We start from the raw sequence: 144,179 nt of genomic DNA, 5'->3' as shown, positions 1-144,179 counted from the left end.
ATAATACAACCAACTCATTCTTAGTTCAATATAAACACAACCCCTTAACAAGATATTTTCCAGTTTTAAGTATGATTTAGGTTACATAATTATTACAAACCAACTTATATAACCAAACCTGACACAACTAACTTTTTACAGCAACTCAATAAGTAACATTTGGTCTGACACAACTATCTCAGAGGAGCCGGGTACGGAAGGAACTGGAATGTGGCCCTGCCTATGACCAAAGGGTCTCCTAGGAATCTGCGTTATATGCAAAACATTTTCCAAGAATGAGCAATCAATTGATCAACAATACCAATATATGAATAACAAGTAAAACATTTTATAATAAACAGTTATAGGAACAGAATTCATAACTTGTTACAAAAACAAGTAAAACATGTATAAACTGGATATCAACAACTAGCATGCTCTATAAAACAATAACATCAGTCGTGTAATCTGTAAATACCAGAGTTCAATTTTAGCATGTTATTTTCATTTCCAAATCCACTATTCCATTACAGGAACCACAAAACCATCTGTACTGCCACAAAATCAAAATTAGATATATAGTGGATGTTATCTAGGGATGGCTGATCAGGTCTCCATAAAATTCATCTAGGATAGCTGGCCGGGCTATGACACAATTCGTCTAGGAAAGCTGATCGGGCTTTAACACAATTCGTATCGGATCCGCAGAGACTAGCTAGGTCTCTAATAAGTTATGCTGGACTAATTTATAAAAATGGGGCGCGTAACCGACTTAGCCACTAACAATCGTTATCCAATATCTGATTCATTTTATCCAGTTCTCAAAACCAATTTTACCTCTCTTTTTAAGACAATTCTATCACATCACACTTTTCAAAACCTTTTCCATATTAATCACAGTTTAGAGATAGGCATTTTCAGAAGTTACTTTTCCCCAAAACATAATTTAAACAAACATTTTCAAATACAGGAGATACGTAACTTCAAACGTTTTGTTCCCTATACAATTCAAATCAACAGTATTCATATACTACTGAACCGTAAAAGATTTGTTCAGGGGTACTTGCCTTAATACGCTTTAACAACTATCACTAGCTAGCTTTGAACCAACTTGTATGCTCGAGCTTTTGACTGGGACCTAGAGAACCGAAACATCCTAAATTAGACAACCGAATATACTTGACATATCCTCGCTAATATTTTACCCATGCATTATAAAAACCCGAATCGTAATTATACAAATTATTATAATACACATAAAAATTAGGGTTCACGTCCTCGAAATTCGGTTTGGTATTTATTCTCGAAAAATACATATACCCGTCATTTTTGGAAAATAGGGTAATCAATTATTTTACAGAATATCTTATCACGACACACAATTAGGTTTCATAAAATAATTATAAAAAAGTATATACTTATATATATTTGATCGGTATTTTCGATAATTACAGGATACGTTCCCGTATTCCCGAAAATAATTTTTTGGAAATCGGGTAGTGTCTCCTTTATTTATTGGACTACCCGTCGAAACATAATCTACGCAACCAACAACAATAATTCACATCCCCAATAATCGATAAAAATGTTAATTATTATCTTTTATTTTTTTATAAATTGTAGGACTCAGAAATATTGATCACCGTCCACCGTCGGCTCGCCGAGGCTCAACGCCGACGGCGGTAAAATTCGTCGGTACCAGATAAATTAGGGTTTCCATACGAATTCCACCGATTAATTAAACTTTTTTGCGCACGTAAATATTTCTATTTCGTGAATTCCAATCAAATAATTCCTGCAAAAAGGGATTAAAATTAATAAAAAATCGTAACCCACCAAGAAGCATGCGCAAACACGCGCCCCTAATCGGAAAACAACCGGAAAATAGGATAACTCGGATGGCCGGAAAAAGAAACAAGGAAACTACAGGTAACAACCAACACCACAGAACATCCAACTGTACATACATACGCGTGTATACACATGCACATATACACACAAATCGAAAAACTAGAAACAGGCGGCAACTATTACCGAAAAAAGAAGGCTGGGGTGGAGATGGAGGAAAGAGCAGGGGAAACGGAGCATAGGGGAAGAGAGGGGGAGTGAACAAGAGATTGAGAGATACATATTAGAGAGAAATCGAGAGAGATTAGAGAGCACAGAGAGATTGATCGAGAGAGACAAGAGAGGAGAATGGTGAAAGAGAGAGACTGAGGTGAGAGATCAGAGAGATTAAAAGGGATAAGGAATGAGATGTTTATCTGTTTTAATTATCCCGATATCCTGAATTCGCACCACAATAATCAATTTAACGAGCAACTTACAGGTAAAAATAACCCAAAATTTTACCAGAATAGTTTTAAAATTCCCAGGATAATAAAACTAAAAATATAAAAAATTTATAATTTTTAAATCATTTTTGAATCGCACAACAGACCCGTATTTTATGATTTAACGAACAAATGTGTTGGTGAATTTAATCCGAAATAATTTTAAAATTCTCGAAATGTTCCAAACTTAAGAGAATATGAGTTTCATGATTTTTAAAACGTTCTACAATTTACTACTGAATTTACACCAAAATACAATCAGAAAATCATTTAGGGATAAATAATTGATGAAATAATGTTTTCTAAATTCTATATATTCCCATAAATAATTATTAAAATTATAAAGCCACAAAAATAATTTTAGAGATAATACCAATATTTTTGAAATTAAATACTCCATTATATCACTTTTAAAAATAAAAATAAACCAATATGACTCCACAATTTATCACACAAACAATTTTTCGTATACCACGGAGCACATACAACTAATCTTAAATACAACACCTAAAAGACAGAACCATAACATATTTTATTTATTTAATAATTATACTTTAAAAATACAAATATATGAGTCGTTATAACCTTCCCCCCTTAAAAAAGATTATGTCCTCGGAATCTTAACTAACTGAACAAGTAAGGATATTTGTCAAGCATTTCTGACTCTAACTCCCAAGTGGACTCTTCCACTCGAGGATTTATCCAAAGTACTTTGACTATGGGAATCGACTTATTCCTAAAGACTCGCTCTTTGTGGTCTAGGATCTGTATTGGCTGCTCCACGTTGGACAAATCTGGCTGAAGCTCGATTGGCTCATACTCAATGACTTGATTCGAATCAGGAATATAACGCTTCAACATAGATACGTAGAACATGTTATGGATATTCAGCAGTTGCGACGGTAGCGCCAACTCATAGGCAACTTTACCCACTTTTCTCAATACCTCAAACGGTCCAATATACCCAGGACTCAGCTTACCTTTATGTCCAAATGTAATCAATCCTTTCCAAGGTAACACTTTCAACAATACCAATGATCCTATTTCTATATCCATGTCCTTTCGATGCAAGTACACATTTTTTCTCTGTCTATCCTGAGCTGCTTCCAATCTTTTTCGAATCAATACCACCGCGTCCTTGGTTTGCTGAACTAACTCATGACCTAACAACTTATTTTCTCCCACTTCATCGCAATAAAGTAGGGACGTACATTTACATCCATACAAAGCTTTATAGGGTGGCATTCCTATACTGGCATGATAACTATTATTATAGGAGAACTCAATCAACGACAGGTGATCATCATAGTTTCCTTTAAAATCCAAAGCACATACTCTCAACATATCTTCAATCATCTGAATCGTTCTTTCACTTTGACCATCCTTCTGGGGATGATAGGAGGTACTCATATTCAACTTAGTGCCTAAACATTCCTGAAATTTTGTCCAAAACCTCGAGTTAAACCTTGGATCTCGATCAGACACAATTAAAACAGGGACTCCATGCTTGGTCACAATTTCATCCAAATACATCTTAACGAATTTATCCAAAAAATATCTTTCGTTGATTTAGAGGAAATGTGCAGTCAATCTATCAACAATTACCCAAATAGCATCATGATTCGATTTCGTCCTTGGTAGTCCTACTACAAAATCCATTGTAATTTCTTCCCATTTCCACTGTGGAATTTCTAAGGGTTGTAGCAATCCACTTGGCCTTTGATGTTCCGCTTTTACTGTTTGGAAAGTGTAACATTTACTCACTCAATCGGCTATTTCTTTTTTATTCCTGGCCACCAAAATTTCTGCTTCAAATCCTGGTACATCATAGTTCTTCCAGGGTGGATAGAAAACCTAGAATTATGGGCTTCTTGAAAAATCTCATTCTTCAGCTTAATCAAATTGAGGATACATATCCTAGAAGAAAATCTAAACATACCTTTGCTGTCTTTTTTAGTACAAATTTCTTCTCCAGTTAAACAATCTAGTCCTTGATTCATGACCTCTCCTTGACACTTTTTAATTCTTTCCATCAATTCTGGTTGAAAAGTAATCTCATACAATTGTTCCTTGTTACCTCCTCGCATTCGAACTTCAGTTTCCAACTTTTCCAATTCCTTTGCTTACTCCTCAACAACCTTAATCACATTCAATCTTTCCTTCCTGCTCAAGGCATTTGCCACTACATTGGCTTTGCCTGAGTGGTAATTAATTGAGCAATCATAATCCTTAATTAGTTCCAACCATCTCATTTGTCTCATATTTATATCATTCTGGGTGAATATGTACTTCAAACTCTTATGGTCCATGTAAATCTCGCACTTTTCTCCATACAAATAATGTCTCCACAGCTTCAACATGAACACTATTGCTTCCAACTATAAGTCATGAACTGAATACTTCTGCTCATGAGGTTTTAACTATCTGGATGCGTAGGCAATAACTTTATCATGTTGCATCAACACACAGTCCAAACCCTTCAAAGAAGCATCACCATAGATTACAAAGTCTCATGTTTCATCTGGCAATGCTAGCACTGGAGCTGTCACTAATCTCTTCTTCAATTCTTGGAAGATTTCTTCACATTTCTCTGTTCAGATAAACTTCTCATTCTTCCTGGTCAGCTTGGTCAATAGAGTCGCAATCTTGGTAAAGTCTTTTTACAAATCTTCGATTATAACCTGCTAATCCAAGAAAACTCCTAACTTCTATCAGAGTCTTGGGTTGTTCCCACTTGGATACAGCCTCAATCTTTATAGGATCTACCTTGATACCATCCTTACCCACTACATGACCCAAAAACTGAACTTCATCCAACCAAAACTCGCAATTTAAAAACTTAGTGTATAGCTGCTTCTCTCTTAGCCTTTGTAGGGAAATCCTTAGATATTTTGCATGATATTCTTTAGTCTTTGAGTAGATGAGGATGTCATCAATAAATACAGATACAAACTTATCCAAGTACTCCTTATACATCCTATTCATTAAATCCATGAAAGCTGTTGGTGCATTGGTCAATCCAAATGACATCACTAGGAATTCATAATGTCCATATCTAGTTTTGGATGCAGTCTTTGGTATATCTTCAGGATTAATATTCAACTGATGGTAGCCCGACCTTAAGTTAATCTTCGAGAAACAACACGCTCCCTTAAACTGGTCAAACAAGTCATCGATTCTTGGTAGGGGATACTTATTCTTAATGGTCAACTTATTTAACTCCCAATAATCAATACACAATCTCATGCTTCCATCCTTCTTCTTTCCAAACAACACTGGTGCACCCCGCGGGATACACCGGGCCTAATCACTCCCTTATCCAGTAGTTCCTGAAGTTTCTTAGCTAATTCATTCATCTCTACTGGGGCCATTCGATATGGAGCCTTTGAGTTTCTGCTCCGGGAACGAGGTCAATAGAAAACTCGATCTCGCGATTAGGGGAAATCCCGGCAACTCATCCGGAAAGATGTCTGAAATTCCCTTACTATTGGAATCTCGTCCAGATTAGGTGCCTCTTTCTCAGTGTCTACTATATAAGCTAAGTAAGCCTCACATCCTTATCTTATCAGTTTCTTTGCTTTTAATATCGAGAGAAATTTCTTTTCTTGCTTTTGTCCTTGATAATTTACCCTAAGAGTATCCTCTGTAAATATCATAACCTTCTTCTTCTTACTGTCAATATTTTCCTTATGTTGGGACAACCAATTCATTCCTAAAATCACATCAAACTCTCCTAGCTCGAAGGGTATTAGGTCAGCCAAAAAGAATGCCCGAGAATTTCTAGTTGACACTTAGGACAAAATTGACTCACTGAGACTTTATCCTGATTAGCCACTTCTATAATCAAAGGTTCAGCTAAGTATTCCAACATTAAATCCATTTTATTCACACATTTCTTCGATATAAAAGACTTAGATACTCTTGAATCAAATAAAACTTTAACAGGTACGGAGTTGAGAGAAAGTGTACCTGCAACTACATCCGAGTTCTGAGCATTTGACCTCTTGGTCATCTTGAAGGTTCTGGCTCTAGCTGTGCTGGATGCTGGTCCTTGGAATGCAGTACCTTGAGTAGCCGTTCAATAGTTCCTTACAATATGTCCAACCTTCCCACAATTATAACAAGTAACTCCTGGGTTTTCTGACTTGCATTCTGACGCATAATGACCCTTATGACCACATTTGAAATATTGAATATTCCCTTTACACTGGCCACTATGTCTTCTGCCACACAACTTACAATCCACCGCCAATTTGACTGACTGGGATGGAGTGGAAGCAACTGAGGTAGCACTAGGCCTAGCCTGAGAGAAACTCTATCTTCTGAATCTTTTATTCCTATTTCGGCCAAATCGCTTCTGAAACTTCTGACTGGATCCTCCTTGATCCGTCACATCGGTAGCACCCTCAAACTTTCTCTTCTTGTCACCCTTTTCTTTGGCGGCCAACTTCTGATCACTTTCGATTACTAGAGTGACCTGAACTATAGAGGGATATGTCTTGAGTTGCAAGGCTACAACTCCGCTGTAAATTTATGGCTTCAATCCTTGCTGAAACCTCTTTGCCTTCTGGGCTTCAGTACTTACATTATGGGGTACCAATTGGGCCAATTCCGTAAATTTGGCCTCATATTCCGCCACACTATTTTCACCTTATTTCAATTCCAGAAACTCAACCTCCAACTGATTTTGCAAATAATCCAGAAAATACTTTTCCAAAAACAACTCTGTAAACCTGGTCCAAGAAACAGGACTTTCTCCTTCTAAAGCACGAGTGGACTCCCACCAATAATTTTCCTCACCCTTAAGAAAATAACTCGTATAGTCTGATTTAAGATTATCACTTACTTGAGTGAGGGTAAAAGCTTTTTCCATCTCCTTTAGCCAAATTCTGGCAGCAACAGGGTCCACTTCGCCCTTAAACTCTAGGGGTTTCACAGATTGAAAGGATTTAAAGCTAACAGTTTGGTTCAGCTCTCTTTGCTGAGGTTGTTGCTGAAGCTGCAGCTATTTTTGTTGGATTTTTGCTGCTGTTATTGTATGAATTGCTGTTGTTGTTGCTGCTGTTGCAGAAATTGTTGTTGCTCCTAAAATTGTGCTTGTTGTTGAGCCATCTGATTAGACTGTTGGCGTAGTAAATCTAACAACTCATCCATGGGCCCCCAACAGACTCTCTACTACAGAAATTGGACGGGTTATTCTTCTTTGGCGACATTCTCCTGAAACACAACAAATAATTTTATTTTCAAAAAATTTCCCCCGGGTAGCAACATTTTTATGTGTCAAGAGAATGCTGCCACAATGAAATATTCCCATCCTCATTTAATTTGGGTCCATCCATAATGAATGGCTAAATTTAAAAAAATCAGCAACAAACATAATAATAAAAATAACAACAATAATAACAGCGCAAAAGTTTTAAAGAGACTGAACAACATCTTTTATAGAAAGGAAATATGGTACAACAACAGTGCTGAATGTCCAACTAAAACAACTATAGTACAACACTAACAACATAAGTCGAGTACACATCCAAATTTGGCTTTCATAGCAGCTACCAACTACTATCGTAACATACTAACTAAACTCACATGATCAGACTCATTCTCGCGAGAGGGATAACTAGAAACCTCTATCGTCCATTGCCAACAGTACATAAACAGTAGGGAGACACACTAAAGATCAGGGCAGTTCCAAGAAAACCTCAATAGATGCCAGAGTTACGCCTTCAAACCCTCGACTGGACTCTTAAACTCACTCCTCTATATGAGTTGCTGACTCACACCTTTGAACACAATTTCTACAACTTGCTGACTCTACTCCTAACCTAAATCAGGGACTTAAACATGTAGCTCTGATACCAACCTGTGACGGCCTCAACCCCGGGGTCAGGAGTTGACATCACGAATAATAGTAAACCACAAATATAATACAACCAACTCATTCTTATTTCAATATAAACACAACTCCTTAACAAGATCTTTTCCAGGTTTAAGTATGATTTAGGTTACACATAGGGTTGAGCAAAACCGAACCGAAACCAAAAACCGAACCGTGCTAATTCGGTTCAGTTCGGTCCTAAATTTTTCAGAAATTCGGTCTATTCGGTCCGGACCAAATAGACCGAATTAAAATTCGGTTCAGTTTGGTTCTTTTCATAAATATTTCGGTCCGGACCGAATAGACCGAATAGACCAAATCATAAATACTATAATTTTGTATTATATATATTTTACATATATCTTAAAAATTATAATCAAAATTTTTAATTTGTAATTATATTTATGGAGTATTAGAACTCTACATATCACATTAATTTAATTATATTTTAAAATTTATAATTTGTGATTTAATTTATAATGTAATTTTATTTTTGAAAAAAATTTCGGTCTATTCGGTCCAGAACCGGACCGAACCGAATTATTTCGGTTCGGTTCGGTCCGGTCCATAATATAAATTCGGTCCGGTTCGGTCCAAGAAAAAATGACTATTCGGTTTTTCGGTCTATTCGGTTCGGTCCAAACGGACCGAACCGACCGAATGCTCAGCCCTAGTTACATAATTATTACAAACGAACTTATTTAAACAAACCTGACACAACCAACTTTTTACAGCAACTCAACATACCACACTTGGTTTGGCACGACTATCTCAGGGGAGCCGGGTACGGAAGGAACTGGAATCTGGCACTGCCTATGACAAAAGGGTCTCCTAGGAATCTGCGTTATATGTATATAAAAAACATTTTGCAAGAGTGAACAAGAACTATAGGAACTGTTATAATAAACAGTTATAGGAACATAAATCATAACTTATTACAAAAACAAGTAAAATAGGTATAAACTGGATATTAACAACTAGCATGCTCTGTAAAACAATAACATTAGTCGTGTGCTCTGTAAATACCAGAGTCCAATTTTAGCATGCTATTTTCATTTCCAAATTCACTGTTCCATTACATGAACCACAAAACCATCTGTTCCGTTACGGTAACCACAAAATCAAAATCAGATATATATATATATATATATTGGATGTTATATAGGGATGGCTGATCAGGCCTCCACATAATTTATCTAGGATAGGTGGTCGGGCTATCACACAATTCATCTAGAAAAGCTGATCGGGCTTTCACACAATTTGAACCGGATCCGGAGAGACTAGCTAGGTCTCTGATAAGTTACGCTGGACTAATCGGTGAAAATGGGGTGCGACAACGGACTTAGCCACTTACAATTGTTATCCAATATCTGATTCGTTTTATCCAGTTCTCAAAACCACTTTTACCTATCTCTTTTAAAGATAATTCTATCACAGCACACTTTCCAAAACCTTTTTCATATTAATCACAGTTTAGAGATAGGCATTTTCAGAAGTTACTTTTCCCCAAAACATAATTTAAACAAACATTTTCAAATACAGGAGATACGTAACTTCAAACGTTCCGTTCCCTACACAATTCAAATCAAAAGTATTCATATACTACTGAACCGTAAAAGATTTGTTCAGGGGTACTTGCCTTAATACGCTTTAACAACTATCACTAGCTAGCTTTGAACCGACTTGTATGCTCGAGCTTTTGATTGGGACCTACAGAACCGAAATATCCTAAATTAGACAACCGAATATGCTTGACATATCCTCGATAATATTCTATCCGTGCGTTATCAAACCCGACTCATAATTATATGAATTATTATAATACACATAACAATTAGGGTTCACGTCCTCGAAATTCGGTTCGGTATATATTCTCGAAAATACATATAACCGTCATTTTTGGAAAATAGGGTAATTAATTATTTTACAGAATATTTTATCACGACACGCAATTAGGTTTCCTAAAATAATTATAAAAAAATATAATTATATATATTTGATCGGTATTTCCGATAATTACAGGATACGTTCCCGTATTCCCAAAAATAATTTCCAAAAATCGGGCAGTGTCTCCTTTATTTATCGGACTACCCGTCGAAACATAATCGACGCAACCAACAACAATAATTCACATCCCCAATTATCGATACAAATATTAATTATTATCTTTTATTTTTTTATAAATTGTAGGACTCAGAAATATTCATCACCGTCCACCGTCGGCTCGCCGAGGCTCATCGCCAACGGCGGTAAAATTCATCGGTGCCCGATAAATTCGGGTTTCTATACGAATTCCACCGATTAATTAAAAATTTTCCCGCACATAACTATTTCTATTTCACGAATTCCAATCAAATAATTCCCGCAGAAAGGGATTAAAATTAATAAAAATCGTAACCCAACAAGAAGCATGCGCAAACACGGGCCCCTAATCGGAAAACAGCCGGAAAATAGGACAACTCGGGTGGCCGGAAAAAGAAATAAGGCAACTACAGGTAACAACCAATACCACAGAACATCCAATTGTACATACATACGCGTGTATACACACGCACATATACACACAAATCGAAAAACAAGAAACAGGCGGCAACTATTACCGAAAAAAGAAGGCTGGGGCGGAGATGGAGGAAAGAGCAGGGGAAACAGAGCACAGGGGAAGAGAGGGGGAGTGAACAAGAGATTGAGAGATACAGATTAGAGAGAAATCGAGAGAGATTAGAGAGCACAGAGAGATTGATCGAGAGAGACAAGAGAGGAGAGTGGTGAAAGAGAAAGACTGAGGTGAGAGATCAGAGAGATTAAAAGGGATAAGGAATGAGATGTTTATCTGTTTTAATTATCCCGATAGCTTAAATTCGCACCGCAATAATCAATTTTACGAGCAACTTACGGGTAAAAAATAACCCGAAAATTTACCAGAATAGTCTTAAAATTCCTAGGATAATTAAACTAATAATATAAATTTACATAATTTTTAAATCATTTTTGAATCGCACAACATACCCGCATTTTATGATTTAACGAACAAATATGCTGGTGAATTTTGTCCGAAAAAATTCAGAAATAATTTTAAAATTCTCGAAATGTTCCAAACTTAAGAAAATATGAGTTTCATGATTTTTGAAACCTTCTGCAATTTACTACTGAATTTACATCAAAATACAATCAAAAAATCATTTAGGGATAAATAATTGATGAAATAATATTTTCTAAATTCTATAAATTCCCATAAATAATTATTGAAATTATAAAGCCACAAAAATAATTTTTGAGATAATAACAATATTTTTGAAAATAAATACTCCATAAAATCACTTTTAAAAGTAAAAATAAACCAATACGACTCCACAATTTATCACACAAACAATTTTTCTTATACCACGGAGCACATACAACTAATTTCAAATACAACACCCAGCTGATAGAACCATAACATATTTTATTTATTTAATAATTACACTTTAATAATACAAATATATGAGTCATTATACGATAAGTCATTCTGGAGTTCTCGAATGACTTTTCTATATTGCTTGATATGTGACTTGTCGATATCTAGATTTAGAACATTTTTTATAAAACAATTGATTCAACTCCAAGCTTCTTCACTTTTCTCTGAGGCATGATCATGGCTTGATCTTCTTCAAGAGTTTATTCCTTAGCTTGAATCTATTTACAGAAAAATACTCCAGTATAATCTTTTAACCATTTTACAGACTCAGGTAATACAATACAAAATAGAAAGTTGATTATCAAACAACTAAATCTTAGGGTTGTCAATGTGACTTAGTCGTGTTATTATACAGTGTTAGGTCACACTCACTGTAGAGGGGGTGAATACAGTGTATAATACAATCAAATCGAACTTTAATATCGTAAGTAACAGAAAACAAACTTTATTGAAACAATAAACTCTGTTACAGTATGGAACTGCTACCTCTCAGTGATGAACAAATATCACGAGAGCTGCTAGGGTTATAATGAATAATCTTCTCGAATAATGATAACACTTGTAGTGTAAACCCTATGTCTGTGTTTATATACTACACAGTTACAAGATATTCGCTAATTGATATGGAATATAATTCTGCTTCCTAAAATATATCAATCAGATATCTTTTCTTCCAAGTATTCCATTCTTCATAGAACTCCTTCTTCATGCATATCTCTTCTTATGTTTATCTCGATCTTCTTTCCTTTAATCAGCTACTTCCCTTATCTAATCGTCCTTCCGCACTTAAGTTCTGATATCCAACTTCTGATGATTATCTCCTGATAATATAAGTATTGATATCCTTAAGTCCTGACTTCCAGTATAAGTACTGATTCCCAGTTAAGTACTGATTTGTCCTGTTAAGTAAGATCTGAAAACTAAACATAAAACATATTAGCCATGACATTATCAAATATATCTAACAATCTCCCCCAACTTGTAAATTAGCATAATATACAAGTTTAACAGATATTTGATGATGTCAAAAATATTAAGTACGAATGCATAAGAATTAGACTAGATAACTACAACTTACAGTTCTTAAAGCTTTACCAATATTTAACTTCTGATAACAACTTCAGTCTGTACAAATATCAGAATTTAAGCAGTTGTAGATCTTTGACTTGGCTTCATTTTCTGATCTCTCTGATGTCAGGATTTGTTCTGAGATACTTCTTCAACAAACATCTCTCAGCATATCTAAGTTCACCAATCATTCTCCTTTTGGCATCTTTAAGCTCTGCAGTATCTTCACCAATTTGAAAGATTGCAGCCCTGAGATCATTAATCTTTGCTTTTCTTATATCCTGATCCAGTCTGATCAAATAAGCTTTATCAGACTCAAGATTGAATTCCACAGGCCTGTACCCTAGAAAGTGTTAGAAAATGGAGTTATTAAGTTCATAATTTTATTATGTTCTTGTTGTTAATTCCATAATCTAATGATTGGAAGTTGGTTCTAGATATCGGGACTTAAACTTTCATGTATGGGCTTAAGAATTTTCTTAATGAAATCCATAAGAGAAATGAAGTTGAAGTTAGTAGCTTGGAAAAGCTTGTTTTGAGAATGTGTTTGTCCCACATAGAAAGAAATAAAAGGGGTGTTGGCTTTATATAGTATAACACACATGGGTAGTGCATAACTACTAAGGTGTGTTATGGTGCGTGGTGTTCTCACGAGCCCACGCGCGCGCCGCCGCCGCCGCCCCGCCCCGCCACGCCTCGGCTCGGCTCGGCTCGGCACGTCACGTCACGTCACGGGACGGGTCGGGTCGGGTCGAAGGGCGATTTGGGCGAATGTCTCGGCGTCTCGCGTACGCGAGGTGACCTGGGCGGGGAATTTTATTTCGTATCGATTTAATATAATATTTTAATTAGAATTTATTTATCAGTTGGGCTGGGTTGTGTCTGTTGGGCTCAATTGGACTGGGTCGGATTGCATAATTGGGCTAAGTCAGATACAATGAACCTGGACTTGTAACTGATGATATATATTCAGAAATTAAAGTATATCTATATAAAACGGATGGTTTAATGTGTGGATTAATATATATCAGCTGTTACATTATAATAAATCAGCTGTTACGATTTATTTTAAATGTGCAGTTTAAATTCATATATTAAATTTGGGGTGGTCAGTTACACTTAGCCTCTAGTATAAATAAAGGACTAAGCTGCTGAGTTTTACACACCACACCCTACATTCTCTTCTTCTCTTCCTCTCTGCTCTCTCTCCCAAACACAAGTCAGTCAGTAGTTGGTTTTCCGGCGAGTGAGGAGCTAGTCGTGGTTGAGCTTCGAAGGTGCTGTAATTCAAAGCTCTGAGCTGTTTTATCCTGGAGGAGGTGTTGCAAGCATCCCCAGTGCAGCAGGTGGGGGCAATAATCTCTTCAAGAGCAGTCTGGTCTTCGTATAAGGCCTGACGACTCAGCTGTTCTTGTAATTTTCTTGTTGTACATGTTTTTGCCTCAAGCTATGGCTACTGGTACAACTTCGTTCCTTCCTCTAGTTTTACAGTCACTGACATGCATGTATTTTACCTTCACGTTTTGTTTCAACTTGCTTGGCCTTGGCTTGTTTAATATGATATATAACTGCCTCTATGTTGCTATAATAATCAGTATTTCCAACATTCTTGAAGAGATTATTTGTTATATAATATTTAGCATAATGTCGAGCGAAACTGAGGTTCCCGTTGTTGGTGGTGGTAGTGGTTCTGGTGCATCTGTTGTGGCCATTGATTGGACCACTTACAGTTTTCCACAAGCCGTTGAATTAACTGGCTTGCCAGAGAAGTTCAATGGTGGTGTAGGCTTTTCTCGCTGGCAGAAAAGAATGAAATTGTGGTTGACTGTAAAGGGTCTATGGCCTGTTGTGGAGTATGAGAAACCAGTGGTGGATCAAGAGAAGGCTGAAACTGTTAAGGGTTTTGCGAAGTGGGCTGAGAAGGATGGTGTGGCCAGGGCGGCCATTCTGGCTGCTCTCACTAACACATTGTTTGATGTGTATTCTTCTGATGCCTACTCTGCAAAACTCTTATGGGAGAAGCTGGACCAGACACATAATACTGACTCTCAGGGTCTTGAGAAGTATTCTGTGGCTAAGTTCCTTGAATTCAAGCTGGTGGACAACAAGTCCATGACTGAGCAAGTGCATGAATTCGAGATGATAGTGCATGCTTTGAAGGAGTCCGGAATGGACCTCCCTGAAAAGTTCAAGGTTATGAGTGTGATTGAAAAGCTTCCGAAGTCTTGGGAGGAGTTCTCTCTATCCCTGAAAAGACAGAAAGGAGAGATCACCTGGACCAACCTTATGCTGGACATCTCGGTTCAAGAACAACACAAGTCCAAACAAGGACATGTGATGCCAACTGAGGCCGGGAGCTCGAAGGTAAATGTAGCAACTGTAGGACAGAAAAGGAAGGGTGTGGCTAAGAAAGTTAGCGCTAATAAACCTAAGAGTGACAAGGACAAGGCCAAGAAACCCAAGGCAAACAAACCGTGTTGGTCTTGTGGGCAGGTTGGGCACTGGAGTAAGGACTGCCCTACAAAGAAGGCGAAGAAGGCTGAGGTGGTAGCACAAGCGAATGCTGTGCTTGCAACTACAAGTGGGCCCGTAGTGAACATGGTTGTTGGTGAGGCCACGGCTTCTGAAACCAACGCAGACCGGTATGTTTCCTACAACCCTGTATTATTTTCTACCTATCTGTCAAATGAATGGTTGATAGATACTGGAGCTAATGTGCATATTTGTGCTGATATTAGTCTATTTGTATCTTATCAACAGAGTCATAGCTTGACAGTGACGATGGGGAATGCTAGTGCTGCTCAAGTACATGGAATAGGAAACGTAGACCTGAAGTTCCCTTCTGGACGTATTCTATCCCTAACTAGAGTGCATTATGTTCCCGACATGCGTAGAAATATAATAAGTGGAAGCTGTTTAGTTTCCAATGGCTTTGAAATTTCCTTCAAATGTAATAAAGTAGTTCTTATTCACACTGGTACATTTTTTGGCAAGGGTTACTTGTCAAATGGTTTATTTGTAATTAATGCTGAACCCGTTTTGGGTACATTAAATAATGTTATTCTTCCTTCTGTGAATTGTGTTGAATCCTCAAGTTTATGGCATGCTAGACTAGGTCACTTAAACTTTGGTGCTCTTAAGAATATGATGAACTTAGAGTTGATTCCAAAACATACCATAGAAAAGAATTCTAAATGTCAAGTATGTGTGTCAGCTAAACAAATAAGGAAACCTTTTCATAACATTGTTAGGGATTCAGACTTGTTAGATTTAGTACACACTGATATTTGTGAATTTGGTGGTGTGTTGACTAAGGACCAGTTTAGATACTTCATTACCTTTATAGATGATAGTAGTAGATATTGTTATGTTTATTTACTTAAACATAAGGATGAAGCACTTAGTAAATTCATTATATATAAAACTGAAGTAGAAAAACAAACTAGTAAGGTACTTAAACGTTTGAGATCTGACAGAGGTGGTGAGTATACAAGTAACTCCTTTAATGAATTTTGTGAAAACAATGGTATAGTTCATGAAGTTACTCCACCATACACACCTGAGTCTAATGGGGTCGCTGAGCGAAAGAACAGAACATTTAAAGATATGATTAATAGTATGCTTATTAACTCTGGGTTGCCTAAATACATGTGGGAGAGGCTCTAAATACGGCTTGCCATATTTTGAATAGAGTTCCTCTGAAACACATGGATAAGACACCTTTAGAGTTATGGAAAGGCAGGATGACTAGTCTTAAGTATCTTCGTGTGTGGGGGTGTCTTGCTAAGGTGCTTGTCCCTGAACACAAGAGAAAGAAACTAGGTCCAAAGACTGTTGATTGTATCTTTCTGGGCTATCTTGAGACCACTACAACTATGAGATTTTTAGTAATAAAATCTGACATAGATGGTATAGTGGCTAACACGATAGTTGAATTTCGTGATGCTACATTCTTTGAGGATGTCTACCCTATGAAGACTGGTATACCTCAAGAGACCTATGATAAGGATCCCACTCACACATCAAGTTCTATTCCCGATCATGTGGAAAAGATGACAAATGTGGGGGCGGAACCTGGTAGTAGCTCTACTCCTAATGAAGTAGAGGAACCAAGGAGAAGTAAGCGTGCAAAGGTAGTTAAGGATTTTGGAAGTGGTTTTATCACTTACAATGTCGAGGACGAACCTTTAACTTTCCGACAGGCTATGGACTCTTCGGAGTCTAGGCATTGGAAGGGTGCTGTAAAGAGTGAAATTGACTCTATTGTTTCTAATGGAACATGGGAGTTGGTTGATCTCCCTCCTGGGTGCTCTACTATTGGGTGCAAGTGGGTCTTCAAGAGGAAGTTGAACCCTGATGGCTCAATAGATAAGTACAAAGCTAGACTGGTGGCAAAAGGGTTTAAGCAAAAAGAAGGAATTGATTACTTTGACACATACTCTCCGGTTGCTAGGATGGTAACAATCCGTATGCTTATAGCATTGGCTTCGGTCCATGGTCTTATCATCCATCAGATGGATGTAAAGACGGCTTTTCTTCATGGTGAACTTGAAGAAGAGATTTATATGGATCAGCCTGAGGGATTTGTTGCATCTGGCAATGAAAGGAAAGTATGTAAGTTAATCAAGTCCATCTATGGCTTGAAACAAGCTCCCAGGGATTGGCATAAAAAGTTTGATGATACTGTATTGCCATTCAGTTATGTAGTTAATGAAAATGATAAGTGTGTTTACACCAAAGTTAAAGGTAGTGAGTATGTCATCTTATGCCTATATGTGGATGACATATTATTGTTTGGAACCAATATTGAGATTATTAACGAGACAAAAGCATTCTTAAAAAGGCACTTTGAAATGAAGGATATGGGGGAGGCTAGTGTGATTCTTGGAATCAAATTGATTCAGTCAACTGAAGGAATAACCTTGACTCAATCTCATTATATAGAGAAATCTATACTTGAGAAATATGGTTATTCACAGTGTAGAATCGCTAGTACACCCTATGATTCTAAAGTTGCCCTTGTCAAGAATACTTCTAGAGTTCCTGTGTCTCAGTTAAGGTATTCTCAGATTATTGGGAGCTTGCAGTATCTTGCTAACTGTACTAGACCAGATATCTCATATTCTGTGTCTAAGTTGGCTAGATATACAAGCTGTCCAAACAGAACTCATTGGGATGCTCTTGATAGAGTACTTAGATATCTGAAAGGCACAATGTACCTTAGTTTACACTACAGGAGGTTTCCTGGTGTACTTGAAGGGTACAGTGATGCAAGTTGGATAGCTAAGAAGTCTGGTTCCAATGGAGTGACTGGATATGTGTTTACCCTTGCGGGTGGAGCAGTATCCTGGAAGTCGACTAGACAGACTATTGTGACTCGGTCGACATTTGAGGCTGAGCTGTGTGCACTTGATGCCACTGGGACGGAGGCTGAATGGCTACATGGGCTTATGTCCACGTTACCTGTAGTAAGCAGACCGCTTCCTGCGATTGCTATTCATTGTGATAGTCGAACAACTATTGACAAGATTAGCAGTAAAAAGCATAATGCTAAAACAAAGAGACACATCCAAGTTAGACTTAAGTCTATAAGGGGGTTAGTGTCTGACAGGATTATAGCTATAGAGTTTATAGGAACTCAGAATAATATAGCTGATCCTTTGACTAAAGGACTGGAACCTGCAGTAGTCCTTAAGTCAAGGTTGGGGATGGGACTGTCAACCCATCATAATTCATCAACAGTGGGAACCCAATACACATGAGAGGAGATCCCTCGAAGTGTATTCAATGTGGTAATAACAAGCTGTAAGGGTGAATTGGTAGTACCTTTGCTACATAGATGATACTCATGTATCTGAGTCTATCCCCTGTAAACCTAGAAGGTACTGTGACTGCTAAGAAAGTAAGAGTGTTACAACTCTGAATGGGATCAAGTCGTTAGACGAGATATTAGCAGTATATCTCTGGAGATGCCCAGCTAAGCGAATGTAATTGTGTGGTCGCAATTAGAGGAAAGGGTTATTCCTTGAAGCATTCGACGAACAGGATCGAGACATGACCATTAATGTCTCAAAGCCGTAGATTGGCTCCATAGCCGTTGATTTGTTGTTGTCTATGGAAAGTGGTAACACCCAACGGATTAAGATTCAAGGTGCAATATTCCATCTGAATCCGGTAGCCATTGAAGTAGAGAACTTAGGAGGGTTCAAACCCGGAAGGGTACCGACTCTGAAAAAACAAGTCATGATGAGAAACCTGAAACGCATTTCTGTATGGATTTGTGGGGGATTGTTAGAAAATGGAGTTATTAAGTTCATAATTTTATTATGTTCTTGTTGTTAATTCCATAATCTAATGATTGGAAGTTGGTTCTAGATATCGGGACTTAAACTTTCATGTATGGGCTTAAGAATTTTCTTAATGAAATCCATAAGAGAAATGAAGTTGAAGTTAGTAGCTTGGAAAAGCTTGTTTTGAGAATGTGTTTGTCCCACATAGAAAGAAATAAAAGGGGTGTTGGCTTTATATAGTATAACACACATGGGTAGTGCATAACTACTAAGGTGTGTTATGGTGCGTGGTGTTCTCACGAGCCCACGCGCGCGCCGCCGCCGCCGCCCCGCCCCGCCACGCCTCGGCTCGGCTCGGCACGTCACGTCACGTCACGTCACGGGACGGGTCGGGTCGGGTCGGGTCGGGTCGAAGGGCGATTTGGGCGAATGTCTCGGCGTCTCGCGTACGCGAGGCGACCTGGGCGGGGAATTTTATTTCGTATCGATTTAATATAATATTTTAATTAGAATTTATTTATCAGTTGGGCTGGGTTGTGTCTGTTGGGCTCAATTGGACTGGGTCGGATTGCATAATTGGGCTAAGTCAGATACAATGAACCTGGACTTGTAACTGATGATATATATTCAGAAATTAAAGTATATCTATATAAAACGGATGGTTTAATGTGTGGATTAATATATATCAGCTGTTACATTATAATAAATCAGCTGTTACGATTTATTTTAAATGTGCAGTTTAAATTCATATATTAAATTTGGGGTGGTCAGTTACACTTAGCCTCTAGTATAAATAAAGGACTAAGCTGCTGAGTTTTACACACCACACCCTACATTCTCTTCTTCTCTTCCTCTCTGCTCTCTCTCCCAAACACAAGTCAGTCAGTAGTTGGTTTTCCGGCGAGTGAGGAGCTAGTCGTGGTTGAGCTTCGAAGGTGCTGTAATTCAAAGCTCTGAGCTGTTTTATCCTGGAGGAGGTGTTGCAAGCATCCCCAGTGCAGCAGGTGGGGGCAATAATCTCTTCAAGAGCAGTCTGGTCTTCGTATAAGGCCTGACGACTCAGCTGTTCTTGTAATTTTCTTGTTGTACATGTTTTTGCCTCAAGCTATGGCTACTGGTACAACTTCGTTCCTTCCTCTAGTTTTACAGTCACTGACATGCATGTATTTTACCTTCACGTTTTGTTTCAACTTGCTTGGCCTTGGCTTGTTTAATATGATATATAACTGCCTCTATGTTGCTATAATAATCAGTATTTCCAACAGAAAGTTAGTTATAATTTGAGCAGAATTGGGCTTCATTTCAACTATATCACCCTTGTGATCTCTGTACTTTGGAACATATATGCTGCCAGACTTAACAGAATAAAGCCTTTTCTATCTCTGAATCTGATCCTTCAAATAGTTTGCAGCAGTTCCTGTCAATCTGTCATCCACTTGAAGTAAGAATAGTACATGTTCCAGTTCTTCAAAATACTTCAATGGAATGGCATTTTGTCTTATATGATAAACCCTACCATCTGTCATGAAATACAACAAGATGTATTCATTCAAGTAGGTATGGTAAACCATTTGTACAGATTCTAGTTGATTCAATCTCTCAGGAGTTGCTCCAATACCTAGTTCACTCAAGGAAGTTGGATCATTGGTAGTGTTCTGTATTCTTCTTTCATCAGCACTTCCCAATCCAGTTTTATCTCTTGCTTCCTTTCCAGTAACTACTCTAGCTTCAAAACCACTTGCAGTAGACTTCAAAGGTTGAGTCTGTTTTGCTTTAGTGAATCCTGGTAGGAGTGTCTTTGGTCTATCTTCTGATATCAAGTTAACTTGAGCTATGTCAGAGGTTACTTGCTTCTTCAAAATATCAGAACTCACAGTTTCTTGACTCTGAACAACTTGAGCCATGTCAGAGGTTGTTTTAAGAACTTTTCTTGAAGTCAGAGCAAGATCATCCTTTTCATCAGTAATTTCTTCATCCTCAGGAGGCACATAAACCTTGATAGGTTCACCAACCTTTTCTTTACCCTTGGATCTGGGATCTATCTGTGGTTGTGATTTAGCCACATGTTGCTTCAGTATTTGTCCTTTCTTTGATCACAATGCCTTTGAGTTTTGGAAGTGGCTTTTTACCAGAAGCTTCAGATTTAGATGTGACTTTCTCTGATTTAAGCCTGGCTTCTTCCTCCATTAAACTCTCCAAGTCCATTCCTGGATTTTCCTGAAGAAATAACTGTCTTGACATTTCCTCATCAAGATCTAAAAGTTCATCAGAACTTATCCTTTTACCAGTAGCAGAACTTATTCTTTTCCCAGTATCAGAACTTGTCCTGTGACTTGTGATTTCAGCTTTTCTTGATGTGAATCCTCTACCTTGACTATGACCTCTACCCATTCCAGAGCTTCCTTGATCATCTTTTCCATCATCCTTCCCTTTCAGTGTCTTGTTAGTCTTTCATTTGTACTTAATTACTTTCTCCCCCTCTTTGGCATCAGCAGGTAATAGGAGAGAGACAAGCAATTCCACCGAGGATTGGATTTCAGTAAGTTGAGATTGTTGAGAAGCTTGATTTGTCAAAATATCATTAATCTGAGCTTGTTGTTTTTCTTGATTCTTCTCAATATTAGCAATCCTGTCATAGGTAGGTTGGAAGAACCTTTTCTTGTCAAGTTTCCAAACTTCTCCTTGCTTAATAAATTCTTCCTGAATCTTTTGTAGCTCTGCATGAGTAGTTGAATGAAGACCTTGTAGATGTCTAGTACTCAATGCAGTGCGCGAAGCTGGGTTTTGAAATCATCAGAATTTAACATTTCATCAGCTTTAGTCAAGTGCTCAGCAAGATGAATCTCATTTGGAACACAGGAAACTGAGTTCCATTCCTTAGTCCACTCCCGTCCTGCAGGAGTTTCACTCCAAGACACTGGTGCTTCTCTGGTAACAAACTTCTTAACCAGTTCAGACTTAAGAATAGTCTGTTGAGGAGCATGTCCTGAAGGACCTGCTTCATCAGCATCTGCAGCTGGAGCAACATCACCAGTATCTCCAGCATTTGCAGTATCCTCTGATAAAACAACAGTGTGAGTAGCAATGAAGGCTTCAGCATCCTCTAATTGCTGATATGGTTCTAAGTTCTGATCAACAGCCATATCCTGATGCTCACCTAAAGTCTGATCATCAGCATCTTGATGCAGAGAAGGTGTTGTAGATAACTCTGGAGTTTGAACAGCATCAGTAACAGGTGTTGTTGAAGGATTAGTTGCTGTTGGAGCTTCTAAGAGAATTACTTCAGGCACAACCAAGTTTTGAACATCAATATCAGCACTTGTGCCTGGATCAACAGGAGATACAGAGGATGTGTTGACCTTTTCAGAAACAGCTTCCTTAGATGGAGTTGATGGAGAAGAAGTGACTTTAGCAAATTCCTTTTCTTGTGAGATCAGAGATTCCTGATCCCCTTCCTTAGCTGCTTCCTCTTCATCATCTGAAACTGACCTATTTGCCCTCTGTTTCTTGTATCTTTTTAAAGATTTGGATTCCTTGGGAGTTTCAGAAACTGTCATTCTTCTAAGCCTCTTGAGAAGCCTAGATCCCCCAATTCCAGAATCCTTCTGAGAAGTCACTTTCTCAGCTTCTTTTACAACAGGTTCTAAAGAAGGAACCTGGTCCTCAGTATCAGATTCATCTCTCAAGGCAATCCTTCTTCTCTTTTGAGGTGTTTGAGGAACAGTCTTTGTCCTCTTAGGTTTGGAAGATGAAGACTTCACAGTAGATACTGAGGGATGAGGTTCTGATGGTTGAACATCAGGATAAAGTGCAGTGTACTTAACAGGGTCATAGGTAATTAATGCTTGTTTGACAGATAAAGGTATTAAGAGGGGTCTTAACACAGCCTTCTTATTATCAGTAAATAATAAATCAGTGAAAGCTCTTTTAGCTAGTCGAAAGGATGGAATTAAATCACCAAAACTTTGGGGCTGATTACAACAGAACCTATGAATAAGCTGACAAAATCTGGCAAAATATACAGTATTTCGATCTTCTGTCATCCTATCCCCAATAAAACCTAAGACAACACTTGCATAATCAAAATCAGTGTGATTTATAAGAGCATACCCGATTTGTTGGCTAAATATGGGAATTGCATCGAAATTTGAGCATTTGTTAGCAAAAGCCTTGGTAATGCAGTCAAAGAAGAAACTCCATTCCCTCCTTATGAAAGATCTCTTCAACTTGCCAAGCTTTGCCAATGTTCCCTCATATCCTAGACTGACCATCATGTTCTGAAGAACCAGTTCGTCAACAGTAGAATAAACACAATTCTCAGGTAGCTGCAGTGCTTGTCGAACCGTAGACAAAGTCACATCATATTCATTGTCCCCTGATGAAAAGATAATACTCAAGGACCCTTGAGCACCACCATCATCATATACTCCACTCCTCCAGAACTCCAGTACTTGAACTCCAGAGACTGATTTAGGCTCAGTTAGAGCGTACCTAATATCAGAACTAGTGAGAAAATCCTGAATGAAATGAAGTTCAGAGGGTGCCTCTGATGTGTGAAGTATAGCAGAGAAGTTATTAGGAATAAACTTTGCTCCATTAAGGATTATGTCCTTGGGTGCCATGTGAAAAGTTGAGATTGAAGAGTACCTGGTAGGTGTTTGATAAAATGTCTGTATGAAAAAAAAACGTGAGAAGAAGAGAGAGAGAGTAAAAGCAAGTAGAGAGAAAATGTATGAAAGGAAATAAAAGATTAAAAAATCCTCTCTCTGTCGTACTTATACTCTGAAAAAAAGTTACAGTTGGACACCTGTCAGACATGCAGTAATAACGGATAGTTACTGGGCGCGAGAAAACAGTAATCATTACTTACCCACTTGCAGTTTTTCAAGGAAAAACCGTTCCACTTACCCAGATTTTCCATTAATCAAGGTGAAACAGTTTTAATTCAAAATTGAAACCGTTCCCACTGATTTAATTATTTTTCACTGCATCATTAATATTCTGAAAATAAAACAAGTGAAAATGACCAAGATAAATCAGGTGAGTAAGTACTGAAAAAGGAAAATCAGAACTTAAATTAAAACAGAATTTATATGGTCATCAGAATATGAATCGTTATCAGGATTTATCAATGCATTACAAAATAACTTAGAGACAAAATCTTGAAATAAAAACAAATTTCATTAATATATCAAGTGAATACATTCATGAAATTGAAATTACATCAGAATTTATACAAGATTTCCCTAAGCTGCTAGACCTAACATCAACAGCCTTAGTCCTAGCTCAAGAAGCAGGGCAAGGCCGATGATGAAGAAAAACAGAAAGAAGAAAATAAATCATTTCTTCTTCCTACTCTCGACAAACAGAATGGCGAGTCGAATGATTCGCTCTTGCTGGCGGAGAGCTTCCAGCCTTTCCTCCTCCAATCGCTCCAGATAGCGATGGTAGTCCATATAGAAGAACAGGAGGTGGGTGAGTACCTCCTGTGGGACAGAGTCCCATATCTCATCAGGAATGGCAGTGACGTGCCATTCCTGCTGCCAATCGGCACAGCTGAGCTCCATATTGAAGGTTTCGTAGTTCAAAAACATGTTGTATCTGACCATGGTGTTTTTGATAGAAAAAGTATGAAGGTAAGTTGATGTTGAGAGAAAAGATTTGATGGAAAGGCTGATGTGAAGTGGTTGCTTATATAGGCAAGAGAATGCCAGGAGACACAAAGGAATTTAATGTTGACAGATAGAATTTATTCTACCTTATCTCCCCAGACTTGAAAAAAGAAAAACATTCATTGGAAAGAGAAAACATGGTTTAATGCGCACAAGAAGCAAGTAAAAGTTGACTGTTCAAGTATGAATACCATTAACCCTAACCATAGTGACTATTAATCTTCCACTTCAACATAAATATAGTTTGAACCGAGACTGTTATTAAATTTTATCCAAAGATAAGTCAAGTAAAGAATTAGACTGGAATATCAGAACTTAACAGTCATCAGAACATAATTTCTTAACTCGAAAAAGGAATGCCTATCTTAGTAAGTCCTCATACAAGTTCTAAGTTATATTTTTCAGAACTTAATCATCAGAACATGCAACCAGAACTTGTCCTCGGAATTTGTGCAAAGTGACACAATGACTGTTTATCTAAAACAACACAGACCACCACAGTAACTTTCATCATTCTTATGGAGTGATTAGTGTGTGCATTAAGCTAAATTTCAGACAAAGAATTAAGTCTGATTCACTTCAGTACATCTTAGAAATAAGGCATAATTAAAACTTTGCTAAAGAACTGTCATTATTTTGTAACCTACTGTTGAATGAGTTCATGCTAGAGTCCACCTCAACTATTTTGTGCTAATTTTATGCATCTTTTTGAATTCCATTTTACAGTGGCTTCTCAGTGTAAGTGAGTCACGACTGCTTATCAGAATTTATGTTATTATCAGAGTATTTCTCCAGTAATCATAGAGTGTAAAAAGTCACCAAGAAAATATTTTACTTTTCTAATGCATATTTACTTAATACCAGCAATGCACTTGGGTCGTCCCTTCCACATTTTTACTCTAGATCTCAAAGGAGTACCTGATTTTATTCTTTGATCCTTTTGCTTTTTCTTTTTGATAGGAGAGGTTTATTAGCACTTAGTGCATTCAGCAGAATTACTAGTATCAGAACTTAACAGATGAGTAGCATTATTCTAATTTGTGACTTAGTAATAAGATAAACAAAGTAAACTCAACTTAGCTCTATTATCAGAATTTGCTTGTGTCAATAGATTTCCATAGAAATAATTACTTCTTATATGGGATCATTTGTTTATTGAAGACTGCTAGGTCAGCATCTAGCACAGTTATCCTCATAGGATTGAATGGTTACTTAAACAGACATATCACTTATCAGAGTTTAGAAACATATATCAGACAACAGTCAGTACTTAAACACATTTATCAATTAATCACAGAATACATAAAGAGATTAAATTCTGTAAATACTGATCATAAAGTCTGATAACACAGAACAAGACTAAGCAGATTTAGAGAAAGAACCTGAAATCATTCAAGTTCATTTACCAATCTTGTAAAAGTGGCTTCACACAATGGTTTTGTGAAGATATCTGCTAGTTGTTGATCTGTTGGAACAAAGTGCAATTCCACTATACCTTCATCCACATGTTCCCTTATGAAGTGGTACCTGATGCTGATGTGCTTTGTCATAGAGTGTTGAACTGGATTACCTGTCATAGCAATAGCACTTTGATTATCACAGTAAATAGGGATTTTGAAATATGTTAACCCATAATCTAGTAGCTGATTCTTCATCCAAAGAATCTGTGCACAACAGCTTCCTGCAGCAATATACTCTGCTTCTGCAGTTGATGTGGAAATTGACTTTTGTTTCTTGCTGAACCAAGAAACCAATCTGCCTCCAAGAAATTGGCAGCTTCCACTTGTGCTTTTCCTGTCAATTTTGCAACCTGCAAAATCTGCATCTGAGTAACCTATTAGTTTAAAATCTGATTCTCTAGGATACCACAATCCCAGATCAGCTGTTCCTTTAAGATACTTAAAAATTCTTTTCACAGCTGTTAAGTGAGGTTCTCTTGGATCTGCTTGAAATCTTGTACAAAGACAGGTAGCATACATGATATCAGGTCTACTAGCAGTTAGATAGAGTAGAGAGCCAATCATACCTCTGTAATCAGTAATATCTACTGATTTACCAGTATTCTTATCCAGTTTTATTGCAGTGGCCATGGGAGTGGATGCACTTGAACAATCTTGCATTCCAAATTTCTTCAGCAAGTTTCTGGTGTACTTAGTTTGACAGATAAAAGTGCCTTCTTCATTCTGCTTGACTTGAAGGCCCAGAAAATAGCTAAGTTCCCCCATCATACTCATCTGATACCTTGACTGCATCAGTTTGGCAAACTTCTTGCAAAGTCTATCATTTGTAGACCCAAAAATGATATCATCAACATAAATCTGGACCAGAAGTAAGTCTTTTCCATGGTTGAGGTAGAACAGTGTTTTGTCTATTGTTCCTTTGTTGAATCCACTTTCTAGAAGAAACTGAGCTAAAGTCTCATACCATGCTCTAGGAGCTTGCTTAAGTCCATAAAGTGCTTTATCAAGCCTGTAGACATAATCTGGATGTTTGGAGTCTACAAAGCCTGGAGGTTGTTCAACATATACTTCCTCCTCCAATTCTCCATTGAGAAAAGCACTTTTCACATCCATTTGAAAGACAGTAAACTTTTTCTGAGCAGCATAAGCCAAAAATATCCTTATGGCTTCTAACCTAGCAACTGGTGCAAATGTTTCATCATAATCAATTCCCTCCTGTTGAGAATATCCTTTTGCAACCAGCCTTGCCTTATTCCTTGTAATTATGCCATCACTGTCAGTTTTGTTTCTGAATACCCACTTTGTACCAACAACAGATCTATTCTTTGGTCTTGGCACTAGGGTCCAGACTTTGTTTCTTTCAAATTCATTTAACTCTTCCTGCATTGCTTGCACCCAATCAGCATCTTGAAGAGCTTCTTCCACTTTCTTTGGCTCAGTCTGAGAGAGAAAAGAATTGTAAAGACATTAATTTGAAGTACCTGTTCTAGTTCTGACACCTGCATCAGGATTTCCAATTATCAAATCAGGTGTATGTGATTTTGTCCACTTCCTTGCAGATGGAAGGTTTTCTTTAGAACTGGATGCCACCCCATGATCCATACTGTCTTCATTTTCATTTTATGATGCTCCCCCTGAAACTATGCTTTCTGAGTTGAATTCTTCAGTATTTAGATTTTCAGCACTATCAGAACTTGGCTTATCAGAACTTGACGAATCAGAACTTGAAGAGCCAGATGTATGTTCTGATGTTTCTTGAGATGTGGTAAGATCTTGAGTATGCTCCCCCTGCATAGGTGCATTTTCCTTTGGCGTACTCACCACAATTTCAATAACATCAGAGTTTAATCCGTCAGAGTTTACAGTATCAGGACTTAGACTGTCAGGATTTTCAGTATCAGAATTTGAGTCTTCATTTTCAAATCTCAGCTGATCATGGTCAATAAAATCTTCAAGACCAGTAATCTTCTTGTCATCAAAAGAGACATTGATAGATTCTATGACCACTTTTGTTCTCAAATTATAGACTCTGAAGGCTTTTGTGGAAAGTGGATATCCAACAAAGATTCCTTCATCAGCTTTTAGATCAAACTTTGATAGCTGTTCAGGATGAGTCTTGAGAACAAAACACTTGCATCCAAATACATGAAAGTACTTCAGATTTGGCTTCTTTTTCTTCACCATCTCATATGGTGTTTTTCCATGCTTGTTAATGAGTGTTGCATTTTGAGTAAAACAAGCAGTCTACACAGCTTCAGCCCAGAAATAGGTTGGAAGCTTTGCTTCTTCAAGCATTGTACGTGCAGCTTCAATGAGAGTTCTATTCTTCCTTTCAACAACTCCATTTTGCTGTGGAGTTCCAGGAGCAGAAAATTCCTGCTTAATTCCATGGTTTTTGCAGAACTCTTCCATTATCAAATTCTTGAACTCAGTGCCATTATCACTCCTTAAGATTTTCACAGAATCTTTGACCAATTTATCCAGATGTTTGACATGATCAATCAAGATAGATGCAGTTTCACTTTTTGTGTGCAAGAAATACACCCATGTGTATCTAGTGAACTCATCCACTATGACCAATACATATTTCTTCTTTGCAATAGACATGACATTTACTGGACCAAATAGATCAACATATAGTAGATGATAAGGCTCAAGAATTGATGATTCAGTTTTGCTCTTGAATGTAGATTTTCTTTGTTTGGCCTTCTGACAATAATCACAAAGATCATCAGGAGCAAATACTGACTTTGGCAGTCCTCTCACAAGATCCTTTTTGACCAGTTCATTTATATTGTTGAAATTTAAATAAGAGAGTTTCTTGTGCCAATTCCAGCTTTCTTCAATTGATGCTCTACTTATCAGACAGATTGCAGAACCATCAGTACTTGTTGAAAGCTTAGCTTCATAAATGTTACCACGCCTGTATCCTTTCAGAACAACTTTGCCTTTAGATTTACTCACAATTTCACAGTGTTCTTCAAAGAAATCAACATGATAACCTCTGTCACAGATTTGACTTATACTCAGCAGATTATGTTTAAGTCCTGAGACCAGAGCTACTTCTTTAATGATGACATTCCCAAGATTGATATTGCCATATCCAAATGTTTTTCCAATGTTGCCATCTCCATAAGAAACACTTGGGCCAGCTTTCTCCACAAAGTCTGATAGCAGGGCCTTATTTCCAGTCATATGTCCTAAACATCCACTGTCCAGAACTAGAATATTTTTCCTGTTGCCCTGCAATCACAAAGACCACTAATTATTAGTTTTAAGGACCCAGACTTGCTTGGATCCTTTGGCCTTATTAAGTTTGTTAACATTTGCAGCGGATTTAGCATCAGAGTTTATGTTAACATTTTTCTTATCAGAACTTACACTACCAGACTTTGAATCAGAATTTACACTAGAAGGAATAATGGAAACTTTCTTCAAAGAAGGTTTTAATTGATAATAATCATAGTACAAACTATGATATTCCTTACAAGTATAAATGGAATGCCATAAACTACCACAATAAAAACAAGGATTTTGTGGTTTATATCTAACAGACTGACTCTTAACTCCTGATTTTGAAGGTAAGGAGTTAATGTTTTTATTCTTCCTGCAAAAAGAAGCCAGATGGTTAGAACTTCCACAGTTATGACATGTTTTCCTAAGAGCATCAACAGGTTTATAATCATTGGTTTTATTCACACCTTCCTTTCCATTCCTATTTTTCCTAGGTGATTTTACCTTGTTTGCATTCTTAACATCTTTCAGCTTATGCTTAAGCTGCTTCTTAGTCATTAAGCCTATGTTTACTTCAGCTGTCTTTTCCTGTTTTAGTTTGTCAGAAGTTAATTCCTCTTTAACTTCTGATTTCTCATTATCAGACTTTACAGTTACAAACTTAACAGGTTTTAACTTTGGCTTTTGCTTAACAACAGGCTTAATTTCTTCAGTTCCTTTATCATTCTTATCCTCTCCATAACCTAAGCCCTCTTTCCAATTTTCACTACTTAGCAAATTTTGAGTTGTTCTGCCAGAGTTAGTCCAAGTCCTGATTATCTCTCTTTCCTTTTCTAACTCAGTTTTTAGAGATTCATTCATTTTTAGCACTTCATCCCTAACATAAAAAGCATCATCTCTATCCTTCTGAGTTTGATGGAATATAACTAACTCTTTTTCTAAGAAATCATTTCTTTTCTTAAAAGCAAGATTTTCTGAAGTTAATCTTTCACATGTTAAGGTTTGATCTCTATAACTAACAAACATAGTTTTAAGATATCTTCTCAACTCATTAATATCATCAGTATGAAAAGCATAAGTAGTCTGAGGTACCTTTGTTTCAGCAGCTTCAGAACTGTTCTCAGCACTTTCTTTATCAGCATTTGTCATCAATGCATAGTTCTCCTCACTTTCAGAGCCTTGCCTTTGTCACCCTTCACTTTCTTGCAATCAGGAGATATGTGGCCTTTCTCACCACAGTTATAGCATTTAACATTGATATAATCTCCTCTGTCAGACTTTCCTCCTTTGCCTTCAGATCTTCTGAAATTCTTCTTATCAGAATTTGTGCCTTTCCTGGAAAACTTCTTTCCCTTCCTGAACTTTCTGTATGCAATCTTTGTGATTCCTTTCACCATAAGAGCACACAGCTTCATCATCTCCTCATCAGCATCAGTCTCAGGAAAGCTTTCAGAATCTGAGTCATCATCAGTTTCAGAACTTGATGACTCAGTATCAGACTTTGTAAAAAGAGCTTTACCCTTGTCTTTCCTTGAGGAAGCTGCTTTGGGGGATTCTTCTTCAGCCTTAAGAGCAACTGTTCTTGACTTTCCTCCTTTCCTCTTGCTTCTTTGTTCCATCTCAAGTTCATGAGTCTTGAGCATTCCATAGATTTCATCAAGAGTTGTTTCATCAAGACTGTAGTTGTCTCTTATTGTTGTTGCCTTCAAATCCCAACATTCAAGAAGAGCTAACAGGAATTTAAGGTTTGTATCTTCAAGATCATACTCCTTGTTAACCAGTGACAGATCATTCAAGAATTTGACAAATCTATCATATAAATCAGTCAATGATTCATTAGCCTTATTCTGGATCTGTAGCTTCCAGAAATATGGTCATCCTCACCTTCCATATGGCATATTCAGATGGTCTCAGTATGGGAACTCTGATGGTTTCATACCGACTTTGAATTTGTGTCTTTGGAGGTTCTTCAGTTTTGGTAGGTTTAGTTGGAGTTTCTGTGTCAGACATGATTGTGTTTGGATCTTTAACTGTATGTGTGTTAACAGATAGGCTCTGATACCACTTGTTAGGTCACACTCACTGTAGAGGGGGTGAATACAGTGTATAATATAATCAAATCGAACTTTAATATCGTAAGTAACAGAAAACAAACTTTATTGAAACAATAAACTCTGTTACAGTATGGAACTGTTACCTCTCAGTGATGAACAAATATCACGAGAGCTGCTAGGGTTACAATGAATAATCTTCTCGAATAATGATAACACTTGTAGTGTAAACCCTATGTCTGTGTTTATATACTACACAGTTACAAGATATTCGCTAATTGATATGGAATATAATTCTGCTTCCTAAAATATATCAATCAGATATCTTTTCTTCCAAGTATTCCATTCTTCATAGAACTCCTTCTTCATGCATATCTCTTCTTATGTTTATCTCGATCTTCTTTCCTTTAATCAGCTACTTCCCTTATCTAATCGTCCTTCAGCACTTAAGTTCTGATATCCAACTTCTGATGATTATCTCCTGATAATATAAGTACTGATATCCTTAAGTACTGATTCCCAGTTAAGTACTGATTCCCAGTTAAGTACTGATTTGTCTTGTTAAGTAAGATCTGAAAACTAAACATAAAACATATTAGCCATGACATTATCAAATATATCTAACATACAGGCATGTTTTGCACAACACTTCTTCATCCCCGTAATATCACATACAAAATAATACAGCTTAATAAAACTTAAGGAATCGACACCTTAATAAATATTGCATATTAAAAACATACTTTACAAAATCTTAACATAACAACTTAGTAAATCATGAAAACACCTTAATAATCTGGGTAATCATATTTAGAGTAGTTAATGGAAAACTTGGGTATCTTCAAACCATTTTTTAATAATCGGTCAAAGATGCTATAACCTCAGCAAAGAGTGGTTCGAATCTAATAAGCTAACGTCAACCCTTTGTATTATTGTATGTTCTTCAATATTCAATGAGTTAATATCATTCCTGCAAGATCAAAGAGTTCACGTTAATGTTCTCTTAAGTGTATAAATCTAATACAAGGCATAAATAAACTATATTAAAATTAAATTATGATAAGATGAAACTGTAGGTTATGATTATATACTAACATATAAAGCATCGAGAAGATTGATATACTCGTCTTTTGTTCTCTTAATGGGCATCTAGGTTACACTTAGGGTTTTTCAATTGGAGAGCCTGATTTTGTTTTACCAATGTATAATCATTATAACCAAAAAGAGAAAACAATTATAGCGTGATTTGTTCAGTCAAGTGTCATCATGAACGTCATATATCTAGGTTTCCATATTTATAAGATTCTAATATGTAATAGAATTTTTAATTAGGATCGTTTCCTTCTTTTAGAAGTATGTAGATGGTATTATACATTTTAATAGTTTATAATTGACCTTTAGTCTGCTAATTTATAAGAGTGTCATTATATATTGTATTTTTTATTTTTTAATCTTTTAAATAATCAACGGCTAGGATTTTGTCTCATATATCTCTTGGTAATAAAGGTCTCCATAGAACCTTATATATATATTGTAGCCCAGTAATAATATAATTGTTTAAGGGGGTTGGATATAATTGTATAGATGTTTCAAACAAGTATAAAAATATAACAGTTCTTTATATTTCTGATAAAAATTGTTACAAACTCTCTCAAGAAATACTGATGTTCTTGAGAGCTTCTAGGTCGCATGATACTCGAGTTAATCAATATGTGATGATCTAAACTGTGTTTATATAATACACAGCTGCTACAAATCAATCTAAGATATGCATTATCAATTACTAACAGAAAATGATACATATCTTTAACTGAATACATAAAGTCCTATCACTCAGAACGTAATAAATATCCATCCCTCAAAATAAGGAACATAATCAATCTTCATAACAGACCGCCTTCAGATGCTGATGACATGCAAATACTGATGATGCATCAAATCCTGACGACACATCAAATACTGATGACATCTAAAATCCAGTCAGATCCTGAGCTTCTTTCGATCATTGAGAATCAGCACGTAACAATCTCCCCCAATTTATGCTTTATGTAATGAAGCACAAATTACATTCTCAATGATGCCAAAGCCAATTACAAAATGTACAAGGAGTTAAGCTTTCTTCAGTATCCTAAGATAACTGACAGTTATTTCTAGAAAGTTATTCAACCTTCTTCCTCCTTGTCTTGTATGACTTTAACAAGCTTTTTCTTCAACTCTCTCTTCTCTTCAGTATCTTCTCCAAGCTAGTAGATGGCTGATCTCAGTTTAGAAATTGAGCTTTTATTCAATTCCAGATCACCAATCAGTATAAAGCTCAAACTGACATCTTCATGATCTAGACTGAAGGATAACTGAGGATTGTTGAGAAAAACTTTTAGGACTGTAGCTCTTTTTGCATCTTCATTTCTTGACCAATATAAGTTCTGTACATAGGAACATAATCACCATTGTATTTATCTTCTTTGTTCATGACTCTCCTTTTGATACTTTCAAGTATCATAGAAGACCAACTTCCGGTGACATTGTTCTCAACTCTAAGAAGATAGTGAATGTATTTCAACTCTGTCACAATCTTCATCAAGAGTTGTTGCAAATAAAACTCTTTACTTTACCATCTCTCAAAAATTACAGAATCTCCTATCTGACATCATCAAAATTTATCTTCCTATATACAATCTTCACGGCTTCAACTTTTTCAATATGTGAAAAAGTAACTCTTTCACCAAGATTGTCAGTCAGAATATTTGTGTCCAGTAAATCAGACCTCAGAGTTTCCATTCCAAAATGGCCAATACATCCTCTGGTTCCAGTTTTGACAAACTTCATCCTTTTATTATGTTCCACCCAAGAAGGTTTCTTGATGGACTTGTCAGCATCTTTCTGTTTTGAACCAGAATCTTCTAGTCCTGCAGACACATATTTAATATGTTTGAACCCTTTGGGATAACTGAATGAACCAACATCTTTCCATTTTCTATCCTGTTTCTGGTAGGAGCATAACTTTTAGGTAGATCATAAATCTTCCCTTTTTCTTTATGCCATAGCTTTCTCTCTGAATTTAGAATTCTTCGCATATAATCACAACATGCCTGATCAGCTTTCATTCTGTCAATTCTTTCTTATTCATCAACCTCTGAATTATGATAATCGACTAATGTAGTAAGAACCGACTCATTCAATTCTTTGATCACTTTTTCATTAGTGTCAAAATCATCTATCAGCTTCACAACATCAGGATCTGCTTTTTCCTCAGGATTTGTGTCTACTTCAAAAGTTACATTCTGATTTGTTGTATCAGCTTGATCAATGTCAGTGGCTGATCTTTTCTTCCTTTGAACAATCAACTCTTCAGGCTTTTGAACTTCTTCTGCTAGTTCATGTCCTTATACAGGAACATAACCTTATCTGGATAGGACATTCATAAATGCAGAATCAAATGCAACCATTTGACTTGGTTTAGAAATCCTTCGTCTTCCTCATTTTCCTCTAGCTCTTGTAGATCTTCTACCACTTTTACCTCTTCCTTTAGAGGTGTTGGCTTCAGCTTCAATTTGAGCCATTAACTCCTTCTATTGCATAACTGCTTCTTCAGTTGTTAAATCAGGAAATTCTTCAGTTATTAATTGAAAGTACGAAAGTACCAAATTCTTCAGCTTTTAATTTGTAAATTTAATTTTATCAATTTTATTAATAAGCAAAACCACGTATAATTTGGTGCTAAAAGTACGAAAGTACCAAATTACAAAATTTTGGTACTTACCTGATATAAGTTGACTTATATTCTCAATAAACTTTTTTTATCGTAGATAACCCGCAGCCGCTGCTACCCTTCGGGTGCAATAAACTTTATTTTTAACACAAATCGACTTCTATTCTTTTTAAATTTTTTTTCTTAGTTAGTGTTCATCCAATCGTCTATTTACTTTATAAAATAAAAATATTTTTTAAACAATTTGTAAATTATATTAAAAAATTATTAAGTTACGTTAAATTAAGTAAAATAACTTATATTTATATTTATTTTTAATTTTAGAAAAACTACAAATAGATTAAGTAAATTACTAACACGAATTGACTTATATTCTTTGTAAACTTTATTTATTTATAAATTATATTAAAAAATTATTAAGTTACGTTAAATTAAGTAAAATAACATATATTTGCTTTTATTTTGAAAATCTACTAACTACAAAGTAAACTATTAACACGAATTGACTTATATTCTCTGTAAACTTTATTTTCCATAGTATTATTTTAAAAATAATTAAGTAATAGCAAATGACTTTGGTAACATTTATTAACTTTTAAACTGAAAATTATTGATTTAACGATTGTATTTTTTACCGTCCATCACAACGTTTATATACTTTATATTACAAAATATATTTTAACAGTAACAAATTTATGGGTTGTATTTAGATTATATTAAGTAATATTAAATAAGTTTAATAACATCTATTTACTTTTAATTTGTAAATTAATTTTTATCGATAATTAATTAATATTAAATAAACTATATTGAAAAGGCTAATTATAAGATAATTATCAAATTATATTAATTAATATTAAATTATCTAAAGAACAGATATTTCGTTCATAAGATAGAGATACAATTCATTTCACAAAAATAAAACTAATATGTTAGATTTCTATATCAAGTAAAACAATGCAAAATTAGAATTATAGTGGAAAATTTCATAACTGGTTCGATTCTTTTTAACCACATAACTATTTTTTGCAGGTACCAATTTAATATTGATATTAATATATTAATTTTAATTTATGTTTCGCACTGATGATGAATAATTCTCTACAAATATTAATTTGATATTTTTAGTCTCGGGCCCGTGTGTCGCACGGGTTATCAACTATCTATACTAATAAGAAAACCATGTTTATGTCCTAAATATTACTTACTAGAAAATTATACAACTATTTTTAAAATTTTATGTAATAAAATCTCAACCGATAAAAATTAACTTCTACTCTCTGTAAATTTTATTTTACTTCAATTTTTATTTATTGCTGAACATCCAACCGTCAGTTTAATTTAAAATAATCATATTAGTAAGTTAACACTTCAGATTTATATAAGTAAATAATTAGGTGCATGCACAACTAGAACTATACGGGTGATATTTTAGAGTTACACTTAACTTCGATTTTTTAACTACAAATTTTAACAGCATTTTTTATATTATATTTAGATCTGTATTTTGCACGGATTATGAGTTTCAGTTTTATGTAAATGAATAATAATGTGATACTATTATTTTTAATTTAGGGCCATACCCACTCAGTCGTCATATCTTTATGGATCAGCGATAACGTTAGATAATGAAGAGAGCAACTACAAAATTTATAATAAAAGAGATAGACAACATCTTTAAAATACACACCATGTGAAACAAGGACTAGGTTGATGATGATATATTCGGCGTGGGTATGGGCTTCCATTTGCAAGTATTGGATTTCACCAAAAATTTGCATAAGGTTTTGGACTGTGACATCGGCGTTGTTGATTGAAATAGCAGTTGTCCTTCACAGTGTAGTGCGAAAAGACTAATGATTTGGTTTTGGATGAAACGCGACCGCGATGACTGGACTTGTTTGACGACTATTTTTCTTTTCGATGGTCATCATCTTCTAAGGGATCAAGGAAACGGTGTTGATGAGCGTGATTTTCAGCCCGTTTTGACGAGAACAGTATTGTTCATGAACCTCATTTCAGCCAATGTTGACGAGAACAGTTATGTCTAAGTATTTGAGAAATGTTAAATGCATTTGGAATTAGGTAAGTCCTATGTAAATAATGTGATAGACTCAGGTTTGTCTCGATCACAATAACATTAAATTTTATTTTTATTTTTTTAGTTAAAACTTTTATACCTTTTATATATTGTGCACATACACACACAAGCCGGGGTCTTTCGGGAAACAGCCTCTTCATTCTTATGAATGAGGGGAAGGCTGCGTACATCTTACCCTCCCCAGACCTGCAAAAACGGATATACCGAATATGTTTGATTTGGTTTGGTTTGATATTATTTTTAATTTCGGGCCGTTTTTGGTACGGGTTACCAACTAGTTATAATATGATTATGATTTAATTTTTTAGGAGAAATAGTTTAAGTTGGACGATGTGGAGCATCTGTTTAAGAAAAACTATGGTACCTTATATGATACTTTGATTGTGTCTTGTTTGTCTAAGTTGAATAGTTTACTTTTGTTGCTTTAATATGCTATCTTTAATAAAATATACTTGTCTTTTAAATATTTTGCAGCTCTCATGTAACTAGGGAAATGCAACATTCAGGATTTCTTAGTTAACAAAACATTGCTATCAATCTGCCATGTTATTATTTCACTTTGCTTAGTGATTAATAAATGAAGTTTGCTTACTTCATAACATGACCTATTAATAATTAGTTAAAGTGTACAATTCCTTACAAGGAGTCTGCACTAAAATATTGTTACGAGGTTGATCCAGTTACAGATGTAATATATCATGAATTGCTAGCTTATGGGATGAAGCTGATATTAGTATCAATTCTATGTACTAATTGGACCTTTTTCTTCTTTAGATTTTTGTAAGTATAAATTTAGTGTTCAAGTTTTATGCCAAGGTGGATTGGAGCTGTTAATTGCATCATCAGGATAAAAAATGGGAAGTTATTTGGATGCAACACAAACTATGTTGGTCATATTTCTGCTACCAAGAATTTAGTTGCATTTGATATTTTACCTATATGCAATCTCAACTTCTGCCTATCAAAAACATTTAACTAATAAAAAAAACCTCTACGATCATTCTCATTTAAAGGGTTCGACTCAGAAAAATGATATGTCACTGATCCGTAGTTCTGAACTTGATTCATTACTTGTATAAGCATCTGAAGGCGGCCTTGTATAAGACGTACAAGTAAACTTACATTTAAAAAGTAAATTAGTTAGTTACCAATGTCTTATACAAATGACTAGATTAGCAAAATCGTTAATATCTTATGATCGAACACAATTCAACAGTCAGCATCCACATTGGATACACTTTATTACAAGTACTACATGAGTTACTGACCAGGAGCTGGCTCTACGCACTACAGGAAAACAGGACAAAACCGACCGACTTTAATGAACGGTTTTAAGAAAAAATGGTCGGTTAAAGACTTAAAACCGACGAAGTGTAGTGATCGGTTTAAGACTGGTCGGTTATGATATATGGTTGGGTTTAACCATCATAACTGACCAGCTTGGTGGTCGGTTATGTGTCTTTTCCCAGAACCAATATGTGGGGTCACTTTGTACACGTGTCACCACGTGTGCACACATGGTGCCATGTCATCAATGCAAAACTGACCACCTGTGGTCGGTTATGTCTACTTTTTAAATGTTGACTGAAACACATAATTGACCGTGGTCAAAATATGCAAAATGGTCGGTTTTATTTCAGAAGCTAACTTAACTGCATATAACCGACCATTATATAACCGACCACCCTGTCAAGAATATGGTCGGTTTTACGAAGAAGATGGTCAGTTATGTCTGTAAACGTTCGGTTTTCTGGGAATTGTAATGGTACAAAATGTTGACTGAAACTCATAACCGACCATGGTCAAAATGTGCACAATGGTCGGTTTTATTTCAGAAGCTAACTTAACTACACATAACCGACCACTCTATAACCGACCACCCTGTCAAGAACAAGTCGGTTTTACGAAGGAGATGGTCGGTTATGTCTGTAAATGGTCGGTTTTCTGGAAATTGTAATGGTAAAAAATGGTCGGTTATGTATTATGTCGGTCGGTTTTGATGCTAAATTTTAAAAAAATTGCAGTTTTTTTGCAGTCCCATACCAAACCAATCCAAAACAATCTAAATCAATAAAATACCGATTTTCTACACATCCAAATAAACAAAACACCAATTCTCAATTCAACACAATCAATACATCAAATCAAACAAAATACTAAATCTGATAAAACAATACTATATATAATGTCATAACCATAATATATCCATTCAAACAAAATACTAACTCCGACAACCGGAGCATCAAAATGCAACATAGCTTTAAAACCAACATAATAAAGTATCGCATTACAAACATAGCATCATCCCATAAATGACAAAGTCTTAAATTACAATCATCCCATAAACGATAAATTTAACTAATCTGACAAAGAAACTTCAGACGATTCACCGTCTTCATCTTCCTGCCCACCATCGCCACCAACATCATCAGCGTCCTCATCATCCGTCACCTCATCCTCGGATGTATAATCCTTGTCATCTTCCAAAGCACGCCGATTATCTTCCTATATGCACAATTATAAACTAATTATAAAAAAGAAATAAATTATTTGCAAATGAGAATAAATAATTAAACAACACAAATTAGTTTATACCTCAGCAATACGAGTTTCGGTTTTCTGGACGATATCTTCAACCAAACTCCCAACAATGTGTACAATCTCACACCAATTAGGTTATTCCATTACAATCTTTGACTTGGATCGGAGGATGGATCTGAGGCCTCAAGGGCGGTACGAGCAAATGTGGCTATCTCCTCATCGGATAGTTGGCAAGCAAACTGACTTGGATTAGCACGAATCTCTGTAAGCACGTTTCTCACGATGGCAAGATAAACATTGTTGGGGATGACTTCACATTGTCTAGGAGCGGATGAGGATGAGCCGGCTTCATTCCAGGTGGAATCTCGGTAGCGCGTAGCTATGTATGCAAAAGATCGGTGGCTCGAGCATTGGGTAATCCAACAACATAATTCTTCTTTGGCTTTTTACCTTCGGGGACCCCCAATGCTTACATCCACCAATCCCATGGCTCATCTTTATCACCCGTTTGTGTCACCTCCACGGGCATACGCTCAAGAATAGGGGCATATCATTCCTACACAATTTTCAAATTTTATTGGAACAATTAAATCTATAAAAATATAAATAAAAATGAGAATGCACACTTAATTAAATCTATAAAATTAAAAATAAAATGAGAATACATGTTCCTACACAATTTTCAAGTTTTATTGGAACAATTAAATCTATTAAAATAAAAATAAAATGAGAATGCACACTTAATTCTATTTAAAAAAAATGAGAATACACATGTAGACTTAAAAAAAATTCATTACCGCAATACGCATGGCAGCCGAAGTAGTGTAGACGGGATTTTCTGGATCTGATCCAACTCTCATATGACACTTATCTCAAACCTCAAGTCTCGTCAGTTTCTTCTTGTTTTTGTTTGTCATTACCTTTCAACATATAAACAACCAAGTGTTCCATCCAATCAAACCAACTTTGAGAAAAAATTGTTTCCAACAAACACAACGCTTTCATATCCGATTTTCCATTATTTCCAAATCGGTTTTTGTAACCACGGATGGGCATAAATCTTGGAAAAAGTTAGAAATTGCCGTGATGGCATCCGCAATAGGCGCTTGTAGAAGTTCACGAATTGCAAGAGGCAATAATTTTTGAAGAAAAATATGACAATCGTACGATTTGAATCCGTAAAATGTACACTCCTCAACATTGCAACAACGTGATATATTTGAGGAATAACCATCTGGAAGTTTTAGTGCACTAATCCATTCACACAAAAGTTTACGTTGTTTTCTAGTAAGGGAATAAGGTGCTTTAGGTGAATTTTCTTTTTCTTCGATCCACAAATGTGGTAACACCCCAAAATGCTTGCAATCCGCTCTTGCTTTTTTATGATCTTTTAACTTTGCCGCATTCACAATAGTAAAAAAAATGTTTTCAAAAACATTTTTTCTGTATGCATGATGTCAATTGAATATCGTAAATTATGTGATGACCAATAAGGGAGTTCGTAAAGATTGGGACATGAGTCTAATGATGCTCTTCCCCATATCCGACACTCCTTGCCCTCGAATTAGTCTTTCCGAGTGGTGGAAAAACTAAAGTATCAAGCAACTCCTTAACACCCTCCCAGACAAATGACCACGAAACAATCTTTTTTCTTCATTATCAAACAAATTACTTGTTTGACGGAGTGGATCATTTGATTCAAGGAATATTCGGTTCGTGCCATAAAAACTACACTTTCCATAATATTTTAATTGAAACCCTTGCGCACTTCCGAGACACACTTGACATCCCATTTTTCCTTTACCCGGCCACCCATTTATCATACTCATACGGGATAGTCACTAATTGTCCACATAAGAGCCGCTCTCATTGTAAAATTTTATTTCAAAAATTGGTCGTATGTTTTCACTCCGGTATTCCACAATATTTTCAATTCATCGATGAGAGGCCTTAGACAAACGTTAATATCTTTTCCAATGCTATTTGGACCTGGCACTATATCGGTCATGAACATATAAGGCTTTTTCAAATACATCGATGGTGGAAGATTGTAGACAACTATCACCACGGGGCCACACACTATATGTTTTTTTTCCGATAGGGCCAAAAGGGTTGAAACCATCAGTCGCAAGACCAAGTCTTATTATACGAATCTCTTGAGCAAATGATGGATACCGACGGTCAAAAATTTTCCACTCTTCTCCATCCGCGGGATGACTTATTTCTCCTAATTTCACATCGCTATTTTTATATCATCTCATGTGATTGGATATATGTGCCGACATATATAAGAGTTGTAGTCGAGGAATCAAAGGAAAGTGTCTTAAGATTTTTTTTTGGTATTTTTTTACCATCTTTCCTAGAAACATCCCGATAACGATCTTCACCACATATATCACACACAACTTTATCCTTGTCATCTCCATAAAATAACATACAATCATTCTCACACAAATTAATTTTTTCATATTCAACCCTCAAATCATTCATAATTTTTTTCATTACATAATAAGTTTCGGGTAATGTATGCTTTTTTGGTAACACATCCGTAAGAACTTTAAGCAAACTATCAAAAGTTTTATTACTACAATGTGAGTTATTTTTTAATTCCAATAATTTTGTGGTAAAACTTAATCTCGTGTACTTTGTGTTACCGGGATAAATAGGTGCTCCATTTTCAACAATAACCTCGTACAATTTTTTAGCACTATCATTTGGAGCTTCTTCTACATTCATAGTTCCCATATCCGTAGTGTCATAAAATTCATAATTTTCACCGGCAAAATCATGTAACATCGCATTCAAATCTACCGGTTCTTCTACTCTTGGAGGTTCCCGAACATAACGACGATGATGTGATGTTCGACTACGTTTTCTTCCTATCTTTTCACCATGCGACGTCCACACGGTATAACCCTCAAGCATCCCTTTAGCGAGCAAATGAAATCTAACATCATCAATTTTTAACCAATTCAAATTTTTACAACGTTTACAAGGACACTTCATTGTACCATCTTTTTCCATTTCATTCTCAAGAGCAAATTTTAAAATTATTTGTACACCAATTCTATATTCCGGAGTCAATGAATTTTTATCACTTTGCAATTGATTATCAATCCAACTTCGATCAATGGTTTCCATCTACAAATAATTTAACATGCATTTCATAAAAAATAAAAAAAACATTCAATACATACCAATATACATTACACAAACACAAATATAAACACACACACATTGATTACAATAAATGAGAATAACTTCAATTTCTCATTAAAAGCATATTTAACATTTAATACATTACCAAAACACATTTAATACATACAACAAACACAAACACACACACACACATTAATTAAAATAAATGAGAAAAACTCACAATTTGTCTATTACTCCTCCACTTCAATTCTCTTCAATTCTCCCTCTTAGTTGTTTTTTTTATATTTTACCCCAATTTCAAGAAATGAAAGATATAACACAAAAAACAAAAAAATAGCTTTAAACCGACTAACGACGGTCAGTTATAAAATATGCAGTAAAACGACACCGTTATGTATATAACGGATACATTTTTTTGTACTTTATATTAATTTTATATTTTTACCTATAACCGACCGACGCAGTTGGTCGGTTTTAATGGCCTCCAACTAGGGTTTTAACAGACCACATCAACGTGGTCGGTTTTACTTGTGCCACATCAGCAAAACTACGTCGTATTTAGCCGTTAAAACCGTCCACCAGCTTGTGGTCGGTTTTACCTCTGCCACATCATCAAAACTGTGTCATTTATCCTCTTACATAACCGACCAACCTGGTGGTCGTTTATATTGAAGCCAAATCGTTGTCGGTCGGTTATGTGTGGTCAGTTTTGTCCTGTTTTCTCCTAGTGACGGCAGTAGCCAAAACTTTCACGTAATCCGAGCAACTAAATTTTTTACTTCCCATGCTTTTTTTCTTCTTGTGTTTCTTTATTGCTTCATAAAAGTCGACGATTAACTTTTAAAGGAAAACCCAACCACAATGCATATAATGGTTTAATCTATTTGAATGTTTATAATTTCATACATTAAAAAAATACAATTTAGTAACAAGTTAAGATAATTAATACATGCATATTAAATAAAAATATTATAATATATATAGGGTTAGATTCGGTGTGTAACCTTTTTAGTTGGGTAACTAAATAACACTTAAAGTCGTTGAATATAAAGTCACTACACGTTTGTTTCACCTAAGTGCCCATTAGTATTCGATTGTTATTTTGCTTTTTATATATCTTTTTTTTGTCTTGTACTCTAAAATTATAGTTAATTCTTTATCTTTTGTACTCTTACTTGTTTCAAATGTTATGTAATTCTAAAATAATTTTTGTATTCTTTAATTCTTTTTATATCCTTTAATTCTTGTTGTAGTTGTTCTGTAATTATTTTCACATAACACACAATGAATATTAAATATTTTATTAGTGTTCTATATATTAATATTATGTAATATAGTATTTTCTAATAATTTATACGAGTTCTTTAATTTTTTTTATAATGTATAATTCTTATAAGTGTTTTGTAAATTTTGAATTATGTTCACTAACTTTTATCTAGTTTAATGATTGTTTTTATGTTTTATATTTCTTTTTTATTTTCTAGTGTTCAGTATTTTTTTAATAATATTTCATGTGTTCTCTAATTACTTTTACAGAACACACAATAAGCATTAATTTTATTATAAGCATTATGTATATAAATGTTCTATAAAGAAATTATTAATTATTTTATTATTGTTTTGTATAAAAATATTCTGTAAAAAAATTTTCTGTACTCATTTTATGATTGCTTTAATTTTTAATAATGTAATTCTTATTAGTAAATTTTGAATTATGTTCACTTATTTTTATCTAACAATAATATTTTTTTTGTTGTTTTTTACGAGTGCTTTATTGATTTGTATTGTACAAACTCAAAAAATGTATTGTTTTGAATATATATTTTATTATTTATAAAAGAAAAAGTTTGATGTAATTTTAGAAAGATCATTTAAGAATTTAATAAGATATAATATTTAGTAAATTTAAACTTGTAGTTAAAAATTATGTATTTGGCTTTAAAGGAAAACAACATGTGTCGTTTACTATTGGCGCTTTATTGGCGCTTGTTACAAATTCAACACTTTAATTGAAATTTCCTTAATAATAAATTATCACATGCATATACATATATCATTTTTACACCATTTCAAATGTCTCCATATAATATAACCAATTCAACTGAAATCAAACATAACATAACAAAGTAAAGCATAATGAATGAAATGATTTTTTCATTTTATAGCTTTTTAATCTTAAGCATCTTAGAAAGTTAATATCATCATTGTATTATATTAACTTGGTTTATACTAAATATTTCTTCTTTGTTGTAATCTAATTTCATATTGATAATTTGAATGAACAACATAGTTATCCTGATTATAAAGATCGTTTCATGATCTACAGTACTAATCAGTTTAATTATTATAATCCTTTTTAAAAAAAATACTCAAGTAGTGCTACTAGTTAAATTAACTCAAATTTTTATCGCTCATAGAAAATTCAAATGGAGGAAATATGATTTATGTTTAGTTTTCAGATCTAACTTAAACAGGACAAATCAGTACTTAACTGAAATCAGCACTTATACTGAAGTCAGAACTTAAGTCATCAGTACTTAAGGTTCAGGAGATATTTATGAGAAGATAATATCAGGACTTAAAGGAAACGTTCAGATAAGGAAGGTGGCTGATTGAAGAAAGAGAAGATCGAGACAAATTTAAGAAGAGATATGCATGAAGAAGGAATTCTATGAAGAATAGAATACTTGGAAGAAAAGATATCTGATTGATATATTTTAGGAAGCAAAATTATATTCCATATCAATTAGCGATTATCTTGTAACTGTGTAGTATATAAACACAGACATAGGGTTTACACTATAAGTGTTATCATTATCGAGAATATTATTCATTGTAACCCTAGCAGCTCTCGTGATATTTGTTGATCACTGAGAGAGGACAGTTCCATATTGTAACAGAGTTTATTGCTTTGAATAAAGTCTGTTTTCTGTTACTTGTGTTATTAGAATTTGATTTGATTGTGCTATACACTGTATTCAACCCCCTTCTACAGTGTGTATGACCTAACAAGTGCTATCAGAGCCAATTATTAACACACAAACAGTTTAAGATCCAAAAACAATCATGTCTGAAGTAGAAACTCCAACTAAGCCCACCAAAACTGAAGAACCTCCAAAGACACAAATCCATAGTCGATATGAGGCTATTAGAGTTCCCATATTGAAACCATCTGAATATCCCATATGGAAGGTGAGGAAGACTATGTTTCTGGAAGCTACAGATCCAGAATATCTTGATAGAATCAATAAAGGACCTCACAATCCAATAAAACTCGTTGTTGCAGTTGCAGGTGAAGCAGCAAAGTCTGTACCAAAAGAGAAGAGTGATTACACTGCTGAAGATATCGCATCAATTGTTAAGGATTCTAAGGTACGACACTTACTGCATAGTGCCATTGATAATGTAATGTCAAACATGGTAATAAACTGTAAAACTGCAAAGGAGATATGGGATTCCTTGGAAACAAGATGTCAGGGAACTGATTCGATTAAGAAGAACAGGAAGACAATACTCACTCAAGAGTATGAACACTTTGACTCAAAGGCTAATGAGTCATTAACTGATTTATATGATAGATTTGTCAAACTCTTGAATGATTTGTCACTGGTTGATAAGGAGTATGATCTTGAAGATTCAAACCTTAAATTCCTGTTAGCTCTTCCTAAAAACTGGGATTTGAAGGCCACAATCATAAGAGACAACTATAGTCTTGAAGAAACAACTCTTGATGAAATCTATGGGATGCTCGAGACTCATGAACTTGAGATGGAACAAAGAAGCAAGAGGAAAGGAGGAAAGTCAAGAACAGTTGCTCTTAAGGCTGAAGAAGAATCCCCCAAGGCAGCTACCTCAAGGAAAGGCAAGGGTAAAGCGCTCTTCACAAAGTTTGATACTGAGTCATCAAGTTCTGATAGTGATGGTGACTCAGAAACTGAAAGCTCGCCTGAGATGGATGATGATGAAGAGATGATGAAGCTGTGTGCTCTTATGGTGAAAGGAATCACAAGGATTGCATACAGAAAGTTCAGGAAGGGAAAGAAGTTTTCCAGGAAAGGTGCAAGTTCTGATAAGAAGAATTACAGAAAATCTGAAGGCAAAGGAGGGAAGTCTGACAGAGGAGATTACACAAATGTCAAATGCTACAACTGTGGTGAGAAAGGCCACATATCTCCTGATTGCAAGAAAGTGAAGAGTGACAAAGGCAAGGCTCTTGTCACAAAGAAGAAAAGCTGGACAGACACTTCAGATTCTGAAAGTGAGAAGAACTATGCCTTGATGGCAAATGCTGATATGGCAAATGCTGATAGCAGTCCTGAAGCTGCTGAGTTAAAGGTACCTCAAACTACTTATGCCTTTCATACTGATGATATTAATGAGTTGAGAAGATATCTTAAAACCATGTTCATTAGCTATAGAGATCAAACTTTAACATGTGAAAGATTAACTTCTGAAAATCTTGCTTGTAAAAAGAGGAATGATTATTAGAAAAAGAGTTAGTCATGTTCCATCAAACTCAGAAAGATAGAGATGATGCTTTCTTTTTTAGGGATGAAGTACTTAAAATGAATGAATCTCTAAAAACTGAGTTAGAAAAGGAAATAGAGATTATCATGACTTGGACTAACTCTGGAAGAACAACTCAGAATTTGTTAAGTAGTGGAAATTAGAAAGAGGGCTTAGGTTATGGAGATGATAAGAATGATAAAGGAACTGTAGATATTAAGCTTATAGTTGTTAAACAAAAGCCAAAGTTAAAACCTGTTAAGTTTGTAGCTGTAAAGTCTGAAACTGAGAAATCAGAAGTTAAAAAGGAGTTAACTTCTGACAAACTAAAATAGAAAAAGACAACTGAAGTAAACGTAGGCTTGATGAGAAAGAAGCAGCTTAAGCATAAGCTGAAAGAAGTTAAGAATACAAACAAGGTAAAATCACCTAGGAAAAATAGGAATGGAAAGGAAGGTGTGAATAAAAGCAATGATTATAAGCCTGTTCTTGATGCTCCTAGAAAAACGTGTCATAACTGTGGAAGTTCTAACCATCTGCCTTCTTTTTGCAGGAAGAATAAGAACATAAACTCCTTACCTTCAAAGTCAGGAGTTAAGAGTCAGTCTGTTAGATATAAGCCACAAAATCCTTGTTTTCATTGTGGTAGTTTATGGCATTCCATTTATACTTGTAAGGAATATCATAGTTTATACTATGATTATTATCAAATAAAACCTTCTTTAAAGAAAGTTAGCATTGTTCCCTCTAGTGTAAGTTCTGATTCAAAATCTGATAGTGTAAATTCTGATAAGAAAAATGTTAACATAAACTCTGATGCTAAATCCGCTGCAAATGTTAACAAACTTAATAAGGCCAAAGGATCCAAGCAAGTCTGGGTCCTTAAATCTAATCATTAGTGGTCTTTGTGATTGCAGGGCAACAGGAAAAACATCCTAGTTCTGGACAGTGGATGTTCAGGACATATGACTGGAAATAAAGCCCTGCTATCAGATTTTATGGAGAAGGCTGGCCCAAGTGTTTCTTATGGAGATGGCAACATTGGAAAAACATTGGGATATGGCAATATCAATCTTGGGAATGTCATCATTAAATAAGTAGCTCTGGTCTCAGGACTTAAACATAATCTGCTGAGTGTTAGTCAAATATGTGACAGAGGTTATCATGTGGATTTCTTTGAAGAACACTGTGAAATTGTAAGCAAATTTACAGGCAAAGTTGTTCTGAAAGGATATGTAATAACCCCAACTTTTTTGAAATTTTGAAACCCTTATAAATAGTGTTTTTGCTGAATGAGAAAACTTTTCATGCCACACTATGTAGGGGTTCTGATATGGATATTCTGAGATTTTATTAGTACTTTATATGGGATATAAGTGTATGTAAAGATCGTCAGAATCCAAATTCAAACACTTTGATTTTTCTCGGAAATCCACTAGATACGGAAAGAATTGAATATAAGGTAACAGGATACGAAGGATTTAAATTAAAGGATTATAAGAGAGGATCATAAAAAGGAAAATAATGTATTGAGAAAGGTTAAGGGAACCTAAGTAATAAGATCCCGGGTATGATCCTTCAAATGATAAACGAAAACGAAAGTTAAGCGAACCGTATAACAGATCAGCGGTCATTAGGCAAACAATTAGGAAGTTAATCAAAGGGATTAGAGAGGATGATGTCACCCAACCAATGAGAAGAGGACAAGGAGGGGAGGATGACATCATGAGGATGACACAAGCATGACATGGGAAGGAAGGAGATGTGGTGGCTTTTTAACCACACAAAATCAAGGGCAACTAGGTAATTTACTAAAACAAACACAAAATCAAACCAACCAAGCCAAGCAAATCATTTTCATCAAAAAATCAAAAAGAAACCAAGGCATTGTTCTTCATAGCTCTCGGCTTTTTACTATTGCAAAGGGAGAGAAATTCAAAATCAAAGATCCAAGCCTCCTAAATTGGTAAGATAATTCCCTAATCATCTTTATGCTTAGTTAGGGCTATATCATGAGTTTAAGCCATCAATTCCTTCTCAATCTTCTTCATTTAATCAATGAAGAAGACAATGAATAGTGTTTTCAAGTTTTTAACTTGAAATTTTTCTTGATTTCCTTGAAGATCCAAGCATTCCTAAGACTTCTCAAAGCTTCTTAAGGCTTCCTAGCTCCTCCCACCACTTCAAGGAAGGTATATCATCTCCAAACCCTAGATAGTAGGGTGATATTGTAGCTTAATGTTTGTGATTTAGAGTTTGGGATTGAAATGGTATTGAAATGGAATGGTAAATGTTATTGTTTTGGTTAAAAGATTGTAGTATAGTTAAATTCAAGCTTAGGCATAAGTATGAAGGTTAAAATTGAATTGGTTGGGGCTGATATGATGTGATAAGGATGGATGTTGGTTGTATGTTTGATTTGAGGTTGAATTGGGTTGGTTTTGAATGGTTTTAAATTGGGAAATCGCGTAAACATAGCCGTCGTAACGTCCGATTTTCTTTAGACTGTTTTTGTGCATAACATTAGGACCCGAGAACCCCCTGCTAGATTATGACCATTTCCATTTCTAGATAGATCGTGTTACGAGCTTCGTTTTGATATGTAGTTCGTTCGATTCCGATGCACGGTTTAGGAGAAATGACCGTTTCAAGTAACGGCGTTTCGCGAACGAAACTTTTCCCCTCGCCTTACTTTGAAACATAGGTTAAAGACCAAAAAGGGTTAACTAATGTATGAAACATTTATGGTAAGTGTGTTAGGCAGTTGGTAAGACACTCGCGAAGGAATCACCTTAAAACTCGTAAAGGTTAAATTATTAAAAATGGTGGAGCCGAGGGTACTCGAGTGACTTAAGAGAATCAGTAAGCGCAAAACGAGCGTTAGAGTCTGAGTTGGCTAGAGTATAGATTTACAAGTGACTTTGGTTTAATTCCAACTTACTTGTTGCTTATAGGTTACCAGACTCGTCCCGAGCCATTCGTAACCCCCATTCGCTCAGGCAAGTTTTCTACCCGTTATAACTGTTGTTGTGATGTATATATGTATATGCATTATCTTGCGATAGATGCATGTTGGTTAATTAGCAAATGTTGCAATATATTGAAGCATGCTGCTATGGTATATATTTATGCATGCCTGTTTCGTATTCTTTCCATATATATCTGTTGATTCAGTTGATAATACCTATGCTAGAGGATAACGGTAATTTGCATATACCCTTAGTATAGGGACCCAAAGGTGAAAACATATTTCTAAATCGGGAGTCGATGTTCCCGAGGATAATATATATTCTTATATATATATGGTTATATATTAATCGAATAAGGTTTATTCGATAACTTTAACTTTATTTTATTATTGAATATTATTTGAATATTCATTCGAGGGCTTATGACTCAGTTTATATTATTAATGATTATTAATTGGATATTCATTTGAGGATGTATGACTCCTTTATTTCATGAATATTAATTATAGTATTCATTCGAGGACTTATGACTCTGTTAATTCTATTTAATGAATATTACTTTGAATATTCATTCGAGGACTTATGACTCTGTTTATTCTATTTAATGAATATTATTTTGAATATTCATTCGAGGACTTATGACTCCGATTATTTACTAAATAATATTTTTTATTTTATTAAAGAATAATTTTTCGATAATCAAACTTATTTTCGATTATTCAAATAAAGATAGTACTTTCGTATAAGTATATCTTTGGTTATTTGCTATTCATTCAAGTATAATTTTCCAACTTCTACCTCAATTATTCTTATGGGAATATTATTTAAATAATAATATTCAGATATTCCTTTCATATCGGGACTGATTTATTTTAATAAATCAGTATTACTCCAAACACTCTTTAAAGTATTTTCGAGTCTTCAAAATAATTTTTAAAAGTTAGAGCGGATCCCAAAACTTATTTTTATATTTAAGATCTTCCTTTTTAAGGGGATTTAAATACTCGCTCAAAACCTGAGGGATCCGGCTCTGTGGTGTATTTTATATTCGCAACAAGGTTGCAGTTTTGGTAAATGAATTAATTACTTACCCAACGTTCGGGAAGTAAGTCCATCTATTGAGTCGGCATAAGCAACATGGGCTCAGTGGGCGTCCATGATAGTGTAAGTGGCTCAGTGGGAGTCCATCAAATGCATAAGTGGCTGAGTGGCAGTCCAGCATAAGGTCCTATTACGACCAGGGTGATGACCAGTGGGGAATTCGTCCATCTACTAGTAGAAAAGGTTACTTATGGGTATCTTTGCCTGATCAGCAAGATATCTAGTTTATGCCAAAATTCTTTTCCTTTCCAAATTTATTGGATATTGCAATTCTGTTCATACTTTACATGGCAGAGGTTTTCAGGAAATGTATAAAGGAAGATGTATATGTGGATATATATATATATATATATATCAGAACTTAATGAAGTATGTCATAACTTTATTTCCTTTAATAATATTTTAAAGATTTAATCTATTCAAATCTTGTCTTGTAGTCTCATCTATGTGATGAATTGTTGAAAGCTCATTATACTTTGAACAATGGTAGTTCAAGTAGCTTTATAAATGATATAAGTGTAGTGAAGTATTTGGTAACTTCATCTTTTAAACTTATATCTAGTTAATAATTGTCTTATGAATGACAAAGATTTTCAGAAAAACGTTGAGACAGGGTTAGATATATGAGATCACCTTGCAACGATATTTTTTTATACAGTTATACACTGGGACTTTGTGTATATTATGCATGGAAGAGGACTTCCAATATTTTGAAAAGTATATATGTATATATATATATATACTGAATATTTTGTGACTTCATCGCATTAAGATATCAACTTGGTTCATTTCTTTTGACCAAGACTTTCATGAGTATTATGTGTAGGCTCATATATTGTTAATCATTATATATATTATTTTGGTGGGCTTGCTGCTCACCCTTGCTTTCTTCTTTCATCACACAACATCAGATAGATAAGATGAACAAGACCAAGCTCCCAATTCGCAAGCGGATAGGAAACGTACCGCAGCTTTCTGGAAGCGTTGAGGCCGTTGTAGCTGAGGTAGAAATTACCAATAGGCTAAGTTTTCAACTAATAATGTACCAGACTTATGTATACTATGAATTGTAATAATGGCAAAGAAATGTAAATTTATCCAGAAAACCTTTTAAGGTGTATTGACATATAATTGTGGAATAAAACGACTTGTGATTATTTGTGGATATTCATCTCTGAGACTATAACTTGTGATGTGTGTGTTTATTGTGGGGTCACAGTACAGAGTAGTTGATTGTGTATTAAGATTGGGTGTTATTAAGGGAAATGGATCTCGTGACAACCCGGATCCCCGACCCCGGATTTGGGGGTGTTACAGAAGTGGTATCAGAGCTAAGTGTTATAAACCTCAGAGATGATGTGGCGTTAAGATAATAAGTTCACTAAGATAAATAAGAACTCTTTCCAAGTTCATAGTCGGGCTACCTAACGTAGTACTGACAGTTAAAACCCTTATGGGAACCCTTATAAATACCGTGATAGAAGCGTAGTTCGTTATCGTAGATGGTAGCGGGACTCCAAACCCTAAGGTTGAGGAGCAACAATGCGATGATGTTTTATTAATTATTGGAGATCAGATTGTGGATTCGATAGAGCGTCCTAACACGAGACCGGATGATGTTCATATTAAGGATGTAGCGGTTAAGGATGTTGTCCTAGAAGGGATTATTGCTGAGAAGGATCCCATGGAGGATCCTGACAAGAATGAATAAAGGACCACTGATGAATTGATGACCATGGTTAGGTCGACTACCAGAGGTAGGATTGGCCGGTCACTACCGGAGGTTCGTTCAAATTTGTAAAGATAGTAGCCCCTTTGAAGCGGCTTACTCGTAAGACTAAGAAGTTTGAATGGATAGAGAAATACGAGAAAAGATTTTAACAACTAAAGCAAAGGTTGGTGGCGACCCATATGTTGGCGTTGCCGGATGAAAAAGGAGATTTTGTGAATTGTAGTGACGCTTCGCATAAGGAATTAGGGTGCTTCTTATACAGCACAGCAAGGTAATCGCGTACGCGTCAAGATAATTAAGGCAATATAAAATTCGATATCCCCACCCATGAGCTTGGGCTCGTGGTAATAGTTTTGCCCTAAATATAGGAGGCACTGCTTGTATGGAGAGAAGTGCGAGATTTACACAAGCCATAAGTGCTCTAGTGCATTTTCACGCAGAAAGAGCTCAACATAAGCCAGAAAAGGCGGTTAGAGCTAATCAAGAATTATGATTGGGAGATTCTTTATCATTCGGGGAAAGCCAATGTGGTGGCTGATGCCCTTAGTAAAACGGAGAGACTCAAGATAATAATGTCTTTGGGAGAGTTTATAAGAGATTTTGAGAAAATGGAAATAGAAGTGAAGGTAACCGGAGCCGGTACCGAAAAGCTGTTTGAGATTGCAATACAGACCGAATTATTGGAAAAGAACATATTGTGCCAGAAAAAGTGATGAATGAAGGCAGAGAGCCAACAAATAGATAAAAGATTAATACCGAGAAAAATGATAAGGGAATAATGAGGTATTCCTACAGAATTTGAGTTCCAAACGTTCAAGAGCTTAAAGATGAAATCTTAGATGAAAGCTAGTTTGAGGAATAAGATTTAGAGCAAACCCTGAATGTGATAGTCAGGGAGGACGCCATCAAGATAGAAGGAACCCATAACATAATGAAGTGGAAAATGAGGATTTTAACGTATAAGATAACCCCAAGTATGGGAGAAGGATGAAACATTTCATACTGAGAAAATAGAAGTCGAGCAAGATAAGGAGACCCGAGACGGTACTCCTATATGAAAATTCATGGACCTGTCTAAACAGAACTTAGACTATTATCCCCAACCACCACCCTGAGGAAACAATGCGGTGTGAAATTCTTTCAGGACCTCTAAGTCGTTAAGCTCCCAGAGTTCCAAGGAACAAGCTGACCCAGTCGAGGCAAGAGCCTGGCTAAAGGAAATATAGGAATCATTTGAGATTCTAAATGATTGACGAATCACAAAAGACTGTTTTTATCACTTACCCTCCTAAGAGAGAGACCACCCGCTAGTGAAAGACCAAGGAAGGCACGGAGCAAGAGATTATAATAAACTGATTTAAGTTCAGTCAATTGTTTTCAGGAAAGTACTCCCCAAGGTTATAGAGATAGAGTAAAAGCTTTAGAGCCAGAACAAAGGCAGACGAGTATGATGAATTATGAATCTAAGTTGTAAAAGTTGTCAAGATTCGTTCTAAGGACACGAATCCAGAATGACGGGATGTTTGAAATCAATGCTTATGTTGTGTTGGTTCATGAAATAATGATAAGAGAAAGGGAAATAAAAAGAAACTGAAGTGGAAAGGAATACAAGGGCAATAGAGTTTGAGGTATGATAAGGGAGTTGGGTATGAGGAAACCCTAAAGACTCGTAGCAATAGACATAGAAAAGTATGCATTCGTCAGGATGAGGGGGATTCACCATGAGTTGAAGTTGATGGTTGAAGGCATAAGAGATACATATAGTTTACCCCCTGTAAGTTGGGAGGATTTGAGGAAACCTTGAGATAGTTTGAAGGATAAATAATGAGACGCGGATAGACTGAGGAGACAAAAGTAAGAAATTAGGAAAATTGGATGAAGGAAGTGACCTTCAAGAATGTGAAGTGTAAGACCGGTGGCTTGATACCCAGAAAGGGAGACGCCAGGTATGAAAGATATCCCAACATTGAGGTGACTGTTGAGATAAACAACAAAAGTAAATAAGGAATTATTAAGAAGAAGTTCACGTTGAACACGACCAATATCTTCCAGAACATCCTTGTTATCGTTACCAAATTAGGCAAGACAAGCGGATAACCGTTGTTATCTTTTGGAGGCCATATTGATTGACCCCATTTTGAATACAGATGTTATTGTGAAATTAGTCATGTACTATCGAGGTGGGAATGATTGAATAAGACACCCTTATCAGGGATATATGACTTGATTTATCCATGGAAGCATGCAGGTACCTTTTAAAGGTGGAATTAAGGATAGAACATCGGTAACTTAAAATGAATCCTAGGGGAATGCATAAAGGTTGGCATGTCACCCTTAATAGGGACAGTATGAGTTTTGACAGTATGATTTGGAAAGGATTAAGGTAATAACGACCTTTAAGGATCAGTGGAGAAATTTTTCAGAGTATATAGACAATGGTTTTAGTATTAGTAAATGGTATTTTGATATGCCCTGTATCTAGGGAATACAGGAGGAACGATTCAAGGATAACCTTAGAGGTTTTACAAGGAGAAAGGTAATATTCAAAATTCTCAAGAATAGAAATGTTGATAAAGGAAATTTGTCGTAATTATAATGATGCCAAGTGGGGCATGTGTTACACCACGAGAAAGTATGGATCGAACCAGTAAAGGTCGAAATTGTTCAGGGCAATTAGGACCTAAGATAAAAGATGTTCTAAGTATGATTGAGAGTCAGTCTTGACAGTGATTAACCTCTAAAGATTGAGGCAATAACTTATGGAAAAATGGTGATATTTTTTTTTATTTACTCATCAGATATTAAAGAAAAGCATTTTCACATAAGCTGTGATTGAAATAAGGTAGAAAATTTATTTGGAGGTGGTTAAAATGACATTGACTGTAAGGAAATTTTACTATCAGGAAAGGCCAAAGAGGTGGCCGACACTTTAAAGATAAGAGGATAATTATAGGCGCGTGTGCCAAAGGAATACAGTGATGATGGTTGAAGCCGGGAAGGTTGTATTACGGTTTGGAAGATTGACATTCCTTCTGATGACTGTGCAATACCCAACCGTAATAGTAGTTGGTAAAGGTTTAATTCGTGTAATCGCCATGAACGGGCTATCTATCTTAGAAGGTCCTATCTTGAGATAATCCAGGACCATGTTTCAAAAAGGACTAGACGAACCTTTGAGTTAAGTCTTCTATTGAAGGCATATGATTAAGAATGGTATTAACCTGCTATCGTTTCCTTGATTGAAACTCTTCTGCAATTTTATCTGCTTCATGTCATGTATGTATGTCAGGATCAGAAGTGTTCTTCATGAATCATGAATGGTGATTATGTTACCTCCTTAGAAGGATTTGATACGAGATGTATGGACTCTGTATGGTTAGCTATTAAGACTTCAGGGAAAATGAATGACTACAGTGGGTCAGTGGTGGACCATAGTAAGGCAGCAATGATTCTGCGAGTGGTAAGCTGATTACAACCGTGAGAGTTGTATTTGAATGGTTGTTGAGATTGAGTACCACTAATCGGGTCGTGGTAGTGTATAAGTTATCATTGATAGACTAATTAAGTAGAGTATCTACCTAGTGAATATTTATTCTTTCTTATCAATAGAGAGTCGTATTACTATATGAGGAAGGTTGCGGTGCAAGCATAGAATTCTAGTAACGATGATGTCTAGAATGAGATCCCAGATTCGATTTTCGATATCAAGGGAGTTTCAAAGGTGATTGTGTATAAGCTCGAGGAAGAGCATGGGTCCATAGAATGATGGACGGAATAGCAAAAATATTTAGGCATGTGAAATATGATGCTATAACACTTGATGTTGATATAAACATATATGTTTTGTTCTCCTATGACAAACCTCTATAGTTCAGAGGTAGATTCCAAGCCATATATTTTATGGCAATAAAATTTTTACGAATATACAATTCTCTTCAGTTCGTTCTTTTCTCTCCTTTTCATTTCATATAAGCTGAGAAGAACAACCCTTCCAGAAGGGGAGGTATTGCCGAATGACTATCTATCTGTGTGATAGAAGCCGAGTAGGATACTAGCTATTATTTAATTGCTTGTCAAGTACTAAAGGTTGGCCACCTTCTGTACTAACTATGCGATATAACAAGTGTTCATGATCATAGTGATCTCTCAACAAATTCATTTACTTCTATATGATTGATCAAACTTTGGGTAATGGAAACAGCTGAAAAAGGAGTAATAAAGTTGTGGTAGTATTCGGAATGGAAACACATTCGTGATACTAAGGTTGACGCGTGTATTAAAAGGTTATAGAATGCTAACGAGCAAAGGTGTAACCAGTATAATATTAGGAACGGAAGGTAGTAGCGATTACGAACTGGAAAAGAATGGGTATTGAGACGCCAAAGCTATAGTGCTAGAAGCTGTGATAAAATTCCATGCAATAGACTTGAAAGAATTTGGAATGATCACTTAATGCGGATTGAGTTATCTTACGACAATAGATCATATGTCATTATCGAGATATCGCCTTATGAGATCCTTGAGGGAAGACAATGTCGATCTCCCTTAGGTTAGGATGAAGTTGTAGAGCACAAGATGCTCGGACCAGCAGTGGTGCAAAGGACCAAGGATATGATAGATCTAATCAGAGGACGGCTGGTAGTAACCCAAGATGGACATAAGAGGTATGCTGATTTGACACGAAAGGACAAAGAATGGGAAGTAGGGGACCTAGTGTTGTTATAGGCATTCCCTTGGAAGGGGTTAATGAGATTCGGAAAGAAAGGAAAACTAAGCCCAAGATACATTGGACCTTTGAGATATTAAGACGGATTGGAAAGTTAGCTTACGAGCTAGCCCTACCCCCGAACCTGTAGCAAGTCATAACGTGTTTCGCGTATCAATCTTAAGGAAGTGTAATTCGGATGCCAGACAAATAGGGGCATATGAGCACATAAACATGCAACCCGACGTAACCTATGTGGAGTAACCAGGAAAGGTTATAGATTGAAAAAGGAACAAGTGCTTAGGAGAAGGATTATCAAACTATTCAGAGTTTGATGGAAGAACCACAATGTGGGAGAATTTCCTTGAGAATTAGAAAGTGTAATGCTAAGAGAGTATCCCTATTCATTTTCTATCTGATTCCGGGACGGAATCCTTTTAAGGAGGGGAGACTGTAATAACCCCAATTTTTTTGAAATTTTGAAACCCTTATGAATAGTGTTTTTGCTGAATGAGAAAACTTTTCATGCCACACTATGTAGGGATTCTGATATGGATATTCTGAGATTTTATTAGTACTTTATATGGGATATAAGTGTATGTAAAGATCGTCAGAATCCAAATTCAAACACTTTGATTTTTCTCGGAAATCCACTAGATATTGAAAGAATTGAATATAAGGTAACAGGATACGAAGGATTTAAATTAAAGGATTATAAGAGAGGATCATAAAAAGGAAAATAATGTATTGAGAAAGGTTAAGGGAACCTAAGTAATAAGATCCCGGGTATGATCCTTCAAACGATAAACGAAAACGAAAGTTAAGCGAACCGTATAACAGATCAGCGGTCATTAGGCAAATAATTAGGAAGTTAATCAAAGGGATTAGAGAGGATGATGTCACCCAACCAATGAGAAGAGGACAAGGAGGGGAGGATGACATCATGAGGATGACACAAGCATGACATGGGAAGGAAGGAGATGTGGTGGCTTTTTAACCACACAAAATCAAGGGCAACTAGGTAATTTACTAAAACAAACACAAAATCAAACCAACCAAGCCAAGAAAATCATTTTCATCAAAAAATCAAAAAGAAACCAAGGCATTGTTCTTCATAGCTCTCGGCTTTTTACTATTGCAAAGGGAGAGAAATTCAAAATCAAAGATCCAAGCCTCCTAAATTGGTAAGATAATTTTCTAATCATCTTTATGCTTAGTTAGGGCTATATCATGAGTTTAAGCCATCAATTCCTTCTTAATCTTCTTCATTTAATCAATGAAAAAGACAATGAATAGTGTTTTCAAGTTTTTAACTTGAAATTTTTCTTGATTTCCTTGAAGATCCAAGCATTCCTAAGACTTCTCAAAGCTTCTTAAGGCTTCCTAGCTCCTCCCACCACTTCAAGGAAGGTATATCATCTCCAAACCCTAGATTCCTATGTATTATAAGATGATTTTGATTAGTAGGGTGATATTGTAGCTTAATGTTTGTGATTTAGAGTTTGGGATTGAAATGGTATTAAAATGGAATGGTAAATGTTGTTATTTTGGTTAAAAGATTGTAGTATAGTTAAATTCAAGCTTAGGCATAAGTATGAAGGTTAAAATTGAATTGGTTGGGGCTGATATGATGTGATAAGGATGGATGTTGGTTGTATATTTGATTTGAGGTTGAATTGGGTTGGTTTTGAATGGTTTTAAATTGGGAAATCGCGTAAACATAGCCGTCGTAACGTCCGATTTTCTTTAGACTGTTTTTGTGAATAACATTAGGACCCGAGAACCCCATGCTAGATTATGACCATTGCCATTTCTAGATAGCTCGTGTTACGAGCTTCGTTTTGATATGTAGTTCGTTCGATTCTGATGCACGGTTTAGGAGAAACGACCATTTCAAGTAACGGTGTTTCGCGAACGAAACTTTTCCCCTCGCCTTACTTTGAAACATAGGTTAAAGACCAAAAAGGGTTAATTAATTGATGAAACATTTATGGTAAGTGTGTTAGGCGGTTGGTAAGACACTCGCGAAGGAATCGCCTTAAAACTCGTAAAGGTTAAATTATTAAAAATGGTGGAGCCGAGGGTACTCGAGTGACTTAAGAGAATCAGTAAGCGCAAAACGAGCGTTAGAGTCTGAGTTGGCTAGAGTATAGATTTACAAGTGACTTTGGTTTAATTCCAACTTACTTGTTGCTTATAGGTTACCAGACTCGTCCCGAGCCATTCGTAACCCCCAGTCGCTTAGGCAAGTTTTCTACCCGTTATAACTGTTGTTGTGATGTATATATGTATATGCATTATCTTGCGATAGATGCATGTTGGTTAATTAGCAAATGTTGCAATATATTGAAGCATGCTGCTATGGTATATATTTATGCATGCCTGTTTCGTATTCTTTCCATATATATCTGTTGATTCAGTTGATAATACCTATGCTAGAGGATAGCGGTAATTTGCATATACCCTTAGTATAGGGACCCAAAGGTGAAAACATATTTCTAAACCGGGAGTCGATGTTCCCGAGGATAATATATATATTCTTATATATATATGGTTATATATTAATCGAATAAGGTTTATTCGATAACTTTAACTTTATTTTATTATTGAATATTATTTGAATATTCATTCGAGGGCTTATGACTCAGTTTATATTATTAATGATTATTAATTGGATATTCATTTGAGAATGTATGACTCCTTTATTTCATGAATATTAATTATAGTATTAATTCGAGGACTTATGACTCTGTTAATTCTATTTAATGAATATTACTTTGAATATTCATTCGAGGACTTATGACTCTGTTTATTCTATTTAATGAATATTATTTTGAATATTCATTCGAGGACTTATGACTCCGATTATTTACTAAATAATATTCTTTATTTTATTAAAGAATAATTTTTCGATAATCAAACTTATTTTCGATTATTCAAATAAAGATAGTACTTTCGTATAAGTATATCTTTGGTTATTTGCTATTCATTCAAGTATAAGTTTTCCAACTTCTACCTCAATTATTCTTATGGGAATATTATTTAAATAATAATATTCAGATATTCCTTTCATATCGGGACTGATTTATTTTAATAAATCAGTATTACTCCAAACACTCTTTAAAGTGTTTTCGAGTCTTCAAAATGATTTTTAAAAGTTAGAGCGGATCCCAAAACTTATTTTTATATTTAAGATCTTCCTTTTTAAGGGGATTTAAATACTCGCTCAAAACCTGAGGGATCCGGCTCTGTGGTGTATTTTATATTCGCAACAAGGTTGCAGTTTTGGTAAATGAATTAATTACTTACCCAACGTTCGGGAAGTAAGTCCATCTATTGAGTCGGCATAAGCAAAATGGGCTCAGTGGGCGTCCATGATAGTGTAAGTGGTTCAGTGGGAGTCCATCAAATGCATAAGTGGCTGAGTGGCAGTCCAGCATAAGGTCCTATTACGACCAGGGTGATGACCAGTGGGGAATTCGTCCATTTACTAGTAGAAAAGGTTACTTATGGGTATCTTTGCCTGATCAGCAAGATATCTGGTTTATGCCAAAATTCTTTTCCTTTCCAAATTTATTGGATATTGCAATTCTGTTCATACTGTACATGGCAGAGGTTTTCAGGAAATGTATAAAGGAAGATGTATATGTGGATATATATATATATCAGAACTTAATGAAGTATGTCATAACTTCATTTCCTTTAATAATATTTTAAAGATTTAATCTATTCAAATCTTGTCTTGTAGTCTCATCTATGTGATGAACTGTTGAAAGCTCATTATACTTTGAACAATGGTAGTTCAAGTAGCTTTATAAATGATATAAGTGTAGTGAAGTATTTGGTAACTTCATCTTTTAAACTTATATCTAGTTAATAATTGTCTTATGAATGACAAAGATTTTCAGAAAAACGTTGAGACAAGGTTAGATATATGAGATCACCTTGCAACGATATTTTTTTATACAGTTATACACTGGGACTTTGTGTATATTATGCATGGAAGAGGACTTCCAATATTTTGAAAAGTATATATGTATATATATATACTGAATATTTTGCGACTTCATCGCATTAAGATATCAACTTGGTTCATTTCTTTTGACCAAGACTTTCATGAGTATTATGAGTAGGCTCATATATTGTTAATCATTATATATATTATTTTGGTGGGCTTGCTGCTCACCCTTTCTTTCTTCTTTCATCACACAACATCAGATAGATAAGATGAACAGGACCAAGCTCCCAATTCGCAAGCGGATAGGAAACGTACCGCAGCTTTCTGGAAGCGTTGAGGCCGCTGTAGCTGAGGTAGAAATTACCAATAGGCTAAGTTTTCAACTAATAATGTACCAGACTTATGTATACTATGAATTGTAATAATGGCAAAGAAATGTAAATTTATCCAGAAAACCTTTTAAGGTGTATTGACATATAATTGTGGAATAAAACGACTTGTGATTATTTGTGGATATTCATCTCTGAGACTATAACTTGTGGTGTGTGTGTTTATTGTGGGGTCACAGTACAGAGTAGTTGATTGTGTATTAAGATTGAGTGTTATTAAGGGAAATGGATCTCGTGACAACCCGGATCCCCGACCCCGGATTTGGGGGTGTTACAGGATACAGGCATGGTAACATTTATGAAGCCAAACTTTCAACAAATACTGATGGTTCTGCAATCTGTCTGATGAGTAGAGCATCAATTGAAGAAAGCTGGAACTGGCACAAGAAACTCTCTCATTTAAATTTCAATAATATAAATGAATTAGTCAAGAAAGATCTTGTGAGAGGACTGCCAAAGTCAGTATTTGCTCCTGATGGCCTTTGTGATTCTTGTCAGAAGGCTAAACAAAGGAAATCTTCATTCAAGAGCAAGACTGAATCATCAATTCTTGAACCTTATCACCTACTACATGTTGATCTATTTGGTCCAGTAAATGTCATGTCTATTGCAAAGAAGAAATATGTTATGGTCATAGTGGATGAGTTTACCAGATACACATGGGTGTATTTCTTGCACACAAAAAGTGAAACTGCATCTATCTTGATTGATCATGTCAAGCAACTGGATAAATTGGTTAAAGACTCTGTGAAAATAATAAGAAGTGATAATGGCACTGAGTTCAAGAATTTTACAATGGAAGAGTTCTGCAAAGACCATAGAATCAAGCAGGAATTTTCTGCTCCTGGAACTCCACAGCAAAATGGAGTTGTTGAAAGAAAGAATAGAACTCTCATTGAAGTTGCACGAACTATGCTTGATGAAGCAAATCTACCAACCTATTTTTGGGCTGAAGCTGTGCAGACTGCTTGTTTTACTCAGAATGCAACACTTATTTACAAGCATGGAAAGACACCATATAAGATGGTGAAGAAAAAGAAGCCAAATCTGAAGTATTTTTGTAATAACCCCAAAAAAAAAAAAAAAAATTTTTTCAACTTTTTGTAACCCTTATGAATAGTGTTTTAGCTGAATGAGAAAACTTTTCGCGCCACACTGTGTAGGGATTCTGTTATGGATATTCTGGGATATTATTAGTACTCTATGAAGTATATAAGTGTATGTAAAGATCGTCAGAATCCAATTCCGAACACTTTGGTTTTTCCCGGAAATCCACAAGGTACGGAGAGAATTGAGTATAAGGTAACAAAATAAAAAGGATTTAAATTAAAGGATTATAATAGAGGATCATAAAAAGGAATATAATGTATTGAGAAAGGTTAAGGGAACCTAAGTAATAAGATCCCGGGTATGATCCTTCAAACGATAAACGAGAACGAAAGTTAAGCGAACCGTACAACAGATCAGCGGTCATTAGGCAAACGATTAGGGAGTTAATCAAAGGGTTTAAGGGGAGTGATGTCATCCAACCAATAGAAAGGAGACAAGGAAGGGAGGATGACATCATAGGGGTGACATAAGCATGACATGGAAGGAAGGAGGTGTGGTTGATTTAGGACCACACAAATGCAAGGACAAGGTGGTAATTTGCTAAATGGAAAACAAAAACAAGCCAACCAACTAGCAATTCATTTCATCAAAATCAAAAAAAAATCAACCAAGGCATTGTCTTCACTTTGCTCTCGGCTTTCTTGCATTTTCAAAGCTAAAAATTTCCAAAATCAAGATCCAAGCATCCTTAATTGGTAAGAAAATTCCCTAACCTTCTTTATGCTTAGTAATGGCTATATCATAAGTTTAAGCCACAAATTCTTTCTCTAGCTTCTTGATTTAATCATTGGAGAAGACAATGAATAGTGTTTTCAAGTTTTAACTTGAGTTGTTTTCTTGTTTTCTTGAAGATCCAAGCTTTCTTAAGACTACTCCAAGCTTATTAAGGCTTCCTAGCTTCACCCACCAATCCAAGGAAGGTATACCACTTTCAAACCCTAGGTTCATATATATTATAAAGTGATTTTGATGAGTAAGATGTTATGGTATCTTGTTGTTATGTTTAGAGTTGAGATTTGGAATGGTGGTGAAATGAAATGATAATTTAGTGGTTTTGATTTAAAGAAACTTAAAGCATGATTAAAGTTAGGTTAAGCATATGTATGAATGAGTAATATTGAATTGTTTGGGATTGTTATGATGTGGTAAGGATGGGTGTTTGATGTGTGTGGATTTGAGGATGGTTTGTGATGATTGTGGGTAGTTTTAAAAATGGGAAATCGCGTAAACATAGCCGTCGTAATGTCCGATTTTCTTTGGACTGTTTTGTGCATAGCATTAGGACCCGAGAACCCCCTGTTAAATTGTGACCACTGCCATGTTTAGATAGCTCATGTTACGAGCTTCGTTTTGATATGTAGTTCGTCCGATTCCGATTTACGGTTTAGGAGAAACGACCGTTTCAAGTAACGGCGTTTCACGAACGAAACTTTTTCCCTCGCCTTACTTTGGAATGTAGGTTAAAGACCAAAAAGGATTAATTAATGTGTGAAACATTTATGGTAAGTGTGTTAGGCAGTTGGTAAGTCATTCGCGAAGGAATCGCTTTAAAACTCGTAAAGGTTAAATTATTAAAAATGGTGGAGCCGAGGGTACCCGAGTGACTTAAGCAAATCGGTGAGCGTAAAACAAGCGTTAGAGTCTAAGTTAGTTAAAGCATAGATTTACAAGTGATTTTGGTTTAATTCCAACTTACTTGTTGTTTATAGGTTACCAGACTCGCCCCGAGCCTTTCTCACCCCCAAGTCGCTCAGGCAAGTATTCTATCCGTTATACTGTTGTTGTGATGTATACACTTGTATATGCATTATCTTGCGATAGATGCATGTTGGTTATTTAGCAAATTCTTGCGATATATTGTAGCATGTGATATGGTATATATGCATGCCTATTTCATATTCTTGAAATATATATCTGTTGGTTCAGTTGATAATACCTATGCTAGAGATAAGCAGTAGTTGCGTATACCCTTAGTATAGGGGACCCAAAGGTGAACATATTTCTAAACCGGGAGTCGATGTTCCCGAGTATAACATATATATATTTATATATATATGGTTATAGTTTTCCAAACTATTAATCGAATAAGGTTTATTCGATAACTTTAAACTGTATTTATTATTGAATATTATTTGAGTATTCATTCGAGGACTTATGACTCTTTTATATGATTTATTGAATATTATTTGAATATTCATTTGAGGATGTATGACTCCTTTATTTTATTTAATGAATATTATTTATAATATTCATTCGAGGTATTATGACTCAGCTTATTTTATTTATTGAATATTATTTGAATTTTCATTTGAGGATCTATGACTCCGATTATTTGCTGAGGTATATTCTTTATTTTATTAAAGAATAAGGTGTAAATAATCAAACTTATTTTCGATTATTCAAATAAAGATAATACTTTCATATAAGGATATCTTTGGTTATTTAATACTCGTTTCAAGTGTAAATTTTAATACTTCTACTTCAATTATTTTGATAAAGATTATTCTTTATGGGAATATTATTTAATTAATAATATTCAGATATTTTCTAATATTCTGGGGACTGATTTACTTCATTAAATCAGCCTTACTACCAAACACTCTTTAAAGTGTTTTCGAGTCTTCAAAATGATTTTTAAAAAGTCAGAGCGGATCCCAAAACTCATTTTTATATTTAAGATCTTCCTTTTTAAAGGGGATTTAAATACTCGCTCAAAACCTGGGGAATCCGGCTCTGTGGTGTATTTTATATTCGCAACGAGGTTGCAGATTTGGTAAATGAATTGATTACTTGCCCAATGTTCGGGAAGTAAGCCCATCTAATTGAGTCGGCATAAGCGACAGGCCGGGGTACGGTCTAATATTGTGTAAGTGGCTGGGTGGCAGTCCATCAACGCGTGAGGGGCCGGGGTACGGTCGAGCGCGAGGTCTTAATTATGACCAGGGTGATGACCGGTGAGGAATTCATCCATCTACAGTAGAAAAGGTTACTTATTGGTATCTGTGCCTGATCAGCAAGATATCGGGTTTATGCCAAATGTTTTCTTTTCCTTTCCAAAAATTCATTGGATGTTTCGAACTCTGTTCATACTTCACATAACAGAGGTTCCAGGAAATGTTTTCGGGATATATATATATATGGATATATATATATATATCGGGACTAAATAAAGTATCTCATAACTTTTTTATTCAATAATATTTCAAAGATTGAATCTATTCAAGTCTTAACTTGTGGTCTCATCTATGGGATGCTTTTTCTTAAAACTTATAATACTTTGAAAAGTGGTAGTTCAAGTAACTTTATATGATATAAGTGTGGTGAAGTACTGGTAGCTTCATTCCTTGTTTTTACTTATATCTAGCAAGTAATTATCTTGCATATGATAGAGATGCTATTAAGTATCCTTTTAGATACTTATATTATTGATATCACTGTATATATTATCTTGCGAGCTGTAAGGCTCACTCTTGCTTTATTTCTTCATCACACAACAACAGTTAGGAGAGATGGCCAGACTCCAGCAGACCCAGCGCAAGCGCGTGGGAAGCGTCCCGCGTCTTCCCGCTAATATTGTAGCTGCTATAGCTGCAGAGGTAGATCCATTGTAGTTTAGACCATCTACTTTTGAGAATCCAATTATGTATAATTATAACTTGTGGCAGATAATGGCAATTAACTGTAAATTATCAAGTAATCATTTTGGGTTGTAATAATTTTAAATTGTGGATTCAAAGACTTGTACTTATTTTAATTTCATCTCTGAGACTATAACGAGTTGTGGTGTGTGTTAGTGTGGGGTCACAGCATGAGGGTATTTATTATTAATTAAGTAAAGTGATATTGTGGAAAGAAAGACCGTGACAACCCGGATTCCCGACCCCGAATCTGGGGGTGTTACAGAAATGGTATCAGAGCTAAGCGTTATAAATCTCAGAGATGATGCGACGATAAAATAATAAACTCACAAAGATAATAAGAACTCTTGCCAAGTTCATGGTCGGACTACTTAAAGTAGTACTGACAGCTAAAACCCTTACGGGAACCCTTATAAGTATCATGATAGTAACTTAGCTCGTTTAATGTGTAGGCGCCTGAGATGGAGGACCCTGAGATGTACGAGCGTGAGCATGATGAGGCATTGCTGGATGTTGAGGATCAGGAGGAGCCTGAGATGGAGGAGGATGAGGAGGACCCCCCAGAGGAGCCTGAGACGGAGGTCATTGCTGTTTCAGATGAGGAGGACCCCTCAGAGGAGTCAGAGACAGAGGTTATTGCTATTCCAGATGAGGAGGACCCGGATGAGGTCCCAGTAGCTGAGGAGCGTGTTGGATCTATGGTAGTGTATGATGGTATCCCTTTACCCACACTTCCGGTGGTCAGAGCCCCTACCCCTCCACCACTATCTTGGATTCCTGATGATGACAGCTCAGAGACCCATACTTCCGAGCCTAGGCAGACCGAGGAGGCACCCTCAGCGGCTCCGGATTCACCACCCCTTGACCCTGCCCAGAGGCAGTCTTCGTTAGCTCATGGATATGTTCAGGATGTTTTGAGGACCCGAGTGGCTGTTGCCGAGGCCCGACTGGATGAGGCCAGGAGGGAGTTGGATGCAGAGAGGGCGGGTAGGCGTACCCGAGCTTATGAGACCAGGGCTTCTATACCCCGATCCTTGAGGAGGGAGCTTACGGGGATAGAGCTCACGTCCCGAGCGAGACTCAGATCTCTCCAGGGGGACAGGCATGGTAGGATCTCCAGGCGGCAGGCCGACTATATCTTCCGTCGTGCGATGGAAAGGGTTTGGGAGCTGACCCGTTCGGGTGTGTGATTCAGGATTGATGATGGAATAGTCTAGTTGTCTAGTCAGCCGAGGCCTTAGTAAGAGCCAATTTTCCGGGATAGTTGACTTGTATATAGCATCCCTTTTTCTGACTAGACAGATAGACTCTTGTGTATCACTTTTGGGACAGATGACTGTAGCACTGTTGTACTTTTGACCAGATCGAACTATGTATTCTCGCATTATGTATATATTTGTTTCCTTTCGGTTCAGTTCCTTAGTGACGTGATCACTGTTTTATTATTATTATTACTGCACTTCGTATTAGAACTTTCTTAAAATAATAGAACTGCGTTATACGTTCTCCCCATTGTAAGAGCGGTGCAAGGCACAATGTTGTATATGATTGTGACCTAACGTTGAATTTTCTCAATAATTGTTTTTATTATTATCAGAATCATGCCGCCAAGAAAGATTGGAACTAGGGCGAACCCTGGGTCTGAGGACCAGGGAAGCCATAATCAGGACAATAGAAACCAAGAACACAGTGAAGAGGAAGATGAGGATTATGTGGAACAGGATGACTCCCTGTATGAAGAGGAAGAGGAAACATATGATGTTGAGGGATTTGAGATAGAGGCTGGAGAAGGAGAAACCGAGGTTGAGCAACCAGTACCAAACCCAGGCATGGATCCCATGGGTCAGTTTATGCAACTCTTAAGACAGAATTTGGAACGTCAACCCAACCCACCCCCTCAAGGCAATAACAATGCAGTGGCAAACTCTTTCAGGGCTTTTAAGTCCCTTAAGCCCCCTGAGTTCCACGGATCAGCCGACCCAGTTGAGGCAAGGGCATGGTTAAAGGAAATGGATAAATCTTTTGAGATTTTGAGTATCGATGAGGCACAGAAAACTGTATTTGCTACCTACCTTCTGAAAGGAGAAGCTAACTACTGGTGGGAGGCCAAGAAAAACATGGAGACAGATGCTATAATAACCTGGGAGAGATTTAGTCAGTTGTTTCTAGGGAAGTATTTCCCGAGGTTTATGGAAAACCAGATGGAGCTCAAGTTCTTAGAGCTAAAGCAGAATAACTTGTCTGTAGCAGAGTACGAAGCGAAATTTACTGAGTTATCAAGGTTTGTGCCGGAGTTTGTGAGCACCGAGGAAAAGAAAGCTAGGAGGTTTCAGCAGGGACTGAAACCATGGATTCAGAATAGGGTGGCAATCCTTGAGCTTACGGACTATGCCACTCTGGTGCAAAAGGCAACGATTGTAGAAGTTGGAAGTGAACAGATACAGAAGGAAAGAGAGGAGAAAGGAATAAAGAGGAAAAGTATGAGCATGGGTGGAGGTTCCGCAGGAAGGAGCTTCCCAACTAGATTTAATCGAGGAGCAGTGTCCCTACCAGGAAGGAACACTGGGTTTAAGCGGCCAATGAGTGTGAATGTGAGCCAGGGCGGCCAGAAGTCAAGAATGTCCTATTCCAACCAATCTCGACCCCCATTGCCAGCCTGTAACATATGTGGAAGGAATCACACTGGGGAGTGTAGAGGAAGGCCAGTAACCTGTTTTAAGTGCGGTCGGGAGGGCCACTATGCAAATAAGTGCCCATCATCAACCCCTGCCGTCGTTCCAACCACCAATTGTCATCAGTGTGGACGCCCAGGTCATTGGAAGAAGGATTGCCCAATGAGCAAACCAGCAGCTTCGGGAGCAAGCAGGGCTGCTTCTAATAAGCCACCTACTGCGAGGACTTTCAACATGACAGTCCAGGATGCTATGAAAGATTCAGATGTGATAGCAGGTACCCTTTCTCTAAATTCAGTCAGTGCAATTGTTTTATTTGATTCGGGAGCAACTAAATCTTTTATATCTAAGGACTTTGCTCGTAAGTTAAGACTTAAGGCTAAACCTTTGATAGAACCCTTACAAGTGGAAATAGCCAATCATGAAATTATTCCTGTTAGCCAGATTCACCCCGCCTGCGAGATAGGCATAGGGGAGCAATCTTTCAGTATTGATCTGATTCCTTTTAAATTAGGGGAGTTTGATGTGATTTTGGGAATGGACTGGCTATCTAGCAACAATGCTCAGATAGACTGTAAAGGGAAGAAAGTTAAGTTAAATATCCCCGGGAAGAAAGAAGTTATATTTAGAGGAAAGAGGCAGACGCAGAAATTTTTGACTATGGCTCAGGCCAAAAGGATGCTACGAAAAGGAAGTGAGGCCTACCTAGCCTATGTGGTGGACACACAGAAGGAGGTGCCCAACTTACAAGACATTCCAGTAGTCAATGAATTTGAAGATGTATTCCCCCAAGACCTTCCGGGATTACCACCCGATAGAGTGATTGAGTTCGCTATTGAGTTGGCCCCAGGGGCGGCGCCAGTTTCAAAAGCACCTTACCGGTTAGCCCCGTTAGAAATGAAAGAATTAGCTATCCAATTGCAGGAACTCTTGGATAAGAGTATGATAAGACCCAGTGTGTCTCCGTGGGGAGCACCAGTTTTATTTGTTAAGAAGAAAGATGGGAGCATGAGGTTGTGCATAGACTATCGAGAGTTGAACAAGCTAACCATAAAGAACAGGTACCCATTACCTAGAATAGACGATCTGTTCGACCAGCTAAAGGATGCTGTTTATTTTTCCAAGATTGACCTGAGAACTGGATATCACCAACTAAAGATTAAACCCGAAGATATTTCCAAGACAGCGTTCCGTACCAGGTATGGGCATTATGAGTTCTTGGTAATGTCCTTTGGATTAACCAATGCCCCAGCAGCTTTCATGGATTTAATGAATAGAGTATTTAAGAAGTACTTGGACAAGTGTGTGATAGTTTTTATCGATGATATTTTGATCTATTCAAGGACTGAGGCAGAACATGCAGAGCATTTGAGGATAGCTCTAGGAATACTCAGAAAGGAGCAGTTATATGCCAAATTCTCGAAATGTGAATTCTGGCGGAAGGAAGTACAGTTTTTAGGACATGTGATCAATAAAGAAGGAGTATTGGTCGACCCCTCCAAGATAGAGGCGGTCTCAAATTGGGAAAGGCCAACCACACCCACAGAGGTAAGAAGTTTCATAGGATTGGCCGGCTACTATCGTAGATTTGTACAGGACTTTGCGAAGATCGCAGCCCCTTTGACACGACTTACTCGTAAGACAGAGAAGTTTGAATGGACGGAGAAATGCGAGAACAGTTTTCAGGAATTAAAGAAAAGGTTGATAACGGCTCCGGTATTGGCATTGCCGGATGGAAAAGGAGATTTTGTGATATATAGTGACGCGTCGCACAAAGGATTAGGATGTGTGCTTATGCAGCACGGTAAAGTTATCGCGTATGCGTCGAGACAATTGAAGGAATACGAGGTTAGATATCCTACTCATGACCTTGAGCTCGCGGCAATAGTGTTTGCTTTAAAAATTTGGAGGCACTACTTGTATGGAGAGAAGTGCGAGATTTTCACAGACCATAAGAGCCTCAAGTACATATTTACGCAGAAAGAGCTCAACATGCGCCAGAGGAGATGGTTAGAATTAATCAAGGACTACGATTGTGAGATTCTCTATCATCCAGGGAAAGCCAATGTGGTGGCTGATGCCCTTAGTAGAAAGGAAAGACTCAGAATGTTAACGACTTCGGAAGAATTGATAAGGGATTTTGAGAGAATGGAAATAGAGGTAAAGGTAACCGGAACCGGAACTGAAAAGCTTTTCGAGATCTCAATGCAGCCAGAATTATTGGAAAAGATCAGATTGTGCCAGGAGAAAACAATGAATGAAGACAGAGAGTCAATGACTGGAGAAGAGATCCATACTGAGAAAGATGATAAAGGGATAATGAGGTACTCCTACCGAATTTGGGTTCCGAATGTTCAAGAACTTAAAGATGAGATTTTGGATGAAAGCCATAGTTCAAGGTATTCCATTCACCCAGGAAGTACCAAGATGTATAGGGATTTGAAGGAATATTACTGGTGGCCCAACATGAAGAGGGACGTAGCAGAATGGGTAAACAAGTGTTTAACTTGCCAAAGAGTAAAGGCAGAGCACCAGAGACCCAGTGGACTTTTGCGACCCCTGGAGATTCCCGAATGGAAATGGGAACAGATAGCGATGGATTTTGTTGTAGGCTTGCCAAGGACGAAAGCCAATCACGACGCCATTTGGGTAATTATAGACCGACTGACAAAGTCAGCTCATTTCATTCCTATCAACGAGAGATACACAGTCAATAGACTGGTGGACATTTACCTTAAGGAAATAGTGACGCGACATGGGGTCCCAGCGTCCATTGTCTCAGACCGAGACCCAAGGTTCAACTCCAGATTTTGGAGGAGCTTTCAGGAATGTGCGGGGACCAAGTTAAATATGAGTACCGCGTACCATCCCCAGACGGATGGACAGAGTGAAAGGACCATCCAGACACTAGAGGATATGTTGAGAGTCTGTGCAATAGACTTTAAAGGAAGTTGGGATGATCACCTGCCGTTGATCGAGTTTTCTTATAACAATAGCTTTCATGCTAGCATCGGGATGCCGCCTTATGAGGCCTTGTACGGAAGAAGGTGTCGATCTCCCTTATACTGGGATGAAGTAGGAGAGCGGAAGATGCTCGGACCCGAAATGGTCCAAAGGACCAAAGATATAGTGGATCTTATCAGAGGGCGACTTGTAGCAGCCCAAGACAGACAGAAGAAATATGCAGACCTAGCCCGAAAGGACAAGGAATATGAAGTAGGGGACTTAGTACTGTTGAAAGTATCCCCTTGGAAGGGATTAATGAGGTTCGGAAAGAAAGGGAAACTAAGCCCAAGATACATTGGACCTTTTGAGATATTAAGACGAATTGGAAAGTTAGCTTACGAGCTAGCCCTACCCCCTAATTTGCAACAAGTTCATAATGTGTTCCATGTGTCAATGCTAAGGAGGTATCATCGGGATGCCAGGCACATAGTGGAGTACGAGCAGGTGGATATGCAGCCAGATCTAACTTACGTGGAGAAGCCAGTAAGGATTATGGATAAGAAGGAGCAGGTGCTTCGGAACAAAGTGATCAAGCTAGTCAGAGTACTATGGCAGAATCATAATGTGGAAGAATCGACTTGGGAACTAGAAAGCGCAATGCTAGAAAAGTACCCCCAATTGTTTTCTGTTTGATTCCGGGACGGAATCCTTTTAAGGAGGGGAGACTGTAATAACCCCAAAAAAAAAAAAAAAAAAATTCAACTTTTTGTAACCCTTATGAATAGTGTTTTAGCTGAATGAGAAAACTTTTCGCGCCACACTGTGTAGGGATTCTGTTATGGATATTCTGGGATATTATTAGTACTCTATGAAGTATATAAGTGTATGTAAAGATCGTCAGAATCCAATTCCGAACACTTTGGTTTTTCCCGGAAATCCACAAGGTACGGAGAGAATTGAGTATAAGGTAACAAAATAAAAAGGATTTAAATTAAAGGATTATAATAGAGGATCATAAAAAGGAATATAATGTATTGAGAAAGGTTAAGGGAACCTAAGTAATAAGATCCCGGGTATGATCCTTCAAACGATAAACGAGAACGAAAGTTAAGCGAACCGTACAACAGATCAGCGGTCATTAGGCAAACGATTAGGGAGTTAATCAAAGGGTTTAAGGGGAGTGATGTCATCCAACCAATAGAAAGGAGACAAGGAAGGGAGGATGACATCATAGGGGTGACATAAGCATGACATGGAAGGAAGGAGGTGTGGTTGATTTAGGACCACACAAATGCAAGGACAAGGTGGTAATTTGCTAAATGGAAAACAAAAACAAGCCAACCAACTAGCAATTCATTTCATCAAAATCAAAAAAAAATCAACCAAGGCATTGTCTTCACTTTGCTCTCGGCTTTCTTGCATTTTCAAAGCTAAAAATTTCCAAAATCAAGATCCAAGCATCCTTAATTGGTAAGAAAATTCCCTAACCTTCTTTATGCTTAGTAATGGCTATATCATAAGTTTAAGCCACAAATTCTTTCTCTAGCTTCTTGATTTAATCATTGGAGAAGACAATGAATAGTGTTTTCAAGTTTTAACTTGAGTTGTTTTCTTGTTTTCTTGAAGATCCAAGCTTTCTTAAGACTACTCCAAGCTTATTAAGGCTTCCTAGCTTCACCCACCAATCCAAGGAAGGTATACCACTTTCAAACCCTAGGTTCATATATATTATAAAGTGATTTTGATGAGTAAGATGTTATGGTATCTTGTTGTTATGTTTAGAGTTGAGATTTGGAATGGTGGTGAAATGAAATGATAATTTAGTGGTTTTGATTTAAAGAAACTTAAAGCATGATTAAAGTTAGGTTAAGCATATGTATGAATGAGTAATATTGAATTGTTTGGGATTGTTATGATGTGGTAAGGATGGGTGTTTGATGTGTGTGGATTTGAGGATGGTTTGTGATGATTGTGGGTAGTTTTAAAAATGGGAAATCGCGTAAACATAGCCGTCGTAATGTCCGATTTTCTTTGGACTGTTTTGTGCATAGCATTAGGACCCGAGAACCCCCTGTTAAATTGTGACCACTGCCATGTTTAGATAGCTCATGTTACGAGCTTCGTTTTGATATGTAGTTCGTCCGATTCCGATTTACGGTTTAGGAGAAACGACCGTTTCAAGTAACGGCGTTTCACGAACGAAACTTTTTCCCTCGCCTTACTTTGGAATGTAGGTTAAAGACCAAAAAGGATTAATTAATGTGTGAAACATTTATGGTAAGTGTGTTAGGCAGTTGGTAAGTCATTCGCGAAGGAATCGCTTTAAAACTCGTAAAGGTTAAATTATTAAAAATGGTGGAGCCGAGGGTACCCGAGTGACTTAAGCAAATCGGTGAGCGTAAAACAAGCGTTAGAGTCTAAGTTAGTTAAAGCATAGATTTACAAGTGATTTTGGTTTAATTCCAACTTACTTGTTGTTTATAGGTTACCAGACTCGCCCCGAGCCTTTCTCACCCCCAAGTCGCTCAGGCAAGTATTCTATCCGTTATACTGTTGTTGTGATGTATACACTTGTATATGCATTATCTTGCGATAGATGCATGTTGGTTATTTAGCAAATTCTTGCGATATATTGTAGCATGTGATATGGTATATATGCATGCCTGTTTCATATTCTTGAAATATATATCTGTTGGTTCAGTTGATAATACCTATGCTAGAGATAAGCAGTAGTTGCGTATACCCTTAGTATAGGGGACCCAAAGGTGAACATATTTCTAAACCGGGAGTCGATGTTCCCGAGTATAACATATATATATTTATATATATATGGTTATAGTTTTCCAAACTATTAATCGAATAAGGTTTATTCGATAACTTTAAACTGTATTTATTATTGAATATTATTTGAGTATTCATTCGAGGACTTATGACTCTTTTATATGATTTATTGAATATTATTTGAATATTCATTTGAGGATGTATGACTCCTTTATTTTATTTAATGAATATTATTTATAATATTCATTCGAGGTATTATGACTCAGCTTATTTTATTTATTGAATATTATTTGAATTTTCATTTGAGGATCTATGACTCCGATTATTTGCTGAGGTATATTCTTTATTTTATTAAAGAATAAGGTGTAAATAATCAAACTTATTTTCGATTATTCAAATAAAGATAATACTTTCATATAAGGATATCTTTGGTTATTTAATACTCGTTTCAAGTGTAAATTTTAATACTTCTACTTCAATTATTTTGATAAAGATTATTCTTTATGGGAATATTATTTAATTAATAATATTCAGATATTTTCTAATATTCTGGGGACTGATTTACTTCATTAAATCAGCCTTACTACCAAACACTCTTTAAAGTGTTTTCGAGTCTTCAAAATGATTTTTAAAAAGTCAGAGCGGATCCCAAAACTCATTTTTATATTTAAGATCTTCCTTTTTAAAGGGGATTTAAATACTCGCTCAAAACCTGGGGAATCCGGCTCTGTGGTGTATTTTATATTCGCAACGAGGTTGCAGATTTGGTAAATGAATTGATTACTTGCCCAATGTTCGGGAAGTAAGCCCATCTAATTGAGTCGGCATAAGCGACAGGCCGGGGTACGGTCTAATATTGTGTAAGTGGCTGGGTGGCAGTCCATCAACGCGTGAGGGGCCGGGGTACGGTCGAGCGCGAGGTCTTAATTATGACCAGGGTGATGACCGGTGAGGAATTCATCCATCTACAGTAGAAAAGGTTACTTATTGGTATCTGTGCCTGATCAGCAAGATATCGGGTTTATGCCAAATGTTTTCTTTTCCTTTCCAAAAATTCATTGGATGTTTCGAACTCTGTTCATACTTCACATAACAGAGGTTCCAGGAAATGTTTTCGGGATATATATATATATATGGATATATATATATATATCGGGACTAAATAAAGTATCTCATAACTTTTTTATTCAATAATATTTCAAAGATTGAATCTATTCAAGTCTTAACTTGTGGTCTCATCTATGGGATGCTTTTTCTTAAAACTTATAATACTTTGAAAAGTGGTAGTTCAAGTAACTTTATATGATATAAGTGTGGTGAAGTACTGGTAGCTTCATTCCTTGTTTTTACTTATATCTAGCAAGTAATTATCTTGCATATGATAGAGATGCTATTAAGTATCCTTTTAGATACTTATATTATTGATATCACTGTATATATTATCTTGCGAGCTGTAAGGCTCACTCTTGCTTTATTTCTTCATCACACAACAACAGTTAGGAGAGATGGCCAGACTCCAGCAGACCCAGCGCAAGCGCGTGGGAAGCGTCCCGCGTCTTCCCGCTAATATTGTAGCTGCTATAGCTGCAGAGGTAGATCCATTGTAGTTTAGACCATCTACTTTTGAGAATCCAATTATGTATAATTATAACTTGTGGCAGATAATGGCAATTAACTGTAAATTATCAAGTAATCATTTTGGGTTGTAATAATTTTAAATTGTGGATTCAAAGACTTGTACTTATTTTAATTTCATCTCTGAGACTATAACGAGTTGTGGTGTGTGTTAGTGTGGGGTCACAGCATGAGGGTATTTATTATTAATTAAGTAAAGTGATATTGTGGAAAGAAAGACCGTGACAACCCGGATTCCCGACCCCGAATCTGGGGGTGTTACAATTTTCATGTATCTGGATGCAAGTGTTTTGTTCTTAAGACTCACCCTGAACAACTATCCAAATTTGATTTAAAAGCTAATGAAGGAATCTTTGTTGGATATCCACTTTCCACAAAAGCCTTCAGAGTCTACAACTTGAGAACAAGGATGGTCATGGAATCTATCAATGTCTCTTTTGATGATAAGAAGATTACTGGACTTGAAGATTTCAATGATCATGGTCAGCTAAGATTCGAAAATGAAGAATTAAATTATGATACTGAAAACCCTGATAGTCTAAGTCCTGATATTGTAAACTCTGATGTCATTAAAACTGTGGTGACTACGTTAAAAGAGGATGCACCTGTGCAAGGGGAGCATACTGAAGATACAACCATATCTCAAGAAGCATCAGAACATACAACTGGCTCTTCAAGTTCTGATTCATCAAGTTCTGATAAGTCAAGTTCTGATAGCTCTAAAAACTTAAATACTGAAGGATCCAACTCAGAGAGCATAGTTTCAGGGGGAGCATCAGAAGATGTTGATGAAGATGGCATGGATCATGGGGGAGCATCTAGTTCTAAATGAAAACCTTCCATCTGCAAGGAAGTGGACTAAATCACATACACCTGATTTAATTATTGGAAATCCTGATGCAGGTGTCGGAACTAGAACAGCTACTTCAAACAAATGTCTTTATAATTCCTTTCTCTCTCAGTCTAAACCAAAGAAAGTGGAAGAAGCTCTTCAAGATGCTGATTGGGTGCAAGCAATGCAGGAAGAGTTAAATGAATTTGAAAGAAACAAAGTCTGGACCCTAGTGCCAAGACCAAAGAACAGATCTGTTGTTGGTACAAAGTGGGTATTCAGAAACAAAACTAATAGTGATGGAATAATTACAAGGAATAAAGCAAGGTTGGTTACAAAAGGATATTCTCAACAGGAGGGAATTGATAATGATGAAACATTTGTACCAGTTGCTAGATTGGAAGCCATAAGGATATTTTTGGCTTATGCTGCTCACAAAAAGTTTACTGTCTTTCAAATGGATGTGAAAAGTGCTTTTCTCAATGGAGAATTGGAAGAGGAAGTGTATGTTTAACAACCTCCAGGCTTTGTAGATCCTAAATATCCAAATCATGTCTACAGGCTTGATAAAGCACTTTATGGCCTTAAGCAAGCTCCAAGAGCATGGTATGAGACTTTAGCTCAGTTTCTTCTCGAAAGTGGGTTTAACAGAGGAACTATAGACAAAACATTGTTCTACCTCAACCATGGAAAGGACTTACTTCTGGTTCAGATATATGTTGATGATATCATCTTTGGTTCTACAAAAGACAGACTTTGCAAAAAGTTTGCCAAACTGATGCAGTCAAGATATCAAATGAGTATGATGGGGGAACTCAGCTATTTTCTGGGCTTTCAAGTCAAGCAGAATAACGAAGGCACTTTCATTTGTCAAACCAAGTACACCAGAAACTTGTTGAAGAAATTTGGAGTGCAAAATTGTTCAAGTGCATCCACTCCCATGACCACTGTAACAAAATTGGATAAGGATACTGGTAAATCAGTAGATATTACTGATTACAGAGGTATGATTGACTCTTTACTCTATCTAACTGCTAGTAGACCTGATATCATGTATGTTACCTGTCTTTGTGCAAGATTTCAAGCAGATCCAAGAGAACCTCACTTAACAGCTGTGAAAAGAATCTTCAAGTATCTTAAGGGAACAGCTGATCTGGGATTGTGGTATCCCAGAGAATCGGATTTTAAACAAATAGGTTACTCAGATGCAGATTTTGCAGGTTGCAAAATTGACAGGAAAAGCACAAGTGGAAGCTGCCAATTTCTTGGAGGCAGATTGGTTTCTTGGTTTAGCAAGAAATAAAAGTCCATTTCCACATCAACTGCAGAAGCAGAGTACATTGCTGCAGGAAGCTGTTGTGCGCAGATTCTTTGGATGAAGAATCAATTACTGGATTATGGGTTAACATATTTTAAAATTCCTATTTACTGTGATAATCAAAGTGCTATTGCTATGACAGGTAATCCAGTTCAACACTCAATGACAAAGCACATCAGCATTAGGTACCACTTCATAAGGGAACATGTGGATGAAGGTACAGTGGAATTGTACTTTGTTCCAACAGATCAACAACTAGAAGATATCTTCACAAAACCACTGTGGGAAGCTACTTTTACAAGATTGGTAAATGAACTTGGAATGGTTTCAGGTTTTTTCTCTAAATCTGCTTAGCTTTTGTTCTGCTGCATCAGACTTTATGATCAGTATTTACAGATATTACTATCTTTGTGTATTCTGTGCTTAATTGAAAATTGCTTAATGACTGATTGTTGTCTGATGTGAATTTCTAAACTCTGATAGTGATATGACTGTTTATGTGACTATTCAATTCTATGAGGATAACTGTGCTAGATGCTGACCTAGTAATCTTTAACATACTAGAGATCCCATGTTAGAAGTAATTATTTATGTGGAAATCTATTGACACAAGCAAATTCTGATATTGAGCTTAGTTAAGTTTACTTTGTCTATCTTATTACCAAGTCAAAAACTAGAATAATGCTTCTCATCTATTAAGTTCTGACGTTAGTGAATTTGTTGAATGTACTAAGTGCTGATAAACCTCACTTATCAAAAGAAAAAGGAAAAGAACAAGGAATAAAAATCAGGTACTCCTTTGAGATCTAGAGTAAAAATGTGGAAGGGACGACCCAAGTGCATTACTGGTATTAAGTAATATGCATCAGAAAAGCAAATAATTATTTTTCTTGGTGACTTTTCACACTCTATGATTACTGGAGAAATACTCTGATAATAGCATAAATTATGATAAGCATTCATGACTCACTTACACTGAGAAGCCACTGTAAAATGGAATTTCAAAAGATGCATAAAATAAGCACAAAACAGTTGAGGTGGACTCATGCATGAACTCATTCAATAGTAGGCTTCAGAATAATGACAGATTTTAAGTAAAGTTCTTAGTTATGCCTTATTTCTAAGATGTACTGAAGTGAATCAGACTTTACTCTTTTTCTGATATTTAGCTTAATGCACACACTTACACTCCATATGAATGATGAAAATTACTGTGGTGATCAATGTTGTTTTAGATGAACAGTTTATGTGTCAGATTGCATAAATTCTGAGGACAAGTTATGATGGAAGTTCTGATGATTAAGTTCTGAAGAACCGAAATCAGAATTTGTGTGAAGAATTACAGAAATAGGCATTCATTTTTCGAGTTAAGGAATCATGTTCTGATGACTGTTAAGTTCTGATATAAGTCTAAGTTCTGATATTAAATTCTGATTCTTTACTTGACTTATTTATGGTTAAAATCTGAAACAGTCCTATTTTACATCAGAATATGTTCGGGTGAGATATTAACAGTCACTACAATTAGGGTTAGTGGTACACGTCAATGCCCAGTAATGTTTACTTGTTTCTTGTGCGCATTAAATCATGTTTTACACTTCCAATGACTGTTTTTATTCTCCTCAGTCTAGGGAGACGAGGTAGAATTATTTCTACCTGTAAGCATTAAATTTTCCTTGCGTCTCCTGGCATTCTATTGCCTATATAAACCAACACTTTATTCCAGCCAGTACATCTCTCATTTACACTCAAACTCTCAAACTCATTTCTTTTTCACTCATCACAATAATGGTTAATTACAACTTAGCTCTGAACTATGATACTTTCTCTCTCACCATGAGCTGTCCAGAATGGCAGCAGGAATGGCATGTTACTGCCATTCCTGATGAGGTTTGGGACTCAGTTCCCCAAGAGGTTCTGACCGACCTCTTGTTCTTCTATATGGATTACCATCGCCATGTTGAGCGACTGGAAGAAGAACGGATGGAAGCTCTTTGACAGCAGAAGTGAATCATTCGTCTCGCTGTTCTTTTTGTTGAAAGTAAGAAGAAGAAATAGGATTTGTAGCTTAGGACAATCTTGTATTTTTTGCTGTAATTTAAATTTCATGAATGTATTTTCTCAATATATTAATGAAATTTTATATTTTTGCAAGATTTTGTCTCTGAGTTGTTTTCATTTTTAAATCCTGATTTACCCATATTCTGATGACCGTTTTTATATCTGATACAAATCAAGTTCTGATTCTGACGTGGCAGTAACTGTTTACTTGATTTATTTTTTTTGGTCATTCTCTCACTTAGTGTATTTATACAGAATATTGGTCTCGCGGTAAAAATAATTTTTTAAGTGGGAACAGTTTAAATTTTAAATTAAAACTGAACTACCTTAATTAATGGGATTACTTGGTAAGTGGAACGGTTTTTCCTTGAAAAACTGCATGTGATAAGTAATGATTACTGTTTTCTCGTGCCCATTAATTATTTTTTACTGTTGCATGTCTGACAGGTGTATAACGGTTACTTTTCTACCGTGTATAAGTAAAAGAGAGAGACGATTATAAAATCTTTTACTTACTTTCACACTTTATCTCTCTTTCTTTACTTCTATTCCCTCTCATCTCCTGACGATCTTTTTATAGACATTTTATCAAACATCTTACAGGCAATCTTATTTCTCACTTTTTCTCATGGAACCTAAGGATTTGATTATAGATGGAGCCAAGTTTGTGAAAGAGATATGTCCTAAGTCCAATCATGTATGAGGATTTATGAATAACTTTTGTCACACCCCCAACTTAAACAATAAAATAAATATAGCTATTACAATATTTTAAATGAAGAATACACAACCAACTCCAAGATCTTACAGTTTAGGGTTTGGAACAGCCCAACACTACCAACTATTACATCTGATTACAAATACCGAGTCCTCACACAACTATTATTACTTATTCTACCTGCGCTCGAACATAAGCATCAGCATCACAGGTCTTACGGGCAGTCTGCTTGAATCTAACCATAGCTGCTAGCTGTAATATCAGGGTAAAGCAAGAAGTGAGCCAAATGCTCAACAAGTGCTAACAATACGACACAAAACAAAAATTGAGATATACTTTTAAGAATGACAATGGAAAGTCATAACCAAAGGTAACGAGAGATAAAAACTATGTGAGATGGCATCATTTTGCTTGCATCAAAACAATTTTAAAATCATGTCTTAATCAAAATCATTTTATGACGCTACAGATTACAGCCGGTGATCAGCCGCGAAGTAATCCCGAACCTCGCTGGATTCTAAAACATTACTGGGAATCCCTAGGCAACTTTTAAGCCTAATATAAGTGTGGAAAGGACTCGCGTCTCAGTCCAGATCCACCATTCAAAAAAAACATTTATCCCCCTTTGGGACTGAGAAATCCACATTTTAATCATTTTAAAAACTGATGCCGATTTATGATAAAATCTCTTTTGACTGTAAACATTTTTATCAAGGGATTATAGATCAACTCGAAACACGAGAAACAAGGTACTGAATATCAGAGCCATGATTCACAAAACTATTCTCTATTCAAGTAATTGAATGGTTTTCATATATCAATGATTGGACAAGAGGATTTAGTGAGGCTAATGGATAATATGAAGGGTAATGCCAATTTGGGCTCAAAGCAATGGTTTCTCATCAAGGTTCAAGTGCTGGATCATCAAGAAGGTAAACTTCATGAATACTAAGGGTGTTAAGGTATGAAGAATGATCTTTAACTCAGGACATATCAGAATTGTCAAGCTTTAGGATAAGAAAGAGGGTATCAATCAATGAGGGTTCATGTTGATAAGTTTCTGACTTGCAGGGTTCAAAGTAAGGTTCTATAGGGATTCAAGTATCAGGATGAGATATCAATACATAGGAAACATCAACATGTTAATCAAGAGGATCAATCAAGTAATATGTCAACTCTTCATTTTATCATGGCATTAAACTATCATGAAAGACTTTTGAACTACTTACAATACGTACTCGAGGGTTCATGGCATCTCTATGTAACTCAAAGATAAACAAAAGATACGCTTGATTTAAATATATCAAAATGACTCAGGATAATTGCATCAATATATAAGAACTATTTGTAGTAAATACGAAGGTCAAGTTGAATCACTTGCCTTGACATAGGCTGGTCTGGTCTGACTGGTAGGAGCAACTGGAGCTTCACTCGACTTTTATGGCAAGTTTTCCCTCGTCTCGAGATCCTACATAAATAATAATAATCCTCATTATAATATATTCTTACCATCTTAACCTATTTACAACCCGAAATTAAACACGGATGGCACTTAGGCCTATATGCACTTAATTTATATTCTCCTTTAAATTATAATTGCACACACATAGCCACATATTCACATATCATATATTAACACCAAATAACACCATATATACCATAATGCAACACTAGGCTTGGATGATCTCGACTCACCACTTTAAGTCACTTGGTCGCTAAACTAGACAAGGTCTTCTAATTTTGGCTTCCTAACTCGATGTGCCTTTCCTAAATTATCCAAAACCTATTGACCCTCACTTGTGCCTTTTGCTCTACTGACCTTATACTATCTTAAAACTATGGTGGTCGACCTAATACTCACTTCTAAGTGCTCTAAAACTATGTGATAAGTGATAGTGCTCACTGGTGCAAATTTCAGAATGACAACTATGGTTTCTTGGGTGCATTAGGCACTCTTAAACTACAGATTTTCCTTCAAAACTTTTACACAAGACTCTCCTGACCTATGGGCATCTCAAAAACTTGATGTGGCTCAAGGGCCTGGCTTGGGCCTTCTTGGGCCTAAGCTAAAAGTCCAAGGTTCCCCTGTTTTTTCTGGGCAGAAAACGCCCTGACTTGAATTAACTTGTGACACATGGTTCTAGCTCATATCCTATGAAATATGGTTGGAAAAACTTCTCTGACATACCCTCTAACTAAGGCCCAATTGGGCCTAATGAGGGCCTACCCATGACATGGTCAAATCTCCCTATTTCTAAGTTGCAACAAAACTGTCGCCTGCTGGACAGATTTTGTGATTCTACTTGTGCACCTAACCAAATGACATGCAAACCTCCAACCAACTCCTAAAACCTTTTATATACTCCCAATACTAACTTCTGGTAGCTTGGGCCTCAAAGTGCACACCAATGACATGGTCAAAACTCACTCTAAACCTCAGGGTGCTATACTAATTTTTCTGCAGAAACTATAACTCTCATTTTCCAAGGTTTTGACTTGACAAACTCAACTAACAAAAACTCAATACTTAAACCAAGACTTATACATGGTAATCTACTGAACTAACTCCCTTATTCTCAAAATAAACTTGGGTGAGATCATCCATGCCCAAAAACAACAACATGCAACCAAATATATAACATGCAACTCATGGAAAGCACATAACAAGATTTCGGCTAGGTATAAAGTTTTAAATGCTTGCAAAATTGACTTGCACCTAATACTCATCCTTAATAATCATGAAATATAACTTATTTTAAGTATTAATAAGAAATTTATCATGAAAAAAATCTATTTTAAGAACACATATTTCGAATTTATAGATTTTTAAACATAACTACATGATTTCGAAAAGAGTAGCATGCAAAATATGGTTGATCATCATTTTAATGTCTTAAAACTAACATGCATGGCTAAACATAAATATATAATGAAATTTCAGTAGCATGCAAAGGATTTTAAAGCATGATATCTCCATAAAACACTTAGTTAGCACATATACATAATATATCTCATAGAGAGCTCTTGAATTCACAAGAATCAAGAGTTTCTCTTTGGAGATCACATAAGAAGTACACATGCATCCATGGAACTTCAACTTCCAAGTCACAAAACACTTGGAAAGTATATAAGATGAATGTAGGTAAAAGATTTAGACTTGGGAAGATGAAGAATGAATTGAAAAATGGAAGGGGGTGGGGGATTTTGGCCTTCGGCCGAGAGCAAGGTGGGAGGGGGAAAATGAGAGAAATTTGTGGTGTGTTGGAGTGTGGAATGAGTGGAATGACTTCTCCCACTTTGATTTCTTTGTTTTATGCTATTTGGTTTACAAATGATGAGTGGAAGTGAGAACTTACAAAAATGTCCCTTGGTTAAAGTTAGGCCATTTTGCATGCAAGGCTAAGGTAGTAATTTGGTAATAATCAAATGAGTTAGTGGGGTTGGAAAAGTCTTGTTTGCCCTTTGAGAGAATAGAAGGGTGATTTGCATGCATGGTCTCTTATGTAATTTGATAAATATGACAACTAAAATTTATAATGATTTATTTTTATAAAATAAAATACAAGTTCAAAAATTATAAAATTTATGCCATAAAATAACTTGGATTTTTGGAGACTTTATAAAAGTATTTTCAAAATTTGTGAACAAAATACCTTTTAAAAGAAAATTTTTCCAAAGCTTAGAATATTCCTTATAAATCAAAAATAAAGAAATTAAATAAACTCTTGCTTTGAAAAATCATATACTACACAAAGCAAATTTGTAATGCAGAAACTTTCACTCACACTAACGTACAATCATTGAATATATTTTCATTTGAATTTAATATTATACCCAATCCACAAATAATATTACATAACATGCCGGTCGTAACATCCTCTCCCCCTTAAGGGATTCTGTCCCCAGAATATAAGAGAAAAGATGAGGATGCCGGGAACGCATATCAGACTCTAACTCCCAAGTCGACTCTTCGACCTTAGGGTTCCTCCAAAGCACTTTTACTAACTTTACTGACTTATTTCTAAGACTCTTTACTTGCCAGTCGAGTATTTTAACCGGTTGCTCCACAAATGACAGGTCTGCCTGAATTTCTACAGGTTCATATTCTATCACATGGCTAGCGTCAGGATTGTACTTCTTAAGTAACGACATATGGAACACATTATGCACATGCCGATTCTGAGGTGGTAAGGCCAACTCGTAGGCCACCTTTCCCACTTGACTCAAAATCTCAAAAGGACCTATGTATCTAGGTGATAACTTCCCTTTCTTGCCAAATCTTATCAACCCTTTTCTAGGTGACACCTTCAGCAACACAGCTTCGCCAATTTGGAATTGAACGTCCTTACGCGCTGGATCCGCATACTTCCTCTGTCTATCTTGAGCAACAAGCAACCTTTTCTGAATTAACTTGACCGAATCATGCAACTGTCGTACCAAATCTGGGCTGAGAATTCTTCCTTCTCCTACTTCATCCCAACTTATTGGTGATCTACATTTTTGCCCGTACAAAGCTTCGTATGGTGGCATGCCGATATTGGAATGATAGCTGTTGTTGTAAGGGAATTCAATCAACGGAAAATGGTCGTCCCAACTTCTTGCAAAATCGATTGCACAACTGCGCAACATATCTTCAATTGTTTGAATTGTCCTTTCACTCTGGCCATCAGTCTGCGGGTGGTACGCCGTGCTCATATTCAACTTCGTGCCAAGACATTCCTGAAATTGCTTCCAGAATCTCGAGTTAAATCGGGGATCTCTGTCTGAAACTATTGATACGGGTACTCCATGCCTTAGTACAATTTCGCGCACATACAAATGAACCAACTTGTCCAATGACGACTTCTCGTTTATTGGAAGGAAATGTGCCGACTTCATAAGACGGTCAACTATAACCCATATTGCGTCATGTCCGGATTTCGTTCGCGGTAGTCCTACAATAAAGTCCATAGCGATATTTTCCCATTTCTATTCTGGAATCTTCAGGGGCTGAATTAATCCGCTTGGTCATTGATGTTCTGCCTTTACTTTCTTACAAGTATAGCACTTCGCAACCCATTCTGCCACGTCTCGCTTCATATTTGGCCACCAAAAGTTCTTCTTTAAGTCTCGATACATCTTGGTGCTTCCCGGATGGATTGAAAATTTCGAATTGTGGGCTTCATGGAGGATCTCATTCTTTAATTCAGGTACATGGGGAATCCATATTCTGGATGAAAACCTTAGTATCCCTTGCTCATCCCTTTGAGTATCAATCTCCTCTCCAGATAACTGTTTCTTCTCTTTTTCCATTACTTCCTCTTGACATTTCTTTATCTTTTCCACTAGTGTTGGCTGAAAGGTCATTGCACGACAAACTTCTTCGACTTTTCCATAAGCACAAAGTTCCAATTCCAACTTTTCGATTTCTTTAGATAACTCTTTTGATGTTATCATCATATTCAATCTCTCCTTCCTACTCAGAGCATCGGCCACTACGTTCGCCTTTCCAGGATGGTAATTTATTGAGCAGTCATAGTCCTTGATCAATTCCAGCCATCTCCTCTGCCTCATATTGAGCTCTTTCTGAGTAAAAATGTACTTTAAACTCTTGTGATCCGTGTAGATTTCACACTTCTCTCCATAGAGGTAATGTCTCCAAATCTTAAGTGCGAACACTATGGCGGCTAGTTCCAAGTCATGCGTCGGGTACTTTAACTCATGAGGCTTCAACTGTCTTGACGCATATGCGATCACTTTACTGTATTGCATCAACACACAACCCAAACCCTTATTTGAAGCGTCACTGAATATTACAAAAATTCCCTTGATCATCTGGAAGTACCAACACCGGAGCTGTTACCAACTTCTGCTTTAACTCTTAAAAGCTATCTTCACATTCTGCACTCCATTCAAACTTTTGATTCTTTCTGGTTAACTTGGTCAATGGCGTGGCAATCTTCGAGAAATCCTTGACGAATCTTCTATAGTATCCGGCCAATCCTAGAAAACTTCGCACTTCCGTAGGAGTCTTTGGCCTCTCCCAACTCATAACTGCCTCAATCTTTGCCGGATCCACTTTAACTCCCTCATTTCCAATAACATCCCCCAAAAATTGAACTTCCTTTAACCAAAACTCACATTTGGTGAACTTGGCATACAACTTCTCTTGTCGGAGTATCTCCAAGGCTATCCAGAGGTGCTGCTTATGTTCTTCTTCCGACTTAGAATAAATAAGGATGTCATCAATAAATACCACGACAAATTTATCCAAATACTTCTTGAATACCCGATTCATCAGATCCATAAATGCGGCCGGAGCGTTGGTCAATCCAAACGGCATTACTAGGAATTCATAATGCCCATATTTGGTCCTGAATGCGGTCTTAGGAATATCTTCTTCTTTGATCTTTAATTGATGGTATCCCGATCTCAAATCAATCTTCGAAAAGCATTTTGCTCCCTTCAACTGATCAAAAAGGTCATCTATCCTTGGTAGCGGGTAGCGATTCTTGATCGTCACCTTATTCAACTCCCGGTAATCTATACATAGACGCATACTCCCATCTTTCTTCTTTACAAACAGAACAGGTGCTCCCCATGGCGACGTACTTGGTCGTATCACTCCTTTATCCAATAATTCTTGTAGCTGGCTTGCCAGCTCTTTCATTTCTGCTGGTGCCATCCTATATGGGGCCTTTGAAACTGGTTCCGTGCCTGGAGCAAGGTTGATCTCAAACTCAATTTGTCGATCTGGTGGTAAGCCTGGTAGTTCGTCGGGATACACATCGGGAAACTCACTAACTACAGGAATATCTTCCATGCTGAGGCTGCCTCTCTCTGAATCCACTACATATGCTAGGAACGACTCACAACCTTTTCTAAGCATCTTCTTAGCCTGAACGATTGTAAGAAATAGTTGCTCTTGCCTCTGCCCCTTAAATACTACCTTCTCTCCACTCTTCGTCTTTAAATACACTCTCTTGGTCTTACAATTAATCTGAGCGCTATTCTTTCCTAACCAATCCATTCCTAAAATTATGTCAAACTCTCCCAACTTGAAGAGTATCAAGTCGGCTGAAAACTTATATCCCGAATTATCGATCTCACACTTTGGACAAAATTGATTTACAGGAATCTTCTCTTGGTTCGCAATTACCACATTTACTACCTCACTCATAACCATTTTATCACATTGGAGCTTACCAATAAAAGATTCTGATATGAAAGATCTTGTTGCTCCCGAATCAATCAATACTTTAGCTTTGACATTATTGAGTAAAAGTGTACCTGCTATCACCTCAGAATTCTGAACAGCATATTTCATCTTTAGATCAAATGTCCTTGCTGTTGCTTGCGGGGTTGGTGCGGGTGGTGGAGGTAATGCCAATACCTCAGCTGGCATGCTTGCACTGGTACTTGCCACGTTCATCAGAGCTTTGACTGGTCCTGTTGCCTTACACTCCCTAGCCATGTGTCCAGTCTTCCCACACTTGTAGCACGTAACTCCTGGCCTCGGCATCTTGCACTCATTTGCCAAATGTCCCTTCTGATTGCAACTATAACAGGTCATGCTCAGCTTATTGCATACTCCGGGGTGCCTTCTTCCACGGTGCTTGCATTCCGGTCTCTGGAACCTGTTTTCTCCAACTTGGCCTTGGCTTGCCTGATTGTTCCCTTTTGATTCTTGCCTTTTGCCCAAATTTCCCTTCTTTTTAAAATTTCCGCCCTTCTGAAAACCAATCCTCTTTACATTCCGATCTTGCGAACTTCCAGCTTCAGACTTTTCTCCATAAAATGGAACCTTCCTCTTCTTGTTATCCCTCTATTTCCTTGACCGCATCCCATTATTCTCAATCAGAGCAGCTTTCTGTACTACTCCCGCATAAGTTTCAAGCTCAAACATAGCCACCCTATCTCTGATCCAAGGCTCCAATCCTTGCTGAAATTTCTTTGCTTTTTCCTCCTCAGTGCTGGTATACTTTGTCACAAACCTTGACAACTCAGTGAACTTCTTCTCATACTCCAATACAGTCATGTTCCCTTGCTTCAACTCAAGAAATTTTAGCTCCATCTGATTCTGCATGTACTTAGGGTAATACTTATCCAGAAATAACTTTTTAAATCTCTCCCAAGAAACCTGCTGAGTGACTTCCATAGCCTTTACTGATTCCCACCAATAGATGACTTCTCCCTTCAAGAAGTAAGTAGCATACGGCGTCTTCTGATCGTCTCCTAACTGTACCAATTCAAAAGCCCTTTCCATCTCCTTGATCCATGTGTTAGCTATCACTGGATCAGTGGTATCATGAAATACAGGTGGATTCACATTCTGAAAAGCTTTGAAAGTGACAATTTGTCTAGGTGGTACTGGTGGTTCAGGTGGTTGGTGTGGCTCACGGTTATCTTGGTTTTTAATTCGTTGTTGAAGAGTTAGTTGTTGTTGAGCTATAGCATTGGTTTGCTGTTGCAAGGTTTCCAGTAGTCGAAGAATATTTGGGTCTGTGGTGAAGGTGGTTGTTGGGTTCTTCTTTTTGGGAGGCATGATCTTGAAATAAGAGTTGTGTCAAAACAGATATGAATGATAAAATGATTCGAGGGTATCGCATGGCATTCTCATTTTCATATGGGGTCAAGTTTCCAAATTAAGCAGATATGATGATAAAAACATAAAATAACAGTTGAGAGCAAATGAAATAATAGCACATAATTATTGAAATTTTAAAGGTCACAGTACATAGGATTGGGACATAGTCTGTTTCTAGGAATAACAGGCTTATTTAAAGGAAAAACGGAAACAACTGGGGATTCCATAGAGTCTGATAGTACAACAACATGAAAGGTAAATGGAAAGAACTAAGGCTCCACTCCATCTAAACGGGGCTTGGTAGTCTTTTCCTCTCGAAGCGTCTTCACAATGCTCTGGAGCTCATCCGCCACCATCTGAATTACATACTGGCTGGTACGGTCCCGGTGCGCTGGCATCTCCTCAAGCTTAGTGTTGACGTACTGAACCAAGGTCTCAAGTCTCGCAGTCATCTGCTCCTTGGGCTTCCCTTCGTAGTTTCGGCTGTCCGGATACACGTTCTTCAGTCGGTCTATCAGTCGGTCGTACTTGCCCTGAAGCATGTCGAACTCGCGCCTCAACTCAGCATACACGGAGAAAGCAATAGTGTCATCCGACCCAGAGGATGACGAGGAATGCGCCCTTTGCTGACAACCAATAAGAGGAGTATTAATAATAATTTACTTAACCTACTCTCTCGCATAATATCTATAACCTACACACAAATCCTATAACCTATTTGGGCTGTCCAGGGACTCTAAACCGTAGCTCTGATACCAAAACCTGTCACACCCCCAACTTAAACAGCAAAATAAATATAGCTATTATAATATTTTAAATGAAGAATACACAACCAACTCCAAGATCTTACAGTTTAGGGTTTGGAACAGCCCAACACTACCAACTATTACATCTGATTACAAATACCGAGTCCTCACACAACTATTATTACTTATTCTACCTGCGCTCGAACATAAGCATCAGCATCACAGGTCTTACGGGCAGTCTGCTTGAATCTAACCATAGCTGCTAGCTGTAATATCAGGGTAAAGCAAGAAGTGAGCCAAATACTCAACAAGTGCTAACAGTATGACACAAAACATAAATTGAGATATACTTTTAAGAATGACAATGGAAAGTCATAACCAAAGGTAACGAGAGATAAAAACTATGTGAGATGGCATCATTTTGCTTGCATCAAAACAATTTTAAAATCATGTCTTAATCAAAATCATTTTATGACGCTACAGATTACAGGCGGTGATCAGCCGCGAAGTAATCCCGAACCTCGCTGGGTTCTAAAACATTAATGTGAATCCCTAGGCAACTTTTAAGCCTAATATAAGTGTGGAAATGACTCGCGTCTCAGTCCAGATCCACCATTCAAAAAAAATATTTATCCCCCTTTGGGACTGAGAAATCCACATTTTAATCATTTTAAAAACTGATGCCGATTTATGACAAAATCTCTTTTGACTGTAAACATTTTTATCAAGGGATTATAGATCAACTCGAAACACGGGAAACAAGGTACTGAATATCAGAGCCATGATTCACAAAACTATTCTCTATTCAAGTAATTGAATGGTTTTCATATATCAATGATTAGACAAGAGGATTTAGTGAGGCTAATGGATAATATGAAGGGTAATGCCAATTTGGGCTCAAAGCAATAGTTTCTCATCAAGGTTCAAGTGCTGGATCATCAAGAAGTTAATCTTCATGAATACTAAGGGTGTTAAGGTATGAAGAATGATCTTTAACTCAGGACATATCAGAATTGTCAAGCTTTAGGATAAGAAAGAGGGTATCAATCAATGAGGGTTCATGTTGATAAGTTTCTGACTTGCAGGGTTCAAAGTAAGGTTCTATAGGGATTCAAGTATCAGGATGAGATATCAATACATAGGAAACATCAACATGTTAATCAAGAGGATCAATCAAGTAATATGTCAACTCTTCATTTTATCATGGCATTAAACTATCATGAAAGACTTTTGAACTACTTGCAATACGTACTCGAGGGTTCATGGCATCTCTATGTAACTCAAAGATAAACAAAAGATACGCTTGATTTAAATATATCAAAATGACTCAGGATAATTGCATCAATATATAAGAACTATTTGTAGTAAATACGAAGGTCGAGTTGAATCACTTGCCTTGACATAGGCTGGTCTGGTCTGACTGGTAGGAGCAACTGGAGCTTCACTCGACTTTTATGGCAAGTTTTCCCTCGTCTCGAGATCCTACATAAATAATAATAATCCTCATTATAATATATTCTTACCATCTTAACCTATTTACAACCCGAAATTAAACACGGATGGCACTTAGGCCTATATGCACTTAATTTATATTCTCCTTTAAATTATAATTGCACACACATAGCCACATATTCACATATCATATATTAACACCAAATAACACCATATATACCATAATGCAACACTAGGCTTGGATGATCTCGACTCACCACTTTAAGTCACTTGGTCGCTAAACTAGACAAGGTCTTCTAATTTTGGCTTCCTAACTCGATGTGCCTTTCCTAAATTATCGAAAACCTATTGACCCTCACTTGTGCCTTTTACTCTACTGACCTTATACTATCTTACAACTATGGTGGTCGACCTAATACTCACTTCTAAGTGTTCTAAAACTATGTGATAAGTGATAGTGCTCACTGGTGCAAATTTCAGAATGACAACTATGGTTTCTTGAGTGCATTAGGCACTCTTAAACTACAGATTTTCCTTCAAAACTTTTACACAAGACTCTCCTGACCTAAGGGCATCTCACAAACTTGATGTGGCTCAAGGGCCTGGCTTGGGCCTTCTTGGGCCTAAGCTAAAAGTCCAAGGTTCCCCTATTTTTTCTGGGCAGAAAACACCCTGACTTGAATTAACTTGTGACACATGGTTCTAGCTCATATCCTATGAACTATGGTTGGAAAAACTTCTCTGACATACCCTCTAACTAAGGCCCAATTGGGCCTAATGAGGGCCTACCCATGACATGGTCAAATCTCCCTATTTCTAAGTTGCAACAAAACTGTCCCCTGCTGGACAGATTCTGGACAGATTTTGTGATTCTACTTGTGCACCTAACCAAATGACATGCAAACCTCCAACCAACTCCTAAAACCTTTTATATACTCCCAATACTAACTTCTGGTAGCTTTGGCCTCAAAGTGCACACCAATGACATGGTCAAAACTCACTCTAAACCTCAGGGTGCTATACTGATTTTTCTGCAGAAACTATAACTCTCATTTTCCAAGGTTTTGACTTGACAAACTCAACTAACAAAAACTCAATACTTAAACCAAGACTTATACATGGTAATCTACTGAACTAACTCCCTTATTCTCAAAATAAACTTGGGTGAGATCATCCATGCCCAAAAACAACAACATGCAACCAAATATATAACATGCAACTCATGGAAAGCACATAACAAGATTTCGGCTAGGTATAAAGTTTTAAATGCTTGCAAAATCGACTTGCACCTAATACTCATCCTTAATAATCATGAAATATAATTTCTTTTAAGTATTAAAAAGAAATTTATCATGAAAACAATCTATTTTAAGCACACATATTTCGAATTTATAGATTTTTTAACATAACTACATGATTTCGAAAAGAGTAGCATGCAAAACATGGTTGATCATCATTTTAATGTCTTAAAACTAACATGCATGGCTAAACATAAATATATAATAAAATTTCAGTAGCATGCAAAGGATTTTAAAGCATGATATCTCCATAAAACACTTAGTTAGCACATATACATAATATATCTCATAGAGAGCTCTTGAATTCACAAGAATCAAGAGTTTCTCTTTGGAGATCACATAAGAACTACACATGCATCCATGGAACTTCAACTTCCAAGTCACAAAACACTTGGAAAGTATATAAGATGAATGTAGGTAAAAGATTACACTTGGGAAGATGAAGAATGAATTGAAAAATGGAAGGGGGTGGGGGATTTTGGCCTTCGGCCGAGAGCAAGGTGTGAGGGGGAAAAGGAGAGAAATTTATGGTGTGTTGGTGTGTGGAATGAGTGGAATGACTTCTCCCACTTTGATTTCTTTGTTTTATGCTATTTGGTTTACAAATGATGAGTGGAAGTGAGAACTTACAAAAATATCCCTTGGTTAAAGTTAGGCCATTTTGCATGCAAGGCTAAGGTAGTAATTTGGTAATAATCAAATGAGTTAGTGGGGTTGGAAAAGTCTTGTTTGCCCTTTGAGAGAATAGAAGGGTGATTTGCATGCATGGTCTCTTATGTAATTTGATAAATATGACAACTAAAATTTATAATGATTTATTTTTATAAAATAAAATACAAGTTCAAAAATTATAAAATTTATGCCATAAAATAACTTGGATTTTTGGAGACTTTATAAAATCATTTTCAAAATTTGTGAACAAAATACCTTTTGAAAGAAAAAAATTTCAAAGCTTAGAATATTTCTTATAAATCAAAAATAAAGAAATTAAATACTCTTGCTTTGAAAAATCATATACTACACAAAGCAAATTTGTAATGCAGAAACTTTCACTCATACTAGCGTACAATCATTGAATATATTTTCATTTGACTTTAATATTATACCCAATCCATAAATAATATTACATAAAATGCCGGTCGTAACAACTTTTATGTAATCTATTTTGATTTCATTGATATTAATAAAAGGCTTGTTTTATTTTTATTGCGGGCTCTATCTATTTAAATGTTTAAATAAGATATACCACAGTTTAGAGTAAAGCTTTTTATGGATTGTGATGAGATCATAATAATGATACCTAAAAGATGATAACTCTAAACTTAAATAGTTCCTGGTCGTAGAATTACTAACTGGTAATTAATAATCCACAAAGATCGGTACATACTATGCTTGCTTCATTATGAAGGATGGTTGTTCTCATAGACATTTGTGTGGTGACACTATAGCTAGTATGTAGGTGCTTATTATAGAATAAGTTCACTGAACATGACTCACACAGCTGAACAACTGATGGAGTTCACTCACGTGTCAGTAGTTGTTCACATAGTGATAGTTGTACAAGTATCCTTAGACTTGAGGTGATCATAGTCATCTTGTGTACACTGAACTATGCTTTGGTTTAGTTCTTAGTCTCAAGGGACAATTATAAGGGCTCTACTGGGTATAGGAATTTGTACACGAAGATAGTGTATGATCAATAAAGGATCTACCCCTTCCAGTGTAAGAAGAGAATGTTCAATGCTGATCCACTTATGTTAGTTCAGTAATCTCTGGCCAGAGTGAATGAAATTAGAAAGGAGTTTCTAATTTATATTAAATAGTACTAAGCATAGTGAATGGGAAAGCAAGTGATTAAATAAGATAGGCTTGACACAAGTTCCATGTCTTATATTTAATCGTGACATTGCAGGGTAGAAGGAATTAATTGTACGGTAACTACTCACTGAATAGGTTCTTGGTATTCTAAGCAGTGAATTCGTATTATCCGAATAGTCGCGATATGCTGAGAAGTATCCCTCACGATTAGAATAAATATGATTAATTAATTAATCATATTTAATGAATTAGAGAATTTATATAAATAATAATAAAATAGTTTTATTATTATTTATTTCTACTACCGGCTTAATATTGAACCTACAGGGTCACACCATAAAAGAGAATGATTTAATGGTGGAGGAATTAATTAACAATGGCTGATAATTATTTATTTATGAAATAAATAATTAATTGGCAAATTTAATAATTGATTAAATGAGATTTAATTGATTATAAATTAATTAAGAAAAAGTTCTTAATATTATTAATTAAGAATTTAATTTTTGGAAATGAAATCAAGTGAGAGAATTATTTCTAAAGAGTTTAGAAAAAGGATTAATAATTAAAAGGTGTTTTAATTATTAGTGAGAATAATAAAGGGTTAATAATAATAATATTTTATTGGAAAATTTTCAGCTGAAATTTTGCCTATAAATATACTACTATAAACCCTATTTTTGCCTCAACCAATAAGATTTACAAAACCCTAATTCTCTCCATCTCCTCCTCCTTCATTACATCGTTTTCTTGGTGGATACCGGTGGAGTGCTTCACACTTGAGGAGCAGCTGCTAAGGATCTCCGTTCATCGTTCTTGGATCGCTATTAAAGACCTCCATCTTTCCATTAACGTAAAACTTCTTAAGGTAAACATACTGAACTACGAATTAAATATTATTTTTTCGCATGGATCCTGCAGAGGGTTTTAGTTTTTTTTTATGATTAAATTTACGTTTTCGCTGCGTTTATGTGCTAAAAACCCTTCAGTTTGTACCCAACAACTATGCTGCAATCTTAAACCATGATGAAGCTCCATCTGATTTGCACTTTGTGTAAGATCTTCTAGCACACAGTGAGATTGGGTATGCATTAACCCAGCCTCTAGTCATTTCCAGCCAACAAGTCCTGACGTTCTGGCGGACTGGGCATTTTGATAATGGTGGTACTACTGGTACTCCAAGCATTATTTTTGAAGTAAATGATGTTGAGCATGTGGTAACTCCTGGAGCAGTTCGTAAAGCTCTACACTTACCAGAAGGCTGCATTTTCTCAACACCGGAGGAACCCGTTCTACAACAGCTCATGGCCAATTTGGGGTATGAGAAGAGTTTGGCCAAGCTTGGACAGTTGAAAAGAGCATATATCAGAAAGGAATGGAGCTTTTTCTTCGACTGCATCACTAAAGTATTCGGCAATAAGTGTTCCAACTTTGATGTCATTCCTATTATGAGTCAGCACATCGGGTATGCTATTATTCACCATACTCATTTTGATTTTGCAAGTGCTGTGCTAGGCTTTATAGGGGATAGGATGACAGAGGATAGGAATGTAGTATACTTTGCTAGATTCTGTCAGCTTATATATACTTTTTGCTGTGCTAATGAACCTCAACCAGCCAGTTCTTTATTTCCACCCTTTAAACTTGCAAAACGGGCGTTTAATGACTTGGTAAATGCCGACCTTAAGAAAAAGGTGGTTAGACCCCTACAGATACCTCAGTCTGTAAAATAGATCTTGGTAAATACTGATCCTCACACTTACAGATCTGTTTACCCTGATATTCAACCCACCAGCACATCCCAGACACCGCAACAACCATCAGAACATACCACCTATACACCTCAACCTACTCAACCCTCTATCAGAACACATCTCAAACCTTCACAGATAACTCAACCTTCATAATCAGCACATACTGTGAAGTCTTCATCTTCCAAGCCCAAGAGGACAAAGACTGTACCTCAAACACCACAGAAGAGAAGGAGGATTGTTCTGAGAGATGAGTCAGACTGTGAGGAACAGATTCCTGCATCAGAACCTGTTGTTATAGAAGCTGAGAAGGTCCCTTCTCAGAAGGATACTGGAATTGGGGGATCTAAGCTTCTCAAAAGGCTTAGAAGAATGTCTTATGCTGAAACTGAAGGGTTTTTAGCACATAAACGCAACGAAAACGTAAATTTAAATCTTAAAAAAAACGAAACCCTCTGCAGGATCCATGCAAAAAATAATATTTAATTCGTAGTTCAGTATGTTTACCTTAAGAAGCTTTATGTTAATGGAAAGATGGAGGTCTTTAATGGCGATCCAAAAATGATGAACGGAGATCCTTAGCAGCTGCTCCTCAAGTTTGAAGCACTCCACCGGTATCCACCAAGAAAACGATGTAATGAAGGAGGAGGAGATGGAGAGAATTAGGGTTTTGTAAATCTTTTTGGTTGAGGCAAAAATAGGGTTTATAATAGTATATTTATAGGCAAAATTTTCAGCTGGAAATTTTCCCATAAAATATTATTATTATTAACCCTTTATTATTCTCACTAATAATTAAAACACCTTTTAATTATTAATCATTTTTCTAAACTCTTTAGAAATAATTCTCTCACTTGATTTCATTTCCAAAAATTAAATTCTTAATTAATAATATTAAGAACCTTTTCTTAATTAATTTATAATCAATTAAATCTCATTTAATCAATTATTAAATTTGCCAATTAATTATTTATTTCATAAATAAATAATTATCAGCCATTATTAATTAATTCCTCCACCATTAAATCATTCTCTTTTATGGTGTGACCCTGTAGGTTCAATATTAAGCCGGTAGTAGAAATAAATAATAATAAAACTATTTTATCATTATTTATATAAATTTTCTAATTCATTAAATATGATTAATTAATTAATCATATTTATTCTACATCGTGAGGGATACTTCTCAGCATATCGCGACTATCCGGATAATACGAATTCACTGCTTAGAATACCAAGAACCTATTCAGTGAGTAGTTACCGTACAATCAATTCCTTCTACCCTGCAATGTCACGATTAAATACAAGGCATGGAACTTGTGTCAAGCCTATCTTATTTAATCACTTGCTTTCCCATTCACTATTCTTAGTTCTATTTAATGTAAATTAGAAACTCCTTTCTAATTTCATTCACTCTTGCCAGAGATTCCTGAACTAGCATAAGTGGATCAGCCTTGAACATTATCTTCCTTCACTGGAAGGGGTAGATCTTTTATTGATCATACACTATCTTCGTGTACAAATTCCTATACCCAGTAGAGCCCTTATAATTGTCCCTGAAGACTAAGAACTAAACTAAAGCATAGTTCAGTGTACACAAGATGACTATGATGACCTCAAGTCTAAGGATACTTGTACAACTATCACTATGTGAACAACTGCTGACACGTGAGTGAACTCCATCAGTTGTTCAGCTGTGTGAGTCATGTTCAGTAAACTTATTCTATAATAAGCACCTACATACTAGCTATAGTGTCACCACACAAATGTCTATGAGAACAGACATCCTTCATAATGAAGCAATCATAGTATGTACCGATCTTTGTGGATTATTAATTACCAGTTAGTAATCCTACGACCAGAAACTATTTAAGTTTAGAGTTATCATCTTTTAGGTCTCATTATTATGATCTCATCACAATCCATAAAAAGCTTTACTCTAAACTGTGGTATATCTTATTTAAACACTTAAAATAGATAGAACCCACAATAAAAAACAAAACAAGTCTTTTATTAATATCAATGAAATCAAAAACAGATTACATAAAAGTTATTCCTAAATCCTCATACATGATAGGACTTAGGACATATCTCTTTCAATCTCCCACTTGTACTAAAGTCAATCACTCTGGTATCTAATACCCATCTTGTCTTTATGACGATCAAAGTGACTTTGAGAAAGTGGCTTTATGAGTGGGTCTGCTACGTTGTTATGTGTGTCAACTCTCTCGACGTTGACATCTCCTCTTTCAACAATCTCCCTAATCCGCAGGACATGTTTAGAATTTTTATGAGACCTAGGTTCCTTGGCTTGTGCTATTGCTGCGTTGTTATCATAATACAACACAATAGGCTCTTCAACGCTAGGAACAACTCCCAACTCAGAAATAAATTTCCTCATCCAAACGGCTTCTTTTACAGCCTCACTTGCAGCTATATATTCTGCTTCCGCTGTGGAGTCAGCCGTTATAGACTGTTTGGAACTCTTCCAACGCACCACCATTCAGAGTAAACACGTACCCTGACATGAATTTGCTATCACTTTCTGATTGAAAACTAGAGTCAGTATAACCCTCTATTTTCAACTCAGATTCACCACCAAAAACAAGAAAAATGTCCTGAGTCCTTCGCAAGTACTAAAGGATGTTTTTCACTGCTTTCCAGTGGTCTTCACCTGGATTAGACTGATATCTGCTCGTCACACTAATTGAATAAGCAACATCAGGCCTTGTACACAACATCGCGTACATGATAGATCCTATTGTTGAAGCATAAGGAATCTTACTCATACGCTCTCTTTCCTCGGGTGTCTTAGGAGACATTTTTTCGGAAAGGGACACTTCATGGCTCATCGGTATGAGACCTCTTTTGGAGTTTTCCATGCTAAACCTTTTAAGCACTTTCTGGATGTATGTACCCTGGGTAAGACCTATCATTCTTCTAGATCTATCTCTATAGATCTTCATACCGAGAATGTAGGATGCTTCTCCCAAGTCCTTCATGGTGAAGTTCTTTGATAGCCATACTTTGTCTGATTGCAGCATCGGTATATCATTTCCTATAAGAAGTATGTCATCCACATACAATACAAGAAATGTTACCGCGCTCCCACTAACCTTCTTGTAGACACATGGTTCATCTATATTTTTGATAAAACCAAACTCTTTGATTGTCTCATCAAAACGGATGTTCCATCTACGAGAAGCTTGCCTTAAACCATATATGGTTCATAGCAGCTTACACACTAGGTGCTCATTTCCCTTGGAAAGAAAACCCTCTAGTTGTATCATATACACTTCCTCCTCAAGTTCCCCATTGAGGAAGGCCGTTTTCACGTCCATTTGCCAGATCTCATAGTCGTAGTAAGCAGCAATCGCAAGCAAAATCCGATTTGATTTTAACTGGGCTACAGGCGAAAAAGTTTCATCAAAGTCAATCCCTTGCCTTTGTTTGAATCCTTTTGCCACGAGCCTGGCCTTATAGGTCTCCACCTGGACATCTGCTCCAATCTTTCTCTTGTATACCCATTTGCACCCAATAGTCTTAACACCTTCAGGCACCTCAACCAGAGTCCATACTTGGTTGATATACATAGATTCCATTTCGGATTTCATGGCACTATGCCATTTCTCTGAGTCAACACTACTCATAGCCTCATTATAGGTCACAGGGTCGTCATCATCAATGATTGACAACTCATTGCCATTCTCAATGACAAGGCCATAATACCTCTCAGGTTGGCGAGACACTCTCCCTGTCCTACGAATGGGCTATTCTACAGAAGGTTGTTCAGTCTGAACAGGTGTTTCCACTTGATCCGTAGTAGTTTGTGCTTCTTGAACTTCATCAAGTTCAATTTTTCTCCCACTGTTTCCTTCAAGGATAAACTCCTTTCCCAAGAAGGTAGCATGTCTGGAGACAAACACCCGATGATCGGTGTAAAAGTAATACCCCAAAGTCTCTTTAGGATATCCCACAAAATTACATTTTACGGATCGAGATTCCAGCTTATCTGGGTCAACTTTCTTGACATAAGCTGGACATCCCCAAATCTTAACGTATTTAAGACTCGGTTTCCTTTCTTTTCATATCTCATATGGTGTTTGAGGAACAGATTTGGAAGGCACCTTATTCAGTAAATATGCTGAGGTTTCCAATGCATAACCCCATAGGAATACTGGAAGATTCGCATAGCTCATCATGGACCGAACCATGTCTAACAAAGTTCGATTTCTCCTTTTAGATACCCCATTTAACTGTGGAGTATATGGAGGAGTCCACTGGAAGACTATACCATTTTCTTTGAGATAATCTAGAAACTCTCCATTCAAGTATTCACCACCTCGATCTGATCAAAGAGTTATAATACTGTGTTTGGTTTATTTCTCCACTTCATGTTTATATTCTTTGAACTTTTCAAAGGCTTCAGACTTGTGTTTCATGAAATACACATATCCGAATCTAGATCTATCATCTATGAAAGTAATGAAGTATGAAAATCCACCCATGGCTTGCGTAGACATTGGTCCACATACATCTGTGTGTACCAATCCTAGCAAGTCTGCAGCCCTCTCTCCATGTCCACTAAATGGAGATTTGGTCATTTTACCCAATAGACAAGACTCGCATGTAGGATATGATTCAAAATCAAAGGGGTCGAGTAACCCTTCCTCATGCAATGTCTGCAGTCTATTTTCACTAATATGACCTAGCCTACAGTGCCATAAATAGGTCAGATTTTCATCATCTCGTTTTCTTTTATTAGTTTGTTCAATCTGAAGTAAATCATGCTCTACGTCACATACATACAGACCATTATTTAAAATACCACGTCCATAAAGAACATTATCTCTATGGATATAACATTCATTATTCTTAATAATAAATGAAAAACCATCCAAATCCAACATAGGGATAGAAACAATATTCCTCACAATAGAGGGAACGTAATAACAATTATTCAGAATAATAGTCTTGCCCATAGGCATATGTAAACTAAATGATCCTATAGATATGGACGCAACCCTTGCTCCATTGCCCATACGTAGAATCACCTCATCTTTTTCAAGAGTCCTACTTCCTTTTAGTCCTTGCAACGAATTGTAAATATGAGAACCACAGGCGGTATCTAATACCCAAGTAGAAATTTGACCTAGTGACATATTAACTTCAATCATGAACATGCCTGAATCAGAAGCGGTAGTCTTACTACCCTTCTTCTTCTTCAATTCTGCAAGGTAAACCTTGCAGTTCCTCTTCCAGTGCCCCAACTTGTTACAGTGAAAACAAACAGCTAAATTAAGACCAGTCAACTTGTGAGCATCTAGTATGCTTCGGAGTGATAGTGCAGAAGACATGATGAATATAGTAAGTCTGTAAATGATAAACACATAACAACACTTAGCAAATATTCAATTTCATTTCAAAACACTATATAAATCGGGTCTTTATTCATAAGTATCTCCCACTAGTTTATCTAATTTATTCAACCCCTTAAGTGAAAATTAAGCATTCATAATGCTAGTGGGAATAGGGATCCTACATTCCATCACACAACCTCGGCTGTGGCACGAAACGTCATGTGATGTTTAATAGGCAGACAACTCTTGTCAATTACATCTTATGTTATTCCCTAATATAACTTTAGCCTCTTGAATAATTGAGTCACGGCTGTGGCACGACAAACTCAATATTCTAAGTCAAGTTTAACCCAACATTTCGTATAATTGAATCAGTCTCCAACGGCCCACGGCTGTAGCACGTACCGACCTTTAGATTCTAATTCAATGTACACATCTCTATGTAATAGACAAGTATTTCTTATTTCGAAATTAAAGCCCTCGGCTGTAGCACGAAACGATAATGATTTAAAAATAAGAACCACTTTCTACCATGTTGGAAGGCTATGACCGACACAAGCCCGTTGTGTCATTGGTCAATTACTACTTAATATTATTTAATTTTAGAGGGATTATATTATGTTACAATCATAATCATATTATAAAGAGATTCTTCCTTTTAAATTAAATATTTTAAATCAATAATCGATAATCAGATGATTCCCGGATCGGGTGGAGCATTGTCAAGAGGCGTCACTTAATAACCCTTTCTTACATATAGAAATCTGTTGTTGACAGAATCATCCTTTCTCTCAATATTGAAAATTCATATTTAATTACGTGTTTCATAAACAAAAGAATCTCATGATTGTATTCATAATATTACTGTTAAGGCAAGAAATGATTCCTATTCTAGATTTTCTAGAGCACGCCTTATATTGATTTAAGTTCACCTAAATATATCATCGCATGGTAAATATAGGCATATATCTAATATATAAAATTAAATAAACAAGTAAATGTAAAGTGCAATAAAGTAAATGTGTTTGGTTATGGCCCCATGCTATGTGATCTTTATCAAGCTCATGATAAAGATCAAGGTCAATCTAATATGGTGATGGAAATAAATACAACTACTTATTATATAAGTCTTCTTCTTTGTTTAGACTTCTTGTATGCCTCGTCTTCTTCTTTGTATCACCTCCATTGGATAGCCTTCTTGAGTCTTCAATTACATTACATGATTGAAAGTAAAACTAATATAATAAACTTACAAGAATAACTCGAGTTACATTCGAGATTTATGATTACAAAGATTGACGACATGCAAGTCGTATTTAAAACCAAAACCAGAACCATTACACTAAGGTCGAAAGGCCATAACCATCCACCATGCTCATAAAACACATAAAAGCATGTTAAAACACATAATCTGATCTTAACATATCATATTATCCATGATCTAATCATAAAAAAAATATGACAAAAATCAGAAAAACAAGAATCACTGTTTACGGGCAGTAAACGACGTCAAACGCCTTACAGACGAGTCGTTGATAGCTTTAGCTATTAGTTTTGTTCAGACGCTCGTTTACCTATGGAATAGGGTATTCATTTATGTAAATAGAACACCAGACCCAGATTTCAGCAAATCTGTAACACCCCCAAATCCGGGGTCGGGGATTCGGGTTGTCATGAGTTCCATTTCCCTTAATAATACTTAACCTTAACAATCAACCAACTGCTGCGTACTGTGACCCCATAATATACACACACACACACTACGAGTTATAGTCACAAAGATGAATACCAAAAATAACACAAGTCATTTTACTCCACAATTATAAACCATTTCACCTCAAAAGGGATTCTGAATAATTTACATATTCTTTGCCATTATTACAATTCATAATATACATATGTCTGGTTCATCAATAGTTGAAAGCCTAGCCTATTGGTAGTTCTTACCTCAGCTACGGCGACATCAACGCTTCCAGAAAACTGCGAAACGTTTCCTAACCGCTTGCGAATTGGAAGCTTGGTCATGTTCATCTTTTCTATATGTTGTTGTGTGATGAAAGAAGAAAGCAAGGGTGAGCAACAAACCCACCGAAATAATATGTATCATAATTAATAATATATGAGCATTCTCATAGTACTCATGAAAGTCTTGGTCAAGAAGAAATGAACCAAGCTGATATCTTAACATGACCAAGTCGCAAAATATTCAGTATATATATACATATATACTTTTCACAATCTTTGAAATCCTCTGACATGTATAATATACACAGAGTTCCAGTTTATAACTGTATAAAAATATCGTTGCAAGGTGATCTCATAAATCTAACCTTGTCTCAACGTTTTTCTGAAAATCTTTGTCATTCATAAGATAATCATTAACTGGATATAAGTTGAAAAGATGAAGTTACAAGATACTCCAATATACTTATATCTTTTCTGAATATTACTTGAACCACCACCGTTCAAGGTATAAACAGTTTCGAAAGTTCATCACATAGATGAGACTACAAGATAAGACTTGAATAGATTCAATCCTTGAAATGTTGTTTAAAAGAAATGAAGTTACGAGATACTTCATTTGAGGGAAACATCATTATAACCGTTTGACCCTGTCAATGCCTCAGCAATCACCCATCCGTAGCCTTTCGATCGAATGCTCCGGGTAGTGTTGCAGAAATATCCAAACTGTATGATGAACTCATTACGGGAGTTTGCCGTGCCAGGAAGACCACTTACGATGATCAGTCGCAGTAGTGCAACCCCACCATTTTCTACATGTAGAGGAGAACCTGTCGGATTTACTTGTCAACCGAACACTGGACTCCTAAGGAATGGACCATCTTAGCGGAACTTCCAGGCCATTTGGGCCAATATAATAAGGCTGGGCCGGCGCCACTCGAGCACTTACGCCACTCCTAGTTCAGATAAAATCCATGACTCTGAAACGTAAAGCTTGTCCCCCCTTTCCCCAAGTAGAAACTTGTTTGATAAGGCTCCACCAAGAAGTCGTATCTAGTTGGAAAGGAAAACTCACCGATATTTCTCAGGCGGTGCCTGTTAATGGATTAACTTGTTATAAGAATTTTACTTCCCGAGTGTTGGGTAAGTAATCAAAAACTCTTTTATCAAAACAACAACCTTGTTGCGAATATAAAACAAACCACAGAGCCGGATCCCTCAGGTTTTGAGCGAGTATTTAAATCCCCTTCGAAAGGAGGATCTTAAATATAAAAATGAGTTTTGGGATCCGCCCTAACTTTTAAAATCATTTTGAAGACTCGAAAATATTTTAAAGAATGTTTAGAGTAACGCTGATTTAATAAAATAAATCAGTCCCTATATGTTAGAAAGTATCTGATATTATTATTTAAATAATATTCCCATAAGGATGATCCTTATAAAAATAATCGAGGTAGGAGTTTTAAAACTCATACTTGAAATGAATAATAAATAATCAAAGATATACTTATACGAAAGTATGATCTTTATTTGAATAATCGAAAATAAGTTTAATTATCGACACATTATTCTTTAATAAAATAAAGAATATTATTTAGTAAATAAGCGGAGTCATAAGTCCTCGAATAAATATTCAAAATAATATTCATTAAATAAATTAAGTGGAGTCATAAGTCCTCGAATGAATATTCAAAATAATATTCATTAAATAAAATAAAGTCATCGAATAAACCTTATTCGATTAATAGTTTTGAAAACTATATCTAAATATATAAATATATATGTATTATACTCAGGAACATCGACTCCCGGTTTAGAAAATGTTCACCTTTGGGTCCCCTATATTAAGGGTATACGCAACTACTGCTTATCTCTAGCATAGGTATTATGCAACTTATAAGCATTTGAATCAACAATTAGATATCAAGATTATGAAACAGGCATGCATATAAATATCATATCACATGCTCCAATATATCGCAAGACTTTGCTAATAATAATCATGCACATATCACAAGATAATGCATATACATATATACATCACAACAACAGTATAACGGGTAGAAAACTTGCCTGAGTGCTCCCGGATAGACTTAAGCTTAGACTGGGTCCGATAACCTATGAACAATAACATAAGTTGGAATTAAACCCCGGTCGCTTAAGAAACTAGACTTTAACTAATTGAACCCTAACGTTCGCTTTTGCGCTTAACGATTCACTTAAGTCGCTCGAGTACCCTCGGCTCCACCATTTTTAATAAATTAACCATTAAGAATTTTAAGGAAATTCTTTCGTGAGTACCCTACCAACTGCCTAATCCACTTTACATAATTGATTCATACTCCAATTAGTCATTTAAGGGCCTTAACCAAGGTTTCAAAGTAAGGCGAGGGGTAATGGTTCATTCGCGAAACGCCGTTACTTAAAACGGTCGTTTCTCCGAAACCGTAAATCGGATTCAAGCGAACCACATATCAAAACGAAGCTTATGACTTAATCTAACTAAACATGGAAAAGTCACAGATTCAAGAGTTAGCTATCTGTCCCGAACACTAAGAACAAGCAGTTGTATGAAATTGGACATTACGACGGCTATGTTTACGCGATTACCAAGTTTTAAACCACTCCAAACAACCACCATTCAACTCACACCCAACAATACAACCAACCCTCATCCAAACCTTACTACATCAGTCCCCAAACCTCAAGCTTTTACAATCTATACAACCCCACACATGAACTACTAGCTATACTTAAGTTTCATTAACTATAAACAAGATTTCAACATCCAAATCACTACAAATCCAATCCAACTCTAAACACACAAGCATCATGCTTCTCATTTACTATTACCATCAAAACCATCTTAATACTCAAAGTAAAGTTAGGGTTTGGAGGTGTTATACCTTCCTTGGAGTGATTAGAGTAGCTAGGAAGTCTTAGGGAGCCTCCTACAAGCTTGATCTTTTCAAAGAAATCAAGAACACAAAGTTAGGTTTTGAAGTTTCTAAAAGTCATATTGAAATAACTGTCAAAACGAGGGTCTTACCATGCTTATTTGGACGATACTTGTGAACAAGAGTTGTAGGTCATCTCAATACCTTTCAAAAGAGCTATAGAACATACTATTTGAGTGAGTATTGAAGGAGATATGGTAGTTTGAAGTTGCTGCTCTGGTTTTGGCCGAGAGCTTCTTGTGGAAAAACAAAGTCAACTTCTCAATTTTTGTTTTATGATTTCTTTTGGCTTGGTTGCTTCTCTTGTTTGCTAATTAAATTTACCATGGTAAAAATTACATGGCTCAAAATCAACCAACTAACCTTTCTATTTGTCATGCTTATGTCACCATGCATATGTCATCTTTCTTATGTCATCTTCTTACACTTGTTTTCTTCTTATTGGTATGATGACATCATCACCCACTAACCTCTTTGATTAACCCCTAATTACTTGGCTAATGACCGCTTATCTGTTATACGGTTCGCTTAACTTTCGTTCTCGTTTATCGTTTGAGGGATCATACCCGGGATCTCATTACTTAGGTTCCCTTAAACCTTTCTCAATATTTTATATTCTTTTTATGATCCTCTCTAAAAATCCTCGAATTTAAATCATTTTTATCATGTTACCTTATACTCAATTCTTTCGGTATCTGGTAGATTTTCGGGAAAAATCAAAGTGTTCGAATTTGGATTCTGACGATCTTTACATACACTTATTTACTTTATGGAATACTAATACGATCTTAGAATTTCCATAACAGTACTCCTATATAGTGTGGTCTGATAATTTTCCTTAATCAGCATCATCATCAAAAGTTACTATTCATCAGGGTTTTAAAAATTCCAAAAATTGGGGTTATTACAGTCTCCCCTCCTTAAAAGGATTTCGTCCCGGAATCAGATAAAAATGAATAGGGATACTTTCTTAGCATTGCACTTTCTAACTCTCAAGTCAATTTTCCCACATTGTGGTTCTACCACCAACTCTGACTAGTTTTGATAACCCTTCTCCTAAGCACTTATCCCTTTTTGATCTATAACCCTTCATGGTTGCTCCATATAGGTTACGTCTGGTTGCATTTCTATGCGCTCATATGCCTTTATTTGTCTGGCATCCGGATTACACTTCCTTAACATTGATACATGGAACACGTTATGAACTTGCTAAGGTTCGGGGTAAGGCTAGCTCATATGTTAACTTCCCAATACGACTTAATATATCCAAGGGTCCAACAATTCGTGGGATTAGCTTTCCTATCTTTCCGAACCACATCCATCCTTTCCAAGGGAATACCTATAACAGCACTAGGTCCCCTACTTCCTATTCTTTGTCCTTTCGTGTCAAATTAACATACTTCTTATGTCCATCTTGGGCTACTACCAGCCGTCCTCTGATTAGATCTATTATATCCTTGGTCCTTTGGACCACTGCTGGTCCGAGCATCTTGCGCTCTGCAACATCATCCTAACATAAGGGAGATCGATATTGTCTTCCCTCAAGGATCTCATAAGGCGATATCCCGATACTGACATACGAGCTATTGTCGTAAGAAAACTCAATCCGTGCTAAGTGACCATTCCAAATTCTTTCAAGTCTATTGCACAGACTCTCATCATAGCTTCTAGCATTATAGCTTTTTCTTCTCAATACCCATTCTTTTCCAGTTCGTAGTCGTTACTATCTTCCGTACATAATACTATACTGGTTACACTTTTGCTCGTTAGCATTCAATAACCTTTTAATAACCACGTCAACCTTAGTATCACGAACGTGTTAGAATCAGAATACCACCGTACTGATACTACTTCCTTTCTAGCTGCTTCTCTCTTCGAAAGCTTGATCCATCATATAGAAGTAAAGGAATTTGTTGAGAGATCACTATGATCATGAACACTTGTTCTATTGCATAGTTAGTACAGAAGGTGGTCAGCCTTTAGTACTTGACAAGCAATTAAACAACATGTGGTATCCTACTAGGCTTCTATCACACAGATAGATAGTCATTCGGCAATACCTCCCCTTCTGGAAGGGTTATTCTTCTCAGTTTATATGAAATGAAAAGGAGAGAAAAGAACGAATTGAAGAGAATTGTATATATATAAAATATACTGCCATAAAATATCTGGCTTGGAATCTACCTCTGAACTATAGAGGTTTGTCATAGGAGAATAAAACATATACGTATATATATCAACATCAAGTATTATAGCATCGTATTTCACGTGTCTGAATATTTACTATTCCGTCCATCATTCTATGGACCTATGCTCTTGCTCGAGCTTATAAACAATCACCTTTGAAACTCCCTCGACATCGAAAATCGAATCTGGGATTTCATTCTAGACATCATCGTTACTAGAATTTGATGCTTGCACCGCAACCTTCCTCTTTTAGTAATACGACTCTCTATTGATAAGAAGGAATAGGTATTCAATAGGTAGATAATCTACTTAATTAGTCTATTCAATGATGTTAGGTCCCAATGTGTTTGTAGAAGGGGGGTTGAATACAAACAGTATCGAATAATTGAATTAAATGCGGAATAAAAAATGTGAAATAAAATTCAAGTTAAATAAAAATATTATTAAACTTTAAAGGTGTTACAACAACTGTATCGATTACAAGTATTTTACTCTCAAATTAATTATCACAAATCTAGAATAAATTCGACATGAACTTTTTCTATTTTTGTAATAAAAAGATTCAAATGCTAAATGCAATTTGAGATTAAGTTCTAGGGATTTTGATCTGCTAGATTGTTACACAAGAACAAGATAAAGATTTCCAGTTGATTGGATTTAACTTTACAATCTAGAAATTGATCTTGAAGTTGCAGATGAGATGAAATATTTGTGTCTGCTTCTTTTTCTTTATTCTCGAGTTCTGTGTTCTTGATTGGATGATTATTATTCTTTTTGCTGCTTCTTTGTCTTTTTAATTCATTCAACAGAATTGAATTGAACTGGAATGACAATCCTATAGCTGGCAAGACTTTCGGTAAGACAATGGATTGAACTAGCAAGACAATCTGATTGAACTACAATGACTTTCGGTATGACAATCAGTTGAACTAGCAAGACTATCTCCTTCCCAGTAGAACTTTCGGTAGGACAATTGAAATGACTTGGCATGACAATCGGTATGACAATCCTGATTGTCATGCTAGTTCATTTTCAATTGTCTTGCTGATTTAAGACTGTTTTTAATCCAATTTAAATTCTGAAAATCCTTAATATTAATTCTAAATTAATTAATCAATTAATTTAATTAATCAAATAAATTAATCTTTGTAGATATAATTTATTTTCTTAATTAAATTATATGACTTAATTAATTAATAGAGAATTAATACTAACCCTGAGCAGCAACCAATCTTCTGAATATCTTCTGAAAATCACTGAGAATTATGAATCAATTCCACCACTTCAACGTTGACACTCGATGTACTGTCTGGTTCATGAGTGACTAACTTTCATGACGTTTCTTCATGTCTTAACTTTGATACTTTGATTTTCTTCAGATTAAATCCTTGTAACTAATGATACTCTGACGAGATCTCTGTCACTTGATTAAATCCACACTCTTGATTTATATCACTGAGGCATGATCAATTTCTTAAACTTCTTCCAGTGAATTAATTCCTCAAGTCTGTAGATGAACCTTGTTTCTGAATCCTTTGACAGATATTACTCTGTGAGATCTCTTTTGACGGTAGATCCACTATTTATTTATTACATTCTTATTTGAGTTGAGTTGAATCCTCGAATATACAAATAGGCTATGACATATGACTTACAATCTCCCCCTATTTGTTTGTTAGACAATAACACACAAATACCTAGAGGATAACTCAACTAACAAATAAGAAAAAGATATTAACAGAAATGCAAAGTAAATAGCAGAAAAGTTCTGGATAACATTTAACCTTTTCCAGATTCCAAATAGATGTTCCTCTAGACTGAACATATCTTCAATTAGTTCCATCTTCATTTGTACAACCACATTTCCTGTTGAGAAGCCCATATCTCTCTTGCTTCTCCCCCTATGAGAATCAACTGATTAAAGAAGATCACCTTCGTTTACCACCTCTCCCGTACAATAGGATCCGCAGATAAAAACCAATGGTACTCCCCTTTTGAAAACAGCTTCTTCCCTTACTAGAAAATCACCTTGTGTTTACCACCTCTCCCGTACAATAGGATCCGTAGTTACAAACAACAATGGTGTGCTGTAGTGTACATATGTAGGATCTTTTTCTTACTCCCTGCAATTTCTCCCCCTTAGTTGAGGAATCCTCCAAACTATTACTTAAGCTTTTATCTCCCCCTTAGTGAAGGAATGTATGCCGTCGTCTGAAGGAGTTCTCATATTCCACTCGGTTGGAAAAGAAATAACAAGTAGTTTCTCTTTCTTCCTCACTGTGAGTGTGTGATTCTGTTTAGTGTACCTCACATGTGTTTCACTCTTCTCTCCACTCGTGTTTACACTCATTCTCACAAGTGTATCACTCTTCTCTCATAGCTCCATAATCCAGCTGTACCTGCAAGGAAAATCACCTTAGCCATCCTTAAGGAGGTCATAGGTTGTGCAATGGGAGTTCGCAAATCCCCATCCTTGTTAAACTCGTCAGATGAAACTGAGTCATAATCTACAAGTTGCTAGTTTCCCTTTTAGGGTTCCAGCTTTGAATTCCGGGAAGGTAAACAATGATCCAAAGAATTTAGCATAAAGATCAAAGTTCCCTTCTAATGCCTGTGAAGACATTTCCTTGTGACTCATCAGGTAATATCTGAATCATTGTCAACAAGGTGTCGATCTGCAACTATGTCAGATCCACTATCCGCAGATGCATCCAGGGGATTTAAGCCTGGGGAGGTAGACACTGACCACTGACATATGGCTTATGGATCAGTATCCTCTCCTAACACCTGTAAAGGCAATTGGTCCATTAACAAACCTTGAACAATCGAATCTAACCTTAAAATGGTCGAAACTCTTGTTTCCGTCAACTCATCCTTTGTGTGTGTAACCTCTCCTTGTGCATCAAGAATTGTTTATGTTTGAAGTGGTGACACTACATCGGATACCCTGGCCGACAGGCAAATTTCAATAGACGCACCCTGTTGAGAGAATGAATCTAGTAACTGTTTTTGTGCCTTTTCAGCCATTACATCTTTTTGAGAAGATGTATGGGGGTTAGCAGTTGTCTCGGTTTAAATACTACTCATCTATGTAGGAGACAGAGCTACTGGGTTGACTACAGAACCTTCCTTATGTGGTGCACTAGGCACTATCTCCCTCACGCTCATTCATACTATATTTAGTGGTAAGAGAGTGTTGGTTGGTTCTGTTTTTGTGATTTTCTTTACAGTCTGGGATAGACGTTGTGGGTTTTCAACCTCATGAATGTCAATGAAAGAAAGTCATTGGAGACTGAACCTGTAACACAGAATATATGACACTATAGAGATAAAATGTATTTAAGATTTATAATGAATGAAAATTATACATTTAATCTTTTGAGAGTAATGATGTACAATAGTGATTTCAAAGGATTTTACATGAAATAAGAAATCACTAATGTAGAAAGAAGTTTGATTTTGTTTTTTAATATGAATAAGTTTTTGATAAAATATTGATCACTTAGGGTAAAGTCTAAGTAATTCTCATTCATGTCAAAAGCTTACAAATATCTACAACATAATGTTAACAAGATATCATTGACCGATACTTGTCAAGTACTTCAGATACTAATTGTTATGTTGCATAAACAATATATCACTGCACATATAAAACAATATGATTGTGCCTAAAGATAAGAGAGTTAAAAATATAACGACTCTACTAGTTCATATTAAACAATAACTTCAGTTAAAGTGCCATACCATGTTCTTGACGATTGCTTGAGTAGTACACTAGTTCATACCAACCTGAAGTGAGATTTTGAAGAAGAGATTGCATAGTCCAATAGATCTGCAGCTACAAAGTCCATGAACTGTGGTGCACTGACTTCCTCTTTTGACTCACCAACCAGGAGTACACTTGTACACATCTTACTAGAGTCCAATTCCAAGTGTAATGTGCAGCAGGTGCCTGATATGTCGTAATATTCTCAAGTCTCGTCACTGGTGCTATATGTTGGATACTGCTTCCTGATAATAACCTAGCACAATATACAAAATTTCACTGATAACATATCCAGCTTGCAAACAGCCATATCCCTCAGATAAACCTTTGCTGTTATCTCCAAAGGTAACCATGGGGCCAGCTTTCTCAACCACATTTGATAGCAGAGCTCTATCTCCGGTCATATGTCTTGATGATCCACTGTCAAGAATCCACACTACCGGTTATACCTGTTTAATGCCCTGTACTACAAATGGATTAGACCTTCTTCGGAACCCAAACTTGGTTGGGCCCGGCATACTTGTAGAATTGTCCTTTGTCAGGCAAAACAACATTTTTAATTTTAATTGTCTCAACTTTCTCAATGACTGAACATTTGACCTTGTAAATAGCCTTAACAAATTTCTGTTTAAGCTTAGGCACAAATGTCTCCTTTCTAGCCTTAGAAGGACTGGCAGTCATAGACCTATCATGCTTCTTGTTATTCACATGCTGACGAGGAGTAGTCTTATCATTAGAAACATGCTTACCATTAAAATAAGCATACATCAAATTAAAAGCACAAGACATACAATTAGAAACACCACATGCTTTATGAGAGTGATTAATAGCATGCAATTTATGCATGGTAGACATGGCATTTTTGTTATCCAACTCATATGTGTCTGAGTTAGTCTCAGTTGCTTTCACAACTTTGACTGGAACTTTTGACACGCTTGACTTGGAAACAACCTTCTCATTAGCAAGATCTTCAGCACGTATTTCTTCTTGAATAACAGAAGAGGTCGCATCAAATGGTTCAGCAATTGATGGTTTATAGAGGGGTTCATCAACACCCTTAAGCACATGTGGTACTTCCCTCCCTTTAGCACAGACACGAGGAGGGGAGTATATGCCTAATTCTCCAATAGCAATATTGTAATCATAAACCTATTCCAGATGTTTGATTAACAGATTGCTTACTGTAGAACTCTTTAGCCTTCGAACAAGAATTGAAGTAGGCTCTAACCTTAGTCTCAAGACCGGTGATCTTGTGTTTGAGAATAGTTTCGAGTTTTCTATAACAGTCAACTCTATTCTCTAGAAAAGATACTTGTTCTTTTAATTTGTCTTGATTAATATGCACAAGTCTTAATTCATTGACCTCTTTCTCAAGGTCTGTGATCTGTAAACTTAACAGTTCATTATCACGACGTGCACAATCTAAGTTACCTCTTAGATGATAAACCATTTCAGCATCAAAAAGTTTTACCTCTATTCTTGACGATGAAGCTTTTCCATCAATAGCCATAAGAGCAAGATTTCCTTCATCTTCATCTTCACTGTCAGTATCATCCCAGCTTCTTCCCTTTGCCAGATAAGTCCTTTCATAGTTCTTTCTTACTTGTTTTGGCTTCCTACATTCTGTGGCAAACTGTCCCAACTCATTGCAGTTATAGCATCTAATGGTGCTCCGATCAACCATCCATGTTTTGTATCCACCACTGCTGGTGTTAGAGGATGAAGATCCACCTTTCTGGAATTTGTTGTAGTTGGACTTGTACTTAAGCTTAGGATTCCTCTTGAATTTGACATGGGATAATCTCTTGACAATTTGGGCCATTGACTCGTCTTCCAATTGCTCCAGCTCTTCCAAGGAATAAAAATCATCACTTGATTGATTTGTAGTAGGAGGATCATATTCTGCTACTAACATATTTTCCTCAGCCTTGGAACACTGTACCATTCTCTCCAATTATTGAGATTGCTGTTGTTGTTGACCTTCAGCTACAAGTGCAGTAGATGTGCTGACCATTCTATCCTTCCCGTAGACTTCCTTCTGTTGAATCTGCTCCAACTCATAGGTTTTTAACACTCCATAGAGCCTGTCCAAAGAAATCTCACTCAGATCTCTAGCTTCTCTAATGGCAGTGATTCTATGTTCAAGATGAGTTGGCAGTGTTAAAAGGAACTTTTTGTTAACCTCCCTAATTGAATAATATTTCCCATTTATGTTCAGGTTGTTGATCAACGCATTGTACCTCTCAAACACTTCAGTAATTCCTTCTCCTAGATTTGATTTAAAATATTCATACTCAGAGGTTAGGATCTCCAACTTGTTCTCCCTAACTTCCTTTGTGCCTTCATTAATCACCTCAATAGTTTCCCACATGTGTTTGGAATTTTTACAGTTCATCACATGTCTGTTTATCAAGGGATCAAGGGAATCAATTAATATTAATTGAAGGCTGGCATCCAAGGAGGCTTCTTCCTTCTCAGCAGGAGTAAAATCTTCAGGCTCTTTTGGATAGGTTCTAGCTTTGGTAATCACAACATCATCTACTATCACCTCTGGTTCAATAACTATCGGAGTTTTTAGACCCTTCTTTAACAAGTTCAGATATTTGGGATTTGCAACTTGTAAAAATAATAGCATCTTCTTCTTCCACATGATATAATTTTCTTTATCAAATAGTGGAATTTTAACGGTTCCAACTTTTTGTGAAGTCATTATGAATTTTTGAATAAATAAAAATTCAAGGAGTTGAAAAATCACAAAAGTCTAGGATCTTGATTTGTTCGTTAATCAGAAGGCTCTGATACCAATTGTTAGGTCCCAATGTGTTTGTAGAAGGGGGGTTGAATACAAACAGTACCGAATAATCGAATTAAATGCGGAATAAAAAATGTGAAACAAAATTCACGTTAAATAAAAATATTATTAAACTTGAAAGGTATTACAACAACTGTATCGATTACAAGGAATTAATCTCAAATTAATTATCACAAATCTAGAATAAATTCGACATGAACTTTTTCTATTTTTGTAATAAAAAGATTCAAATGCTAAACGCAATTTGAGATTAAGTTCTAGGGATTTTGATCTGCTAGATTGTTACACAAGAACAAGATAAAGATTTCTAGTTGATTGGATTTAACTTTACAATCTAGAAATTGATCTTGAAGTTGCAGATGAGATGAAATATTTGTGTCTGCTTCTTTTTCTTTGTTCTCGAGTTCTGTGTTCTTGATTGGATGATTATTATTCTTTTTGCTGCTTCTTTGTCTTTTTAATTCATTCAACAGAATTGAATTGAACTGGAATGACAATCCTATAGCTGGCAAGACTTTCGGTAGGACAATGGATTGAACTAGCAAGACAATCTGATTGAACTACAATGACTTTCGGTATGACAATCAGTTGAACTAGCAAGACTATCTCCTTCCCAGTAGAACTTTTGGTAGGACAATTGAAATGACTTGGCATGACAATCGGTATGACAATCCTGATTGTCATGCTAGTTCATTTTCAATTGTCTTGCTGATTTAAGACTGTTTTTAATCCAATTTAAATTCTGAAAATCCTTAATATTAATTCTGAATTAATTAATCAATTAATTTAATTAAACAAATAAATTAATCTTTGCAGATATAATTTATTTTCTTAATTAAATTATATGACTTAATTAATTAATAGAGAATTAATACTAACCCTGAGCAGCAACCAATCTTCTGAATATCTTCTGAAAATCACTGAGAATTATGAATCAATTCCACCACTTCAACGTTGACACTCGATGTACTGTCTGGTTCATGAGTGACTAACTTCCGTGACGTTTCTTCATGTCTTGACTTTGATACTTTGATTTTCTTCAGATTAAATCCTTGTAATTAATGATACTCTGACGAGATCTCTGTCACTTGATTAAATCCACACTCTTGATTTATATCACTGAGGCATGATCAATTTCTTGAACTTCTTCCAGTGAATTAATTCCTCAAGTCTATAGATGAACCTTGTTTCTGAATCTTTTGACAGATATTACTCTGTGAGATCTCTTTTGATGGTAGATCCACTATTTACTTATTACATTCTTATTTGAGTTGAGTTGAATCCTCGAATATACAAATAGGCTATGACATATGACTTACAAATGATAACTTATACACCACCACAACCCGATTAGTGGTACTCAATCTCAACATCCATTCCAATACAACTCTCACGGTTGTAAGTAATCGGCTCATTACTCGTAGAATCATTCATGCATTACTATGGTCCACCGTTGACCTACTATAGTCATTTGTTTTCCATGAAGTCTTAATAGCTAACCATACGGAGTCCATTCATATCATATCGAATCCTTCTAAGGAGGTAACATAATCACCATTCATGATTCGTGAAGAACATTCCTGATCCTGACGTACATACATGACATGAAGCAGATAAAATTGCAGAAGAGTTTCAATCAAAGCAACAATAGTAGGCTAATACCATTATTAACCGTATTTCCTTACTGGGAGCCATGAAGCTCAAAGGTTCATTTAGTCCTTTCGTAACATGCTCCTGGCTTATCTCAAGATAGGACCTTCTAAGATAGAAAGCCCGCTCACGGTGATTACGTGAATTAAATCTTTACCAAACTACTATTACGATTGAGTACCGCACAGTCATCAGAAGGAATGTCAATCTTTCACACCATAATACAACCTTCACGGAATTAACCATTATCACTGTATTCCTCTGGCACGAGCGTCGATAATTGTCCTCTTACACTTAAAGTGTTGGCCACCTCTTTGGCCTTTCCTGATAATAAAATTTCCTTACAATCAATGTCATTTTAACCACCTCCAACTAAATTTTCTACCTCATTTCAATCACTGCTTATGTGAAAATGCTTCTCTTAAGTCCTGGTGAGAAAAAAAATCACCATTTTTCCCATAAGTCATTGCCTTAGTCTTTAGATGTGAACATTGCCACGACTGACCCTCGATCATACTTAGGACGTCTCTTATCTTGGGTCCTTCTTGTTTTCACCAATCTCGACCCTCATTGGATCAATCTATACTTTCTTATGGTTCAACACGTGCCCCACCTGGCATTATTATAATTACGTCATATTTCCTTCATCAAAATTTTTATTCTTGAGAACTTTGAATATTACCTTTCTCCTTGTAAAACCTCTAAGGTTATCCTTAAATCCTTCATCATGTACACCCTAGGCACAGGGCATATCAAGATACCATTTACTAATACCAGAATCATTGTCTATATACTTCTAAAAAATTTCTCCACTGATCCTTCAAGGTTGTTCTTACCTTAATCCTTTCCAATTCATACTGTCAAAACTCATGCTGTCCCTATTAAGGGTGAAATGCCAACCTTTATGCATTCCCCTAGGATTCATTTCAAGTTATCGGGGTTTCATCCTTAATTCCACCTTTAAAATATACTTACACTTTTTCATGGATAAATCAAGTCAAATATACTTGATAGATTACCTTATTCAATCATTCTCACTTCGATAGTCTATACTTGATTTCACAATAGCATCCTTATTCAAACTGAGGTCAATCCATATGGCCTCCAAAAGATAACAACGGTTTTTTTTCTGCTTTGCTTGCCTAATTTGTTAATGACAACATGGATGTTCTAGAAGATATTGGTTGTGTTCAATGTGAACTTCTTCTTAATAATTCCTTATTTACTTTTGTTGTTTGTCTCAACAGTCATCTCAATGTTGGGATATCTTTCATACCTGGCATCTCCCTTTCTGGGTATCAAGCCACCGCTCTTACACTTCACATTCTTGAAGGTCACTTCTTTCATCCAATTTTCCTAATTTCTTACTTCCTTGTCTCCTCAGTCTATCCGCGTCTCATTATTTATCCTTCGAACTATCTCAAGGTTTCCTCGAATCCTCCCAACTTACAGGGGATAAAATATATGTATCTCTTATGCCTTCAACCATCAATTTTAACTCATGGTGAATCACCCTCATCCTAACGATTATATACTTTTCTATTTCTATTGCTACAAGTCTTTAGGGTTTCCTCATACCCAACTCCCTTATCATTCCTCAAACTCTATTGCCTTTATATTCCTTTCCACTTCAGTTTCTTTTTATTTTCCTTTCTCTTATCATTATTTCATGAACCAACACAACATAAGCATTAATTTCAAACATCCCGTCATTCTGGATTCGTGTCCTCAGAACGAATCTTGACAACTTTTACAACTTATATTCATAATTCATCATACTCGTCTGCCTTTGTTCTGGATCTAAAGCTTTTACACTATCTCGATAACCTTGGGAAGTACTTTCCTGAAAACAATTGACTGAACTTAAATCAGTTTATTATAATCTCTTGCTCCGTGCCTTCCTTGGCCTTTCACCAGCGGGTGGCCTCTCTCTTAGGAGGGTAAGTGACAAAACCGGTCTTTTATGATTCGTCAATCATTTAGAATCTCAGCTTGCCTAGACTGGGTCAGCTTGTTCCTTGGAACTCTAAGAGCTTAGCGACTTAAAGGTCCTGAAAGAATTTCTCACCGCATTGTTTCCTCAGGGTGGTGGTTGGGGATAATAGTCTAAGTTCTGTCTAGAAAGGTCCATAAATTGTCGTATAGGAGTACCGTCTTGGGTCTCCTTTCCTTACTCGACTTCTGTTTCCTTAGTCTGAACATTCCTTCCCCCTCCCCATAATCGGGGTCATCCTTCATGTTTTAAATCCTCATTTTCCACTTCATTATGTTATGGGTTCCTTCTATCTTGATGGCATCCTCCCTGACTATCACATTCAGGGTTTGCCCTAAATCTTATTCCTCGAACTATGACTTTCATCTAAGATCCAGTCCTTAAGCTCTTAAACATTTGGAACCCAAATTCTGTAGGGATACCTCATTATTCCCTCATCATCTTTCTAGGTATTAATCTCTTCTTCGGTCATTGGTTCTCTGCCTCCATTTATCACTTTTTCTTGGCACAATATGATCTTTTTCGATAATTCGGGTTGTATCGCAATCTCAACAGCATTTCGGTACTGGCTCCGGTTACCTTCACTTCTATTTCTATTTTCTCAAAATCTCTTATCAACTCTCCCAAAGACATTTTCATCTTGAGTCTCTCCTTTATACTAAGGGCATTAGCCACCATTTTGGCTTTCCCTGGATGATAAGAAATCTCATAATCGTAATCCTTGATTAGCTCTAACCACCTCCTCTGGCACACGTTGAGCTCTTTCTGCGTGAAAATGCACTAGAGCACTTATGGCTTATGTAAATCTCGCACTTCTCTCCATACAATTAGTACTTCCAATCTTTAGGGAAAAACTATTGCCACGAGCCCAAGCTCATGGACGGGGATATCGAATTTTATATTCCCTTAATTGTCTTGATGCATACGCGATTACCTTGTTGTGCTGTATAAGAAGCACCCTAATTCCTTATGCGAAGCGTCACTACACATCACAAAATCTCCTTTTCCATCCGGCAACGCCATCATAGGGGTCGTCACCAATCTTTGCTTCAGTTCTTGAAAGCTGTTCTCGTATTTCTCTGTCCATTCGAACTTCTCAGTCTTACGAGTAAGCGCGTTAAAGGGGCTACTATCTTTACGAACTTGAACGAACCTCCGGTAGTAACCGGCCAATCCTACCTCTGGTAGTCGCCCTAACCATAGTCATCAATTCCTCAGTGGTCCTTTATTCATTCTTGTCAGGATCCTCCATGGGATTCTTCTCAGCAACAATCCCTTCTAGGACAACATCCTCAACCGCTACATCCTCAATATGAACATCATCCGGTCCCGCATTAGGACGCTCTATCAGATCCATAATTTGATCTCCAATAAATAATAAAACATCATCGCGTTGTTGTTCCTCAACCTCAGGGTTCAGAGTCCCGCTACCATATACGATAACGAACTATGCTTCTATCACGATATTTATAAGGGTTCTCATAAGGGTTTTAACTGTCAGTACTACGTTAGGTAGTCCGACTATGAACTTGGCAAGAGTTCTTATTATCTTAGTGAACTTATTATTTTAACGTCACATCATCTCTGAGGTTTATAACGCTTAGCTCTGATACCATTTCTGTAACACCCCCAAATCCGGGGTCGGGGATTCGGGTTGTCATGAGTTCCATTTCCCTTAATAATACTTAACCTTAACAATCAACCAATTGTTGCGTACTGTGACCCCACAATATACACACACACCACAAGTTATAGTCTCAAAGATGAATACCAAAAATAACACAAGTCATTTTACTCCAAAATTATAAACCATTTCACCTCAAATGGGTTTCTGAATAATTTACATATTCTTTGTCATTATTACAATTCATAATATACATAAGTCTGGTTCATCAATAGTTGAAAGCCTAGCCTATTGGTAGTTCCTACCTCAGCTACGGTGGCATCAACGCTTCCAAAAAACTGCGGAACGTTTCCTAACCGCTTGCGAATTGGAAGCTTGGTAATGTTCATCTTTTCTATCTGTTGTTGTGTGATGAAAGAAGAAAGCAAGGGTGAACAACAAGCCCACCGAAATAATATGTATAATAATTAACAATATATGAGCATTCTCATAGTACTCATGAAAGTCTTGGTCAAGAAGAAATGAACCAAGCTGATATCTTAACGCGACCAAGTCGTAAAATATTCAGTATATATATATATACTTTTCACAATCTTTGAAATCCTCTAAAATGTATAATATACACAGAGTTCCAGTTTATAACTGTATAAAAATATCGTTGCAAGGTGATCTCATAAATCTAACCTTGTCTCAACGTTTTTCTGAAAATCTTTGTCATTCATAAGATAATCATTAACTGGATATAAGTTGAAAAGATGAAGTTACAAGATACTCCAATATACTTATATCTTTTCCGAATACTACTTGAACCACCACCGTTCAAGGTATAAACAGTTTCGAAAGTTCATCACATAGATGAGACTACAAGATAAGACTTGAATAGATTCAATCCTTGAAATGTTGTTTAAAAGAAATGAAGTTACGAGATACTTCATTTGAGGGAAACATCATTATAACCGTTTGACCCTGTCAATGCCTCAGCAATCACCCATCCGTAGCCTTTCGATCAAATGCTCCGGGTAGTGTTGCAGAAATATCCAAACTGGATGATGAACTCATTATGGGAGTTTGCCGCACCAGGAAGACCACTTACGATGATCAGTCGCAGTAGTGCAACCCCACCATTTTCTACATGTAGAGGAGAACTTGTCAACCGAACACTGGACTCCTAAGGAATGGACCGTCTTAGCGGAACTTCCAGGCCATTTGGGCCAATATAATAAGGCTAGGCCGGCGCCACTCGACCACTTAGCCCACTCCTAGTTCAGATGAAATCCATGACTCTGAAACGTAAAGCTTGTCTCCCCTTTTCCCCAAGTAGAAACTTGTTGATAAGGCTCCACCAAGAAGTTGTATCTAGTTGGAAAGGAAAACTCACCGATATTTCCCAGGCGGTGCCTGTTAATGGATTAACTTGTTATAAGAATTTTACTTCCCGAGTGTTGGGTAAGTAATCAAAAACTCTTTTATCAAAACAATAACCTTGTTGCGAATATAAAATAACCCACTGAGCCGGATCCCTCAGGTTTTGAGCGAGTATTTAAATCCCCTTCGAAAGGAGGATCTTAAATATAAAAATGAGTTTTGGGATCCGCCCTAACTTTTAAAATCATTTTGAAGACTCGAAAACATTTTAAAGAATGTTTAGAGTAACGCTGATTTAATAAAATAAATCAGTCCCTATATGTTAGAAAGTATCTGATATTATTATTTAAATAATATTCCCATAAGGATGATCCTTATAAAAATAATCGAGGTAGGAGTTTTAAAACTCATACTTGAAATGAATAATAAATAACCAAAGATATACTTATACGAAAGTATGATCTTTATTTGAATAATCGAAAATAAGTTTAATTATCGACACATTATTCTTTAATAAAATAAAGAATATTATTTAGTAAATAAGCGGAGTCATAAGTCCTCGAATAAATATTCAAAATAATATTCATTAAATAAATTAAGCGGAGTCATAAGTCCTCGAATGAATATTCAAAATAATATTCATTAAATAAAATAAAGTCATCGAATAAACCTTATTCGATTAATAGTTTTGAAAACTATATCTATATATATAAATATATGTATATTATACTCAGGAACATCGACTCCCAGTTTAGAAAATGTTCACCTTTGTGTCCCCTATATTATGGGTATACGCAACTACTGCTTATCTCTAGCATAGGTATTATGCAACTTATAAGCATTTGAATCAACAATTAGATATCAAGATTATGAAACATGCATGCATATAAATATCATATCACATGCTCCAATATATCGCAAGACTTTGCTAATAATAATCATGCACTTATCACAAGATAATGCATATACATATATACATTACAACAACAGTATAACGGGTAGAAAACTTGCCTGAGTGCTCCCGGATAGACTTAAGCTTAGAGTGGGTCTGATAACCTATGAGCAATAACATAAGTCGCTTTTGAACCCTAACCTTCGCTTTTGCGCTTAACGATTCACTTAAGTCGCTCGAGTACCCTCGGCTCCACCATTTTTAATAAATTAACCATTAAGAATTTTGAGGAAATTCTTTCGTGAGTACCCTACCAACTGCCTAATCCACTTTACATAATTGATTCATACTCCAATTAGTCATTTAAGGGCCTTAACCAAGGTTTCAAAGTAAAGCGAGGGGTAATGGTTCGTTCGCGAAACGCCATTACTTAAAACGGTCATTTCTCCGAAACCGTACATCGGATTCAAGCGAACCACATATCAAAACGAAGCTTACGACATAATCTAACTAAAAATGGAAAAGTCACAGATTCAATAGTTAGCTCTCTATCCCGAACACTAAGAACAAGCAGTTGTATGAAATTGGACATTATGACGGCTGTGTTTACGCGATTACCAAGTTTTAAACCACTCCAAACAACCACCATTCAACTCACACCCAACAATACAACGAACCCTCATCCAAATCTTACTATATCAGTCTCCAAACCTCAAGATTTTCCAATTTATACAACTCCACAGATGAACTACTAGCTATACTTAAGTTTCATTAACTATAAACAAGATTTCAACATCCAAATCACTACAAATCCAATCCAACTCTAAACACACAAGCATCATGCTTCTCATTTACTATTACCATCAAAACCATCTTAATACTCAAAGTAAAGTTAGGGTTTGGAGGTGGTATACCTTCCTTGGAGTGATTAGAGTAGCTAGGAAGTCTTAGGGAGCCTCCTACAAGCTTGATCTTTCCAAAGAAATCAAGAACACAAAGTTAGGTTTTGAAGTTTCTAAAAATCAGATTGAAAGAACTGTCAAAACGAGGGTCTTACCATGCTTATTTGGACGATACTTGTGAACAAGAGTTGTAGGTCATCTCAATACCTTTCCAAAGAGCTATAGAACATACTATTTGAGTGAGTATTGAAGGAGATATGGTAGTTTGAAGTTGCTGCTCTGGTTTTGGCCGAGAGCTTCTTGTGAAAAAACAAAGTCAACTTCTCATTTTTTGTTTTATGATTTCTTTTGGCTTGGTTGCTTCTCTTGTTTGCTAATTAAATTTACCATGGTAAAAATTACATGGCTCACAATCAACCAACTAACCTTTCTATTTGTCATGCTTATGTCACCATGCATATGTCATCTTTCTTATGTCATCTTCTTACACTTGTTTTCTTCTTATTGGTATGATGACATCATCACCCACTAACCTCTTTGATTAACCCCTAATTATTTGGCTAATGACCGCTTATCTGTTATACGGTTCGCTTAACTTTCGTTCTCGTTTATCGTTTGAGGGATCATACCCGGGATCTCATTACTTAGGTTCCCTTAAACCTTTCTCAATATTTTATATTCCTTTTATGATCCTCTCTAAAAATCCTTGAATTTAAATCTTTTTTATCATGTTACCTTATACTCAATTCTTTCGGTATCTGGTAGATTTTCGGGAAAAATCAAAGTGTTCGAATTTGGATTCTGATGATCTTTTCATACACTTATTTACTTTATGGAATATTAATACGATCTTAGAATTTCCATAACAGTACTCCTATATAGTGTGGTCTGATAATTTTCCTTAATCTGCATCATCAGCAAAAGTTACTATTTATCAGGATTTCAAAAATTCCAAAAATTGGGGATATTACAAAATCTGCAGCAGCCAATTCAGAATCCGTATCTAATATGATTCTAATAATTAGAACAAATATAAATCATGTATATATCAGTATATATACAGATTACATAATCATCTTATGATTATACAACTCACATGAATATCATATATTCAAAACCATACATATATAAGCATATTATATCAACATCAAATCATTGCGAATCACGTACATGCTCATATATTGAAAACAGTTAAACACATAAATAAATTAAAAACTTTTCTCAAGTAGCTCTGATGCCATTGAAGGGTTTTTAGCACATAAACACAACGAAAATATAAATTTAAATCTTAAAAAAACGAAACCCTCCGCAGGATCCATGCGAAAAATAATATTTAATTCGTAGTTCAGTATGTGTACCTTAAGACGCTTTACGTTAATGGAAAGATGGAGGTCTTTAATGGAGATCCAAAAACGATGAACGGAGATCCTTAGCAGCTGCTCCTCAAGTGTGAAGCACTCCACCGGTATCCACCAAGAAAACGATGTAATGAAGGAGGAGGAGATGGAGAGAATTAGGGTTTTGTAAATCTTTTTGGTTGAGGCAAAAACAGGGTTTATAATAATATATTTATAGGCAAAATTTTCAGCTGAAATTTTTCCCATAAAATATTATTATTATTAACCCTTTATTATTCTCACTAATAATTAAAACACCTTTTAATTATTAATCTTTTTTCTAAACTCTTTAGAAATAATTCTCTCACTTGATTTCATTTCCAAAAATTAAATTCTTAATTAATAATATTAAGAACCTTTTCTTAATTAATTTATAATCAATTAAATCTCATTTAATCAATTATTAAATTTGCCAATTAATTATTTAAATAATTATCAGCCATTATTAATTAATTCCTCCACCATTAAATCATTCTCTTTTATGGTGTGACACTGTAGGTTCAATATTAAGCCGGTAGTAGAAATAAATAATAATAAAATTATTTTATCATTATTTATATAAATTCTCTAATTCATTAAATATGATTAATTAATTAATCATATTTATTCTACATCGTGAGGGATACTTCTCAGCATATCGCGACTATCCGGATAATACGAATTCACTGCTTAGAATACCAAGAACCTATTCAGTGAGTAGTTACCGTACAATCAATTCCTTCTACCCTGCAATGTCACGATTAAATACAAGGCATGGAACTTGTGTCATGCCTATCTTATTTAATCACTTGCTTTCCCATTCACTATGATTAGTTCTATTTAATGTAAATTATAAAAACTCCTTTCTAATTTCATTCACTCTGGCCAGAGATTCCTGAACTAGCATAAGTGGATCAGCCTTGAACATTCTCTTCCTTCACTGGAAGGGGTAGATCATTTATTGATCATACACTATCTTCGTGTACAAATTCCTATACCCAGTAGAGCCCTTATAATTGTCCCCGGAGACTAAGAACTAAACCAAAGCATAGTTCAGTGTACACAAGATGACTATGATGACCTCAAGTCTAAGGATATTTGTACAACTATCACTATGTGAACAACTGCTGACACGTGAGTGAACTCCATCAGTTGTTCAGTTGTGTGAGTCATGTTCAGTGAACTTATTCTATAATAAGCACCTACATACTAGCTATAGTGTCACCACAAAAATGTCTATGAGAACAGACATCCTTCATAATGAAGCAAGCATAGTATGTCCCGATCTTTGCGGATTATTAATTACCAGTTAGTAATCCTACGACCAGGGACTATTTAAGTTTAGAGTTATCATCTTTTAGGTCTCATTATTATGATCTCATTACAATCCATAAAAAGCTTTACTCTAAACTGTGGTATATCTTATTTAAACACTTAAAATAGATAGAGCCCGCAATAAAAAACAAAACAAGTCTTTTATTAATATCAATGAAATCAAAAATAGATTACATAAAAGTTATTCCTAAATCCTGATACATGATTGGACTTAGGACATATCTCTTTCAGAAACTCCCAAGGAATCTCCATCTTCAAAGAAAAGAAAGAAACAGAGAGCTCACAGGCCAGTTTCAGATGATGAGGAAACAGCAGCTAAGGAAGGAGATCAGGAATCTCTGATCTCACAAGAGCCAAAATTTGCTGAAGTTACTGCTACAGATAAAGCATCTACACCACCTGTGTCTCCTGTACATGAACCAGTATCTACTGCAGACCCATGCACAAGTGATGAAATTGATATTCACAACCTGGGTGTGCCTGAGGTTCTCTACTTAGAAGCTCCAACAGCTCTAATTAATCCATCAACAACACCAATTACTGATGCTAATGAAACTCCAGAATTGTCTACAACACCTTCTTTGCATCTTGATGTTGATGATCAGATTATAGGTGAGCATCAGACTATGGCTGTTGATCAGAACTTGGAAGCAGATCAGAACTTAGAGGATGATGTTGAAGCCTCAATTGCTTCTCATACTGTTCTTTTATCAAAAGATGCTGACTCTGTAAGTTCTGATGCTGCAAATGCTGATACTACTGGTGATGCTGCTATAAATGAAGGAACTTCTACAGCTGGTCCATCAGTACATGAACCTCAATAAACTTTTCACAAAAGTGAGATAGTCAAGAAGTTTGTTACAGGGGAAGCACCAGTACCTTGGAGTGAAACTCCTAGAGGACAGAGTGGAACACAACTACTTTTGTTCCTTCTCAATCGATTCTTGCTGAGCACTTGGCAAAAGCTGATGAGATGCTAATTAATGATGATTTCAAGACACAGCTTCGAGTCACTGCATTGAGTACTAGACATCTTCAAGGTCTACATTCAACAACTCATGCAGAGGTGCATAAAATTCAGGAAGAATTGCTCAAACAAGAAATGACTAAGAAAACTGACAAGAAAACTTTTTTCCAACCTACCTTTGACAGAGTTGCTTATATTGAGAAGACCCAAGAGAAGCAACAGTCTCAGATTGATGAAATTTTGAAAAATCAAGCTTCTCAACAATCTCAACTCGATGAAATCCAATACTCAGTGGAATTACTTGTCTCTCTTCTTTTACCTGCTGATGCCAAAAAGGGGGAGAAAGTACTTAAGTCCAAATGCAAAACTGTTAAGACACTGAAGGGGAAGGATGATGAAAAAGATGACCAGGGAAACTCTGGAATGGGTGGAGGTCATAGTCAATGTAGAGGTCTCTCATCAAGAAGAGCTGAAGCTACAAGTCATAGAACAAGTTCTGATACTGGAAAAAGAATTACTTCTGATACTAGTAAAAGGATAAGTTCTGATGAACTTTTGGATCTTGATGAAGAAATTTCAAGACAGTTATTTCTGAAAGAAAATCCAGGAATGGACTTTGAGAGTCTATTGGAAGAAGAAGCTAGACTTAAGTCAGAAAAAGTTAACTCTAAATCTGAAGCTTCTGTTGGTAAAAAGAAACTTCCAAAGGTCAAAGGCATTGTGATAAAAGAAAGGACAAATATTGAGGCAACCAAGGCTAAATCACAATTGCAGATAGATCCAAGGTCCAAGGGCAAAGAAAAAGTTGGTGAACCTTTAAGGTTTATGTGCCTCCTGTGGATGAAGAAATTTATGTTGAAGATGCTGATCTTACTCTGACTTCAAGAAAGATTTCTAAGACAACCTCTGACATGGCTCAAGTTGTTCAGAGTCAAGATTTAGTTAGTTCTGATATTACAAAGAAGCAAGTAACCTCTGACATAGCTCAAGTTGACTTGATATCAGAAGATAAATCAAAGGAAACCTCTGACATTGCTCATGTTAAATCCTCAAAGTTACTCCTACCAGGATTCACCAAAGCCAAACAGACTCAACCTTTGAAGACTGCAGCAAGTGGTTTTGAAGCGAGAGTGGTTACTGGAAAGGAAGCAAGAGATAAATCTGGATTGGATAGTGCTGATGAAAGAAGAGTACATAACACAACCAATGATCCAACTTCCTTAAGTGAACCAGGTGTTGGAGCAACTCCTGAAAGATTGAATCAACTAGAATCTGTACAGATGGTTCACCATACCTACTTGAAAGAACACATCTTGTTTCCAGTATTTTGAAGAACTGGAACATGTTTTATTTTTACTTCAAGTGAATTACAGAATAACAGAAAGTGCTGCAAACTATTTGAAGACTCAAATTCAAAGACAGAAAAGGCTTTATTCTGTAAAGTCTGACAGCACATATCTTCCAAAGTACAGAGATCACAAGGGTGATATTGTTGAGATGAAGCCTAATTCTGCTAAGATTATAACTACCTTTCTGGGTTATAAGGCTATAGAATTCAATCTTGAGTTTGACAAGGCATATTTGATCAGACTGGATCAGGACATAAGGAAAGCTAGAATTAATGATCTCAGGGCTGCTATCTTCCAAACTGGTGAAGATTCTGCAGAGCTTAAAGATGCTAAAAGGAGGATGATTGATGAACTCAGATATGCTGAGAGATGTTTGTTAAAGAACTATCTCAGAACAACTCATGACATCATAGAGATCAGAAAGTGAAGCCATGTCAAGATCTACAACTGCTCAAATTCTGATATGAATACAGACTGAAGTTGTTATCAGAAGTTAAAGTTGGTAAAGCTTTAAGGACTGTAAGTTGTAGTTATCTAGTCAAATTCTCATGCATTTGTACTTAATGTTTTTGACATCATCAAATATTTGTTAAACTTGTATATTATGCTAATTTACAAGTTGGGGGAGATTGTTAGATATATTTGATAATGTCATGACTAATATGATTTATGTTTAGTTTTCAGATCTTACTTAAACAGGACAAATCAGTACTTAACTGAAATCAGCACTTATACTGAAGTCAGAACTTAAGTCATCAGTACTTAAGGTTCAGGAGATATTTATCAGAAGATAATATCAGGACTTAAAGGAAACGTTCAGATAAGGAAGGTGGCTGATTGAAGAAAGAGAAGATCGAGACAAATGTAAGAAGAGATATGCATGAAGAAGGAATTCTATGAAGAATATAATACTTGGAAGAAAAGATATCTGATTGATATATTTTAGGAAGCAGAATTATATTCCATATCAATTAGCGATTATCTTGTAATTATGTAGTATATAAACACATACATAGGGTTTATTATTCATTGTAACCCTAGCAGCTCTCGTGATATTTGTTCATCACTGAGAGATGACAGTTCCATATTGTAACAGAGTTTATTGCTTTGAATAAAGTCTGTTTTCTGTTACTTGTGTTATTATAATTTGATTTGATTGTGTTATACACTGTATTCAACCCCCTTCTACAGTGTATGTGACCTAACAGAAGAAACATTCTATTTTCATGCAAACAAATTGGAGGGATAAACAATGCAATCTCCAAGATAAATCTATCCAATTTGATTAAGTCACATGGGAAGGAATACATAAGCATCTGCGTGGGAACTAGAATACTATAATATCTTATAGTCTAGCAAAATGTAACTTGATGATATGAATCAAGTGTACCAATGTATTTGCCTAAGAAATATAAGAGATTTTGTGAGATCTTTATAGAGATAAATTTCTTAAAAGTAAAACACTGTAAAGCAGCTATAGAGTTAAATTTTAATTTACACAGAATACATAAATATAATTACAGAACACACTAGTTCTCTGGAGACTAGTTCTCATTTGAGTCTAAGCATATATATATATATATATATATATATATATATATATATATAAACCACCTGAAATTTTTATATCTCTGTTTTCAATTACAATACTTTACATTTTAGTTCTTATAAATCTTAAAACTACAAAAAGTGTTAAATTTTTAATAAATTGTATTTGACCCCCTTACTACAATCAAGTGGTCTAATTTTTAGGGAATAACAATTGGTATATAAGTAAGCCTCTAATAAATAAAAGATTTAAAAATCAGAAGCTAAATAATCAACCATAAAAAGAAGGATGGTGTGAAGATTTCAAGGTTGGATACGAATTGTTGCTTTTACTGGAAATTAAAGATGAGGCTTCATTAAATGTCTCAAAATGAAAGCTATGCGGACTATATTGACAATTGTGCTCATGTACATGTAAAGACTATCACATGTGTAGTTGCTGCTAATGAAACAATTGGTCGTGATAGAATTGTTCAAAAAGATTCAACTAAATATTCTCTGGAAGACCTCCAAGAAATTAACAAGTACAAGAGAATCATGAATATTTTGTATAATGACATTGATTTAGTTATGTTTGAAAGTGTTATCAATAGTGATACTGTCAAGGAAGTTTTGGACACAATTCAAACAGTATGTAAAAGATCTAAGCAGGTTTGTGAAAAAAGTTGTAATTTCTCATATAGTAATATGAAAAAATTCACTCTATTCTAGGTGAATGATTGAGTGAAATATTCAATAGATTTCAAAAGCTATTAAATGATAGCTACATGTAAAGATTTATCAAGTTAAAGAATTAAACCTTAAACTTTTAAGGTCTTTTCCCAGGGAACGGAGGAATACAACAATTTTTGTCAGAAGCTCTTATGAATATAAAATTTTGATCTGGATAGACTGTGTGGTGTTATTCAGACATATGAGTTATAAATGCAACAAGATGAGAAAATTGAGAAAGAAAAAACTATTGCTCTTATTGCAACAAGCATGACTGAGAAGCATGAGGAATCAAAAATGAATTTGCAAGGTACGTGATAACCAAGGTTGTCCATGAGTCAATAACTCATCAAGGGAAAAGAAAAAGTTGACGAAGATGATGCTGAATCATCAACTCAAGATGACCTAGAAGACCTGGATGAGCATTTGACATTTTTATCCAAGAGATTCTCAAATCTCAAATTTAAAAGAAGCAAATCAATCTCCAAGCCACTTACAAAAGATTTTCAACAGATTAAGGGTTTTATTGATGAAACCAAGTTTAAATGATTTAATTATGGAATGGCTGGTCATTTCTCAAATGAATTCTGAAAGTTTAAAGTTGAGAAGAATGAAAAGAGGCTTGAAGTTGTGACAAAAAATATATTGAGTTTCTCAGACAAAAGAAAAAAGCATTGATCATCAAGAAAAGAGATGGGGTTGATGAAAATGATTCCGAGAAAGAAACATAATATATCAATCTTGCACTAATGGGAAATGAGAATGATCAGGAAGCAAATTTTGCTAGCAATCGGTGAATCACAATCAATCTTTGTAAACTTAGCAAATATGAATGTACAAGTACCATGAATGATATGTCTTATGAATTGTATAATCTGCATGTCACTCTTAAATCTCTTACTAGGGAAAATGCTAGAATAAAGAGTTCTAGTGCCTTGTTAATTAAGAGAAATGATTTGTTGAAAACTGAGTTGTTGGAATTACGAGAAAGCTAAGAAAACTGTCAAATTGTTAGAGATGATTTAATAGTTTTGTTAAAAAAATAAATTCTTAAGAAACAACTATGAAGAGAACATAAAGTAATTACTAAGTCCAACAATATTGCTAACAAAATCATTGAATCCTTCTGTGAATATACCTGAAAAATTGTGAACAAATATCTAGATCATTTAGATGGTAAAATCACATATGATGATACAACGAATAATGTTCGTCCGTTGAAAGATGAAAAATTAACGGATGATAATTATTCGTTAAAAGGCAAAAATGTTATTTATGAGAAGACTATAAAATAATTGGATAAGAAATTTGGACCCCTTAACAAAAACTTTGTTTAAGGTGAATGCAATGATTCCAACAAAATTGAAAATGCTAATATAGGTCATTTTTCTATAATCAATTGAAGGACAAATTGAAAAATATTAAGATTAAGACTATGGTAAAAAAAGAATAACAAAAATGGCAATGTAAAAATTAACAAATACTATAAACATTCCTGATAAGTATACTCCAAGAAAAACATGTGTTAAGTGAGATAATGTTAATCATTTATCTACTACATACAAATCTATATTTGCTCAAAATACATTTGTTCAAATATTATTGTCTATGCCTGCCATGCCTATAATGTCATGCATATCATGCCAAATATATCTACTAAAAATGTCTTTATGTGATATATTCTTAAACCTTATATAATGCTTATTCCAGTACATTTAGTATGTCACAAATGCTATGGAACATGAATAACATGTGTGCACCTTAATTCTTAAAATCGACCAACCCAGCCCAAACTACCCCTTAGTTTGGACCGACCCAAACGAAAAAATTTAAACCGATATATAATTAGGTGAATTCTACATTAACCCGAATTTAATCGATTGAATATGAGTTTCGATTTTTCTGGCCAATCCCACGTAACCCGAAAATATTTTGTAAATATACAGGCAGTAGTTATATTATCAATAGTAGCTCATTGTTATTTTCCTTATGAGGACTTAGGTTGCATTTTTTTAGATACAAACTCTTTAAATTTTTAAGAATATATTTTAGTTACAAATTTTTTAGGGGTCCAAAAGTTTTTTAAGTGTAGTAGCAAAGTTCTATAATTATATGGACATCTTTATTATAAATGGAGTCTCCTGAAAAAAGAATTATAGTTTAAGTCCCGAAATTCAGAATCATGGGGATATATTTTCACTTATAATAACATAATCTTTAAAATATAAATGAAAATTAAATTGTTAATTCGTTTCATGCATCGAATTTCCTTTATTATAACCAATTCCTTATTTATAAACATTCTTATATATTTTAAAAAACCTTTGACAACCCGTCCAAAACAACCCAAATTGAAATATTTTATACTGGTTAGACTATGATTTCATTTTAAATGGGCTGTGTGGAAATATCTTAAGACGATTAAATTAGGTTGAGTTGATAAAATGTCTCAACCTGGGCCAACCCGCCCATGTATACACCTAGTTGATATTCTAATGAGCAAATTATGCATTCTTTGTCTCAAAGACCTATATAAAGGATGAAGGTGTACTTATTTACATCTAAGTGTGAAGTGCAAAAAGATATAAATATGAAGAAATTGGTCTCAGAAATAGAGGAAACCGAGTACAAAAGATAACTTGATTTGTTTTGGTATAACAGGAAAAAAAGGAATTCGCAGTACCTGGACAGTAGTTGTTCAAGACACATTATTAAAAATTCTGCTATGTTCTCAAATTTTTAGAAAAAAATTGACTCTGATATCACTTTTGAAGATGACGATAAACACCATGTGAAATGACTTGATTTCAAAGGACAATTTCATCATTAAAGAGGTTGTATTAGTTGAGGGTCTAAAGTACAGTTTAGTTAGTGTTGGTCAACTATTTGATAAAGGTTATAATGTGAAATTCACAACTGATGCATGTAATTGTTTTTTACAAGAAAAACAACAAATGTGATGCCGGTAGAAAATAAGAAAGTTTGTGTAAATTGTTGATCACTTAATACAGATTCAATTACTTGTCTTTTCATTAAAATAAACTCGTATCAAAGTTGGCTATAGCTAAAATAACCGTAAGAATTTATTCTCTCTACTTACTTTTAGGAGTTTCATTATACTTTTAGCTAATATTATAAAATATATTCTTCAAAATTTTTTATTTCTCTCGCCACTATTTTTAATCTACTATGAATTCAATTCACATTTAATCATTAAAAATTTCATAAAGAGAATTACTAAAGAGTGAATATAATTTGAAGATGGATCACATTTGGTCATTGAGAGCCAATAATTTTAAATTGTATTCAAGAGTACCTTAGAGTTTCTCTAACTAATTAAGACTATAATAAAAGAACATCAGTTACAGTAAAATTCCAACAATTGTACTGTTTTATTAAAATTGAATATAGAATCCCCTGAGTATAAATGACTGGAACCAAATTAAGTATCGAATCAAAACGAAATTTCACTTTTTATTAAAAATTACTTCTTTTTTTATTTAAGGTTGTTTTTAAAAAAACTAAGAAACATAGTATCCACGATTATGGTGAGGTATTGTGTGAAGAAGAATCATGATTATATTATGATTTTAAAAATTTTAATACTTTGTTAAATATAATATAAAATTATAAGGAATTAGAAATTTAATGATTATATCAAAATGCTGGTAACATTAAATAAATGTATAACTAAAAATAATTTTGCTTAGTATTAAAAATTTAATGTTGATGACAAATAATAACTTAAATAAATAATATTTTGTAATTAAAATTAGTCTCTCCGTAGAATTGGCATCAGTCTCCCCCCTCTTTTATTAACATAATCGGCTGGCTTTTTATCGATTTTCAGGTAAAAATCCTCAGATTCTTTAATTTATTTTATTTGTCTCTGTTGGTTATAGGCCCAATAAGGCCCATTGAACGAAGGCCCATTAAGCGGTTGTGCTACTGGGCCGAAGGACCTCCAGGCCCGCGTCGCCAAGGCCCATGGAAGCCCAGACCGAGGCCTGCTACTCGCGGACCGTTGGACAATGCAAGAGACATAACGCCCCCTTTTCACTCCCTCCTTAATGGTTGGTAACGGAAGAACATTCATGACATTATTGGGGTATAAAAACCCTTGTGAAGTAAGATAAAACGGATACACTCTCAACACTCTACTTCTCTTGTATTACTATCCTAATTTTACAGCCAGATTCTGATTCTCACACCGGAGGTGAATCGGGGGTCCAAACCCTCGCATTCTCTTCACTTTCAGGTACGGCCGAAGCCATCTGCAATCCGGTCGAAGCCTATTCATACGACCGAAAGGATTTGGGCGTAACATTTGGCGCCGTCTATGGGAAATACGAGAGCTATAAGTTAAGAAAATGACAGAAATTCATGAGCATTCACCGCCACCTGGTTTCACCGACAAGGGACAACCATCCTCCCTAGTCGACGAGGATGGGGTTATCACGTTAACCCGTGAAGAAGAGGCCTTACTCCTAAAGATCCGGGCAGAGAAGGCCGCGGAGAAGGGTAAGACCAAAGTTGATCAGATTGACAAGGAAGCGGAAGCGCGAGCCAAGAAAAGAGAGGCTGATGCCCTCCGACTCAAAGCCCTGCAACTGCAGAGGGAAGAAATTGAACTGCAAGAACAAGCCTTGAGAGAAGCGATGTGGGCCGAAGAGACCGGCGGAGCACATAAGGATATAAGGGAATGAAGGGCGTATGACGAAGAAGATGAGTTTGACTCTGATTCGCATCCCCGAAGGAAGAGGGCTAAGCAACCCTACTCTTCCGATTCAGATGACGAGCCCGATGGATCCCGCCTCATGCTCAATCGCTTAGAGAAGGCCCTCTTCGGTGATAGGAGGCTCAATCGAGAACCTGTTGTAACACAAGAGATTGAACTGTACCGACCCCCTCCGGGCGAAGAGAGACAATTCCCCAAGATGAGCGAGTTCAACGGGAAAGGGGACCCCGAGGACCATTGTGAAAAGTATGAACTCCTGATGGTTGGGATGGGCCACAACGATATAATGCTGTGCAAAATGTTCAAGACTTATCTCAAAGGGTCTGCCTCGATGTGGTACAAATCCCTGAAGCCTCGGTCAATCGGGTCTTACGAGCAGTTGAAGAGAAAATTTTTAAAGTACTACTCGCACCTGTGCCGAAAGGAGAAGGACACCGAAGCCTTGGTCCATTGTCGGCAGAGGGCGAATGAGGAGCTGGGGGATTATCTTGCTAGATTCAAGGAAGAAGCGGGAATGGTCACCAATCTGGACAAAATCAAAGCAATGGGCTTCCTAACGGCGGGGCTAGACCCCTATAAAGGTAAAAAGCTTCGTTCATCTCTTTACGATTTTCCCCCAAAATCCCTAAATGATATATATGTGAGAGGCGAGAATATTCGCCGCAAGATGGAAAGTATTGGGGGATATAAAGACACAAGAAGGGACGACCGATCAAAGCGGTCGACCGAGTATTATCTGAGGGCGATCCCGAAGAAGATAAACCCTTCGGCCGCCGCCATTGTCTAATTTGGTAATTGAAAAGACATAAGGGGCAATCACCCAAAAATTGAACATCACTACACTCTTATGAAAACTTGAAATTGGTAAACACGAATTAAGGGCCTTAAGGGGCAGTCCTAGAATAACGCCCCATCATTCGTCTTAACTTAATTATTTATTATTAATGAGGCCCAAGAAACCCCTGTCCCGGGGCGATCAAAGGAAGGACATGGTCCTTCGGCCTAGATAATGAAACAATTAATCCAACCAGGTTTAGGGGCGATCCCGAAGATGACCGCTGATCTAGGGGCGATCATTAAAAGATCAGCACCCATGTGCCCTCGCCTGAATTAAGAAAGGATTAATAGCCCGAACCAACCTTCGACCTTTAACCCTTGGGGCCGTAAGGGGTAGTGAGGCAGCAATACATTAAAATCGTTAAAAAATAATCGTTAAGGCAAATGAATAAGCCGAAGATACGATTCATTTTATTCGATAAGATCGTTGAGGCGAATGAAGCCGAAGATACGATTCATTTTATTCAATTCGATAAGATCGTTGAGGCGAATGAAGCCAGAGATGCGATTCATTTTATTATTAAAATTGTTGAGGCAAAATAAGCCGAAGATACGATTCATTTTATTCAATTCGATAAGATCGTTAAGGCGAATTAGGCCGAAGATACGATTCATTTTATTCAATTCGATAAGATCGTTGAGGCGAATGAAGCCAGAGATGCGATTCATTTTATTATTAAAATTGTTGAGGCAGAATAAGCCGAAGATACAATTCACTAATTTTGTTAAGGGAAATGAGTAAGCCGAAGATACGATTCATTTTATTCAAATTTTTTAAATTGTTAAGACGAATGAAACCAAAGATACAATTTTAATAATCGATAAGGCACCAATAATGCCGAAGAGACGGTTCGTTTTTAAGGTGAACAAATAAATGCAGTCGGACAATGCTGATGAAAAACAAAAGATGGATTAAAATATAAAACCCCGAAGGCTAGTTAAATTACAAAGAGTACCAACTACAAAGAGTACCAACTACTACCAATTACAAAGAGTACCGATTACGAAAAATAGAAATACATGAAGACGAACGAAGAATGCCGCTGCAAGAGTTGGGTACGACCATGGAAACACCAACGGCAAACTTCGCAACAAGATCATCTTCAGTCATGTCAAGCACCTCAGTGCTGAAGGTTTAGGCTTGCGGGTCTTTATCCGAGAGCTCTTCGTCTTCACCGGAGGAGACAGGAGGGACTTCGACTGCTGGACGACCGATAGGATCCTCCAGGCTGTCGTCCAGCAACTGCTTATAGTCCCAGTTCAGGCCATGAGCCTTCTCCAGGACATAATCAGCGCCGAACTGGAAGCAGCGCTCCTCAGTCCGGTCCAGCTGCTTCTGCTTCTTCCGAAGCTCCTTTCGGGACCTCTTCAGCTGGACGTTCCGATGGGAGATCCTCGGATTCGCCCTCTCCAGCTCATTCTCCAGCCGGGATCTATCCTTCTTCAGCTCAGCGGCTTCGACCTCGTTCTGGGCTCGCACCCTCACGAGCTCCTCCTCGGCCGCCGTAGCCCTCCTCTCCAACTCCCTCACCTCGGCCATACGAGTCTCCATATCCTTAACCTTATCCTCCACGGCTGCGGCCCAAGGGGCAGCCTGCCAGAGGATGACAAAAACATTACTAAAGGATGCCGAAAAGAAAAAAGTGGAAGAAAAATAGATTAAAAAATATACCAAGGACAGGAAGGACAGAAGCTCCGTGCAGGCTTCGGTAGTAGAGGCCGAGGCAAAGGTCGGGAGATCGACCGGGAGCTGAAGCCCATGGCAGAGATCCGAAGCCACCTCCTTCGTGGACTGTCGAGCAGGATACACAGTATGGTCGGACGTAAGCACGCCCCACCCCGGGAGATAAGAACGCACTATCCCCTCCTTGCTTCGGGTCCTCTTGGTAGGGTTCCCCTCCCCCATGTACTCCAAATCGTCCCCCTCCTCGGCCTCAGAAGCCACTCGGGATTGACGGGGCGACGAGGGCTTCTCGGTCGGGATCCTCTCGCCTGTGCCATCAGAGGGATCGGGCGTAGCCCCTTATCGATGGCCTTCTTCGCCGCCTCTTCGGCCGCCCTTTTCTCGGCCGCCCTGGCCTTCTTTCTCTCTATCAGGGCCTCCCTTGAAGACACTGAAATAAGGGAAAACAAGTTAGTCCAAGCATATACATAATCGAATGCATAATAAGAAAAAGAAAATACAGGTGTGGGGACAAAACTAAAGAAAAGGCCAAGGAAGAAGTTTTGTTACCCCCACCCCACAAGCTGAAGAGCCAATCCTTGTCCCGAAACTCTCCGGGACCCAGCTTCTTCACATTGACGTCCACCAACGCCGTGTAACTATCCTTCTCCTCCAAGGTCAGGATCGGCATGAGAAGCAGTGCGGGGTTTACATCCCGCCAAACCGACATGGCCGCCAACCCCGGACCACTCACATAGCACCAATGTGTGTGAGTGGACTTATTGTTCGAGTTGGTCGCCGTCGAATCGGGTCGCCCTGCCCGACGGGCGATGGTGTAAAAACCAGCACTCTTCGGATTCCTCCTGAAATCGTAGTGGTACCAGAATAGGCGAGTGCTGGGTGCGATCCCGGCGTGAAGACACCTGTTCTGAAAACAGTTGATATGGATGAACCCGTTCGGATCCATCTGTCCGAGGGCGATACCCATCTGGAAGAAGAGGTGCTTAATCAGCTTCAACGGCGGCACCCTCAAGCCGCATTTGAAGGCCGCCTCTGAAATCCCGACGGCGCAGCCTCCATATCCGTCCGGTACCCCGGGAGTGTCGAAGATTCTCTCACCCTCCCTCGGCGCGTACAGCCAACAAAGTCCTCGGGGAACAGAGTAATCATCGTACATCTGAACGACGCGCCCTTTTGTCAGTTCAGATCTATTATTGGCTGCGGGATAGTAGGCAGCCGAACCGTATAGGGCCCGTCCCGTCCGCTCGGGGCGAATGGAAGACGTTCCCACCAAGCTGTTGGACAAGGGGTCCCAAGAATCCGGGGGACGTTCTGCTCGATCCATGTCCCTGTATCAGGAACAGAGAGACATTAGTTCATGTACTCGGATTAGCAGATAAAAGAAAAAATAAACACCCGAGTACACGTCCCAGGACCGAACGAACCAGAACCCCGGAGGCTGTTTCCGAAGACTGCTCCTGAGCCAAGCCCACCCGAAGGATGTTCTTGCCTACAGAGCCTTACACAAACATCGCTCCAGACCACCTGTTTAAGCCCTAGGTCGGCTCCCGAAGGGTGTTCTAAAACCAAGAAATCCCGAAGAACGTTCTTGGTCATAAAACACCTCGCATGCGATCCTTAAACCCTTGGGGCCTCCTCAGAATTGGTAAAACCCAGAAACCTATGTTACCTACCTAAAAACCCCAGAAAAACACAATAGCACACGCAAAAACCCAGAAAATCCCCATAAATCCGGAACAAAAGTCCGCATGCAAACTCTCTAAAACACGGGAAACTAGCATGCAAATTCAAAACTGGAAAACAAGAAGAGAGACTTACTTATTTGAAGATGTTCTTGGATTGAAATGGGATGATTTGGGAAGACGGAGTTGTTGTTGCCCGTGATTGAGAGATTCACCGCGATTTGTCACTGTGTGTGGAGAATCTAAAGTGATAAAAAAAATGAAATATACAAATGGGCTTATATAGGCGCCTAAAATGAATTTAGAGCAACGACGTTTGGGGGTTTTTGAAATGAACGTCCCAGATCAAAACGGCTGAGATTGAGTCATGAAACGACGTGCCACCAGCTGTCATCAATGCACTGCAAGTCCCCATAAGATTGCCACGTGTACGACCGAAGATCGAGGCGGGACTGAAGCGATCGCCCTAGGGTTCCTTCATCCCCATATGGGCCGAGACCGGTGCCCGTCGGCTGGCCCGAAGGCCCAGCCTAAGGACAGGGACATGTTGGTTATAGGCCCAATAAGGCCCATTGAACGAAGGCCCATTAAGCGGTTGTGCTACTGGGTCGAAGGACCTCCAGGCCCGCGTCGCCAAGGCCCATGGAAGCCCAGACCGAGGCCTGCTGCTCGCGGACCGTTGGACAATGCAAGGGACATACCGCCCCCTTTTCACTCCCTCCTTAATGGTTGGTAACGGAAGAACATTCATGGCATGATTGGGTGTAAAAACCCTTGTGAACTAAGATAAAATGGATACACTCTCAACACTCTACTTCTCTTGTATTACTACCCTAATTTTACAGCCAGATTCTGATTCTCACACCGGAGGTGAATCGGGGGTCCAAGCCCTCGCATTCTCTTCACTTTCAGGTACGGCCGAAGTCATCTGCAATCCGGTCGAAGCCTGTTCATACGACCGAAAGGATTTGGGCATAACAGTTTCTTTAATACTCTTCTTTATCCATTTCTTTTTTTTAACTAAGTTTGTCTACCCATTTCAGTTGTTTATTTTGTTTTTTAATCCAAATCACTAGATTTCAAATTTTTACTCTTCAATTTATGTGGAATTTTTTGATTCGAGAGTGGACCAATTATCTAATACAGTGATTTTTTTTTAAGAATTAAGAGTTTTATTTACATATGTCATTTTCAACATTTCGTTTTATTGTCTCGGCCTAAAGATTGGGATTTGGTTTATTTTTATATTTATTTGATTTTTTCATTTTTATAAATTCTTTATTCGGCCTATGCATGTGGAGAACAGGAGAAGTGGGTTCGACCACTCCCTTCTGTTGAGCAATTTTAGTTTTATATGACATGCTGCTGCAGGAGTGTAGGGCATTAAACGTACCTACATTTATATTATACACATCGGGCCACGTATGACTTAGTGTCAATTATTACGAGTTCATCCATTTCCTTCTTATCCTCTATTCTCTACTAAAAAATATAACATTATTTATTATATTATATGCTCGAGTTCGATAAGCTTTTAATGATTTAAAATATGTATACTTATAATTTTGGTTTTTGAGACTAATTTACTATCCTCAATTTTTTTGGATATATTAACACATTATTAAAATTTAGCATCTCCGTGGCTGATTAATACTTGTATATATCCGAAACCAAAGGAAAATAAAAGAAGTAATGTGTGTAATTCAAAAAGTAGGCCAAGCTATGCATGTAACATGTGTAGTCATGTGAAGGATTTGGCTAAGTGGGCACGATCACTCACTTTTGTTAACAAAAAGTTGGAGAAATTTCTTGTTCTTACATGGAATAGAACATTTACGAGTACATAATTGTTTGGATCAAATTTACAACATTATATAATTTTAAACCGTTGGCGGGTTGGGATTTAAGCTGCAACAAAATCTTAAAAAATGGCAATCCTTTTCTTGTGAGCTGCCAACTCAGTAATCGCATCAGTTTGCAGCATATTCTTATTATAGAAATGTCACTATCTACCAACTACCTTAATTATTGACATAATCACTACAATTAGCAGCACTACTTTTTATTAAGCACGGCCTTTCTAGAAAGTTAATAGCAATTTATTTAAATGGGTCTGAGGCTTTCACGACCCGAGAATCCTGTCAACAGGAGCTCACCGATCATGATTACAAATTTAGAAAACAAATTGAAATACCGATTTATATCAGTAACTTTAAAAGATAAAATTATTTATCACTAATTTATTAGTCAAATAGAATCCTAAGTACATTTACTATGAACTTAAAAAAACGATTACAATAATTTAACGTAATCATATTCACATAATAAAATAAATATTAAATTTTTTTCCTCACTAAAATTTAGATAAAATTTAACTAGCATTTTGAACACAACCAGAATAATAAAATTACACACATAACCATCAGGCGAGAAACATATCACTTTGCAAATAACGGGAACAACCTTATTAGCAGATTTCTAACAAAGTTAAAACAACATAAATAAAAATTTAAATTGTCACATACATCTTAAACTTTATTATATAATAACTTTTATTACAAAATTCAGCTTTTCTTCATATCTGTTGTTGTAACACATTTTGGACGGTTTGTCTCAAAATCTCTAAAATTGTATCCTTTTATGATTAAACTAGCCATGATCAATAGCGATCTTCTATTTAATTTCATAAACTTTAGTTAAATAATTTATTTAAAAAAAAAACATAGCTGTCTACGCAATGATTTATCAAAACATGGGCGGTGGGGCGGCAACCAATGGTTAGTCTTGATCCACTTATTTTGGGCCCATGCCCAGTGCCATATGGGAAAATTATGTGGAATTATTCAAAAGA

This window comes from Apium graveolens, chromosome 8 (assembly GCF_009905375.1).
Source record: "Apium graveolens cultivar Ventura chromosome 8, ASM990537v1, whole genome shotgun sequence".
Classification (NCBI taxonomy): Eukaryota; Viridiplantae; Streptophyta; class Magnoliopsida; order Apiales; family Apiaceae; genus Apium; species Apium graveolens.
The sequence above is the reverse complement of the archived record's forward strand: the minus strand, read 5'-3'. Positions refer to the sequence as shown.